The sequence below is a fragment of the Microcaecilia unicolor genome, chromosome 1 (assembly GCF_901765095.1).
Source record: "Microcaecilia unicolor chromosome 1, aMicUni1.1, whole genome shotgun sequence".
Classification (NCBI taxonomy): Eukaryota; Metazoa; Chordata; class Amphibia; order Gymnophiona; family Siphonopidae; genus Microcaecilia; species Microcaecilia unicolor.
In genome coordinates this window covers 638,512,397-638,631,977 of record NC_044031.1, presented here as the reverse complement: position 1 = coordinate 638,631,977, position 119,581 = coordinate 638,512,397, and the positions used below count along the sequence as shown (strand labels likewise).

Here is a 119,581-nt window from a genome sequence, read left to right as displayed (position 1 = left end):
ACACAACAATTCATATGGCCGGCCTACTAAAAGTGAGTTACAGTAGTCCAACTGGAAAATCACCAGTTAGGGGATCACTTTTTAATTTTTTTTTTCATCTAACAGGCCTCTTCAGTAATGAGATGTGAGCAGTGTGTGTGTGGGGGGGGGGGGGGGGGGGGGCTCCAGCTGTAGCATGCTCAGTGGCTTAGGAAGGGGGGGTGGTGGGGCGGTCCGCCCCGGGTGCACGCCGCTGGGGGGGTGTCGGCTCGCTGGTTCCCTGCTCCCTCTGCCCCGGAACAGGTTACTTCCTGTTCCGGGGCAGAGAGAGCAGGGAACCAGCAGAGCCGATGCAGCTCCCAGTGACGTGCACTCAGGGCGGACTGGCCCTCCTGCCTGCCTCCTTTCCTATGCTAGTGGTAAGAATGTGCTCGGGGGGGGGGGGGGGGGTGCACCGTGCTGCACCCAGGGGGGGGGGGGTGCAGCGGTGACCCGCCCCGGATGTCAGCCGCCCTCACTGGGTATGCTCATGCTGGGGGTGGAGCTAGTTTTAAAGTAGCTTTGGGATATGAGGGGCCCTTTTACTAAGTTGTGGTAAAAAGTGGTCTGCGATAGTTTGGATGCATGAAATTGGTGTGCGCTGGGCCAATTCTTGCCGTGGCTGGGGAAAAAAGGCATTTTTATGAGGCACTAAATGGATGTGCTCTATAATCAAAAGTAGCGCACAGCTATTTTCTGCCTGAGCACTTACTGACACCCATTGATCTAATGGTAAGGGCTTATGTGCTGTGTGATAATCATGCAGCGTGCGCCAATGTGGCCACGCTGCCAATTACCGCCAGGATCACCTCCCGTGGTAGAAATTAGAAAAATACTTTCTACTGCAGGAAACAGCACATGCCAACTTCAAAATTACCACCAGGTGCCCACGCTACCCAGGCGTTCATGTCGATTTGGCCTACTGCTGCTTAGTAAATGGGCCCCTAAGTTTGGCCTACACCAGCCAACCCTGGCTCTGTGGGATGGGTGTTTTTGGGATGGGGTGCAGTTGAGAAGACTGATAATGGGATGGACATAGTGACATGGGGTGGGGCTAAGATGGTGAGGAATGGTTCAAATGTAATTGGTCCAGGTCCTAAAATGTTTAGTTAAGAACACAGTATTGGATATGCTGTCCTATCCCTCTCCTTCACCATTGTATCTCTCAGGGGAACCTACTTTCCTCAGAATTAATAGGCATAAGAGGTGCTGTGGAAGGACAATTGACTTGAGTTCTGCATGGGTCAATTTCATTATACACTGGTCTTGTCATAGCTGGGAGGTTGACTTCAGGTTTGTATTAATTGCACTCATTATATACTGGTGCTGGCACAGATGGATAGCTGGCCTCAGGCCTGTACTGATCCTTTGCGTTATACATCGGTGGAGCCACAGGATTTACAATCACCTCTGGTCTAGATTCATTTGTCATGATGATGATTGGCTGCTAAAAGAAAGAAAACATTATGGTCAGATTTATTGTAAATGTGAGTAACATCTCCATCATTGAGCCTTTGTCTTTATTCTTCACTTCCTCACAAAATGCTGCCCATCCCATAGAACGTAGGGTCTGCAATCTTTTAAAGGGGCCAGTGAATATTTTTCAAAAAGCACAACCGTGCCTTATCTCTTTACAAGAATGTGTGGTTCCCCTTCCCCTCATAGATCCACCTCCCAACCCGTGATCCTTGATCCCTTTTCAAATTCAAGAATTCATGCAGATCCACCCCTGCCTCTGATCTCAGATATTTTTTCAAATTCAGGAATCCTCCATCTCTCATTCCTGATTCATTTTCAAACTAAAGAACCTTCAGCCCAATCCAATCCTGATCTATTTCCAAATTAAAGAATCCCCAAACCCTGCATATCTGCCAGTTGCCTTCCAGTACCATTTTTACAGAAGGAACTACTAGGAAAGAAGTATGTGGGTCTCAATTTTACCTCTTCAAGGATACCCCTGTAGTTGACATGGAATGATGTAGGAATGGTCTAGGGAGAGTGGAATCTATAATTTGAAAGGGATTGAGGCTTCTAAGGCTTTAGGGATCAAAGAGTAGGGGTGGGTCTAGGTAGGAATTTATGAATTAAAAAATAGATAATAGAGCAGGGATTGGTATGGGGAATTTATATTAACTGAAAATGGATTGGTGATTAGAAGGTGAGAGTGGATCTGGGCAAACTCCTGAATTTGAAAATAGACAACCAGAGCTTTTTTTCAAGGAGTACTGGGTATTTGCACCTTTTCCATTGCCTGCTAAAATTGGACCACAGTCCACAAGTATTAATTTAATAGCCCAGGCTCTGCACACCGATTCAGCCTTTTCATAGATTCTGTGGCTGGCTGCAGGGAGTCTGGCTATTGTGGGGCGAGTCCTTCAGTGGCCATCTCACCCTGGAAGGACAGCCTACCATTTGAGTACTAGCATCATTTTTGCTAGAAAAAAATGCACTGTGGATAACAGAGCTGAGATTAGGAGTGTTTGGGTCAAGCGGAGTTTCTTTAATATGAAAAAGGATCAGGGATTTCAAAATGGAGAGTAATAAATAGATATAAAACAAAACAGAGAAAAGAAAATAAGATGGCACCTTTTTTATTGGACTAACAATACATTTGTTTGATTAGCTTTCAAAGGTAACCTTTCTTCAGGAGCGAGACTGATAAGCACAGCTCAGGAGAAAGACCCTGGGGTGATTGTGTCTGAGGATCTCAAGGTGGCAAAACAATGTGACAAGGTGGTGGCTATAACTAGGCTGCACAGAGACAGGTATAACCAGCAGAAGAAAAGAAGTATGGATGATCTTGTACAAGTCATTTGGAGTATTGTGTTTAGTTTTGGAGGCCACATCTTGCAAAGGACATAAAAACACTTGAAGTGGTTCAGAGAAAAGCAACAAAAATGATATTTGGTTTGCACCAAAAGTCCTATAAGAATTAAGCTAAGGGGCCCTTTTACTAAGCAGCGTAGGTGCCTACGCTTGCCCAACATGTGCCAATTTAGAACTACCGCCTGGCTACTGCATAGCCCGGGCAGTAATTTCATTTTTTAGGTGGGTCCACTACGTGTGCCGGAAAATATACTTTATTTTCTGGTGCATGGCACTAACCGGACGGTAATTGGCATTGTACGCGCGTTGACGATTATCGCCCAGTTAACGCATGAGACCTTACCGCTAAGTGAGTGGGTGGTGGTAAGGTGTCAGACTCACAATGGATGTGCGCCAATCTTCATTTTGCCACACGTCCATTTTTGGCCAAAAAAAACAGGTGTGCTTTAAGGGGTCCTTTTACAAAGGCATGCTGAAAAATGGTCTGCGCTAGTGTAGGCGCATGTTTTGGATGCGCGCGGATCCATTTTTCAGTGTGCCTGTAAAAAAGACCTTTTTTCTTTGGCTGAAAATGGACGTTAGGCAAAATAAAAATTGGCCCACTACTCGTTAACCGGGCAGTAATCGTCAACGCGTGTACACTGCTGATTACTGCTCGGTTAGCGCCGTGCATTCGAAAATAAAAAATATTTTCAGACACTCATAAAAATTGGAATTATCGCTCAGGCCACGCAGTAGCTGGGCAATAGTTCAAAATTGATGCACATTATGCACACGTGGGCGTCTATGAGGCTTAGTAAAAGGGCTCCTAAATGCTTTAATGCAAGATTTTATGAATAACTAAATCACAGTGTTTGAAGAAGTTTGAGTTTTATATATATATATATATATATATATATATATATATATATATATATATATATATATATATATATATATATATATTGTGATAAGGCAGGAGAACATGACCCTGGACTGAAGCAGCCAACCCTAGAACTTCCATACCTAGAATCCCTTGGGAGACTGGAAGAGAGGGGTGGACCCAAAAACATGGAAGTGACCTCTAACATTAGCAGGAAGGGAAGCAACTCCAGGAAATGGGGTCCAGTTACTCCAGCTACCAGCAGAGGGAGCTGCCATCAAGAAACTCAATATATAATGCCCCCCAGCTGTGAAGAGGGGAGGGCAGATCTCCTCAAAGCTCTCAGAAGTGGGGGAGAGGAGAAAGTCTGGAGAGAGCCAACCGAACTCATGGAGTATGTGGAGCAGGAAAAGGACCTGCTTCCAGGACTTCCCTGCGTAGAGGAGCAAACCAGCATGGACTGGGAAAATACAAAAGCCAATCTGGCCAGCACATAAAGGCAGTTGTAGGACGCCACAGGTTTTTGGTTACTATGGAGCGGGAGGTGAACTGCCAGCCCTGCTTGCTGCAGGGCTGCTGGTGTGCTACAAGAAGAAAGGTGAAGCGCTCATGTTTTTTTTTCCTTTTGAACTGAACTTTGCTTAAGTTGTTGAACTGATCTGGCTTAGATTAGTGAACTGAACTCTAAGGGGTCTTTTGAACTGAAGGGAGTATTGGGGGGATTATTGTTTCGTGAAACCGGATCTGCATTAAAACTTTTTTGTTTAAACTGGATCTGCATTAAAACTTTTTTTTGTTTGAACTGGATTGGCATTAAAACTTTTATTTTGGTTGCACTGAATCCGGATTACGGTGTGGTGCTGCCTCAGAACCCTGTGCCCTGAACAGGCTATTGGTTACAACCCCAAAACAGAGGAAGAAGGACCCCCTTTACAATATCCTGGCTGCCTGGGTTCATAACATCTTTAAGAGGCTGACGTCAGCCAGCCTCCAGCGTTCCCTTCACTCTCACTGACCCGCCCTCGTGTCAAAACGTAATGACGTCAGAGGAGGGCAGAACAGTGAGAGGGAAGGGAACGTTGGAGGCTGGTTGACGTAAGGAGATGTTACGAACGGAACGTTACAGAAGCCAGCCAGCCAGAGCTTTCAGGTACAAATCAGCAAGTTGACGGGACATCGCGGGAAGGGAGGAAGGGGAGGGAAGGGCAGAGGAGAATGGATGGGATGGGAGGACAGTACAGGAATCGCGGGATACAGTGGGAGGGCAGGGAAGAGGAGAATCGCTGGACATGGAGGGGAGCGAAGTATCACTGAACATGGAGGGGAGGGGAGGGGAGAGAGAAAAGAAAAGCTTACAGGACAGCATACCTAGGGCCAGTTTCATTGTTGAGGAAATGGGCATGGTTCATCTGGATTTTCCAGATGGTATATCAGAAGTATGCAAGAGATGAAGCAAATCAATATCCTTAGCCACACTGTCTCTTCATGTTCAAATATACAGCACTGCGTACGTCTAGTAGCGCTTTAAAAATGATAAGTAGTAGTAGTAGCACTCTCATCACCTCCTGCTTAGACTATTGCAATCTGCGCCTCACAGGCAGGGGCGTAGCCAGACTTCGGTGGGAGGGGGGTCAAGAGCCCGAGGTGAGGGGGCACATTTTAGCCCCCCCTGGCGCCGCCGACCCCCCCATTGCTGATCCGCCGCCACCTTTCATGACCTCCCCCCCTCTTGAACCCCCACCTCCCGCCGCGAACCCTCCCCTGCCACTGCCTACCTTTGCTTTTGCTGGTGGGGGACCCCAATCCCCGCCAGCTGACATCCTCTTCGTCCTGTAGTCAGTGCAAAAAAGTCTTCGTTCTGTTGCATGCTGACGTCCTGCACGTTGTACATGCAGGACGTCAGACTCAGAACAGCTTCGTTCTGTTCTCTGAGTCTGCATGCAAAAGAACGAAGACTTTTTTGCACTGACTGCAGGACAAAGAGGACGTCGGCTGGTGGGGATTGGGGTCCCCCGCCAGGAAAAGCAAAGGTAGGCAGCGGCGGGGGAGGGTTCGCGGGGGAGGGGGTCGAGAGGGTCATCGGGAGGGGGGTCCAGGACGAAATCTACGGGGCTCAGGCCCCACGTAGCTACGCCACTGCTCACAGGTCCCCCCAAGAACATCTTTCTCCCCTTCAATCTGTTCAAAAATCTGCTGTTTGACTTATCTTTCACCAGTGTCACTATACTCATATAACCTCTCTTTTCAAGTCACTTCATTGACTCCATATCTGTTTTCATGTACAGTTCAACCTTCTCTTACTGACCCACCAATGCATTCATTTTGCAGCTCCTTAGAATCTCTGCTCTCTTCTGTCCTTACACCACTCCTCCAGAGCTTCGTTCATTAGGTAAGTCACTTTGGCCTCTACTTTTTATCATAGTTAAATCTGAGATTTGGGGGCTCATTTTCAAAACAGAAAAATATCTGAAAAGCAGCACAAAGCGCCAGATGGTTGTTTTATTTGCGGAAACGTCCGAATTGCTATTTTTGTAACACATTTTTAAGACATTTTCAATGCAGTCCTTCTGCAGTGCGTTCAGATCACAAGAGGGCATGTTGGGGATTTGGGCATTCAAAACTTGGATGTTTTTCCGTTGTAATGAAACAAAGCTGTCTGTTCGTCTGTCCAATTTAGATTGTAAGCTCTGTTGAGCAGGGACTGTCTTTTCATGTTAATTTGTACAGCGCTGTGTAAGTCTAGTAGCGCTATAGAAATGTTTAATAGTAGTAGTAGTAATGAAACAAAGCAAAAACATCCAGAGCTACAATTCAGATGTTTTGGACTAGACCTGTTTTTAGCACGAATAAGTCAGAAAAAGGTGCCCTAAATGACTAGATGACTACAGGAGAGATTAAGGCATGACTTCCTCTTTATTCCCCCAGTGGCCACTGACCCCCTCACACCCTCCAAAGATGTGACTGAAACAGTACATACCAGCCTCTATGACAGCTTCAGATGTTATAACCAGTCCTATTAGAGCAGCTAGCAGATCCCTGGAGTAGCCTAGTGGTTGGTGCAGTGCACTGTAGAGAAGGGGACTCAGGCCCATATCCCACTCTAATTGTTACACTTGTGGTGGAAAGTGTCAGCCTTCCCAAACCCACCAAAAAACCACTGTACCCACATATAGGTGATGCCTGCAACCTTAAGGGCTATTGTAGTGGTGTACAGTTGGGATCAGCTGATTCCTTCTACTTCCCAATGGCTTCATTTTGTGCTTTTTTCACTTGAACGTTTTTTTTTTTTTCAAAAATGGTCCGAAAAAAACATAGATGCACTGAGCACAACATCTAGTCAATGGCCATTTTCTAAACAAAGACAGATGTTTTTCTGTTTTGAAAATGGCCGTGTTCGCTACTGAATTTGTGAACACTTTTTGCAAAATGTCCAGTTGGAAGCAGCTAGGGGACAGCTTTTCTTGCCTGGGCTGGAGAGATTGTTGATGGTCCTGCAGCATCTGGTGTTTAAGAGTAGTGGCGAGTTCTCAGGAAGATCAGATTGGGGGAGGGGAGAAGCAACTTCTGCCATCTCAGCCTAGTTGACTGGGGTTATTGTGAAAGTTCTGAGGCCATTCAGATGTGGACATGGGTAGTCCTAGCTTGTAGGATGTCTTCACTTATACCATGTGTGGTTCTTTTATTTTGGATGCAAAGGATAAGGGCCTGCCTGTGAGAAAGGTAGAACAGCATCCAGAGATACCTAATATACAAATACAGCAGGAATATCTGAAGTGAAACCCTAACAAAGGAGACAGCAGCATCCAGAGACACCTAACACTAACAGCTAAAGAAAGATGTAGAGGAAGAAAATACAGCACTCAGAGGTCTCTTAAATATTAATATGACATAAGGACATGGAAAGAGACCTCAGGAAACAGACCCCATCTGTCAAAAATCAAGTGATGGTACAAGATTATAATAGACATACTTCAACAAATTGAAGCTTAATCCACATCCAATAGAGTCACAGTCGTCCAACAGAAGTGGATATTATTTGATACCAAGCCTAATAAGTGAGGGAGAAAGGCCTCAGAAAATCCGTGGTGATACAGAACCCTACAGACAGGTCTGTGGTATGCAATTTCATACAACGCCCTACAGACCTTTATTCTATCATTGTCCAGAAAAAAAACCCTCATTATGATTAATGTTAATCACAATATGAATATGAAGCTGATGTCAGTTGGCGCTGTGTTCCTGATGAAACCTAATGGTGAAACTGGTTCCTGTCAGAAAAATTTAAAAAAGATAAGTGTGCTATGATTTTGAGTCAAAGGAATATTGAGAAGACAAGTGTGCTATGACATTATTGTTTAAAATATTTTATAAAAATTAGCATTAATCACAATGAGGGTTTTTCTGGCCGATGATAGAATAAAGGTCTGTAGGGTGTTGAATGAAATTGCATACTGTGAAGATGAGGCTTCTCCTCCCGCTCTCCAGCAGGCCTCACTGGCCTCTGGCTCCCGAGCAGGACTCCAGCCGGTCTCTTCCCAGCATCCTGAACACTCCAACCTCAAGATCCTGGGCCCCTTTTTCATTCAGGGTAAGCTTGCAGGAAATATACAGATTAGATGCAAATCACTCAAGTTCAACACAGCATATTCACCAAGCAGCTCTTTATTCCAGCCCCCTGGGGCACACTTTTTCCAGCTTTAAACACTTTCCTTCTTCCAGCTTAAAACATTATCATAAGCTTCAAACATTTTCACAGATCTTTCCACTGAGCCTCACACCCATAGACACCTGGGCTCAGTGCTAACAGCCTTCTGTCCTCCAGTCCCTGGCTGCTAGTTCCTTGGTCTTCTTACACCGTTCTATATACAACAGATTAGCACAACAGTCTCTCTAGAGCCCAGCTAGTACCTTCAGGGAATCCTCTTACCTCAGCTGCCAGCTCTCCAGTTCCTTTCTCTTCCCTTTCTCCTTTCCAAACTCAGGCAGGTATAAAAATGGGTGACTAGCTTCTACACCCCTTTAGGCTCTTCCCCCTAATTCCAGGCAGGACCCAGCCCATAACAACCTTCACCTGTTTCCAACCCAGGACTCTCCTAGGTCCTAGCGACCTCCATCTGGACCCTCCCCTACTGGCTCCCTCTAGTGACTCATCCTAAGCATAAGCATTTCCCCCCATTGTTATGGGAACAGCACCACCTAGTGGCCTACCCAGGATAGGACAGCCCCTTGTTCTTCACAATACCACAGACCTGTCCATAGAGTGCTGTATTACCACTGGCTTACTGAGGCCATTTCCCCTTGTTTATTAAGCTTGGTATTGAATAATATCCATTTCTGTTGGACAAGATTATAATAGAACACCTATACCCTGTACACTGAAAGATAAGAAAAATAAAAGAAATCAAACCAGCAGAGGGTGTATGTGAAGAAACTGGTTTGTAATATGAGGGCTGAAATTTATAGTGCTGATTTAACCAGAAGTAATCAGTTGTTGTAATTACCATGTTGCAGCAGGAGTTGCAGCAGGAGCTGCAGCATGATGAAGCCTTACATCCCAACACAGAGGTGGATATTGAGATACCGAGCTCCAGGAGCAGCAAAACCAATAGAACACCTTCAATCCCTCTGACCGCTGCCTAAGGATACAGCAAAGAGGTGAGTGTATTTGCTGAAATTCCATGCTTTCTTTTTTTTTGCCTTATGTGACTGCATTTACAGAGTGTTTTTCATATGTGAGCCTAGCCTGATATATAAGGCTCTTATGTAAAGACAACACTTAACTGCTATTTTATTAATCACTTTTTAGAAAAAAAATCACGGTATACACACAAACTTTACATATAGGTACATTTTCAACAAGCCACATGAATGACCCGTTCTTTTCAACCTGTAATCAATAGAAATCAAACAAAATAAAACATGGAAAAGAAAATAAGATGATACCTTTTTTACTGGACATAACAGTACATTTCTTGATTAGCTTTCGAAGGTTACCCTTCTTCATCAGATCAGAAATAAGCAAATGTGATAGATGACAGTATATATAAGTGAAACATCCAAGCATTTAATTGACAGTCTAACAGGGTGGGGGTGGGTAGGAGGTATGCATGGGAACATCAAAGCATTTCAGTGATAGTCTAACAGGATGGGGCTGGATAGGTGAGAGGAGGGTGATAAGAGCAATACAACTTTATGGTTTATAATGGGCTAGAAAACCCAGATCCTTGTTAAGTCCTGTCTGTTGGGTGTCAAAATATTCAATCATTCTGACTTCAAAGGTCTTATGTTCCTGTATTGTTTTAAAGTTACCTTTCAGGATTCTTACTATGAAATCACTGGTACAGTGATTTGGTTTTGTAAAGTGCTGCCCCACAGGGGTGGGAACCTAGCCAGCACCAGCATTCTTCATGTGATGTCTATGTAAATTAAATCATGTCTTTAGCATTTGGCCTGTTTCTCCAATATAGCATCCTCCGTCATATTTTTTACACTGAATGATATATACCACATTGGAAGATGAACATGTGAAAGATTCCTTTATGTTGAATATTTTTCCTTTGTGAATGACTGTGGGGTCCTGTGAAATGTTTTGGCATAGCTTGCAGCTGGATATATTGCAGGGATGTGTGCCCTTCTCTTCTTTTTCAGTCTGTGTTGGGAATTTACTTCTGATTAGTTTGTGTTTTAAGTTGGGTGGTTGTCGGAAGGCCAGCATTGGTGGGGCTGAGAATATCTCTTTCAGCAATTCATCCTCTTGGAGTAGAGGCTGAAGATCTTTTATGATTTTTCTTAATTTTTCCAGCTCTTGGTTATATGTCACTATAAGGGGGATTCTGTCTGTGGCTTTTTTTCTTTGTACTGTAGCAGATTTTCCCTGGGTGTTTTGAGGGAGGAGGCAATATTTTTGGAGATTATTTTGGGGTTGTAGCCTTTCCGTTCGAAGGATGCAGTCAGGATTTCAAGATGTCTGTCTTTGTCCCTTGGGTCAGAGCAGATACGGTGGTATCTTGTGGCTTGGCTGTAAATAATGGATCTCTTAGTATGTGAAGGCTAGAAGCTGGAGTTTTGGAGGTACCTGCATCTGTCTGTGGGTTTCTTGTATATAGATGTTTGTATATAGCCATCACTGATTGAGACCGAGGTGTCCAAAAAATTGACTTTTTCTGTGGAGTAGTCAATTTTGAATCTAATTGTAGGATGGTATGTATTGAAGGAATAGTAAACTTGTTTCAGAGTTTCTTCCCCCTCTGTTCAAATCATAAAAATGTCATCAATGTACCGGTAGTATTTTAGAGGTTTAGTCTGGTATGTATTCAGAAATGTCTCTTCCAGCTTAGCCATAAAAAGGTTGGCATATTGGGGTGCTGTCCTGGAGCCCATCACAGTGCCCATTATTTGTAGGTAGATATCATTGTTAACGCGGAAGTAGTTGTGAGTTAAAATAAATTTGATTAATTTTGTAATAGTTTCTGGTGAGTATTGATGGTCCAGTGTGGATATTTTTAGGAGGCTCCCACACGCAGCCATGCCATCTGCATGGGGAATGTTGTCGTATAGTGATTCTACATCCATCGTGACCAGAAGGGTGTTTGGTGGTAATTGTTTGATATTTTTTAATTTATTCAGAAAGTCTGTGGTGTCTTGTATGAAGCTGTTAGTTTTGTGCACGAGAGGTTTCAGAATTTCCTCTATGAGTCCAGATATTTCTTTCATGAGTGTGCCAATACCTGATATGATTGGTCTGCCAGGGTTTCCAGGTTTGTGGATTTTGGGTAGCATGTAGTATGTGCCCACAGAAGGTTGGTTTGGTATGAGTTTCTTCAGATGTGGCTGTACTTGTTTAGGAAATGTTCTGATAAGGTCTTTTAGCTGCTTTGTATAATCTTGTGTGGGGTCCTCAGTTAGTTTCCTGTAGTATTTATTGTCTGAGAGCTGTCTGTGCCCTTCTTCAATGTATTTTTGTGTGTCCATAATTACCACTGCGCCTCCTTTGTCTGCGGGTTTGATGATAATGCGTTCGTTAGTTTATAGAGTTCTTATGGCCGCTCTTTCTGGTGGGGTAAGATTGTAGAGAATTCTCTTTTGTTTGTTGGAAAGTTGTGATTTTACCCTATGTCTGAAACTTTCTATGTAGTTGTCCAGCTTGTAGTTTTCTCCCTCCTGTGGGGTGAAATAAGTGTTATTTTGTTTAAGACTGTGTTCCGGTCTGTTGGGGGTCCCTTTATTGTGGAAATGTGCCTTCAGGCGCATTTTTCTAAATAATTCTACTAGGTCTGAATATAGTTGGATTTCGTCCAGTTTGCTGGGTGGGCAAAATGAAAGTCCTTGGGAGAGTACAGAGACTTCATGCTGTGATAATTGATGGTTCGAGAAGTTTATTATCCCCATCTGATCTGCATCTCTAAAGGTGTGATCAGTGTTTCTTGGTTTGTTTGGGCTCTGATTTTCAGATGCCTCAGATGTATATCCAAGTGTTTCCAAGGTGTCTGGGGATGTTGGTTCTGCAGAGCTGTTGCTGTTCCAGGTTAAACTGTTTTTCTCTTTGTGATTCTGCAGGAGAGAAGACAGCTTTATTTCTTTTTTGCGGATAGCAATGTATTGTTTTTCTCCTTGGATGTTATGCAGGTCCTCCTTAAGTTGGCTCATACGGTGTGGATGTAGTTCCTCCAAGTTCCTCATGATTTCATCCCTTTGGGTTTGTATTATTCTCTTCTTGTAGAGTTGATGTATAAGTTCATTTCTTAGTTTCTGACTAGTGCATTTGCAGAGTTTCTCTGCATAGTCAGAATTGTAAGTAGTAGCCAAAGGATTTCTGATCCTCAGTCTGTTGGGAATGATGTCATTCTTCTTGCAGATTGTCAGAAAGTAAAGATGACTGTTCACTTTTGTTTCTTTTTCGACAAGTTTGTTCATTTGCTTTTTCATGCGGTTGTATGTGGTATCTTCCATCTTGAGTAGAGAGGTGTGGTAGCCGTGTTAGTCCACTTTTAAAGGTAATCAATAGAAATCAAACAAAATAAAACATAGAAAAGAAAATAAGATGATACCTTTTTTATTGGACATAACTTAATACATTTCTTGATTAGCTTTCGAAGGTTGCCCTTCTTCATCAAATCGGAAATAAGCAAATGTGGTAGATGATGGTATATATAAGTGAAACATCCAAGCATTTCATTGATAGTCTAACAGGGTGGGGGTGGGTAGGAGGTAAGCATGGGAACATCAAAGCATTTCAGTGATAGTCTAACAAGATGGGGGTAGATAGGTGAGAGGAGGGTGATAAAAAGAGCAATACAACTTATGATTTCAGTCCATGTAAAGACTCACGCCTAGACTGAGGAGATACAAATGTAAATTAAAGTGGTACACACTTTATGTGCAAATATTGGACAAGGCCAGGGCAGCCGAGAGGGGGGGAGGGCAGAGGGGAGCAAACTTCCTAGGGCCCGGGCCTCCAAGGGGGGCCCGGTGCTGACCATCTACCACTGGGCCGGGCCCCCTGCATTGAAATCACAGCACCTCTCACCTCCAGGTGAAAGCGCTGCAGACAGCAGTGGATTGCCTCCCTTCGGGCCTCCTTCCCTCCCTGTGTCCCGCCCTCGCAGAAGTTACGTCAGACGAGGGTGGGACACAGGGAGGGAAGGAGGCCCAAAGGGAGGCGATCCGCTGCTGCCTGCAACACTTTCACACGGAGGTGAGAGGTGCTGTGATTTCAATGCAGGGGGCCCGGCCTGGTGGCGGATGGAATGCTCCTGGTTCCCGAGGTCCTCATTCTCAGACCAAGCAGGCAGTGCCTCAGACACCGGGAGGTACATTCCATTAAGGTCCTCCTCATCCTCCCAAATCCCCTGACGACGCTTAGCCAGAGGCAAGGCAGCAGGCTTTAATTGCAGTGCAGCTCCCTGCCGTTGTGCTGAGCTGGACTGTTTCAAACAAAAAGCCTTGTACATGGCCAAAACAAACTCTGGGGGGAAGCCCACTCTGGAAACACCTGTGAGGGCTTGGCGAACCAGCAACGCCCCAAGGGACAAAGTAGGCACTAAATGTGTAGGGAGATCAGGTCCCAAGGAAAAAACACTGTGGAACGACGCCCCCCCCCCCCCCCCCCCCCCCCCACTGATCAAGACAACGACCCGGCGGGAAGTCAAGATAGGCAGCTGATCAAACTGAACAAGGAAACACTGCCACAGCTATTTTTTTTTATCAGCACGTCTCTCTCTCTCTCTCTCTCTCTCTCTCCTCAGCTCCCACTTTTTTTTTTTTTTTAGAAGCTCAGAGAGATGGAACAAAGGCAGACACCACAGCACTCAAGACTGTCAGTCTGCTAGAAGACAAAGCCAGACAGCTGAGGCACACCAATGGAATACTCCCACAGAAGGGGGCCAGTGGGGGAAGGGGGGAGGGACCCGGCCACCCGGGTTTGACAACCCTGGGGCAAGAGAGACCCCCGCGAGCCTCAACCCCTATGCAGCAGTCAGAGAGGCGGGTTTTCTTCTTTTTTTTTTTTTGAGAAAGAGAGAGAGTTTTTTTTCTTTTCTTTTAAATTCCAAACAGAAAACGGCCCTAGTAGTACTATCCAGTAACCAAAACCCAGGGCCCCCAATGAACTACATTGCACAAGCATACCACTGCTACCATCTGCTGAGACTGAGAACAGACTGGCTTTCAGGGGATTGCACAGCCCGCTTATAGGCTTACTTGTAGTTCACTTTGGTCTCAGTCACCATCTGCTGGTAGGCATGCATAACCCATTTATGCCGGTCTAGAGGGATACTGTGGAAGTGCTCAGATTTCTGTACATATGACTAGAAGACCAGCATTTATGTGCATACTTATTATTTTATTATTTATTTATTTTAGAACATTTATATCCCACAGATTCCCACCATGGCACTGTTCATTATAGAATTACCCCAAAGAGTGGTGAAGTGGTGCGACTGTAGGCATCTTGGAGGCCAATTATTCCCCACTGGTGACATCACTGTGAGGGTTTCATACTCGTTATAACTGCTGATCCTACTGTGGAACACAGCCATGGGCACATGACCATGGGAATGTGACCAAAGAGGCTTGTCTATATCTCAACTGTTTTGCTAATTATCTTGATTTCCAGTTTAATGATCCTAATTGATCAAGCTATTTTTTGTCATGATTGAAGTTTAACCTATTACCTTTAGCTCTTATCATAGGACGAACTTTCCTCTTGTAACCTAACCTAATCTGTCCCTTTGCCCCAACTATGTATTTCTCCTATCCGGAATTGGTAATCACCACTTGCAGAATTATGTAAGCCACATTGAGCCTGCCAATAGGTGGGAAAATGTGGGATACAAATGTTAGAAATAAATAAATTTGGAGCCATGAGGAGTGGGCCATTTTGCCTTTCTAATGGGGAAGTGGAAAGCAGGCAAAACTAAAACCTTGATATCATGGTGAGGAGCAACTCAAGACCCTAATCAAGATGGAGACATAGAAGCTGAGCTTAAAAACTCACTGCATAAATCTGGTTGTCATCGTACATCAATGTCTTCATGCATAGAAGATACTCTTATGACAACACCAGATTGTTCTCCAATGTTATATTACAAGCGCAGGCTTCAAACACCCCTTTTGTGGCCATTGGATTAGATGCCGAAAAGGCTTTCGACCATGTCAAATGGTCTTATATGTTTCATGTGCTAAGTTGGTTTGGCTTCTCATCTGATGCTATTAATATGATTGAAGTTTTGTATACTCTCATCCTTCAACTAAATTGTTATAAATGAACTATTTTCCCACCCATTCTCTCTGACCAGAGGGACTAGACAAGGATGCCCTCTTTCTCCCCTATTATTCAATATTGCACTTGAACCCTTGTTAATATTGATACTATGTTCAGATCAAATTAAAGTAGTAGAACTTGGTAATATCTCGGCTAAACTATCGGCATATGCAGATGATGTATTATTGTATACTACCCAATCATCTATTCCTTATATTTTAGAAGCAATTAAGATATACTCTAAGGTTTCTGGATATAAGTTAAACCCCTGTAAAACAGAAATGATGCCACTAAACTCAGCCAGTCTCCAGCACAATTTTTTTCAATTTCCCTTCAAATGGTCTACCAATGGTTTGAAATTTTTGGGTGTTTTTCTTTTGCACTACTTTGAAAGAGTCGGTAAAACAAAATTCTGTATACCTACATAAGTACATAAGTATTGCCATTCTGGGAAAGACCAAACATCCATCAAGCCCAGTTTCCAACAGTGGCCAATCCAGGTCACAAATATCTGGCAAGGTCTCAAAAAAGTACAACACATTTTATACTGCTTATCCCAGAAATAGCGAATTTTCCCAAGTCCATTTATTTATTTATTTAGATTTTGCTCACACCTTTTTCAGTAGTAGCTCAAGGTGAGTTACATTCAGGTACACTGGATATTTCTCTGTCCCAGGAAGGCTCACAATCTAAGTTTGTACCTGAGGCAATGGAGGGTTAAGTGACTTGCCCAAGATGTATGGTCTATGGACTTTTCCTTTAGGAAGCCGTCCAAAACTTTTATAAACTCTGCTAAGCTAACCACCTTTACCACATTCTCTGGCAACAAATTCCAGAGTTTAATTACATGTTGAGTGAAGAAACATTTTCTCCGATTCGTTTTAAATTTACCACATTGTAGCTTCATCGCATGCCCTCTAATCCTAGTATTTTTTGAAAGCGTAAACAGACGCTTCACATCTACCCATTCAACTCCACTCATTTTATAGACCTCTATCATATCTCTCCTAAGCCGCCTGTTCTCCAAGCTGAAGAGCCCTAGCTGCTTTAGCCTTTCCTCATAGGGAAGTCGTCCCATCCCCTTTATCATTATCGTCACCCTTCTCTGCACCTTTTCTAATTCCACTATATCTTTTTTGAGATGCGGCAACCAGAATTGAACACAATACTCGAGGTGCGGTCGCACCATGGAGTGATACAAAGGTGTTATAGCATCCCCATTTTTGTTTTCCATTCCTTTCCTAATAATACCTAACATTCTATTTGCTTTCCTAGCTGAAGCAGCACACTGAGAAGAAGGTTTCAACGTATCATCAACGACGACACCTAAATCCCTTTCTTGGTCTGTGACTCCTAACGTGGAACCTTGCATGATGTAGCTATAATTCGGGTTCCTCTTTCCCACATGCATCACTTTGCACTTGCTCACATTAAACGTCATCTGCCATTTAGATGCCCAGTCTCGTAAGGTCCTCTTGTAATTTTTCACAATCCTCCCGCAATTTAACGACTTTGAATAACTTTGTGTCATCAGCAAATTTAATTACCTCATTAGTTACTCCCATCTCTAGGTCATTTATAAATATGTTAAAAAGCAGCGGTCTCAGCACAGACCCCTGAGGAACCCCACTAACTACCCTTCTCCATCGAGAATACTGACCATTTAACCCTACTCTCTTTCTATCTTTTAACCAGTTTTTAATCCACAATAGAACACTACCTCCTATCCCATTACTCTCCAATTTCCTCTGGAGTCTTTCATGAGGTACTTTGTCAAACGCCTTCTGAAAATCCAGATACACAATATTAACCGGCTCACCTTTATCCACGTTTGTTCACCCCATCAAAGAAATGTACTAGATTGGTGAGGCATGTTGAGTTTGTCTCATTAATCCATGCTTTTGAATATGCTCTGTAATTTTGTTCTTAATAATAGTCTCTACCATTTTGCCTGGCACCGACGTCAGACTCACCGGTCTATAATTCCCTGGATCTCCTCTGGACCCTTTTTAAAAAATTGGCGTTACATTGGCCACCCTCCAATCTTCCGGTACCATGCTTGATTTTAAGAATAAATTGCATATCACTAGCAGTAGCTCCGCAAGCTCATTTTTCAGTTCTATCAGTACTCTAGGATGAATACCATCCGGTCCATGAGATTTGCTACTCTTCAGTTTGCTAAACTGCCCCATTACGTCCTCCAGGTTTACCGTGAAGTCAGTAAGTTTCTCCCACTCATCCGCTAGAAATATCATTTCCGACACCGGTATCCCACCCAAATCTTCCTCGGTGAAGACCAAAGCAAAGAATTAATTCATTCATTCAAGTTTGCTACTTGCTAGCAAAGATTTCTTACATTAATTTGTAAAACAGCTGTGTCAGAATAGTGTCGGGCTCATATAACTAACATACAATCTTTGTATCTCCCTTCTGAGCCACCACTTTAATGTCAGCTATCAGATAAGTGTTTGGATTTCTGTTTCTCACACCTCCTTTACTTTTTTACTAACTATATAGAAATGATTCTTTAAAAAAAAAATTTTCTCTTCTCAGACAAGGAACTTCAGGAACACCCAGACAAAACAGGATCCAACCCACCCAGGTAAGTGTGAGTCTGTAGTTCTCTCTTTATGTGTTCTGTGTCAGTCTTTGTACCCAATTGTGTTGTCCCTCCCCACCATAAAGTCTCTGGTAGTTACTTGGCTTCCACAGCTCAACACTCTCTTGCATTGGCTAGCTCTCCTTTCTCTGGATCCTGCTTCCATCTTCCTTTGTCTCCAGCTGCAATGCTCTGCTCCTGCTGCACCTACCAATTAGTAGTGGATTGTTAAAACCTCTGCAGGAATACAGTAATTCCTCTGCTTCAAACAACAGTAGTGCACATGAGCTGCCTCATCTCACAACTCATAAGCTGGGGTAGCAAATGAGCAAGCTTCCTCTGTAAGGCTCCCATTCTGCTTCAACTATTTTAGCTAGTCTGTTCTTTTAAAAATATTTATTCACAAACATTCTGAGATAGAGGCGACATCAGTATATCCCCTGTCCCAGTTCAGTCCCAATAGGAACTCTTTAAGGGTCAGATATCCTTCAGAGGGTTTCTGGACTGATATCTCTGAAGCAAAATTTTCCGTGGAGTGTGGAACTTGTCATGACTTTGTTCTCTCATACACAGCCACTTGAGAGCTCACTAAACCACCGAAGGATTCTCCATAATCTCACGCAGCTCTGGCTGCTCTTCTCATATACTTACCAGTCTAGAACAGCTAAACTAAACCTCACTCTTACTCACAGCTGTTGCCTTGGTATCTTCTGTCAATCTCTGATACCAATATCATCAAGTTTAATGGTATTTTTAGGCTTGACAGGAGATCTCAGAGCAGGGGCGTAGCCAGACTTCGCCGGGAGGGGGGGGGGGGGGCGAGAGCCCGAGGTGCGGAGGCACATTTTTGCCCCCCCCAGCGGCGTCCATAGGCGGCACATCGGCGGCGGGGGGGGGGGGTGGCGGCGGCTGGTGGGGGCCAGGGCCAAATCTACGGGGGCCCATGCTCCCGTGGCCCCATGCTGGCTACGCCACTGCCTCAGAGTATAGACATCCAGTCAGTAAGTTGCTTCCCCCCCCCAACTGTCAAACGGCTCCTAACAGAATGTTTACACTGTGGTTGCCAGGGCAACACAAACACATGCATGCCTGAACCAACATTCTTCCTCTGTACTTTTTCCTTCCCTATCACCCCAGCAGCCACCCAAAAATCTTTCTGAAGCAGTGGTGTAGCTATGTGGGGCCTGGGCCCTTGTAGATTTGGCCCTGGCCCCCTGCCGATGACCCTCTTGAACCCCCCTCCCGCCACCAACCCTCCCCCGCCGTCGCCGCCCGCCCCACATCAGGTACCTTGTTTGCTGGTGGTGGTCCCCAAACCCCGCCAGCCGAAATCTTCTTCAGCGCCGGAGTAGACTCCAGAGCCTTCGTTCAACAAAGTTCGTTGTGTGATCAACTGTTTCTGACGCCTTACGTCCTGCACCACGCATGTAGCCCCGTGCAGGACGTAAGGCATCAGAAACAGCTGATCACACAACGAACTTCGTTGAACGAAGGCGCCGGAGTCTACTCCGGCGCTGAAGAAGACTCTTCGGCTGGCGGGGTTTGGGGACCCCCACCAGGAAACAAGGTACCTGATGCGGTGGCGACGGCAGGGGAGCAGTAGATATTGGTAGCGGTAGAGGGGTCCAAAGTGGCGGCGGCGGGGGGAGGCGGCTAAACAGTGCCTCCCCCACCTCGGGCTCTAGCCCCCCCCTCCTGGCGAGGTCTGGCTACACCTCTGTTCTGAAGTAAACTACTTTCCCCTCAGTGAATCCCCATACCTTGCCAGGGACCCCTGTGGGAAACTTTCCTTCTGCTGCCTCTTTCCCTCCATGTAGTGGCCACGAACCAGCTCTCTCTCTCTGCTGTATGGCTCTGCCTCATGTAGCCTACAGCAGACCAACCCACTGCTCCATGCACATGCACACTCCTTTCCGTGCCTCTCTGGGTCTAGGCCACTCCTCAGCACTCCCCAGTTTCCAGCTTCGACTCTCCAGTATTGACTTTCCCTGAATCCACATCTTAAATAGGCTAGTACACGCCTTTAAAAAAAAAACCCTGGACCACTAGAGAATATTTAAAAAATATTTGGGGAGGTCACGGGAGGGGGTGCCCAAGAGGGCGCCGGGAGGGTCAGGAGGTGAGTTATGGGGTGGGGGTTGGGAGGCGGTCCATGAGACTAGATTTACAGGCTCATTTTCGAAAGAGATGGACGTCCATCTTCCGACATAAATCGGTACTTAAACGTCCATCTCTCAGAGACGTCAAAATCAGTATAATCGAAACCCGATTTTGGACATCTCTAACTGAAGTCCGTCGCAAGGACGTCCCAATTTCAAGGGGGTGTATCAGAGGCGTCCTGAAGGCGGGACTTGGGAATTCCCAATCGAAAAAAGCAGAGATGTCCATGACTACAACTTGGACGTTTTCACCCTGACGTGTTCTTATTATGAATAAGGCACAAAAAGGTGGCCAAAATGACCAGATGACCACCGGAGGGAATCGGGGATCACCTCCCCTTACTCCCCCAGTGGTCACTAACCCCCTCCCACCCTCAAAAAACATCATTAAAAATATTATGTGCCAGCCTCTATGCCAGCCTCAGATGTCATACTCAGGTCCATTACAGCGCATGCAGGTCCCTGGAGCAGTTTTAGTGGGTGTAGTGCACTTCAGACAGGTGGACCCAGGCCCATACCCCCCTTACCTGTTACATTTGTGAAGGAAACAGCGAGCCCTCCAAAACCCACCAGAAACCCTCTGTACCCACATCTAGGTGCCCCCCTTCACCCGTAAGGGCTATGGTAGTGGTGTACAGTTGGGGGTAGTGGGTTTTGAGGGGATTTTGAGGGGCTCAGCACACAAGGTAAAGGAGCTATGTACCTTGGAGCATTTTATTAAGTCCACTGCAGTGCCCCCTAGGGTGCCCAATTGCTGTCCTGGCATGTCAGGGGGACCAGTGCACTAGAAATGCTGGCTCCTCCTACATCCAAATGGCTTGCATTTGGATGTTTTTGATTTGGACGTCCTTGGTTTTGAAAATCGCTGAAAGTCAAAGACGTCCAAACCTAAGGATGTCCTTGGTATTTTCGAAATGAAAGTTGGACATCCATCTTTTTTCGAAAATACGCTGTAATGCCCCAGATACCCCAAAACTATCCAACAATTCTAAAAGAATAGAATGATCTACTAGGTCAAATGCTCTAAATAGATCAAAAGCACTAGATTCAGCGAGTCACTATGTTCAGTGAATGTGTTTTTTAATATGTATGTGTATTTGGAACCCACTTTGGTTAAAGCGAGCTATACATTTTATCAATAAATAAATCATTCTCAATGTCTATTTGGACACACATAGCCAGTATTTTTTTGCAGGTTAAGGTTTATGGTTTATTTTCAACAATTTTACTGATGAATCAACATGTCAAACAAAACCAGAAAGTTGAGTAAACAGTATTGTAAATTACCAACTTTACTCAGTAAAACAATAAACATATAGCATCCTTCCTTCCATCATCAAAGTTTTACCATTTTCTCTCTCCCCTCCCCCATCCAGCCCTTTCTCCCCATTATCATATTCCACCCTACTCACAGCCAACATATTTAGAAACCAATGCCCCCACCCCCAACCAACCCTCTCAATCTCAGAACCCCATCCTCTCCCATCTACCAACCCATCCCCCAGATCTCACCGCTCACCATCACTGAGTGGGATTGACCTAACTCGATCATGTCTCATAAAGTATTTATATTTCAACACTTTTATTAAGATCCAACTGACACAGTGCAAACAATTACACCATTTGCAAGAAGTACAAACATGAGCTTGAAATAAGTTCACACCCTCCAATACTAGTCAACTCTCAATGGGTTTTTTTACATATACAGGACACTCAAGAATAATTCAGAGTAAAATTGTGTTTTGGGTGTAATACATAGCCAGTATTTTATAACACTGCATGCAAATTTTAGGAATGCCCCTGACCCGGCTCATGCACCTTCCATGGCCATGCCCCCTTTTGGGTTGCACGCTATGGGATTTAGATGCACATTGTTATAGAAAATATTTCTTAAATCGTAGAAAATATTTCTTCACTCAACGTGTGATTAAACTCTGGAATTCGTTGCCAGAGAATGTGGTAAAAGCAGTTAGCTTGTGGGGTTTAAAAAATGGATAGCTTCCTAAAAGAAAAGTCCATAAGCCATTATTAAGATGGACTTGGGGGAAACTCCTTTGCTTATTTCTAGGATAAGTAGCATAAATATTGTACTATTTTGGGATCTTGCCAGGTACTTGTAACCTGGATTACCCACTGTTGGAAACAGGATGCTGGGCTTGATGAACCTTCAATCTGTCCCAGTATGGCAACACTCATATACTTATGCACGAAAATTCAAATTCAATTAACACCCGATTATTGGCAGTCATCACTTATTAGCCAATTTAGTGGGGCACACATTTTGGATTGGCGCCATCGAATCTGGGGGATTTTGTCCATTTTGTATTGATTGATTGATTGGAATTTATTAACCGCCTTTTTGAAGAGATGTCATCACACTATAGGATTCTACTAGGCACCTTGTCATAATAGAAAATAGCCCCGACAAAAAAGCCCTGACAAAACAGCCTTGTAACAAAATAATCCTTGACATTTCACACCCTAACAAAATAGTCCTTGACAAAACAGCCCCTCCCACAAAACAACCCTTGACAAAATAGCCCCCTTAACAAAACAGCCCCCTAAGAAAAAAATAACACATCACAAAAAATATAATAAACTACAACTAAAATTTTCACTGATAAAGACTCTTACCAGCATTCAATTGCATAAAGCGTATATAAATTAACAAAATTCTATAGCTACAAACTGGTATTCATGATCTGTTCTGCTATTTAAAGAAACTATTCTTCCATCAACATGCTAATTAAAAAAAAAACCCAATATTGTCATCAACCTTATCCTGTTTGGCAAGGTAAGATCGGACTGTTATGTCAGGGACTATTGTGTCGGGAGCTTTTTTTGTTTGGAGCTTTTTTGTCAGGACTATTTTGTTGGGGCTATTTTGACCAGGTACCATTCTTACTACATTATCAGGCTCATTTTCAAATGAGAAGGCTGTCCATCTTTCGACATAAATTGTAACATGAACGTCCATATCAGTATAATCGAAACCCAATTTTGGACGTCTCCAACTGCAGTCCGACGCAACGACGTCCAAATTTCAAGGGGGTGTGTTGGAGGCGTAGCGAAGGCGGGACTTGGGCGTGCCTAACAATTGGACGTCTCTGACGAACACTTGGACGTTTTCACCCGGATGTGTTTTTTTTTATGAATAAGGCACAAAAAGGTGCCCAAAAAGACCAGATGACCACTGGAGGGAATCAGGGATGACCTTCCGTTACTACCCCAGTGGTCACTAACCCCTCCCACCCTCAAAAAACATCTTTAAAAATATTTCAGACAGGCGGACCCAGACCCATACCCCCCCCCCCCCCCACCTGTTACATTTGTGGAGGAAACAGCGAGTTCTCCAAAACCCACCACAAACCCACTGTATCCACATATAGGTGCCCCCTTCACCCGTAAGGGCTATGGTAGTGGTGTACAGTTGGGGGTAGTGGGTTTGGGGGGGGGGGGGCTCAGCACACAAGGTAAGGGAACATTTTATGAAGTCCACTGCAGTACCCGGTTGGTGTCCTGGCATGTCAGAGGGACCAGTGCACTAGAAATTTTGGCTCATCCCATGTCCAAATGGCTTGCATTTTGATGTTTTTCACATGGACATCTTTGGTTTTGAAAATCGCCGAAAGTCAAAAACGTCCAAATCTAGGGATGTCCAAATTTAAGGACGTCCTTGGATTTGGACTTCTGTGACAGTATTTTCGAAACGAAAGATGGACGTCCATCTTTTTTTCAAAAATATGGTTTTCCCCACCCCCGGATTTGGACGTTTTACAAAGACGTCCAAATCCAAACATAGACGTTTCTTTCGAAAATGCCCCTCCATGGCACCTTCACAGAATTAATATTACTTTAGTTTGTGGACTCCATTTTTATTATTATTTTTTTTTTTCTTTATTTATACATTTCACATATACAGTAACAAGAACACCTCTTGTACAATCTAGGAGAACTGTAAGTACATCATTCCACAGGAAATCTCAACTCCCACACAATCACCCGCCTCCCCCGTTAGTCCACAACTAGAACCAAGAAACCAATTCACTATCCTGGGCAAAATAAAACCATAATAATCTAACACAAAAGAGACTCTGAAGGGAGTACGGGGCAGCAATTTATAAATGAGATGGGGATACAGTCTCCGCCCCAGCCTCTAGAGAAGGGGCTCCCCCATCCCCCCGGGAGTCCAGGAATGCTTTCAACTGCACAGGTTCAAAAAACACATACTTTACAGCATTTATCTTCACCACACATTTACAGGGATAATTGAGCCAAAAGAGGCCCCCCAACTGAAACACAGTAGGGCGTAACTTAAGAAAAGCTTGGCGCCTCCTCTGCGTTACCTTGGTCACATCAGGATACATCCGTATTTGCACATTCAAAAACTTTTCTTTCCGAAATTTAAAGAATAACTTCAAAATCCTATCTCTATCAAACTGAGTAACAAATGTCACAATCAGTGTAGCTCGCTCCCTCCGCTCCTCTTCACCCTCCAACTCCCGACTAAAGTCCAACGTGTCATACCGTCCAGTGCTATCCTCACCAGCGGCCTGCACACCCTGGACCGCTCGCTTAAAGGGCTGCAGATAATAAATCTGCGAGACAGGCGGGCATGCCGGTTCAGACACTTTTAACACTTCAATGAGATATTTTTTAAAAGTCTGTAGCGGTGCAGCCATCTGTACTTTAGGAAAATTAATCAACCGCAGAGTATTTGCCCTCTGCCGATTTTCCAACGCCTCAATCTTCCTATGCAACCATTTACTTTCTTTAATCATGGTTGCTTGCACCGCTTGAACCGACTGTATGGCCAAATCATGAGCCTCAGTTCTATCTCCCACCTTCTTCACCTGCAGTCCCAACTGAGTGACCGTCTCAGTTGGAAGCTGAGAGGCCTGCGACAGTAACAACATTTTAGCAGATAGTGAAGTTTCCAATGTTAATAATGCATCCCAAATCGTCTCCAACGTAAAGTTAGGAGGCTTAGGCAACAGTGAAGACTCACACAAAACTGCAGCACTCCTCTGGGCTCCCAAGGCGATACCAGCTCCCTCCTCCAGAAGCGATCCCTCCAGGGCAGTTCCTCCCTACATGCTGTAACTCCCCCCTTCCGGGGAATCTTGCGCGCTCCCAGCCACAGCAGGTCCCGTCCCAGAGCCAGCCGCCCCCACTTCAGGGGCCAGGAAGCCCTGTCCACCTGCAGCCCGAACCGACGCAGGCATGGGAGGCGGTTCCCGCACCTCTTGGCTGAGCTCCGTCTCAGGCAGCAGGGACGCTTCACCTCTCTCCGCCCCTCCCGGCAGCAAGACGCCCGAACTCAGCTGACTGCCCCCCGCCACAACAAAGCGGTCCAGCGGTCCCGAAGCAGGTCCCGCGGATGCCCCGGGACCAGGCACCCGCTTACCCTTCCTTTTCGGCATTCCCCAGGCAAAACCACAATCAGGTAACCAAACACCGCCGAGCTGCCTCGCCGACCTCCCTTCAGGTCGCCATCTTGGCCCCCCGTGGACTCCATTTTTGGTGTTAAAACACATTACAAGTAAATCAAAAAGTCACAGAGTCACTGCAGAAGGTCAACTAAATTTCATTTTCTTTTTAACACATTTTTTCAGCATAGGGAAGCATAATTTCATTATTACAGTGAGTCTTATAGGCTATTCCTGACCATGTAAGTATTATTACCTGAAATAAAACTTACCAGCAAGGAATCTCTGTACATCCAGCAGTAAGATCCAGAATTATAGTTACATGAATTGTGATAAACACCAATGCCCAAATCCATGGAAGTAAGAATTATTCCAAGAACGGCAGACACAGAGCTGACAATATTCATCCCCACACTTCCGTTTATCTGGCAAAGTAGAGTAAAAAATAATTTGTCTCTCTTCATCTTCCTTCATCTACTTCTTATTCATCTCTTAACACTGTGTTTCCCAAGTCCGGTCCTGGAGTACCCCTTTCCAGTCAAGCTTTCAGGATATCCACAATGAATATACATAAATGAGATTTGCATAGATTGGAGGCAGTGTATGCAAATCGAGTTCATGCATATTCATTATGGATATCCTGAAAACCTGATTGGCAAGGGGTACTCCAGGACTGTACTTGGGAAACACTGTCTTAACATTTCACTTTTCATGAACATATTCATTGCCTACAAAAAGCAGTATATTAACACTAATAAACCGTCATCATCATCAGTACCCTCTACACACAGTAACCTAGTGGTTAGAGCAGCAGGTTGAAAAGCAGGGAAGCCATGGATCAATCGCAACCTGGGCATTTAACTTCACACATCAATGGCTCAGTTACAAACTTAAGGACCCCTTTAGTAAGCTGCAGTAAAAAAGTGGCTTCTTTCCATTTATTTATTTACTTATTTATTTATTTGCATTAATAGCCATGCACTAATGTTGCCATTAGCATTAATATGCATTTCACATTGGTGCTGGTTGTTTTTATTGGATATTTCTTATTACCTCTCATTTATGTCTTTACCTTTTGTTTTATTTGTTAATCATTTTTGACTATTTGTGATTTGTATATTAAGTAGTATTTATATCTATTTTTGTTTTGAATATTTATAGATACTTGACTCCTGAGGCAAGCAATATCAGTGCCAAAACATGGTCCAAGTTGAGTATATGGGCCCTGTTTACTAAGTAGCATTTTTAGCGCACAATAATGCTAGAGATACCCATAGGAATATGTGGGTATCTCTAGCGTTAGTGCGCGCTAAATTTTAGTGTGTGCTAAAAACGCTAGTGCGCCTTAGTAAACAGGGCTCTATATGTATCTTGCTATCTAATAAAATTGCTGCAATCAACCTCTGGTCACAAATTAACAAATAAAGCAGATCAATAAAAAAAAACAGAAGTGATTTATTGCACAATAACCCAACGTGGCCACATATTGCCCACAGGCTGCGTCAGGGGTAAAACAAACAAAAAGAATATACAAAAAACTCTCAATACAAAAATAATTAATCTAAAAACAATATATAAAATATAAAACTGAAAATAAAAAAATCAATAAATACTTGCATAAGTAGGAGAGGTATGTCTATTGCATGTATCAGTGATCATATGATTGTTCCATGCATTTCTTCAGATTTATACAGTGGCGTAGCATGTAAATTTTATTATGGTGTGCATCTAATTATTCCATGCGTAGCATTAAATGATTGTGTTCACATAGTTATGCAGTGACACAGCATACAACTGTGTCTTAGGGCCCTGTTTACTAAGGCGTGTTAGTGTTTTTAACGTGCCTACAATTAGCATGTGTATTTCCAAAAACTGATATATTCCAATTAATAAATTCAGAATAAAATACTTTTTCTATCTTTGTTGAGTAAGCATATTATTGCTCTTGTTTACTTTGTCCAAGTGTCTATCTTCCCTCTGCATCCATGTCTGTCCTGTTCAGCATCTCCCTTCTGTCCCTTCACCCTGTACCTTTGCCTCCCCCCCGTACCAACCCTGGGCATCTCTATCTCTCAACAGCACCACGGGCCTTTAAAAATGCTTTAGTCATCTCTATCTCTCTCCATCAGCATCACTCCTCAGTGTCCCTATATATTTCCTTGTGTCCAGCAACACCTGTCAGTGCCCCTATCCCTCTGCTTGTGTCCAGGATTACCTGTCCATGCTCCCTGTGTTCAGCATCATCCTTCGGAATACCTATCCCTCTTCCAGTGTCAAGTATTCTACTTCTGCCCTATGTCCAATATCACCACTGTGCTCCTGTCTCTATGCTCCCTCCCTATCTAGCATCTCTGTTTTGTGTCTCTGTCCTTCCTGGTGTCCACCTGGTCCTTTTCTTCCCCTCCTCCTGCACCAGTCCACCTCAGGCCAGAATGCCGCCCCTCTCTTCCCTGACCCCCCACCCACCTCTCTCTCTCCCTCTCTCTGTGGGTCAAGCATCTCTTTCCCGGTCTCTGTCTCTCCCTCCCTTCCATGGGACTAGCAGCCTCTCCTTTATCCCCTTCCTGCAGTCCAACAAACGTTTGTGTCTTTGCTGGCAGTGGCAGTGACAATGATTAAGCTAGGAAAGGGAGGGGAGAGACAGAAAGAAAGAGAGATGCTGACCATGGGGACACAGAAGCAGGGAAAGAAAGCCTAAGAGGAAGACCCTTCAGTGTTGACCTGGAGAAAGGGGACAAATGCCTATTTCTTATGCCTAATATATGTGACTTAGCATGTCTATATCTCTCATCTCTTCTGTACTACTTATCTTCCACCAGAGTTGCTATTCTCACATAATCCCTCCTCTTAGTTCACTTGGCTACCTATCCATTTTCCCATATAATTCAAACTTATCTACTCTCTTATCTCTCCCTACACCCCTCCTCAGGAGCTCTGTTCTTTGGGCAGATCCCTCTTATCTGTACCCTTCTCCTCTACTACTAAACTGTCACGGTCGTTGTCTGCGATGTCCGTGCCTTGCTCATCAGGGCACTCGTCAGTGCCCTGTTCCTCCTTCTAAACCTTCTAAAATTACCTGCAGTTCCAGTCAGTGACCTGTGGGGTCACGCTAGAGTGGTTGAGGCCAAGGTGGTGATGTCGTCAGCACTGAGCTGAGTGTGCTCATGGTTCTGGCAATTATCCCTGTTGGTGCCCAGGCCTGCCTGAGCTCTGCTAGCTCCTACTTCTATTTCTTTGTGAGGCCGTGGCCTGACGCTTTGCCTACAGCTTTCACCTTATGCTGTGTTCCAGTGGAAGTCTGCTTCCAAGCCAGGGAGTCCTGAGGAGTAAAGCTTGGCCTACAGCTTTCGCCTTATGCTGTGTTCCAGTGGAAGTCCGCTTCCAAGCCAGGGAGTCCTGAGGAATAAAGCTTGGCCTACAGCTTTCGCCTTGTGCTGTATTCCAGTGGAAGTCTGCCTCCAAGCCAGGGAGTCCTGAGGAGTAAAAGCTTTGCTTACAGCTTTCACCTATTGCTGTGTTCCTGTGAAGCCTGCTTTCAAGCTTGGTAGTTCTGAGGAGTAATAGCTTTGCCTACATCTTTCACCTTTGCTTGGGTCCAGTGAAGCCTGCTGCCAGGCCTGTGAGTCCAGAGCCTCCCGTGCCTCAGTTGAGATTCTAGTTGCCCACTGTGAGTCCTTAGTCGCTGTATGCAGCGAGTGGCTCTGTGCTGTGTTTGGGACTGTGTGAGCTGGATGACGGGGAGTGCTGCAGGTGCAGCGGCTGAGGCCACGTCTCGAGGTATCTCTGGACGAGGGAGCAGTGTTTGGAGCTCAGAGGGGTCTGCGTGGGCTGATCCTGGCTCTTGGGTGCTGTGCAGGGCCGTTGAGTCTTCTACCTTGGAAGCATCGGCTCAGGTTTGGCTTCTTCACCTTGCTTGCCTTGGGAGCATTCAGCTTGGGCGCCTCAGTGACTGTTTGCTTGTCAAGTCTTGTGTGAGCAGAGTGACCCGCTCTTGCCTCTACCTGCAGTGCAGGTCCTCAAGAGACTCTTCTTTTCCCTTTGTTTTGCTTCTGCTCCACTCTGGTTTTGAGGGAGCTTGCCGCGGTTGTTCAGTGGCTCATCTGAGTGTACTGACAGAGTGAACCCTTTTCTTAACCACTAGCGGTGTTCCTCTGTCAGCCAAGTATTGCCTGTTTGTCTTTGTCCCACTAGGGAGGGCCCTTTGCCTAGTCTAATGTGTTCTACTGTATGCCATATGTTTGCATTGCTTTGCTAGTATTGAGATGCGCAGTTAAGCTGCTTATGTTTAATTTCCCTATACAGCTACTTTACCACAGATGCTTGTTTAAAATGGCCGCAGAGATTTCAAGCGGCAGCCTCGTGGTGGCCATTTTAAACAAGCGGTGGCAGCGAGAGGATCAGCGGCAGCGGCACCTTTTCTGTCCTGAAGACAGCCACTAGACCAGGGTAATATGAGGTATGTGCGGGGCGGGTAAGCAAATCTCCGTTAGTTTTACAGTTCCACAGGAACCCCACAGGACCCGGGTCCATCCCTGTGGGATACCCGTGGATCTCAGTCCATCCCCCGGGATCCCCGCAGTCCTTGAGTGGATCCCCATGGGATTCCTGCTATCCCTGTTCCCATGCAGCTCCAGACTCTGTTCCTTTCATCTTGCTGTGTCCTATACCTGGAATAGCATCAAAAAGAGGAAGGTTACTGTGGTTCTAACTCAAATAAACATCAACAAGTGAAGAGTCCAGTATAAATGCTTAATCAAATAATCAGCACGATGTATTTAAAATTTCCAATCTTCCTTTATTTTCAAACATTTTATTCTTTTCATATATAATAAACAGTTGTTGAGCACTTAGCTATGGCTCTGTTGAATCTCTGTCATTATCCTTCTTATATGTCCAAAAATAGATTCTATTTAATGTGTAATCTTTAGCATCTCTTGCCAGTTTCTTCATTTTTTGTTTTTTTTTCACCACTTCACTGTACTTACTGATTGTTTCTTTCATTTCACCATACCGACTCTCAAAACTCTTATTACCAAGTTCTGATTTTAAGTTGACCAAATGTTGATCGGCAGATTGAAGTTCTGAATAAAGACAGTGAGATTGATCGAAACAAAGATATGTCCATGAATTTGAATAAATTAAAACTAATAACATGTTTAGAACTGAACGGGTCAGCATTGGTTGAATATTGTAAAAAAGAACAGATCCCAAGAGGTTTAAGGATAAATCTAGCACCTCAAATGTTCAAAGATTCTGATGAATTTGTTGACATGTGGAATAAAGTACTGAACAAATGTTCTTTAGACCTGATGTTATTAATCATCCAATGGAGTAAGAAAGTAATTAATGATGAGAAAAAAATCTGCCGATCACGAATTGATCAACTTAAAATCAGAACTTGGTGATAAGAGTTTTGAGAGTTGGTATGGTGAAAGAAACAATCAGTAAATACAGTGAAGTGGTGAAAAAACAAAAAATTAAGAAACTGGCACGAGATGCTAAAGATTACACATTAAATAGAATCTATTTTTGGACATAAAAGAAGGATAATGACAGAGATTCAACAGAGCCATAGCTAAGTGCTCAACAACTGTTTATGATATATGAAAACAAGAAAATGTTTGAAAATAAAGGAAGATTGGAAATTTTAAATACATTGTGCTGATTATTTGATTACGCATTTACACTGGACTTTTCACTTGTTGATATCTATACCTGGAAAAGACATCCTGAATCTGTACATTGTGCTTCATCTCTGGTCCTATTCAAAACCGGGCTAAAACCCCACTTTTTTGAGCCTCCTTTTAAATCTTAACCCATATTTGCCTTTTTAATACCAAAGGTGTTTAGAGAATTTCATTTATCATGGGAATGATTAATCTCTTACTTGTCCAGTTTGTCTTAAATAGAATGCAAACTCTGTCGAGCAGAGACTGTCTCTTAATTGCTTGTGAATAATGCCTCTCACGTTTATAGCACTAGTGGTAGTAAATACAGTTGGTCCCTTAATGAAGGGGGTTGTATAGAGGGGTGGCGTATGGGAGGGATGTAGGCAAGGCTCCCCTTACGTGTATCCATATTGCACTTTGGAACTTGCTCTTATGCCAGCTCTGTGGCTGACATAATTAATTGCACCTAAATGTGAGTACGTGTACACCCGTTATGCTAGCATTCAATACAGGAAAATGGGCTCCTACATTGTACTCTCCGGGCACCAGAATGAAGGCACCCAGTTATTGAATTGCCCCTAATAGGCTGGATTCAGTAAATGGTGCCCCAAGTTAGGTACCGTTAAGATCCACACAAAGCACCAATTATGTAAGGTCACTTAGTGATAGTTAAGCTTTACAGAATAGCTCTGAGTGCGGATTTCCATGCCCAAAGTTGGGTGCAAGGACATACGCCTGCTGAAACATGGTGTAAATGCTGGTGTGCAACTAAAGGAAATGCCCCGACCCTCCCTGACCCTTTCATGACCATGCCCCCTTTTGAGTTGTGCATGAGACAATTTAGGTACGTAGTGTTATACGATCTATTAAGTCCTAATTAGTGCTAATTAATGTCAATTTTTTAAAAATATCTTTATTGAATCAGAGAACCATAAAATACAAACAACAGAGTGCAACAAAAGCACTACAGCGAAGCACACTACAAAATCATAACAAAATGCACCAAAGGCTAAGTTCAAACTCCGCGAACATGCCCATTCTATCTAAGTGCCACGATGAACATCAGCTCCTCTCTCTGATTCATAGTTTATGATTTTATCCCACCACCTCCCTTGCCCTCCTCTCTCTCCCTCCCCTTCCTTCCACAGGAACACTCAAGTGGTAACATCCATGACAGAAGTCTCTGAAACATACAAAGAAACATACCTGCTCCATATATCACGATACTGATGATGCCCAACTGATGCTGAAAACTTAAGAGAAGTGAGTAGCCAGCTTGTCATTTCCCGCATAAAACCATGCCAAGCAGCTATTGAAGGAGAAGCTGAATCAGCCCAGGACTGTAGGATACATTTTTTGATAAGGAAGGTCGCTAATAACACAAACTTGCACTGCGCCTCTCCCAGACCCTTCTGTGACAACTGAGCCGCACTGCCCAGCAACACTACTGAGTAGGACCAATCAAATGTGCAAAACAAAGTGTCTTCGATAAGCCCCAAAGCCTTGCCCCAGAATGAGGACAGCGCCGGACACTCAATAAAGGAATGTAGGAAAGTGCCCACACTCGTCTTGCATTTAACACACAAATCACTCTCCCACAGCCCCATGGCTTTCCCCCTCTGCCTAGTGATTTGTACTCTATGCAAGACCCTGAACTGAATGTCTTGCAAAGCTGCATTAGGTGTCACTTTACCAACACTTTCAAATGCAGCCCCCAACTGTGCCTCTGAAACACACTCCACAACATCCTGGCTCCATTCCCCAGCCAACTTTATCAAATAAGGGGCCCTACTAGAGTCCCAGAGAAACTGATACCACTGGGAGAGCCTATTTGGCAGATTTAGAAAAAACAGGTCCGCCTGTTGAAAGGCCAAAGGCTTGCCACAGTGCCGCTCCAAGGTCAGAGCATAATCCCGTACCTGGAGATACGCAAAAAAATGAGCGTTCGGGACAGTCCATGCACGCTGGATTTGATCAAAAGATGGAAAGTCCGTGCCCCCCAGCTGCCTCAGATGTCCCAAATACCTACACCCACTCTCGGCCCATTGCTTAAACACGGGGGAGCCTCATCCAACAGGAAAACTGGGATTCTCCACCAAGGTCAAAAAAGGGCTAATTCGTCCCCCTGGACCAACTCGAATTCGCCACCAATCCCACGCCCGCCTCAGAGCGCCCAGATAAGGGTTTCCTTGTAAAACTGCCAGACCTCGTAGCTGAGGAGGGCCTAGTACTGCAAAAGGATGACAAGGGGCACACCAGCTAGTCCAAAAGGCGGCTGGGGCGAAAAAATGGATTCCCATATGAATCTCATGTACCCAACGAAGGACTGCTGAAACATTATACATTCTCAAATCAGGGAGCCAGCCCCCCCCCCCCCCCCCCAGGTCTTACCAAAAGTTAATTTTGTGAAAGAAATCCGAGGCCATCTAGCATGCCATATAAAAGAACTGATGATACTTCGAAATAGACGGTCCTCTTGTCCACGTACCCACAATGGCAGCATTTGTAAAGGATACAATATTTTAGGCAAGAGAACCATTTTGACTAAAGCTACACACCCATGAAATTCACAGGGAGGTCTTTCCAACGATGACAGAGCTGTTTTATCACATCTAGTTTTTCCAAGACGTTTTCTTATAGACCAAGACCTGATCCGCCCCCAAGTACACCCCCAGGTACTTAAGTCCCACCCTAACCCATGACAAGGGAAAATTGGGCAACAAAGCGCTCACACAAGGATGACTAACTGGCAATGCCTCCGATTTCCCAAAATTTATACTAAGGCCAGAAAATGCACCAAACTCCCGTATGGTATCCATTTCCTGCGGCAAGCCAGATGACACATTCTCTAGCACTAGAAGCATATCATCCGCAAACAGATTAATCCGGTACTCCCTACCCCCCATGGACACCCCTGTCAAGGCCTGGTCCTGACGAATTCTCTCTGCAAGAGGCTCCAAAGTCAGTATAAATAAAAGAGGAGACAATGGACATCCCTGCCTAGTTCCACCGTGCAGCGAGAACTTCTCAGTGAGGGCATCATTAATAATAATTTGAGCTGAAGGGTTGCTATAAAGTGCACGAATCCAATCTAGATAGGCCCCCCGAATGCCAAACCGTTGTAGCACCCAAAACAGATACTCCCAAATCACTTTATCGAAAGCCTTTTCCGCGTCCAGACAGGCCAAGATGGCATCTCCCGGTTGAGACCTCCCCTCCAACAAAATACAGCTCACATTTAGCATATTAGCGGAAGCATACCTTCCCGGGACAAAGCCCACCTGAACCAGAAGAGGCAAAAAAGGATTAAGTCTAGATGCCAAGGCCGCCGCCAGAATTTTAACATCCTGATTGAGCAATGAAATAGGCCTGTAGGATCCCACAAGATCAGCATCCTTACCCGGCTTAGGGAGGACCGTGATATAAAAATGGTTCAGAGAGGGGCCCATGCTGTATGAGTCCTTCAAATCCTCGCACATCAGGAGAAAAGAAGGGACCACTAGGTCCTGCAAAAATTTTATAGAATTCTGTACCGAGGTCAACCGGACCCGGTGCTTTATCCAACTTTAACTGCCGGATGACTCTCTGCACCTCAGCCCCTCGCAAAGGCACATTGAGGAGTGCCAATTGGTCTGGGGTCACTGACGGAAGCTTCACTTTAGTAAAGAACTCCTCACAGCTTTCAACTGAAAAGGGAGTCTTCCCATAGAGGTTAGTGTAAAACCAAACAAACTCCTTCTGTATGGCTTCCCTTCGTGCGTGAATAACCCCTGCAGCATCTTTAATATGGCCAATATAACTTTTTGTTGACCTCTGCCTATCTAAAGATGCCAACAACTTGCCAGTCTTGTTACCCCATTGATGTAGATGGTATTTATAGAGCACTCTATAGCATCAAGTTTTATCATCCAACACCACCTGAAGCTGTTTCTTAACATCAAAATAAGCCTTGCGGGACGCATCAGAAAGGCTAATTATAAAAGTTCACTTGGCATCTCCCAATTGCTTTGTAAGATCCCGTATCTTACTCTCCCTACGCTTGTTGAAAGATGCAGTATACGCTATGATTTTACCTCGAAGCATCTCTTAGCCGCTTCCCAGTAAACTCGAGGCCCCACTGACTCAACATCATTCTCAACGACGTAGTTCAACCACCCCTGACGTAGATACTTACGAAACTCCCGGTCCTGATAAAGAGCAGGGTTCATAATCCAGCGCAACATGTCCACCCTATCTCCCCACTCTAAATCAGCCCACACAGGAGCATGGTCAGAAACATCGGGGATCCCTATCCCTGCCTGAACAGCCCCACGAACCAGAGGATGCGACAGCAAAATGTAGTCCAAGCATGCATGTACCCCATGAGGGTGGGAAAAAAACGTGTAATCACGCTTATCTATGTGATACAAGCGCCAATAATCCACCATCCCTAACTCCTGAATAAGGAAATTCACCCCTTTCCCATCATGGTCTTCAGACGGTCTTTTGGGTGGTTTACAATCTATCAATGGGTCACTAGTAATATTAAAATCCCCCCCCCCCCAAGATTAAAGGATATTCATCAAATGCAGCCAAAAGTGTGAAGAATTTGTGCGAATATGAGTTAGGTTCATAAATGTTGCAAAGAGCCACCTGCTGTCCTTGCAGCAACCCTGCAACAATTAGAAAATGACCCTCTGGATCCTGATATAACTTATACAACGTAAATAGCACACTTTTCTTAATCAGTATGGCCACTCCCCGCTGCCTGCTATTATAGGCGGCAAAGGTCCCCCACCCCTCAAAACCTATGAAAGCCCAACAAGCATGAATCACACATATCCTTCCTAATGCCCCCACCCCCCAAGGACTAATCCAATCCCTCCCCTCCCCCTCCTGCCACCCCACCACAGAAGCCCACAAAGTTAACACACATAACCCGTACAAGTTCACAACTAACATTCCCCTTCTTCCACACCACTAACCTCCCCCTGCCTCTGTCCCCCACCCCCTCCTATAACAGTAGAAAGTAAGATCCACCAAGGGAAATTAATTTTAAGTTGGTAAACAAATGCAAAGTCCAGAACAAAGCAACCAACTAGCACAGAAAAAAATCACAATGCCCATCAAGTCCTTCAGGCTCACAAGAGCTCAAGGTGCAGGCCTCTAGTTGACAGCAGACTCCTCATAAAAACAGGGCATATCAGCACACCAACTTCCCGATCAGCACGAGTATGGCCCTACAGTGGGAGGTCACGCACCTCTGCCAGTCATTGCAGCTTGGAAACAAAGGAACCCAAGTCTTTAGGCTCCGTGAAAAAGATAGTTTTATTAAGTGCACCACACGCACCTTCGCCGGGTACAATAACGCAAATCTGATTCCTTTGTCAAAAAGATGCCTACAATGCCGGCCCATCTGCTTCCTCTGATCAGCAACACGTGCCGAGTAATCTTGGAACAGCAGCAGATTGTGTCCGTTGTAAACTATCGATTTCTTTCTTCTCTATGCCTTTAATACTTGATCTTTGTCTGCATAATTAAGTATTCTGGCCAGCACAGGTCTCGGGACGCTGATCCCCCTCACGCAGAGCCCCAACGTGATGAATCCTCTCAACTCTCAACACCTTGCCTGGAAACTATATATTTAAGTGTTCCGGCAACCACCTCTCTATAAAGTTCCAAAGGTCCGTCTCTTTCACAGACTCTGGCAAGCCGATGATTCAAAGATTGTTACACCTGCCTCTGTTCACTTGATCATCAACCTGTTGCATAAGAAGTGTGCACTGTTTCTCAAGCGCCAAAATCTTCATGCCCGCCGTCTCAGCACGATCCTCCTGGCGCGAGATACGGTCCTCCGCCTGCTGAATTCTTGCGCCCTGTCGCTCCAAGGAATCTCGAATTTGGTCCACCGACGTTTGTAGTTTAGATAGTGTAAACCCCCTAGTTTCTTGTAAACCCCCTAGTCGTGGAGCAGGTAAATTTGAATAATTGAAGAAATAAATATATGAGTGTCACAGTTTTAAATAGGGTTCCCAAATAAACTCCACACAACCAAGGGATTTAGCAAGAAAAAAAATATTAAAGATTTTATTAAAGGGTAAAATGAATAGAGGGTAAAGTAAATAGAAACACTTGCTGGTTATGTTTCTTAAATGTTGGTACCAATTTTTACAGGTTGATGGTATTAAATAAAATTAGTGCAAGGTGTTAAATGTTTTGAGATAAGTTACAAAGGAAATAAAGGCAATAACAATTTTAAAACCACAATCACAGTCACCAAGAATCACAGTTATCAAGGATCACAGCTATCAAGACCCCAACTCCACATCTGCAGTAACCCAAAACATCCCACACATGTACACAGCACTAATTAGTGTGCTCAGATCTGATATATCTAGTTTTCAATTTGTGTGCACACAATTTTGTTACCAGTATATTAAAGTCTTCGCTAGCATCGCTGCTTTCTTGCGTTGGGTACCTTAGTCTTCTTCACTTCCACGTCTCCTCGGTTGGTGAGGTCAGCTCACTGGTTCAGGGACTCCACGATACCTACTACTCTGACTCAAAAAAACTCAAAAAAGGAAAACCTTAACTTTCTGTGGAACTGGTGCACTAGCTAGATTCAAATAAAAGATAAGCAAGGAAAATTCCTATCTCAACCGCCCAAAACATGACCCCTTTTGTTTTGTTCTGTTATACAACCACCCCTAATCTCACTGATGGACTGCTACACTAATTCTCCTAAAGGCAGGCACTCACAGGACTCGAGGCTTAGGCTGGGCAGCTTTTCCCCAAGGCAGGCTTTTGTCTGGATCCCCGGAGGCAGACATAAACAAAAAAACACAGTGTTCACTTTTAGTCTGGCCACTCAGTGCAGGGGGATGCCCCTTTCTCTCTCTTTGTGGACGCTCAAACCAGCAAGCTTCTGGGCTAGATCCCTCCTGAGGCAGGCACTCAAAAAGCACAGTTCTTTTTCTTATCTGGGCACTCAGTGCAAGGGGGGTGTCTTTTTCTCTCTGGAGCTTCTTCCCTCTCTGGATCAGCCTCTTGTTTACAGGACAGTCACATGGCTGGCTTTCTCCTCTGCTCTCTGGACAGACAGACACACACACACGTGGATTGCCCTGGGTGGATTCCTCTGGGGTTCTATCCAGCTATGCACTGCTCCCAGCACGTCCCTGTGACCACTGTTAACAGCAAATCTTCTGCTCAGCTCACCTCAGGCCCCCTTTCTTCTGTTCCTGTCTGCTTCAGTGCCCGGCCACACTCACCATCTCTCTTTCTTCATCTATGGGTTCCAGCCTGCAGCTGCCTCTTCTTATTTGAGCATGCCCTGCTTCTGCCCCAGCTTGCAGCACATTCTTCCCTCAGACCATGCTTGTAGCTCCCATTGTCTCTAGCCTCGATTGCCTTCTTCTTCCCAGGCAGGCGGCAGCCTCTGCACTGTAAAAACTTCTTTGTCCCACCTCTCTGTCCCCTGGATTGGCTTGAAATTCGCGCCAATCTAAGGATCAGACTGCCTCCTGCCACCTCATTGGTCCAAATTCGTGCGTTTTTGCAGATCCTGTCTCCTATTGGCTATCTCACACACTGTCCCCTCCTCTACTTCCAGTTCTCAAACAGCAAATCAGGAGCCTTGTACTGTGCTCTCAGACAGCCAATCGGAAGATTTGTAACAAGTCTGCCCTTCTCTCACAGTTACAAACTGCTGAAACTTTAAAAACACACATTTAGCATCTATGGACACCTGAGTTCTTTGTTTTATAGCAGTGCTGGAGCATTCTAAACACTTTAAACATTCTAACAAAAGGTGCTAGCATTGTTGCTGGCTCTCAGCTTGTCCTCTGTGTCTCCCTGCTCTCTGCAAGATGCCCCCTTCCCAGGAAAGAGGGGGGGGGGGGGGGGACAAGGTAAAGGCTTCTTTTCTTCTCTATATTTACAATAGTTTGTTTAGATAGTTTGTCCTCAACCACTGCTGATATTACTACTACTACTACTCATCATTTCTATAGCGCTACTAGACTTACACAGAGCTGTACACCTGAACATGAAGAGACAGTCCCTGCTCGACAGAGCTTACAATCTAATTAGGACAGACAAACAGGACAAACAAGAGATAATGGAATATTAAAGTAAGGATGATAAAATAAGGGTTCTGAACAAGTGAATAAGGGTTAGGAGTTAAAAGCAGCATCAAAAAGGTGGGCCTTTAGCTTAGATTTGAAGATGGACAGAGATGGAGCTTGACGTACCGGCTCAGGAAGTCTATTTCAGGCATATGGTGCAGCAAGATAAAATGAACGGAGTCTGGAGTTAGCGGTGGAGGAGAAGGGTGCAGATAAGAGAGATTTACCCAGTGAACGGAGTTCCCGGGGAGGAATGTAGGGAGAGATGAGAGTGGAGAGGTACTGAGGAGCTGCAGAGTGAATGCACTTATCTAATATAATAAAAGGCACCCTCAACGTTCTGAGGACAACGTTCTGAAGTCACTCAGACTCCCAGAACGGTTCGTAAGTTTGTGGTGGTGAAGCCACTGAACGACTTGCTGCCCCGCCCTCGCGTCAAACGTCATGACGTCGAGGGCGGAAAACCAACAGAAAAATGAAAGCAGGGACCGCATCAAGGAATGGGGAGGAGTAGGGAAACACGCGGAGCGTGTTTCCCTACTCCTCCCCTTGCCAAGGAAACGCTGGCTGCCAACCGCGCCGCGCGCGCCTCAGGTAGCCCCGCCCCGACCGCCCGAGCACCACTCTCCCTCCCTCCCAAGTTCAGCAACGCGCGACGGCGACGTGGTGGGGGCGCTCCGCCCCAGATGTCAGCGGGTGGGGGGTGCTCCGAGTCCTCTCCCAGCAACGCGCGACGGCGACGTGGTGGAGGCGCTCCGCCCCAGATGTCAGCGGGTGGGGGGTGCTGCGAGTCCGCTCCCGGCGCTGTCCTGCCTTTAAAACCCAATTTGAAGCGCTGGAGTAACAGGCAGCAGCGCCTCGCGTCTGCCCTTCTACTAAAAATCTCTTCGACGACGTCATTGGGCCTTCCCACATTGAGTCCCGCCCTCCTCTCAGGTAACTTCCAATTACCGCGAGGGCGGGTGGGACTCAATGTGGGAAGGCCCAATGACGTCGTGGAAGAGATTTTTAGTAGAAGGGCAGACGCGAGGCGCTGCTGCCTGTTACTCCAGTGCTTCAAATTGGGGTTTTTTTTAAGGCAGTGAGGGTGGTGGGCCTGGGCGGCAGGAGAATGGAGCTGGTAGGTGGGGAGGGACTCAGATGGGAGAAGGGTGGGGGGGAGGGGGTTCTCAAATGGGAAGGAGACTGAGGTGGGAGGGGTTCATGGATGGGAGAAGCAGAAGGGGGTGGGGAGGGGGTTCTTGGATAGTTGAAGGGGACGGGTGGGGAGGGGACTGGGGTTCTTGGATGGGAGAGACTGGGGAGGGGGTTCTCAGATGGGAGAAGGGGACGGATGGGGAGAGGACTGGGATTCTTGAATGGGAGAAGGGGACTGAGGTGGGGAGGGGGTTCTTGGATACTTGAAGAGGATGAGTGGGGAGGGGACTGGGGTTTTTGGATGGGAGAGACTGGGGAGGGGGTTCTTGAATGGGAGAAGGAGACTGAGGTGGGGAGGGGGTTCAAGGATGGGGGAGGGGGTTCTTGGATGCTTGAAGGGGACGGGTGGGAAGGGAACTGGGGTTTTTGGATGGGAGAGACTGGGGAGGGGGTTCTCGGATTGGAGAAGGGGACGGGTGGGGAGGGGACTGGGGTTTTTGGATGGGAGAGACTGGGGAGGGGGTTCTTGAATGAGAGAAGGGGACTGAGGTGGGGAGGGGGTTCAAGGATGGGAGCGCTTCATGAAACCCCATACACACACTCACTCTCTCATCTGGCAGCGCTTCCTGTACCCCCTGCCCCCCCCCACACACACACACTCCCTCACTCTGTCATCTGCCATTGCTTCCTGAACCCCCCCCCCCCCCCCCACACACACATACTCACTTACTTTCATCTGGCAGCGCATCCAGAATCCCCCACACCCCTCTTCTTCCAAGCTGAACCCCTCCAACACATCCCCCCCACCCCACACACACACTCTCTCTCTCTCTTCCTCTCCTCCAGCACACCAATTGCTTAGGTGCAGTGGCAGCAATCTCAGATACCAGAGAAAGAGGGGGGCCTGACACCATAGAGAGAGAGGGAGGGAGGGAGGTATCTCTGTCACACACACACACACTCTCTCTCTCACAGACAATGTGTTTCTGTCTCTCACTCTCATACACTCTATGTCTCACATTGTATCACATTCACTCTCTATGTGTCACACAGTCACTTACATACTCGCTTGGTCTCATACACTCAGTCTCACAGACAATCTGTGCCTCACACACACTCTCATTCACGCACACACTGTATCTGTGTGAAACACACTCTCTCTCTCTCTATCACACTGTGTCTCCCATACGCAATTGCACACACTCTCATTCTCACACACACACTCTCTCACAGACACGCTCACACCCAGACTCACTCTCTCTCTCACACACACACACACACACTCACACTTTCACTCTCTCTATCACACACACTCACTCTCACATACACTCTCCAAAACATACACATTATGAGGAAAACCTTGCTAGCGCCCGTTTCATATGTGTCAGAAATGGGCCTTTTTTACTAGTAGGTCAATAAAAGGAATTTGAACTGTATGCGGAAATGGATAGGAAGCCAGTGAACTGACTTGAGGAGAGGGCTAATATGAGCATAATGACACTGGCGGAATATTAGTTGTGCAGCAGAATTTTGAACAGATTGAAGAGGAGAGAGATAGCTAAGTGGGAGGCCTCTGAGAAGCAAGTTGCAATAGTCTAAGCAAGAGGTGATAAGAGTGTGGATGGGGGTTCTGGTAGTGTGCTCAGAAAGGAAAGGGCGAATTTTAGTGATATTATAGAGAAAGAAATGACAGGTTTTAGCAGTCTGCTGAAAATGTGCAGAGAAGGAGAGGGAGGAGTCGAAGATGACCCCGAGGTTACGAGCTGATTAGACAGGAAGGATGAGAGTGTTATCCACAGAAATAGAGAATGGGGGAGGAGGAGAGGTTGGTTTAGGGGGAAAGATAAGAAGCTCAGTCTTGGTCATGTTTAGTTTCAGATGGCTCTGAGACATCCAGGTAGCAGTGTCAGACAGGCAGGCTGATACTTTGGCCTGGATTTTGGCTGAGATTTCTGGTGTGGAGATGTAGATCTGGGAGTCATCAGTGTAAAGATGATACTGAAAACCATGGGATGAGATCAGAATACCAAAGGAAGAAGTATAGATGGAGGGAAGAAGTATAGATGGAGAAAAGAAGAGGTCCCAGGACAGATCCCTGAGGTACACCAACTGATAGTGGGATAGAAGTAGAGGAGGATCCACTAGAGTATACACTAAAGGTAGATCATTGGAGACTTTAGCAAGCGCTGTTTCAGTTGAATGAAGGGGGCGAAAGCCAGATTGAAGTGGATCAAGAATAGCTTGAGATGAAAGAAAGTCATGGCAATGGCGGTAAACAGCACACTTTCAAGATTCTTGGATGGGAAAAGGAGGAGGGAGAAGGGGCGATGGAAGGACAGGTAGGGTCCAAAGAAGGTTTTTTAAGGAGTGGTGTGACTATGGCATGTTTGAAGGCATCAGGAACAGTCGCAGTGGAAAGTGAAAGATTGAGGATATGACAGATAAAAGGGATGACAGTAGGAGAGATCGTATTAAGTAGATGGGTGGGAGTAGGATCAGAGGAACAGGTAGATAATTTTGAGGAGGAAAGAAGATGTGTAGTTTCCTCTTCAGTGATTTCAGAAAAGGAAGAAAAGGAGGCAGGGGTTGGAGGGTTGAGAAAATGGACTAAGGGAAGGAGAGGTGGAGGTGACCTGGTTGAGAATTCAAGTTTAATCTTGTGAACCTTATCATGAAAGTACTCAGCCAGAGTCTGGGGGGAAAGTGAAGGGAGAGTTGGAGGTGAAGGCACTTTGAGGAGAAAGTTCAGTGTGGCAAAGAGACGTCGAGGGTTTGAGCCAAGAGAATTTGTCAACTGGATGTAATAATCCTTTTGGCAAGTAAAAGAGCAGACTGGAAGGAGGTCAGCAAGAATTTGAAATGTATGAAGTCAGCATGGGCACGGGATTTCAGCCAAAGGCGTTTGGCAGAGCGGGCACAGGAACATAGGTAGCGGATTCTAGAGATCAGGCAAGGCTGGGGTTTGGTATGTTTTATAGAACAGGGAATGGGAGGAGTGAGAGTATCCAGAGCAGAGGATTATAGGAAGAGATAGCCTCAATGACAGACTTGGATAACATAGTGGTAGAGAAGAGATTTGAAACACTGGAGGACAGAGTAGAAGGGTCAATAGCCTGAAGATTCCTAAATGTATTGGTTAAGATTGGACGGGACTGGGGAATAGGGTGTTTAAGTGTGAAAGTTATCAGATGATGCTCAGAGAGGGGAAGAGTTGAGGCACAGAAATTGGAGAGTGAGCAGTTTGAATAGAGGATAAGATCAAGAACGTGGCCATTCTGGTGAGTGGGGGCAGTGGAGCACAGTTGAAGATTGAAAGAGGATGTTAAAGCAAGAAACTGAGAAGCATAAGAGTAAGAGGGATCATTAGCATGAATATTAAAATCCCTAAGAATGAGGGAAGGAGATGAAGGTTCAAAAAAGAAGGAAAGCCAAGCATCAAAGTCAGTGAGAAAGGAAGAAAGGGACTTATCAGGGGGTCGATAAATGACTGCTACTCCGAGAGGCAGAGGAGCAAATAGACGGATGGAGTGGACTTTGAAGGAAGAAAAACAGTGAGACTGAGATGGAAGAAGAGGTTGAAATATACATGAGGGTGAAAGTAGTAGCCCAACACCACCTCCACGGCCAACTGGGTGAGGAGTATGGGAGAAAAGATAACCTCCATGGCATAGGGCCACGACTGAAGCAGAGTCTTCAGGGTAAAGTCAAGTTTCAGTTAGGGCAAGGAGATGGAAAGTATGAGAGATAAAGAGGTCATGGATGTAGGAAAGTTTGTTACAGACAGAGCGGGCATTCCACAGAGCGCAAGAGAAAGGCAGGGAAGAAGGGGGGAGGAGAGAAACAGAAATTAGATTGGAGATATCACGGTGTGACCTGCACAAATAGGATGAGAGCTGATGTGGAGGACCAGGATTGGGATTAATGTCCACAGTGGAGAGCAGGAGAAGGAGCAAGAGAGTATAGAAAAGAGCAGGAGAGGTATGATGACAGCGACAAAGGCGAGATGTACTCAGATAGAAAGGAGATGGATGAATGGAAGGAGGAAATGTTGAAGGATGAGAGCTGAGAAAAAGGAAGAGGAAAAAAGAGATGGTGAGATGATGAATACAGAGGGTGGACAATGTGTTCTTGCAGTGTAGATTGGTTTCAGATGGAGAAACAGATTAGGAGGGGACAGTACCAAGAAGAAAAAGTGTACTGGAGCCATAAGTAGTAACTGGGAGAAAATAAATGTAAAGAGAAAATGCCCTGCGCGCCGTCAGGCACCTAGAGCAGAGGCCCTGAGTGGATCGGAGTGGACCTGGGAGTCACCCCGGAGAAGGCTGTAAGGATATGCATATGAGCTGCAAGTCCTCCACAGCACCTGAAAGGCAGCTGGTGGTAGAGCTGGGCACCTCTCAGCCAAGGAAAGGCTTACCAGGGGTTAGGCTGAAGCCAGCATTTCTCCCCCGAGGGTCGCCTGATCTTTGCTGATATCTGCTGCACTAGATCTTTAGTGGATTCCGGCGAGAGATTCACCAAAGGAGGGCTTGTCGATGTTGCCGCCATCTTGGGGCCCAAGTTCTGCACGTGGTGCTTTTCTGTCTGCGGGGACTTAGCAGGCATAACCCCTCTGATCCACCAATAAAGTGAACTTGAGCTTCGTCACCGAGCACACCGGGACCAACTCTCGCCCCCAGGGGTACTCTGGTCTGGACCCACATATGGAAGATCTCGCAGGTAAATTTGAAGAATTTTGGGGTGGCTGGAGCGGAGCTGGGCTTAGAGATGTCTGCTCAGCTTACGAGCATCACATGACCCCCCTAATGTCAATAATTGATTGTTACCAGCTCATTAGGTAATTAGTTTGCATGCAGATCTGGGATTTACCCCCAAATTTGGGCAACCATCATGTCTATCACAATACTACTACTACTACTACTACTACTTAACATTTCTAGAGCGCTACTAGGGTTACGCAGTGCTGTACAGATTAACAAAAAAGGACAGTCCCTGCTCCAAGGAGCTTATGATCTAATGGGCGAAATGTTAAGTGGGGGCAGTCTAGATTTCCTGAATAGAGGTATGATGGTTAGGTGCCGAAGGCGACATTGAAGAGGTGGGCTTTGAGCAAGGCAGTGTCACCACTGTCATCAATAATATCTGTATGTAACTCATCATGAGAACCTGAAGGTGATTTACCTTGAATTACTACTGAAAAGATGTCAGCTGAATCCCTTTCCTTCTTAAAAAAAAATCTTTACAACATTCTCTTTCCACCCAGCTGAACTGCTAATTCTGTTCTCTTATTTCCAAGCTTAATAGCAGCAAATTAAAAAAAAAATAAAAAAAGACATACTGACAGAGATGGGTTTCTAATCACTTACCAAACACATATTTGGATGATTCTGTGCTGCCACAGACAGAGATCCAGAAATGATGAACTGATAAAGAACCAAAAGAAAAAATGCAATTAAACACTGAAACAGTTTGCAGGATTAATTCCATATGTGTGATATGCCAGTAAATTCAATATTTCCTCTGGTACCATATAGGTATATATGTGCCTTTATAAAATGTCTCCATGAAAAGCTGTTTTGCAAAGGTGCACCCATTGTGCGACACGAGTAATTCTGTGCATGTGAGTATGTACCCATAGGCATCAATGCTTATGTGCTTATTTTAGAAACTCCAGCCCCTGATAATCTGTTCCTCATGCTTAACTTTTACATAAACATATACTGCTGGATACTATAAATGCCATTCAAAAATGGTCACAGTGCAATTTTATAAAGGGGGGGGGGGTGGCTTAATGCCAATTCCCGCATCCAAACTTTAAGCGCCAGACTTAGGCCTACTGAAGCCTGATATAAATCTCGGCAGCCAAGTTGGGCACAATGACCCAGTATTCCATAACTATGCATGTAACTTTATGGAATGCCCTTGACACGCCTATCACCTCCCATGGTCACGCCCCCTTTTGAGATATGGGAGTTAGCATCCTGCCTTATAGAACAGCACAGACAGATGCATGTGCCATGGGTGTTAATTAACCTCAATAATTGGTTGTTAGCACCCAGTTATTGATGGTTCTGGGCTCATTTTTCAGTGCGCAAATCTAAGCGTCATATACAGAATGTTGGGGATGCTGTGCGCATTGTATGTGTCTGCATGAGCTCAGGCCACTCAGAGGTCCCTTTACTAAGCTGCGGTAAGTGCTAGCATGTACTTACTGTGGGACCTGCTGAGGTGTCCTGGGGTAGTTCCTGAATCTGTACACACAAATGGCGCACTGCAAAATATTTTTAATTTTTCCGCAGAGGGGGTCTGTCTGGGGGTGGAGAGCGAGTGTTTCTGCACTGATCAGTTAGTGAGCAGTAATTAGTGCAGGATTAGATAGTGAGCAGTAATTAGTGCAGGATTAGAACGTGAGCCCTTATCACCTACAAAATAGGTGTTGGTAAGGGCTCACATGCTACTTTTTTTATGGCAGCATGTTAAGAACAACATTAGCACATAGCCATGAATTCAAAAAATTAAAAAATCTGTCATTTTAGTGCTGCAGTAAAAATGGCCCTAGCACGTGGGAAAAACCCACATAAGGGCACACTACAGCCACTTTTTACCACAACTTAGTAAAAGGACCCCTTAGACAATAATCCCCTGCATGTTTGAAGAACTACTTTTAGATTGAGACAAATAAGTTTAGAGAACAGAGAATCCAACTTAATTCTTAAAAAAAAAAAAAAAAAAAAAGAGAAAAATATCTAGTTCTGTAAATGAGAGTTTAGGTCAATCATTCTGTGTTACCATTCCCTCCTGTTGAATTCTGGTGCCTGCAGTGTTGATTTAAAACAGTGGTGCTCCTTGGTCAGCTGCCACCTGGGGCAGATCACCGCTGTGCATCCCCCCCCCCCCCCCCCCCCCGGATGTAACATCATCCCCCTCCCCCCCCCCCCCATGCATCATCTCAAAACACCCGGGTGCATTACTCTTACCTCCTGGGGTGCTCCACCACCGGTTCTCTGCTCCCTCTGCCCTGGAATAGGAAGTAATATCAGAGGGAGCAGGGAACCGGCGGAGCTGACAGCTGCGCGGCTGCTCCCTGCACCCCCCTGAAGCGTGCAACCGGGGAGGACAGCCCCCACAGCCCCGCCCTTGGTATGCCGCTGATTTAAAATGGAAGAAACAGAACTAGAAAGACAACAATGCTCTGGGATGTAAAAACCAGAAATAATTAAAACTCTGCATCCAGCAACTTGGACTCATGACATCTCTTAAGTGCTAATAAAAACTCCTAATACTTTATTTCCTGCCAGTTTCTTGACCTGTACTGGAAACTTCTCTGGGATCTCCTGCTGGGTTGGATATGAGAAATATATCAGCAATATTGGAGAGTACAATGCTTGCTTACTTTGGAAATTCCCAAGTCCTTTTTATGGATATTCAAATTTGGATATATCCTGATGTGGCAAAAATCAGCTTAGGAAAGATAGAAAGCTTTCTTGCAATGAGACAAGAAGTCAGGGACTTAGCTGCTTCACTTTTATTGAGATACCCTTGCAAATGTTTTGTTTACTTATTTATTTTCTGCATTTGTACCTTACATTTTCCAACCTAGTGGTGTTCAATGTGGTTTACAATTAACTTAGGTAGACAAGTATCAAGTTGTGTTTATTATTTTGGGTCTAAATATTTGTGTTTTTGCTCCTGAGCAGTTCAGTCTTTTTAGATTCTAAGCAAGCTTTATTATGAGCTACTTCGAATTAAAAAGCAGACATAGTTATTTATTTATTTATTTATTTCAGGTAATTTATACTCCGCCTTTTGCCGCAGTTTTGCAGCCCCAAAGCGGCTTTCAATGAACTAATAAAATAAATACAGTTACAGTTATGTTTCAATAGTTAGAGCGGGAGAACAGGATAAGAAGGGAAAGGTAAGGGAGACAAAGATGGGCAGCAGAAGTCCAGGTAGGCCAAGGGGGATGATGGAAATCCAGTCTGACACGAACAGGTCCAGCAAGGCGAATGAAGCTCTGAAGAAACAGCAGCAGCATGCAGAGGCAGGACGAAGCCGGAGGTAGGCATCCTCAGCGATGGAGTCAGCGGCGCAGGAATCAAGATGGCGGACCAAACGGTCGTCCTCCACAGCCCCAACCGTCGGAGCTTTCCGAGCCAGAGACCTCCTCCTCTGCACCTCCATCAGACCGGCTGATGAAGTCCGCAGCGGGCAGAAGAGCAGCAGGGCAGAAGAGTTGACACTGGAGTCGTTCGCAGAAGCCGACGATTTCAGCAGGGATCAACTGGGAGGAAGCAGAGCCGGTGATTTCTGCCAGGGCTGCTGCGAAGAAATGAAAGCTGGCGAATTCAGCAGTGATCAGCTGAGAGGAAGCAGAGCCGGAGAGGTCCGCAGGGGCCGCCGTGAAGAAATGAAAGCCGGCGAGTAGCAGGCTGAAGACAGAAAAGGCGGGGCCCCGTGAACTCGCCGGGAGATGCCAACGAAAAGGCAGAGCAAGGCAGCGCGATGGTCAAACAGCAACTCGATGCAGCCCGACCTCAGCTGTCAGCGTGATGTTTAGTCTGTGCCCGATTTCAGGTTAAGGCAGAGCACGCCAGACCAATCCTGCAGAGCGGAGGAAACCGGCGGCACGGACGAACCGAGGGAGCCCAAAGACAGAAAATGCCGGCCCAATCGGGCACCCCACACCCCACAAGTGATTCATGTCTACCCATTCCACTCCACTCAGTATTTTATAGACCTCTATCACATCTCCCCTCAGCCATCTCTTCTCTAAGCTGAAGAGCCCTAGCCTCTTTAGCCTTTCCTCATAGGGAAGTCATCCCATCCCCTATATCATTTTTGTCACCCTTATCTATACCTTTTCTAATTCCACTATATCTTTTTTGATGTGGTGGTCTGATGATGTTATCTAAATTAAAAGAAAGTTAAAGAGTTATGAGATAGGAGGCAATGTTCCGGATTAGGAATTGGTTATTGGACAGAAAACAGAGGGTAGGATTAAATGGTCATTTCTCTCAATGGTGAACAGTGGAGTGCTGCAGGGTTCAGTACTGGGATCGGTGCTATTTAACATATTTATAAATTATATGGAAATCGGAATGACGAGTGAGGTGATTAAATTTGCAGATGACAGAAAACTATTCAAGGTTGTTAAAACGTGTACGGACTGTGAAATATTGCAGGGAGACTGGGCAGCCAAATGGCAGATGAAATTTAATGTGGACAAATGCAAGGTGATGCAAATTAGAAAGAATAATCCAAATCATAGTTACCTGATGCTAGGGGTCCACCTTGGGGGTCAGCACCGAAGAAAAAGATCCAAATAAGTATATAAGTGTTGCCATACTGGGTCAGACTGAATTTCCATCAAGCCCAGCATCCTGTTTCCAACAGTGGCCAATTCGGGTTACAAGTAGCTGGCAAGATCCCAAAACAGTACAATACATTTTATGCTGCTTATCCTAGAAATAAGCAGTGGATTTTCCCCAAGTCCATCTTAATAATGGCTTATGAACTTTTCTTTTAGAAAGCTATCCAAATCCTTTTCTAAACCCCACTAATCTAAACCGCTTTTAGCACATTCTCTGGCAACCAGTGGCGTACCTAGGGTAGTTGACACCCGGGGCTGGTCATTTTTTAACACCCCCCCCCCCCCCCAAATCCAGTACTAGGCATGCCGAGAATACAAAACACTCAGGACCTATAGAGCAATTCTACCATACCATAAGCAGTCATTTCTACGAGTCACACAAGGAAAAGGAAAGCATCTTAAACACTACAGTGAGCACTAGAACATCAATTCACCTATTGTAAAACGAAACCAGACACAATAGTACAGATCGTAGATCCTGCACAGTCAATGCCAACTGAAAGCCATGTCTTTTTCAGAAACACAGATACACCCTAATCCACTATAGAATAAGTAATCATAAACTTTCTATTTAGACAAAAATTAAACTGAACCCCCGATGCCAGACTCCGCATACAATGCAACACCACAGAAATAGAAACTGTCCCCTAGTACTGTGCAAAATATAAAGACAGCAGATGTAAATTTGAAAAAAACTAACAAGTACCAATCACCACTTTACAAATTAACAAATAGAAATGAAACAAATATAGAAAGTAAAATAATACCATTTTATTGGACTAATACATTTAGCTTTCAGAGGCCAAAACCTCCGAAAGTTAGTCAAAATGTATTAAAATTAGTCCAATAAAAAGATTACCTTATTTACATGTTCTATTATAAACATTTAACACATCTACAATACTTTATCCTAAAGCAAAAAAAATAAAAAAATATATTTTATTTACAGTTTGTTGTTTCCGGTTTCTGCTTTCCTCATCTTCTTTTCACCGTCTTCCTTCCATCCAGCATCTGTCTTCACTCTCTCTCTCTCTCTCTCTCTCTCTGCCATCCAGTGTCTGCCCTCTCTGCCATCCCTTCCATCCACTGCCTGCCCTTTCTCTCTGCCCCTTCAATCCACCATTTGCCCTCCCTCTCCCATCCATCCAGGGTCTGCCCTCCCTCTCGCTCCCCCTTCCATCTAGGATCTGTCCCCTCTCTCTCTCTGCCCCTTTTTTCAGCCCCCAGTTCCAGCCCCCTTCTCCCCTCTGAACACCCCCACCCCAGTCCCCTTCTCCCCTCCTCTTCTCCTGTCTGAGACCCCCACCACAGTCCCCTTCCCCCCTCCCCTGTCTGAGACCCCCACCCCAGTCCCCTTCTCTCCTCTGAACACCCCATCCCAGTCCCCTTCTCTTCTCCCCTCCCCTTTTCCCCTCTGAACACCCCCACCCCAGTCCCCTTCTCCCCTCCCCCTCCCGTCTGAGATCCCCACCCCAGTCCCCTTCTCCCCTCTGAACACCCCCACCCCAGTCCCCTTCTCCCCTCCCCCTCCCTTCTGAGATCCCCACCCCAGTCCCCTTCTCCCCTCCCCCTCCCATCTGAGATCCCCACCCCAGTCCCCTTCTCCCCTCTGAACACCCCCACCCCAGTCCCCTTCTCCCCTCCCCCGTCTGAGACCCCACCCCAGTCCCCTTCTCCCCTCTGAACACCCCCACCCCAGTCCCCTTCTCCCCTCCCCTTCCCTTCTCTCCTCTGAGATCCACACCCCAGTCCCCTTCTCCCCTCTGAGATCCCCACTCCAGTCTCCTTCTCCCCTCCCCTGTCTGAGACCCCCACCCCAGTCCCCTTCTCCCCTCTGAACACCCCCACCCGAGTCCCTTTCGCCCCTCTCCTTCCCCATCTCAGTCCCGTTAAAACCGGCGAAGCAGCGTCGCAGGCAGCGCCTCGTGCCCTGCTTGTAAAAAAAAAATCAAATCTCCTTCCTTCTCCTCGTCTTGACGTCGACTCGGGCCTTCCAATCGATTGGAAGGCCCGAGTCGACGTCAAGACGTCAAGACGAGGAGGAGAAGGAAGGAGATTTGATTTTTTTTTTTTTACAAGCAGGGCGCGAGGCGCTGCCTGCGACGCTGCTTCGCCGGTTTTTTTAATGTGCGGCACCGCGGGAACGGCCAAGGGAGGCGGCGGGAGTGGAGCACCCCCCACCCACTGGCACCCGGGGCGGACCGCCCCCACCACCCCCCCCTTGGTACGCCACTGCTGGCAACAAATTCCAGAGTTTAATTACACGCTGAGTGAAGAAATATTTTCTCTGATTTATTTTAAATTTACTACTTAGTAGCTTCATTGTGTGCCCCCTAGTCCTAATATTTTTGGAAAGAGTAAACAAGTGATTCACATCTACCCATTCCACTGCACTCATTATTTTATAGACCTCTATTATATCTCCCATCAGCCGTCTTTTCTTCAAGCTGAAGAGCCCCAGCCATTATAGCCTTTCCTCAAAGGGAAGTTGTCTGCTAAATGTGCAGCAGTGGCCAAAAAAGCCAACAGGATGCTAGGAATTATTAGGAAAGGGATGGTAAATAAGACAAAAAATACTATAATGCCTCTGTATCCATCCATGGTGCGACCGCACCTTGAGTATTGCGTTCAGTTCTTGTCACTGTATGTCAAAAAATATATAGTGGAATTGAGGCAGCCATGGGCATAATATATATAAGAAATCATATTAAGGGTTAATTTTGTTTAAAGGTGCTCAAAATACTATTTTAAATTCTCAGCCCTGCAAATGAAGGAATGCCAGATGGTTCATATTATTTTCAATGTCTGGCTTGGCTGAGCCAAAGGTTAGAAAGGTCAGAGACAGGAATTTCTTTCACCCTTGTGAATAATAAATGCTAGCTCAACATCTGTATACTGTTAGACATACTGTAGTTTAAAGCTGAAATAATTTCAGAAGTTCTTGATATGTAGATTTTGTTATAAGGAGATAGCTTAGATATATAGACCATTATAAGTATGTAGAATATGTTTTATAAGGATGCTTACTTTAGAATATGCTGTATTCTGTGTAAACTAATAATTCTGTGTGGAATGTTTGTTCAACTCTCTGTCTGACGTTCTGAGTAGGGCTGCAGTGAAGAGATCAACATGTGGTTTGACTTAGCCATAGTTCTGGCTGGTTCAATGTATAAGCTGATAGGTGAAAGAGGTCAGGACTAGTCAGCTCTCTTCTCCTTGATTAATTATAGGTAAAATGTAGAAATGGTCTTGAAAGTAATAACCTGATATGTATGCTATTAAGTAAGACTGGCCCTTGACCCCTTTAATGAATACCAGAGTTTAGTTAGCAGTTAGTACTAGGAATATGAGAAATCAATCATAATAACATGTAAGAGACTGGAGACCAAATGTCTGGTGTAAGGGGCCCCAGGTCACAGGTCAGTTTAGGATGTCTGGAACCTATGTAACTGATATTTGTATAGAGCTGATTGGTTGAGGCAAGGTAGTCAATCTATTCCTTAACCAATTGGAGAGTAAGGGGGCTAGGCTAGGCTAGATAGAACTGTATTTAAGTGGGAGAAGAAGCAGTTTACGTCAGAAGGAGCTCAGAAGAAAGAGAAGGACAGAAGGAACAGACAGAAGAAGGAGAAGACAGCATAAGAAGAGAAGCAGCTGAGACAGAAGCCACAAAGACACAGAGAGCTGAGAGAGAGACAAAGAGAGCTGAGAAAGAGAAGAAGAGACTTAATGCTGATGTTCTACTTTGTTTGCTGGCAAATAAAGAAGATTACTCTCTCATTCTGGTGTGCTGTCTGACTCCTGAAGTATCACAAATTCATGCCTCCATTCCTGCAACAATTCTTGGTGGCAGCGGTGGGATACTGAATCCTGCATTAATCCCAGCACCCAACTGACTGGAGAACATTCGCCGGGTATGTATTCTGTATTCTGTATTATAATTCTAGCTAGAAAGTTGTAAACCAGCCCCTCAAAAATTGGGGGAAGGAGAGCCTGATCAACTCTCAGCGAAGGCCCTAGTACCTTCTAGTCTAGTGGAGATTAGAAGCGAAACCGCTTGAGCTTATCTGTATCTGAGAAATTTGAAATTGTTGGGTGGGATTTTCTGTATGGAATGTGTGATGCGTGAATGATTAACTGAGTGCGGACTTCTTATAGCTGCGTTTCCAATTAACGCGAGTTCAATTGGCCAGCCACGGAAGGAAGCGATTGCTGTCTGTCTACCTAGTGTCTCGAGAGTGCGGACCCCTTACTGCACTTTCAAAAATTCCCTCCCTCTTTGTGTGTTGTAACTGTAAGCATTATGGGTGGGACATCATCTAGACAAATTGCTACCCCCCTAGATTGTATGCTTAAGAATTTAAAAAAAGGATTTTTAATTAATGACTATGGACAGACTTTAAGCTCAAGTACTTTAAGAACCTTGTGTGAAGTTGAGTGGCCATCTATGGGAGTGGGGTGGCCCCCTAGTGGCAGCTTAGATATTGAAGTAATCCGGAAGGTCTACAGCATAGTTGTAGGAGAACCAGAATATTCTGAACAACTCCCTTATATAGATTCCTGGGATAGCCTTGTGACTGACCCTCCCTCTTGGTTGAAAACTTATATGGGTTCCCCAGTAAAATTCATGTTAGGTCGTGCTCAAAGAAAGATTAGAAAATCTAAACTAGAAGAGGGAAAGAGCCCCAGGAAGCCTATCACCCAATCGGTGGCTTCCGCCCCTACCCTGTCTGAGAAACCCATACTCTCTGATGACCCCTCAGATCTTGAGCCACCACCTTATGGCCCATTGTTGGGGTTCCGTGCCGCCCCTAGAGATCCACGCCGCCCAGCCCAAGCTTCTCCAGCACAGGCTTCTCCGGATAGTTCCTCTCCCACTGTGCGAACCCCACCACATCCTAGGTTGGACTTTTCAGCCAGTTTCTATCCTCCTCTGCCACATCCTTCCCTGTTAACCTCCGAAGACCCACTTTGGGCTCCACTCCCTGACTCCTCAATTCCTGACAGCCCAGCCTCTCCTTCTAGTACCCCTACCCACTCATTAGGGGCCCGGCATCCCTTTCAATGGACTGACTCACCTGTGACCACCTCTCAGTCTATGAGTACCCCTCCCCATCCCTCAGGGTTTCAACCTACCTCCCCTGAATGGGTTAGACCTGCTGCAATCACCTTTGAGCATGATAGGAGGGTAGCTCCTAGCTCTACCTCAGATTCCATTCCCACCTCCTCGAGAGTTCTGCCACTCCGTCAGGTAACTACCACTCGACCGGATCCTAATAATCAGGGTCAGGTTATACAGGCACAGGCCTATCAGTATGTACCCTTCACAACCACCGATCTCCTGAATTGGAAGACGCATTACCCCTCTTATACTGAAAAGCCTCAGGCAGTGGTGGACCTAGTGGCTAGCATTATGGCCACCCATAACCCAACCTGGACTGATTGTCAACAACTTCTCCTGACCCTCTTCACAACTGAGGAGAGGCGGAAGATTTTGCAAAATGCTGAGGCCATCACGCGAGCGCGTGCCCCCGAGGGGACACAGAACCTAGAGGAATGGGTTAGAGCTTGGTTTCCTCGCGCAGCTCCAGTTTGGGATCCAAATAATGGGCAGCACTATGAACTGTTGTCTGGCTATTGCCGGGACTTGCTGGAAGGTATGAGGAAAGGCATAAAGAGGCCCATTAATCTGGCAAAGGTTTCTGAAATTCTCCAAGGGGCAGCTGAATCCCCTGGGGCCTTTTTAGAGCGACTAATTGAAGCCTACAGAACATACACCCCATTTGATCCTGAAGCCCTAGAAAACCAGAGAATGGTGAATAGCGCATTGGTGGCCCAGAGTATGCCAGATATCCGGAAGAAGTTGCAGCGTCAAGAGGGATTCGCAGGGATGAATACCACCCAGCTAATTGAGATCGCAACCAAGGTTTTCATTAATAGAGATCAGGAGGTGCGTCGAGAGGCTGACCGGAAGATGCAGAAGAAGGCCGACCTTTTAGCGGCAGCCATTACTAATTCCACCCTTAATCGAGGTCGACCTCTAGCTAATGGGAAGCCAAAGTGGGACCCCGGACCGCCAGCCAGGCCCCGAGATTCCTTCAATCAATCCCGGCCAAGGGGGGAGAATCCCAGACCAAGATTGGAGAGGGATCAGTGTGCCTACTGTAAGGAAAGAGGGCACTGGAAAGATGAATGCCCCCAGAGGCGCCAGGGACTGAGAAGGGGACCAGGAGAGCGAGGAAGCCGAGGCCGAGTTCGAGAGGGAAGATATGAGCCTCCTGAATCTGACATCATCGGGATAGCCGAGATGGCAGAATGGGACGAATAGGACAGACCGGGTTCCTACAAACTGGGCTCCCAGGAACCTATGGTCAAGTTAACTATAGGGAGCCGCTCAATTCCATTCATGATTGATACAGGAGCTGAACATTCTGTTGTGACGGAGCGATTAGCGCCTGTGTCTGGAAAAACTGTCCGAGTGGTGGGAGCCACGGGGGTGCAGAACCGGAGGCCCTTCCTGACGACCCGTAGATGCCAATTAGGCTCACACACAGTCACTCATGAATTCCTGTATATGCCAGACTGTCCAATCCCTTTGTTAGGTCGAGACCTGCTGTCCAAGCTTAGGGCCCAAATTTCCTTTGACTCTGATGGCCAGACTTCAGTCTCCTTTCGGCCCCCGACATCTAGCCCTAAGGGTATATTGAGTTTCTGCTGCCCTCTTGAAGAAGAATGGCGGCTGCATCAGTCACATGGCCAAGTTGACCTACCCCTGGCAGATAGCTTTCAAGTCAAAGGGGTATGGGCAGAAGATAATCCCCCAGGATTGGCCCGAAATATTCCTCCTGTCCATGTAGACTTACTTCCAAATGCCCGGCCAATCCATCTTCGCCAATACCCAATTCCCAGAAAGGCTCTGGAAGGGATCCAAGCACACCTGAATCGTTTGTTATCCCATGGAATTATTCGTCCTTGTCAGTCTTCATGGAATACGCCACTGTTGCCAGTTCAGAAGCCAGGGACTGAGGACTACCGGCCAGTCCAAGATTTACGGGTGGTTAACAAATCCACTATTTCATTACACCCTGTAGTGCCTAATCCATATGTTCTGTTAGGATTGATACCTTCTGGAGATACCCATTTCACGACACTAGACCTAAAAGATGCCTTCTTTTGTATTCGGGTGGCCCCCGCCAGTCAACTGCTTTTTGCCTTTCAATGGGAAAACCCAGTAACAGGAAGGAAGCTTCAGTATACATGGACCCGCCTGCCACAGGGGTTCAAGAACTCCCCCACCATTTTTGGGACTGCCCTAGGACAAGACCTTAAGACTTTTAAATCTGAGCCTTCCAGGCGAGTTTTACTCCAGTATGTAGATGACCTCCTGATTGCAGCAGTGACCCAGGAAGAGTGTTTTGAGGCTACCAGAGAATTGCTGGAGCTACTTTTGGATGCAGGCTATAAGGTCTCACGCTCAAAGGCCCAACTTTGTCAGTCAGAAGTGAAGTATCTGGGTTTTTGTATTTCCCAGGGAAGTCGGAGACTGGATGTCAGTAGGAAGCAAGCAGTTGCTGCAATTCCCCAACCCAAGTCCAGAAGGGAAGTTAGGGAATTTCTGGGAGCAGCCGGATTCTGCAGAATTTGGATTCCAAATTTTGCACTGATGGCGAAACCCCTTTACCAAGCCACAAAGGGGGGTGAAAAGGAACCATTTGAATGGGGACCTACAGCTCAACAATCCTTCATAGCCATAAAGAAAGCCCTACTCCAAGCCCCTGCGTTAGGCCTTCCTGATGTGGAGAAACCTTTCTCACTGTATGTCCATGAGCGACAGGGGGTTGCTCTGGGAGTGCTGACCCAGATGATGGGATCCTGGCAGAGGCCTGTTGCATACCTGTCTAAACAGCTGGATGGAGTGGCTAAAGGATGGCCAGCCTGCATGAGGGCCATTGCAGCAACAGCCTTACTGGTCCAGGAAGCTGATAAGCTGACCTTGGGGCAAGAACTGGTTGTTAAAGTCCCCCACGCAGTTCTTACCCTCATGGAGTATAAGGGCAACCACTGGTTTACAAATAACCGCATGGTTAAGTACCAAGCTAGCTTGTGTGAGAATCCACGGATACACCTGGAAACAGTGGCTACATTTAATCCCGCCACTCTTTTGCCAGCATCTGAGGGACCACCGGATCATGATTGTATCCAAACCATGGATGAAGTGTACTCCAGTCGACCAGATCTTAAAGATGTTCCGTGGAGGGACCCAGATGTAATTTATTTCACAGATGGAAGCAGTTATGTGGAGAACTCCAAGCGATTGGCAGGCTATGCTGTGGTGACAGAGGACAAGGTGATAGAAGCAAGAGCCCTGCCCCAAGGAACTTCAGCCCAGAAAGCAGAACTTGTGGCCCTCATACGAGCTCTGGAGCTAGCAGCAGGACTGGTAACCAACATTTATACTGATTCCAAGTATGCCTTCACAACTTTACACGCTCATGGAGCTTTGTATAAGGAAAAGGGACTCATAAATGCTGCAGGCCAACCTGTTAAGTATGGACCCGAAATACTTCAGCTGCTAGAGGCTGTGTGGGCCCCTAAGAAGGTAGCTGTTATTCACTGCAGGGGACACCAAAGGGTAGATACTCCAGTGGCCCGAGGGAACCGCCATGCTGATCGGGTGGCCAAGGAAGCTGCTCGAGGACCCCCAGCAAGTACTGTGACTCCCCTGTTCCAAATTCGACTGCAAGAATGGACACCTATGTATACCCAAATGGAAGAGAAATGGGCTCAAGAGGAAGGTGCAGTAAGGAGACCTGATGGCTGGTTACATCTCCCTGATACCAGAGTTCTGGTGCCACGCCACCTAGCTTGGCCTGTAGTGTCTCAAGCTCATGACCTATCACACTTAGGGAAAACAGCACTAGCCCGCCTACTCAGTCGAGTAGTGGTGCTGGAAGGATTGGATAGTCTGGTTGCCACTGCCTCTGCCCGATGTACTCTCTGTGCCCAGAATAATGCTCGTCAGGGACCCCGTATTCCACCAGGAGTTCAGTCTAGAGGACTAACACCCTTTGAGTCTCTAGTTATAGACTTCACAGAAATGCCCAGGAGCGGTAGGCTCCGATACCTCTTGGTCATGGTCTGTACCTTTTCTGGGTGGGTGGAAGCATATCCTACAGTCACTGAGAAAGCCACAGAAGTAGCTCGAGCCCTCCTTAGGGATGTCATCCCCAGGTATGGACTGCCCCTTGCCATAGGTTCAGATAATGGTCCCGCCTTTGTTGAAGCTACACTTCAGGCCCTGTCCCGCGCATTGCGCATTACCTGGAAATTGCATTGTGCCTATCGTCCCCAGAGTTCAGGGCAGGTTGAGCGGGCAAACAGAACCTTGAAAAATAGCCTAGCAAAGATTTGTCAGGAAACCCAACTGAAATGGCCACAGGCACTGCCACTAGCCCTTTTCCGTCTCCGATGCACTCCAACTAAAGGAACAGCCCTCTCTCCCTTTGAAATTGTGTATGGGAAGCCCCCAGCCATTTTGCAGGGAATTAAGGGAGACATAGGGATTTTAGGGTCTGCCCAGGTGCAGGAGCAGGTAGCCCTCTTGGGCAAGATAATTTCTGAGCTTCAGTCTTATGTGAGAGAAATAAACCCTGTCCCCTTCCAGGCTCAGGTACATTCCTTCCTGCCAGGGGATAGAGTTTGGGTGAAAGACTGGAGGCTCCAGCCTTTGGGGCCCCGATGGAAAGGACCTTTTACTGTTTTGCTTTCTACCCCTGCAGCTGTGAAGGTCGCAGGGATTACTCCATGGGTCCATTGGTCTCGAATTAAGTCTGCTGACCAGACTGAGCCCAGCACGGATCAGACGGAGCCTAGACAGTGGAGAGCAGAAAGAGATCCAGCGGAGCCATTGAAGTTGCGCTTGACCCGAACCAAAGAATCTACTAGCTGAAAAGAAGGGTCAACTGCATACTGCAGGAGCTGCTGAACTTCGGCTTCACACTGAGACTCTTTCTGTCCAGATTCTGGCTTTCTTGGAATTTGAGAGCTTGATCCTTGTCAGTTGAGGGTCTATCCCAACTGGTATAAGAACTCAAAGACTGAGAACACTATATTAGAGTAATCTGTGATTAACACAGACTGTTGAAATATTATTGCTTAATTAGTTTGCTGTATTTGTTTTAGATTAGGAAGAAAGAAAATGTTAGTAATTTGGATGCTTTTGTTGTTTTCTACTCCTTGCCTCCTTGTTCCTAATACCCCAACTCGTTCTAACCTTTGGTTACACTCAGTCCAGGAACTAATTAGCCAGGCAAAGATTACTTCCCCTTGTATTGTGTGTTCCCGATTTTCTCCTTATACTACAGATGTCCCAGCTGTACCTGTCCCTGTGCAGCTCCCAGCTCTTATACCTCCCTACTTTTCGAGTTCAGGCCCTTGGAGCCAGGATTATACTTGGTGGTCCTTTTATAATGCTACTTCCCCCTCTGACTCTTCTCTAAGGCCAGTTTTTACGTCTCCCTATCCAGTTTCTGGAGTGTTTTGTTTAACAAGAGACATCTCAACTGTTCTTCCCATTCCCTGTAACTATACTAATGTTCTTCCAGAGAAGGAGGAACCTGTGTGGGTAGTTTTTCCAGGTACTCCTATGTGCCCTACTACCATACCTGCAGATTATGACCAAGGTGATTATCTGGCTCCTAACTATACTACTGAGAAGACTATAGTGTCCCATCCTATTTTCTACTTTCATAAGTCCCCGGGGTATGAAGGGGTTGCATCATATGAGCGGTCTGTCACAATTGGGGATTGGCACCTATGGTGTACAAAGTCTCCATTTCTTCTTCGTTCCCCCTGGGATAGGGGCTCGCATTATGGGCATCCTAATCTCCATCCTGTGCCTACATTTATTGGGAACTTTCGTCGCCCTCTCCTTGGTCATTACTGGCTCTGTGATAATGTCCTCCACATGATTCTTCCCCCCACATATGATTTTTGTGTATTGGTAACCTTGAATTATTTTCCTAAAGTTATTCCTCTTCTCAAACCACCATCCCCGCACCGCTCTAAGCGAGAGGCCTTGTCCTTACCCTCCTCCGTTGCCACAGAGGATGAGGCGATTGAATTAGCCCTCCAGTATATTAACTCTACTTATCCTCTGACTAAAAAGAGACTTGTAGCCCTTTCTGCCACGGCCTGGATTCCAATTGGGGGCCCGGTAGCGGGTATTACCGAACTAGGTATGGCTACCCGGAGACTTCAATCCCTACTTCATGTTCTAGTTCATGAGCTGAATGTGGTAGTCAATGCATTGCAGGATCAAATTAATGAATTAAGTATAGTTTCTCGGTATAACCGTATGGGTCTTGACTATCTCTTTGCAGCCCAGGGTGGTCTCTGCACAGTGCTAAATTCTTCAGAGTGCTGTACTATTGTCATAAATAGGACGCATGTAGTTAGGCATGCCATGGATAAAGTCCTACAGTTGGCTAGCCTCAATGTGGAGGATTACCGAGGAGGATTAGACCTTACCTCCTGGTGGTGGTCATTGACCTCCTGGATACGTCCCTTGTTCATTTCCCTAATAGTCTTAGTTCTAGCAGGGTTGTTGTTTTGTTTCCTGGCCTCATGTGCTTCGGCAGTATGCCGTCGAACCTTAACAAGTAGGGTAATGGTGGTTCATAAGTCTATTCCTAGTTAGGATCACTATAATCTCCAGAGTTTGAGTAGTGAGACTTATCTCTGCATAAGCTGATTTTAGTCTCAAAGGGGGGAATGAGGCAGCCATGGGCATAATATATATAAGAAATCATATTAAGGGTTAATTTTGTTTAAAGGTGCTCAAAATACTATTTTAAATTCTCAGCCCTGCAAATGAAGGAATGCCAGATGGTTCATATTATTTTCAATGTCTGGCTTGGCTGAGCCAAAGGTTAGAAAGGTCAGAGACAGGAATTTCTTTCACCCTTGTGAATAATAAATGCTAGCTCAACATCTGTATACTGTTAGACATACTGTAGTTTAAAGCTGAAATAATTTCAGAAGTTCTTGATATGTAGATTTTGTTATAAGGAGATAGCTTAGATATATAGACCATTATAAGTATGTAGAATATGTTTTATAAGGATGCTTACTTTAGAATATGCTGTATTCTGTGTAAACTAATAATTCTGTGTGGAATGTTTGTTCAACTCTCTGTCTGACGTTCTGAGTAGGGCTGCAGTGAAGAGATCAACATGTGGTTTGACTTAGCCATAGTTCTGGCTGGTTCAATGTATAAGCTGATAGGTGAAAGAGGTCAGGACTAGTCAGCTCTCTTCTCCTTGATTAATTATAGGTAAAATGTAGAAATGGTCTTGAAAGTAATAACCTGATATGTATGCTATTAAGTAAGACTGGCCCTTGACCCCTTTAATGAATACCAGAGTTTAGTTAGCAGTTAGTACTAGGAATATGAGAAATCAATCATAATAACATGTAAGAGACTGGAGACCAAATGTCTGGTGTAAGGGGCCCCAGGTCACAGGTCAGTTTAGGATGTCTGGAACCTATGTAACTGATATTTGTATAGAGCTGATTGGTTGAGGCAAGGTAGTCAATCTATTCCTTAACCAATTGGAGAGTAAGGGGGCTAGGCTAGGCTAGATAGAACTGTATTTAAGTGGGAGAAGAAGCAGTTTACGTCAGAAGGAGCTCAGAAGAAAGAGAAGGACAGAAGGAACAGACAGAAGAAGGAGAAGACAGCATAAGAAGAGAAGCAGCTGAGACAGAAGCCACAAAGACACAGAGAGCTGAGAGAGAGACAAAGAGAGCTGAGAAAGAGAAGAAGAGACTTAATGCTGATGTTCTACTTTGTTTGCTGGCAAATAAAGAAGATTACTCTCTCATTCTGGTGTGCTGTCTGACTCCTGAAGTATCACAAATTCATGCCTCCATTCCTGCAACAGAATTAGAAAAGGTTCAAAGAAGAGCGACCAAAATGATAAAGGGGATTCAACTCCTCTCATATGAGGAAAAGCTTAAAGAAGTTAGGGCTCTTCAGCTTGGAAAAGAGACAGATGATCGGAGATATAACTGAGGTCTACAAAATCCTGAGTGGTTTAGAATGAGTAGAAGTGAATCAATTTTTTACTCATTCCAAAAGTACAAAGACTAGGGGACACTCAAGGAAGTTACCTGGAAATACTTTTAAAACAAATAGGAGGAAATATTTTTTCACTCAATGAATAGTTAAGCTACGGAACTCTTTGCCGGAGGATTCAGTAACAGCGTTTAGTGTATCTGGGTTTAAAAATGGTTTGGACAAGTTCCTGGAGGAAAAGTCCATAGTCTGCTATTGAACGAGACATGGGGAAGCAACTGCTTGCCCTGGGATTGTTATCATGGAATGTTGCCACAATTTGGGTTTCTATCAGGTACTTGTGACCTGGCTTGGCCACTGTTGGAAACAGGATACTGGGCTAGATGGACCATTGGTCTGACCCAGTATGGCTACTCTTATGTTCTTTGTTCCTTTTTTACCAAGTTACATAGGTTATATGTTTCCTTTTATTTTGTACAAACTTATGAATGTCTATAAACCTTTTTGTTTGTATTACGCATGTATGTTTAAATTGAAAATCAAATAAAACTCCTATTCCTTGTCATCAGCAGCAGATGAATCCATTAACTGATAGGTTGTATCCGCCTACCAGCAGGTGGAGATAGAGAACACTGAAAAACCACAGTGACCCTTGGACGGCTAGCCCCTTCTGCCTTCAGTATTTCTCTATCTCCCAGCAGGTGTGGACATCGCTTGATCAGCTCCCGGATTTCTGCCTGGGGTGGCTCCTGTGCTTTGCCAGTAGAGCGGGGGTGTTGTGGCTGGTGGTGCCCACTTTAAAGGCATTCTTGGTTTTCCCTGTCCCTGCCTTACCCCATTTCCCCTCTTCCCGGAGTTCCTCTGTGGCTGCCTGCCTCCAACTTTCCTCACAGTATTAAAAAAAAAAAAAGAGAGAGGCTCGCTTTCACAGTGTAGCGTTTTCTGAGGCTTTCTCCAGAGATTCTGGTTCAGTGCAGCTTGACCGGAGCTCGTTGACTCGGTCTTCTGAGGTGAGAGTGGTGCCCAGCTCCTCCGGGGAGGTTCCCGCAGAAAGCGTTCTGTGCGGGGTAAGTTTTGGTGCGAAGCCGCCATTTTATTTCTATATTTCCATCCAGTCGGGCGATGGCTGCTGAAGGAGTTAAGTGCTACTCCCGCTGTGGTAAACGCAGGTCAGCAGTGGGGCCTTGCAGTACATGCTCCTTAGACGCTCGTGCTAGTACGAGCATGGCGAGTGGTGATTCTTCCCGCTCGATGGAGCTGGCAGATGGCGCCAATTTGGAAGCACCGCAGGACTCAACCCTGGCGGTTGCGGAGGAGTCTGAGTGCAGGGGGACGCCTCGTTTCGAGGCTGCTAGAGGAGCTCCAGCCTCCGTTTCTCCTAATTCGGGGGCGGAGGGCCAGGGTGAGTTTTTCTCCCCTGAGTTTGTGCTACTGATGCATAAGGCCTTCATGTTAAAAAGAGCTCTGCCACAGGTGTCTGACACTGCGTTGCATTCTGGATTCCCTCCAGGTTTTGATGGCCCAGGGATGGCTGCAGATGTTAGTTCTTTCCCCCGAGCGTTGGAAGGATGCTAAATATAGACAGGTAAATTCCCCCTCTGAGAGTGGCGCATCTCCCTTCCCCCCCCCCCCCCCCCCCCCCCCCGTGGTCAGGCTGTGGGGAGTCTGAGGGATCTGGCAGGCCCTCATGGACGGATGATCCAAATGAGGGTTCTGTTTGCCACTGGACTTGGATGATCCCAATGCGGTTCGGATTTTCCACCGCGACGGGCTGCCAGCTCTCATTTCTGATGCCTTGCAGGCCCTCTCTATTGATGATCCTGCCGAGGGTGATGCCTTCTCTGTTAATCCTAGGATGGCTAGTACTAAGAAGCCTGCTCGGGCTTTTCATGTGCATGACTCCATCCAGAAGCTTATTTCAGCTCAATGGTCTGACCCCGATGGGCCTTTGAAAGTGGCCAGGGCTATGGGTCAGCTTTACCCTCTGAGTGAGGATCACTTGGCCCTTTTTGGGATGACTAAAGTGGATGCGTTGGTCACGGCTGTGACTAAAAAGACCACTCTCCCAGTAGAGGGAGGGGTCGCTTTGAAAGACATGCAGGACCGGCGGCTAGAATCCACGCTGAAGCAGTCCTTTGAAATATCGGGCCTTGCCTTAAGGGCGACTATTTGCAGTTCCTATGCAGCCCGGGCTTGCCTTTCCTGGTTACAACAGGCGGTGGATCAGCCCGCAGATGGTGCGGGATCCCTCTCTGAGGTTGCCCTGCGGATGGAGTCGGCCCTGTCATTTTTGGCTGATGCCCTTTATGATCTGGTCATAGCTTTGGCTAAGCAGATGTCTGTGGCGATTTCTGCCCGCCGCCTTCTTTGGCTGTGACATTGGGCGGCTGACATGGCCTCTAAGCAAAGGTTGGTGAGGTTACCCTTTTGGGGCCTTCTATTATTTGGAGAGGAATTGGAGAAGATTGTTAAAGACCTAGGGGACTCTAAGCCCCAGCAGTTACTTGAGGATAGGCTGAGGCCTTCTTCCAAGGGTCCTGTGTTTCCCCCCCTCTTCCAGACCTCGCTTCCGTGAAGCTTGCAGGTATCGCCCGGGGTGCTCTGCTGGGTTTTCTTAACGTGCCCGTTTTCAGCAGAGGAACTCCTTTCGCTCGGACAAACGTTCCGCAGTGGCCAGGCTACAGCCAGGAGTTCAGGGGCGTCCTCCACAATGATGGGATGCCAGTCCACTCCTCGAGTCCTGCAGTAGGAGGACATCTTTCCCTCTTTCTCGAGGATTGGACCAAGATTACTTCGGATACGCTGTCCTCACTTGGATTTCAGGGCTCTGTTCTTTCCTGGTTTTCTTCTTATCTCTCCCAGCGTACTTTTAGTGTATACTCTAGTGGATCCTCTTCTATTTCTACCCCACTGTCAGTTGGTGTACCTCAGGGATCTGTCCTTGGACCTCTTCTTTTCTCCATCTATACTTCTTCCCTTGGTACTCTGATCTCATCCCATGGTTTTCAGTATCATCTTTACGCTGATGACTCCCAGATCTACCTCTCCACACCAGAAATCTCAGCCGAAATCCAGGCCAAAGTATCAGCCTGCCTGTCTGACATTGCTGCCTGGATGTCTCAGCACCATCTGAAACTAAACATGACCAAGACTGAGCTTCTTATCTTTCCCCCTAAACCAACCTCTCCTCCTCCCCCATTCTCTGTTTCTGTGGATAACACTCTCATCCTTCCTGTCTCATCAGCTCATAACCTTGGGGTCATCTTCGACTCCTCCCTCTCCTTCTCTGCACATATTCAACAGACTGCTAAAACCTGTCATTTCTTTCTCTATCGTATCAGCAAAATTCACCCTTTCCTTTCTGAGCACACTACCAGAACCCTCATCCACGCTCTTATCACCTCTCGCTTAGACTATTGCAACTTGCTTCTCACAGGTCTCCCACTTAGCCATCTCTCTCTCCTCTTCAATCTGTTCAAAATTCTGCTGCAACACTAATATTCCGCAAGTGTCATTATGCTCATATTAGCCCTCTCCTCAAGTCACTTCACTGGCTTCCTATCCATTTCCGCATACAGTTCAAACTCCTCTTATTGACCTATAAGTGCATTCACTCTGCAGCTCCTCAGTACCTCTCCACTCTCATCTCTCCCTACATTCCTCCCCGGGAACTCCGTTCACTGGGTAAATCTCTTATCTGCACCCTTCTCCTCCACTGCTAACTCCAGACTCCGTTCCTTTTATCTTGCTGCACCTTATGCCTGGAATAGACTTCCTGAGCCGGTCTGTCAAGCTCCATCTCTGGCCGTCTTCAAATCTAAGCTAAAAGCCCACCTTTTTGATGCAGCTTTTAACTCCTAACTCTTGTTCACTTGTTCAGAACTCTTATTTTATCATCCTGACTTTAATATTCCCTTATCTCTTGTTTGTCCTGTTTATCTGTCCTAATTAGATTGTAAGCTCTGTCGAGCAGGGACTGTCTCTTCATATTCAAGTGTACAGCGCTGCGTACATCTCCCCTCTCCAGTCAGTTCAAAACTCTGCTGCCCGTCTCATCTTCCGCCAGGGTCGCTTTACTCATACTACCCCTCTCCTCAAGACCCTTCACTGGCTCCCTATCCGTTTTCGCATCCTGTTCAAACTTCTTCTACTAACCTATAAATGTACTCACTCTGCTGCTCCCCAGTATCTCTCCACACTCGTCCTTCCCTACACCCCTTCCCGTGCACTCCGCTCCATGGATAAATCCTTCTTATCTGTTCCCTTCTCCACTACTGCCAACTCCAGACTTCGCGCCTTCTGTCTCGCTGCACCCTACGCCTGGAATAAACTTCCTGAGCCCCTACGTCTTGCCCCATCCTTGGCCACCTTTAAATCTAGACTGAAAACCCACCTCTTTAACATTGCTTTTGACTCGTAACCACTTGTAACCACTCGCCTCCACCTACCCTCCTCTCTTCCTTCCCGTTCACATTAATTGATTTGATTTGCTTACTTTATTTATTTTTTGTCTATTAGATTGTAAGCTCTTTGAGCAGGGACTGTCTTTCTTCTATGTTTGTACAGCGCTGCGTATGCCTTGTAGCGCTATAGAAATGCTAAATAGTAGTAGTAGTAGTAGCACTATAGAAATTATAAGTAATAAGTAGTAGTAGTAGGATCAGTGGGTCCTGGACCTGATCAGAGAAGGTTACCGATTGGAATTTGGTGCCCCAGTGAGAGATGCTTTTTTAGAGCCCTGATGCGGCACTGCAGTCAAACGGGCGGAGGTAGAGGAGACCTTGCAAGTCTTGCTGCATCTAGGAGCAGTGACCCTGGTGCCTCCTGCCGAACGCGGCTGTGGTCGCTACTCCTTTTATTTTGTGGTGCCTCAAAAAGGCAGGTCTTTCAGACCGATCCTCAACTTACGAAGAGTCAATGAGGCCCTAAGAGTGTGTCACTTTCGCATGGAAACCCTGCACTCTATCATTGTGGCGGTACAGCCAGGAGAGTTTCTCATGTCTCTGGACCTAATAGAAGCGTATTTACACATTCCTATTTGGCCTCCACATCAGCGGTTTCTCCGGTTTGCTGTGTTGGGCCAACATTTCCAGTTTCGGGCCTTGCCTTTCGGTCTAGCCACAGCTCCCCGTACCTTTTCCAAGGTATTGGTGGTGGTAGCTGCCTTTCTCAGGCGAGAGGGTATCAGAGTTCACCCTTATCTTGACAACTAGCTCATCAGAGCGGATTCGGCAGACGAAAGCCGTCTTGCCACAGCCAGAGTGGTTACAGTCCTGCAGACTCTGGGCTAGGTGGTCAATATACCCAAACGTCACCTGACCCCCTCTCAGTCTCTCGAGTATTTCGGGGTCCGGTTCAACACGGCCTCGGGTTTGTCTTTCTCCCCGACCACAGGCGATGCAGGCTTCAGAAACAGGTCCGTCTGCTCCTGCGGATGCCTCGCCCTCGAGCTTGGGACTTTGTTCAGCTACTGGGGTCAATGATGGCCACCATGGAGGTGGTTCCCTGGGTGAGAGATCATATGAGGCCACTGCATATTGCTCTGCTCCAACAATGGTCTCCGGTCTCCCAGGAATACCAATGCAGACTAACGTGGCTCCCTGCGGCCCGGCACAGTATGGATTGGTGGCTGTCCGACAGGATGCTGCGACAGGGAATGCCGCTCGCGCTTCCTTCTTGGTGCCTGGTCTTAACAGATGCCAGCCTTTCGGGCTAGGGAGCTCATTGCCAGGGAAGCTAAAATAACACGTCTTCCCTATTTTTAAAAGGACTGATATGAGAGATCACGTGATGTGCTGAAGGGAGCAGAGGTGAAAAAGCTTCCCTCTTAGGCCGAACCCTCCCATCCGCCACTAAAAGATCGCTGACTCGACCTCCTCCATCAAATCCTGGGCGAGAGGGATGCGCGAGTACATGGACCACTTTGCTACTCGCTTAGACCCGAAAATGCCACCAAAATCTGCAAAGAAAGAAGCGGAAAAGCCCCGCGCGGCGGAACTCAAAATGGCGGCGAGCCCTCCGCCTGAAGCGTCAGCAATGATGTTCTCCCCGCCGCAGCTCCAGCAACTGACAGAGGCTGTACTACTACTACTACTAACTAACATTTCTAAAGCGCTACTAGGGTTACGCAGCGCTGTACAATTTAAACATAGAAGGACAGTCCCTGCTGAAAGAGCTTACAATCTAAAAGACAAGAGAACAATCTAAAGACAAATGTACAATCTAGAGGACGAGTTAATCTGATAGGGTGGATAGATTGGGGCATTCTATATTTCTCAAGCGGTTAGGCGCCGAAGGCAGCATTGAAGAGGTGAGTGTTAAACAGAGATTTGAAGATGGGTAGGGAGGGGGCAAGGTGTATGGGTAAAGGAAGATTGTTCCAGGCATAGGGTGAGGCAAGGCAGAATGAGCGGAGCTTGGAGTTGGCAGTGGTGGAGAAGGGTACTGAGAGAAGGGCTTTGTCCTGTGAGCAGAGGTTACGGGCGGGAACATAGGGGGAGATGAGGGTGGAGAGGTAGTGAGGAGCCGCAGACTGAGTGCATTTGTAGGTAAGGAGGAGGAGCTTGAATTGTATGTGATATCTGATCGGAAGCCAATGAAGTGATTTGAGGAGAGGGGTGATATGAGTATATCGGTTCTGGCGGAATATAAGACGTGCAGCAGCGTTCTGAATGGATTGAAGGGGGGATAGATGGCTGAGTGGGAGGCCGGTGAGGAGTAAGTTGCAGTAATCAAGGCGAGAGGTAATGAGAGCGTGGACGAGAGTTCTGGTGGTGTGCTCAGAGAGGAAAGGGTGAATTTTGCTGACGTTGAAGAGGAAGAAGCGACAGGTCTTGGCAGTCTGTTGGATATGCACAGCGAAGGAGAGGGAGGAGTCGAAGATGACTCCGAGGTTGCGGGCAGATGGGACGGGGAGGATGAGGGTGTTATCAACTGAGATAGAGAGTGGAGGAGGAGGAGAGGTGGGTTTAGGAGGAAAGACGAGGAGCTCGGTCTTGGACATGTTCAGCTTCAGGTGGCGGTTGGACATCCATGCCGCAATGTCGGATAAACAGGCCGATACCTTGGCCTGGGTCTCCGTGGTGATGTCAGGTGTGGAGAGGTATAGCTGGGTGTCATCAGCATAAAGATGATACTGAAAACCATGAGATGAGATCAGCGAGCCCAGGGAAGAGGTGTAGACCCACAATTACAAACTAGAACGCGCATGGAACAAAAAGAAAGATGAACAAACACTAAATGCCTGGAAACTACTTCGGAGGAAATACAAATACACCATAAAACAGACCAAAAGACTACATTACAAAACAATGATTGGACCAAACTACAAAGACACACACAAACTCTTCTACCTTGTGAATAAACTGCTAGACACCACACCACAAGACATACCAAGTGTTGACAACCTTGCGAAATACGTCAAAGAGAAAATTATACAACTACGACAAAAAATACCCGCCAGCCCTATTGAATACGCCACACTCCTAGATTGTCTAGACCCAAAAGACGGAATATACCCAGCAGACAGAACCTGGACCGAATTCGAATTACTATCAGAAGACCTCATCTCTGAAACACTCAAAAAACATAGTAACATAGTAGATGACGGCAGAAAAAGACCAGCACGGTCCATCTAGTCTGCCCACGATAAACTCATATGTGTATACCTTACCTTGATTTGTACCTGTCTTTTTCAGGGCACAGACCGTATAAGTCTGTTCAGCAGTATTTCCCGCCTTCCAACCACCAGTCCCGCCTCCCATCACCGGCTCCAGCACAGACCCCGTATAAGTCTGCCCTCCCCTATCCTAGCCTCTCAACCACCAACCCCTCTTCACCCCGCCACCCAATTTCAGCTAAGCTTCTGTGGATCCATTCCTTCTGCACAGGATTCCTTTATGCCTATCCCACGCATATTTGAATTCCGTTACCGTTTTCATCTCCACCACCTCCCATGGGAGGGCATTCCAAGCGTTCACCACCCTCTCCGTGAAGAAATACTTCCTGACATCTTTCCTGAGTCTGCCCCCCTTCAATCTCATTTCATGTCCTCTCGTTCTACCGCCTTCCCATCTCCGGAAAAGATTCATTTGCGGATTAATACCTTTCAAATATTTGAACGTCTGTATCATATCACCCCTGTTCCTCCTTTCCTCCAGAGTATATACATGTTCAGGTCAGCAAGTCTCTCTTCATATGTCTTGGAACGCAACTCCCATACCATCCTCGTAGCTTTTCTTTGCATCGCTTCCATTTTTTTAACATCCTTCGCAAGGTACGGCCAAGTAAGATTCGCCAAATCTTACTGCAAACTAGATACATGCCCAAACAACCTCATGAAATCAGCTCCTCAATAATTCATAACAGACCTAACGAACCATGTAAACTCCATGCTACAAAACGGACTCTTCCCAAAAGAAAAAGGAAAAATTCTACTTACCCCAATACCCAAAGACACAAAGAAAAATGCAAGCGAAATAACTAACTATAGACCAGTAGCATCCATACCACTAATAACCAAAATAACTGAAGGGATGGTAACAAAACAACTTACAAATTACCTAAACAAGTTCTCAATACTGCATGATTCCCAATCAGGATTCCGATCGAATCACAGCACAGAAACAGTATTAATTACCCTAATGACTAAATTTAAACAAATGATTGCAACCGGTAACAATATACTCCTCCTACAATTCGACATGTCAAGTGTCTTTGATATGGTCGACCACGAAATCCTACTACACATACTTGAATATTTCGGCATCGGAGGCAATGTCCTAAACTGGTTCAAGGGGTTCCTAATCTTGCGCTCATACCAAGTGACATCGCACTCAACTATGTCAGCAGAATGGACACCAGAATGTGGAGTACCACAAGGATCACCCCTATCACCAACTATTTTCAACCTAATGATGATACCCTTGGCAAAACTTCTATCAAAACATAACCTTAACCCATACATATACGCCGGCGATGTAACAATATACATCCCATTCAAACACGACATCAAAGAAATCTTTAACGAAATCAAGAGTGGAGGAGTGGCCTAGTGGTTAGGGTGGTGGACTTTGGTCCTGGGGAACTGAGTTCGATTCCCAGCACAGGCAGCTCCTTGTGACTCTGGGCAAGTCACTTAACCCTCCATCACCCACCGCATTGAGCCTGCCATGAGTGGGAAAGCGCGGGGTACAAATGTAACAAAAAAAAAACAAACAAACCAAAGCTTACACATCATGAACACCTGGGCAGATGCATTTCGATTGAAACTGAATGCAGAAAAAACTCAATGCCTGATACTTACCTCCCAATACAACACGAAAGAATTTACAGCAATAAACACACCAAAACTAAATCTACCAATTTCAAAAACCTTAAAAATCCTTGGAGTCACCATTGACTGCCACCTAACACTTGAAACTCACGCAAACAACACAACCAAAAAGATGTTCTACTGCATGTGGAAATTGAAAAGAATAAGACCATTCTTCCCAAGATCCGTCTTCCGCAGCCTAGTGCAATCACTCGTACTCAGCCATCTGGACTATTGCAACTCACTATATGCAGGTTGTAAAGAACAAACACTGAGGAAACTTCAAACAGCCCAGAACACAGCAGCCAGACTCATCTTTGGGAAACCAAAATACGAAAGTGCGAAACCCCTACGAGAGAAGTTACACTGGCTGCCACTCAAGGAACGCATTACTTTTAAAGTATGCACACTAGTCAACAAAATTATCCATGGTGAAGCCCCAGCCTACATGTCTGACTTAATAGACCTACCACCCAGAAACGCTAAAAGATCATCCCGAACTTTCCTCAACCTCCACTTCCCTAATTGCAAAGGCATAAAATACAAAATGCTGCACGCACCAACCTTCTCTTATATGAGCACGCAATTCTGGAATAAATTACCACGAAATCTGAAAACGAACTATGAATTAACCGACTTCCGTAAACTATTTAAGACTTATCTCTTTGAAAAAGTCTATCGAAAAGATCAAAACACATGAAGTCCACAAACACTGTAAACAATGCAGCAATACATCCTCCTCGGTACTACTATCCCCCGTAACTTCAACAAACTTAAACCTAAATTTTACAGGTAAAAAACATTAAGCCCGAAAGTTCTCCTGCTAATGTTCTGTTGCCCTACCAGTATCCGTTGTTCTTCTAGTGTTCAATCGTCTTTCTCCATTGTTTTACTCCCCTTAACGATACCTGGACCTTGTTCTAACTTAACTCCTCCAAATGTAACCATAATTGTGTTGTAACAAATTGTACTTCCATCATTACAATGTACTGTAAGCCACACTGAGCCCGCAAATAGGTGGGAAAATGTGGGATACAAATGCAATAAAATAAATAAATAAATATGATCAAAATTCATAACTTTATACACAAGGTGGAAATCCTTAGAGGAGCGCGACTGAAGCAAGATACACTGACTTTTGAAGGCTCACCAGTCAAAATCTTCCAAGATTATTCCATTGCTCTACAAGAACGGCGAAGAGCCTATGGACGAGTATGCCAAGCGCTAGTGGAAGCGAATAAAAAATTCATGCTAATTTATCCTGCCACGCTGACAGTAAATCATCAGAGCAAGTGGTATACATTCGCGACTCCAAAAGAAGCGCAAGAATGGCTGGCAGAGACACTAAATAAATAAGTGCAAGGTCAGCTTCTAAAGGAACGAGAGGCCTGAGAGACCCGCGCTGCTACAGAGTAAAGCACTGGGGCAGGCACATCAAATTGGAGGTACCAAGTAAAATTAAATAACTTCCACATATGGCGGGGGAGGGGGAAGCCTCACATCATTGATCCCACTATCTTTCTTACCCGGTAGGTCGGGGGGATAGATTGGAGGCACAGGGTAAGGGACAGGGGAGGGGGTTGGGGCAAAGGGAGGGCAGCAGGTAGGACAGAGAAACATTTGGGAGAGACGACCATTAGTAATGACCACAATCCACAATCTTGCAAAGAAGTCCAATACCAAGGCGGGAGGGTCCTGGAAGAGCAGAGCCGCATACAGAACCTCAGGTGAGGCTGGGCACCTGGGGAAGCGCAGATGGAATATACCACAGCAGATAGACACCCACAGTATAAAAAAAAAGCATTAAGACTACACGCTTTGCCTCCTGGAATGTGGGAGGTATAACAACCCCGATAAAGCGGGCAAAAATCCTAGCGAGTCTTAAGAGGCTTAATGTTGATATAGGATGTCTCCAGGAGACCAGGCTAACCGCAGAAGAACATGACAAACTGAAGAGTCAGTGGGTGGGTGAGGTTCATGCGGCATCCTCCGGAGATTGCAGGGGTGGGGTGGCAGTGCTGATCCGAAAGGGGATAGCCGCAAAATCAGAGCTAGTGAGAGCAGACCCTAATGGACGCTTTATCCTAGTATGGCTATGGGTTAAACAAAGGGATTTCTTAATACTGGGAGTATATGGCCCTAATGTATATGATGCAACGTTCTACCCGAGCCTGGTACAGCTGTGCCTCCCATTTAAATCCGCGCAGCTTCTAGTGATGGGGGACTTTAACCTGGTTGCAGACCCCAATATTGACTGCTCAAACCCGAGGGGGGCCTCAAGAGGGGGGCATAGGGCACATGATCTCTCATTTTTCCAGCGTCCCCTTAACCTAGTAGACACGTGGCGCTGTTTGCATCTGGGGGAGCGCGACTTCACCCTCTCCAGGGCGCATGGCATGCTTTCTAGGTTAGATTACATCTTAATGGCCCATCCAGCGTTTTCATGGGTGCTAGCCTCTGAGATAGGCCCAGAAGAGATTTCGGACCACTCCATGGTGTGGATTGATGTAGAAGTACCCACATACTATCAGCAGGCTCGAAGCTGGCGGTTCCCGGGCTACCTTTCTCAGAATAGCGAATTCCAAGAATTTCTCAGGCAGAAGTGGGAGGAATAACTTCATAATAATAAAGAACATGCAGACCAGCCCGATCTGTTATGGAGCGCAGCCAAGGCAGTTCTAAGAGGAAAGATCATTGCTTTTACCCATGCTAAAAACAAACCATAGCAATAGAAAGATTAGAACAAAGCTTAAGGAAAGCCAAATCTAAGCATATCAAACATCCGACATCAGACTAGAGAGCAGCTAAGAGCCATACAGGTGACGCTCAATGCCTTACTGCATGAATGAGGCCAGAGATTCCTAGCTCTTCAGAAGCACAAATTTCGTAGATTTGGAAATAGATCGGGAGCGATGCTAGCCAATTTAGTCAAGGCATGGGGGCCTGGTAAACCGATAGTGGCGCTCAGAGATGCGGCTGGGAACATACACAATAAGAGCGAAGAGATAGTAGAAATTCTTACTAAATTCTTTTCCACCCTATACAGCCCCTCTAGAGAACTGGACGAGGCGCAGATAACAAAATTCTTAGAGTAGGCGGGCCTACCAAAACTGTCAGAGGGGGAGCAAACGTGGACTTGGGAACAAATTTGTCACCACAGACAATGCAGGAATATATCCTCTCAATCCATAAATCCTCCAAGATGATCTTATACAGTGAAATGGAATATAAATTTGCACTGAAGACCTACATACCACCGAAGAGGGCATTCCACATGGGGATTTCCACAGATGGAGCATGCCCTAAGTGTGGGGCGCAAGGAGCAACACTAGGTCACATGTTTTGGGCGTGCCCTAACATCCAAAGATTTTGGAACCTGCTTACCCAGTCGACATCACGGATGTGGGGTGCAACATGGAAGAAGGGGCCCCAGATGCTGTTTGGGCGGCCAATGTTGGTGCGCCCAGCCCCAACAGGTTTTAAGAGTTTCACCCACAGGGCCATAATGACTGCTAAAAAACTAATCCTCACTGAGTGGATTATAACAAAAGCTCCCACCCTACAACAGTGGCGCGGCTCGATGATGGAATATATGAAATTCGAAAGGAGAATGGCGGACTATAAGGGGGACCGGAGAGTCACAGAAAAGGACCTCATTTTGGCAGACCATACCCACCGGGGGTAGAGGACGGATCTTGAATATGTGATCAGCTGAGTGGACATTACCATATGAGTGCAGAATGGTCATTATCATAAGGAGGGGTGGAGAAGGGAAGGGGTGGTGGGGGGGAAGGGGGAGAATAGGGGGCGAAGTTCTTAAATAGATATGCTTAGGAAAGACATAAGTTTAGCAACACTAAGACTATAAGGATCTATGGGATACCACAAGAAGTAGATGTATGGTAGTAAAGTGATGTACGTAATATTCCCAGACTTAGTGTTGTTATGTCTGTAGATCTTGGTATTCACAGGATCATTGATGTATAAGAGTCAATGTATTCAATGTTCCCTTATGTGAAAATTAATAAACAAACTTGAAAATTAAAGGACTGATATTCAGTGCTGTTGAAAATCTGCAGAATCCACTGTAGCACTATTGGGTTAATGCCAGGGCGGAGTCAGGCAGATCTGGAAATTATCCAGGAAATCAATGATATTCAATGCCAGTGACCAAATAACTATCCAGGCAAGTAGGAAGTCAGAAACAGGTGTCCTAATTTCCCAGCTATTTATCTAGATCCTGGTTCTGAATATTGGCCACACCTGACTAACTTCTGGTGGCCAGGCAAGACCTAGATATTCACTGACCAATATTCAAAGCAATTTAAGTGGGCAGCAGAGGTTCTTGCCCACTTAAATTGCTCGTTACCCCCTAACTTCAATATTCAATGGCACTAAAGTAGGCAGTGCTGCTGAATATTGCCTCTGGCCGCCACAAAAAAAGGGGGCAAGTCAGGGGCAGTACAGGGGGCGCCGTTAGGGAGGAGCCTGGGGATATGCAGTTGCAGGTGCTGGTGCTGGTGCTGGCACCTGCATAACTAAGTGGCCTAATTTAGAACAGCTCAAAAGCTGTCCTAAATTAGGCCAGTTAGCTATGTACATGCCGGCACTAAATATCAGTGGACAGCTGCATAACACTTTTTTATATAACCTCTCCGATGCCCCTCCTGGACCACTGACAAAGCCCCATCCTTCCCTCCTCCTCTCTCAGCCCACCACCATCCCCCTACCTACTCTCATCATCTAGGTAGTCATCATCTAGGTAGGCCTCCCTGGGCCTATCTGATGTCCCTGGAGGTCTGTGGGGGTTGCTGGGGCCGGAGCGAAGTCCACTCATTCCTGCCCCTTGTGGCTTCCCTGAAAAAATGGCTGCTGTGACCTAAGCCCTAAGTTATTTTGTTCGTGACAGTTTGTTATTGAAATATCCTGCGTTTAAAAATCTTCGATTCAAGAGTCAACTAGGCTCTATGTTTTCTTTTCAAGCAGTTGTTATTTGTAATAATTTACTGGGTACAGTTCAAACAGTTTAAAATTATATGCATTTATGTAACAGGCTGAAAACTTTTTATTTGATAATTATGATGGTTAAAATTTTATTTTTTATTATTAATTATGTAAATTGCTCATTTTTTGAGTTTCTTTTCATGTAAACTGCCTGGAACCTCCTGTTGGGATAGAGCAGTATATAAGACATGAATTAGATTAGAATAGATTAGAGTAGGTTTTGTTTAATAGGAAATATATTTATGTTTGTACAGGAAGCGAGGGGTCTTTAGCGTAGTAAGCAGTATGAATTAGTGCATGACATTGATAACAGTTATTTCTTGGCTGTGACGCTGTGCACTGTGGTGCTGCTTGCCATAGAAGGGGCAGAAAACAGGTGGAGAATGGGTGGGTTACCTCAACCGAGCGTGAGTCCTCCAATTACATTGCTGCCAGTAGGGGGTGGCACTTCAATTTGTGTTTTCAATTGCCAAGGACAAGCAGGTTCCCTGGAGTCCTGCAGAGCTTGCCTGTCTCTCACTACTGAAAATATGTTAGTGAAAACAGCACCTCCCACTAGCAGGACTGTAGATGGAGAACTGCTGCTCAGATTAGAGGGAACAGTGGCATCAATACACTTACCACTTCTTGAAGAGGAGGCGGTAAGTGTATCACTCTACTGGGGATGGCCTTACCAGGGCCGCCGAAAGGGGGGGGGGGCAAAATTCCCCGGCGCCAGGGTCTCTCTCTGCTTCTGACAGGACCGAGTGATCGCATCCCGACAGGAGCAGGAGAGAGAAAACTCCGGCGCCGCGGCCAGGCCTCCCTTGGAGACTGGGGAGGACCCAGAGGAACACCTCCAGCGCTTCTCTTCTGCCCAGCTGAGCGACTGCTTTTCTCTCAGGCACGCATGCTCGATTTTCCAAGCATGCTGTGAGAGAAAAAGCAGTTGTAGGGGCAGGCAATCGGCAGAAGTGCAGCGCTGGAGGAAGACGTCTTCAGCTGGCAGGGCCTCAGGATCCCCGCCAGCCACAAGGTATTTCAATTGCGGCAACGATCTGGGGTGGGCAGCAGCAACAATTGTGGGGGACAGCCGCGATCCAGGGGGGTAGTGGCCGTGATCGGGGGGGGGGGCTCCGTGATCGGGGGGGAGGGGCGGCCCTGCCCCTGGGCCCTGTTCAGTCTCTCGGTGGCCCTGGGTCTTACCACAGCAGATGCTTCAATTAAAAGCCCTCCACCCCTCTGATGACATCCTCACCCAAATCCCTCATCCCCTAAGACTCATGGCAACATCCTCCCCAATCCCCCCTTTACCTCACTGTCTCTTACCAGAGGTCCTTGATGGTGACTGGGAGGCAGGAGCAATCTGTGGATGTTCCTGCCTTGTCTCTGTCTGGGGTTCAAAATGGTGGCTCCAACCCCTGGTAGTAATATCACAGTACTATTTCAAGGGGTCAAGCTGCCAAATTTCAGTCATATTCAGACTGATAATCCAAAAGACTTTTTCATTCTTGTGTCCCATGAACCTGACAGCAAACCCTACTTCCATGTCAAAGAGACAGACGCAGTTTTTTTTAATATGCAACTGGGAATTAAAGAGCAGTTCAATGAAATAACTTCTTGTGTTCAGCCAGATCAATAAACCAATAAACTCCTATGACTGGTAATGGATTTTGTTCTTTCTGTGATTAATGCTATTGAGTGCTATAGTTAAAAAATGCTCCAGATACTTACAAATAATCCACCCCAGAAAGGTACACCGCTGAACAGAAAATTGGTCCTAGCCGTAGCAGCCAGAACGATCCCGAAGAAGATCTGGATGAGGCCTATCAGGATCTGGGTGGCCTACCAATGAGACAGGATATCACATTTATTCATGTCAGTATTTATCCAGGGTATATCAGAAAAACAAGCCAACATATTTATGCTAGATATTATAGACTGCTTCTCAACCCCCTCCTGGAGGCACACTTGGAGGGGCATAATCGAATGAAAACGTCTATCTTCATGGGCGTTTATCTCCGAGAACGGGTCCGTGAAGGGGCAGACCGAACCGTATTTAAAAAAAAAATAGACGTCCATGTTTTATTCGACAATTTGTGAGCTGGGCGTTTTTGTTTTTCAGAGATAATGGAAAATGAAAGCGCCCAGCTCAAAAACGAATAAATCCAAGGCATTTGTTCATGGGAGGGGCCAGGATTCGTAGTGCACTGGTCCCCCTCACATGCCAGGACACCAACCGGGCACCCTAGGGGGCACTTTTACAAAAACAAAAAAAAAGGTAAAAGAGCTCCCAGGTGCATAGCACCCTTCCCTTGTGTGTTGAGCCCCCCAAATCCCCCTCAAAACCCACTGCTCACAAGTCTACACCATTACTATAGCCCTAAGGGGTGAAGGGGGTCACCTACATGTGGATACAGTGGGTTTGGGGGGGTTGGACGACTAAGCATTAAGCAGCACAATTGTAACAGGTGGGTGGGGGGGGATGGGCCTGGGTCCACCTGCCTGAAGTCCACTGCACCCCCTAAGAACTGCTCCAGGGACCTGCATACTGCTGCCAGGGAGGTGGGTATGACATTTGAGGGTAAAAATAAAAAGTTGTGAAACATCATTTTTTGTGGTGGGAGGGGGTTAGTGACCACTGGGGGAGTCAGGGGAGGTCATCCCCGATTCCCTCTGGGGGTAATCTGGTCATTTAGGGCACCTTTTGGGGCCTTATTCGTGAAAAAACAGGGTCCAGGAAAAGTGCCCTAAATTCTAGCTACAAACGCATACTTTTTTCCATTATCGGCGAAAGGCGCCCATCTCTGTTCGGGTGATAACCATGCCCCAGTCCCGCCTTCACCACGCCTCTGACACGCCCCCATCAACTTTGTACGCTTCCGCAATGGAGTGCAGTTGAAAACGTCCAAGTTCGGCTTTCGATTATACCGCGTTATTCGTTTTTGTGAGATAAACGTCCATCTCCCGATTTAGGTCGGTACTTGGGCGTTTTTTTTCGTTCGATTATAAGCAGGTTAGCCAGTCAGATTTCAGGATTACCACAAAGAATATATATAAGATTAATTTGAATATATCAGAGAATCATTGCAGCAAATTTCTCATGCGTATTTATTGTGGTAATTGTAAAAACCCTACTGGATGGATGTGCCTCTTGGAGAGGCTTGAGAAGAATTAGTCTAACTGAAATTGAGAAGTAATACAAAACTCAAAATTACCTCAACCATATAAAAATGATAATAACAAAAAAACAAAAATGCAGTAGAAGCCTCACTATAGGGTAATAATCGTTTTATCTGCCTACATTAGTGTTTTGATGCATTAACCATACAAATGTAAACACAAATTTGTGTGCATAATTTTTCCAAGAGAAAATGTGTGCATACTTTTGAATGTGCAAAAAGTATGATTCCCATAGAGTTTTAACCTTTTAAGCAGTATTATTTCTTGAAGTGTATTTCTCTAGCTTGGCCAGCAGGTGGTGCTTGTTAATGTTTAAGACTGTTACAGAGAAATGACTGTTTTTTCTTTAGTCTAACAGAGATAGAAAATGAGATGCAGTATACTTTTGAAAACTTGTTGTCCTGGACTCTGATTAGCCCAGGGGCTCAATTCATCTAGGATGCACTGGCTCCCCCCCCCCCCCCCCCCCCACCAGTCTTAGCCAGGGAGGAGAGAAAGATCTCTTTGCTGAGGCCCTGTGAACAGTTATATTTGATAACTTGTGAGCAGCTATATGTCCTGATCTCCCCAGGTACTATTTAAGTAGTATACAAATATTTAGATAGTGTTATAATTGACCCATGTTTTAGTTACCTGTTACTGTTTTGTTAATGGCACCGTCTCTGTTCATTGTTCTAATTTTTCATGACAATAAACATTTTTAGTTTATTGCCTCTGTTTGTCTGGACTGACTAAGAATCCTGGTAGTTTGTGTGTTGGGTATGTGGGTGTTTTCTAGGAACTGTGGGTCCACTGGGAGTGTGGCACCTTTAACCTAGAAATCACTGGGCATAATTTGAAAGCAAGAGGCTAGCCTAGAGTTGGTGGGAGGAGGGTGCTAGTATAGAGCACAAGCTGCAGGTGCAGATGGGCCTGAGCTGTGCTGGGGATAGACCCTCTAAGTGGCCGCAGGGTAGCTCCAGGCAGGTGGCTAGGCTTTTTGTGACACCATAATTCTATAAAAGTCACCAAGAACTGTGCACACAATTTAATTGAATAATGAGCCAATTAGTGCCAATAATTGGCTTTTCAGCAAGCAATTACTGGTACTAATTAGATTTAATTGGTATTTATGTGCATAAGTTTAGGAACAGGATCTGCAGCTAAATTTTTTACACAGCCCAAGAAAGGGAATGCGGAAATAGGAGGGTCATGGGTGTTTTGGGGGCAGATTGGGGGCATGGTTTTGAGTTACAATGTAGTTGGGGAATGTGTGTAAATTTAGACAAGGGAATTTGAACTACATTTTCATTGGTGCAAATGGCAGCACCTAAATTTACATGTGACTCCTGCTCCTAATCACTATTCAATGAACCGGCCCTAACTTTAAGTGCAGCTTATTGTTCAGTGCCGATTTTTTAGGCACATATATAGAATTCCCCCCATCCCCCGGATTCTATATAGCACACCTAGAGATCCGCACCAAAATCCAAGCGTATTCTATAACAACGTGCACAACATAATTGGCTTAAGAAGTCAATCAGCATTGTTAACAGCACTTAAGCAATAAGGAACCCTAATTGGCAATAATTAGAATTTATGCACACAAATCGCTAAGCGTATTCTGTAACGCACTGCACCTAACTTCTAACACGTGCAGATAAAAAGGGGCATGGTTATAGGCAGGAAAATGGGTATTCCAAAATTTACACATGAAGTTATAGAATATGGCCCTTTGGGCCTGGATTTATGCCATGTTTTCGTTGATGTAAATGGAAGTGTATAGATGTAGGCGCTACGATTGCCGCCTAAGAGTATTCTATATACCTCACCTAAATCTAGGCGTGGCTTATAGAGTTTTTTTAGGTGCCATATATAGAATCCCCCCTATACGAGCACTGTTTGAACACGTACCCCAATCCCACTCTGGGATGCCTCTTTTCACTAGAGTTATGTACACAGATGCACTATGAGCATTTGCTTATCTACACACAGGGAATGCACTTAAGACCTGCTTTATCAGTAAAAATGGCTCTGAAAATTCCTTCCATATATATTTCAATGAATCAAATAGCAAATAAAAGAATATACTACTACTACTACTTATCATTTCTAAAGCGCTACCAGACGTACGCAATGACAGAGAATCTCTCAACAATGGCTCTCAATGGCTCCACAGGACCTAGAAGTCACAGGAGCATTGGAAACTACTTCAGGTAATAATTGTGGCAGATCTATGACTGATGTACTATGTGCCATGAAAGTAAGAAAAATGGTGATATAGCTTTATATTTCTATTTTATATATAATCAAAAGAGAAGTGAGACAAAAGAGAGAGGTTTTTATTTTTGATTTGATGAAGGATAAAGCAGAGATATTCTGAATATGAACAGGGAGATGATTTGAAAGGATCGTTGCAAATAGGGGTCCTGGAAACAGGAAGGAATATCCTGAAATACTGTAAGGTAAGCGGAGTGTTGTTCATAGAGCAGAGTGAAGGAGAAGAGACACAGGGTGAAATTTAAAAAAGAGCAGAGTCATTAGGAGGGTAATTCTGTACAGGGGCACCTATTTTTGACACCAAAATGATGCCTATTTTGAAGCCTATTCTTTGCAGAGAAACTCCTGCTAAATGTCCCTTCATTCCATCTTATTAGACTGAAGGAATATTGTGCATCAATATTTCATGTTGCTAGCCCTTCTCTGTGGAACACACTTCCTTATGAAATCCATGACATTAAACACTATCCGCCTTATTTTCGAAAGAGAAAGACGCCCATATTTCGACCCAAATCGGGAGATGGGCGTCTTTTTCCCGTGGGCGCCCAAATCAGTATAATCGAAAGCCGATTTTGGGCATCTTAAACTGCAATCTGTCGTGGAAATGGCCAAAGTTGACGGGGCATGTCGGAGGCGTGGTGAAGGCGGGACTGGGGCATGTTTATCAGCCAAGGAGAGATGGGTGTCCTTGGCCGATAATCTTAAAAAGAAAGGCGTTTTTAGCGCGAATTTGGGTCACTTTTTTTGGACCCTTTTTTTTCACGAACAAGTCCCAAAAAAGTGCCCTAAATGACCAGATGACCACCAGAGGGAATTGGGGATGAGCACCCCGACTCCCCCAGTGGTCACTAACCCCCTCCCACCAAAAAAAAACAACTTTAACAACTTTTTTTTCCAGCCTGTATGCCAGCCTCAAATGCCATCACAGCAGTATGCAGGTCCCTGGAGCAGTTGTTAGTGGTTGCAGTGGACTTCAGCCAGGTGGACCCAGGCCCACCCCCCCCCCCCTACCTATTACACTTGTGGTGATAAATGGGAGCCCTCCAAACCGCTCCCAATACCCACTGTACCCACATCTAGGTGCCCCCCTTCAGCCATAAGTACTATGGTAATGGTGTAGAGTTGTGGGGAGTGGGTTTTGGGGGGTATTTGGGGGGCTCAGCACCCAAGGAAAGGGAGCTATGGACTTCAGAGGTATTTTACTTTTTTTTTTAATTGTTACAAGTGCCCCCTAGGGTGCCCGGTTGGTGTCCTGGCATGTGAGAGGAACCAGTTCACTACGAATCCTGGCCCCTCCCACGACCCAATGCCTAGGATTTATTCGTTTTTGAGCTGGGCGCCTTCGGTTTCCATTATCGCTGAAAAACAATACCGCCCAGCTCAAATCCACACAAATCCGATGCATTTGCCCAGCAGAAACCGTATTATCGGAAAAAAGATGAACACCCATTTTTTTCGAAAATACGGTTTGTCCCGCCCCTTCATGTACCTGTTCTCGGAGATAGACGCCCATGGAGATGGACATTCGCGTTCGATTATGCCCCTCTATGTACACTTTAGAAAGCATTTCAAAGCATATTTGTTTAGTAAAGTTTTTAACTGATAAGCTCTTTCCCATCATGTCATGAGGAATACTGTATTGTGTTGTTTTTTGATTAAGCTGTTTGCATGTTTTTGTTCTTGTTATTTTAGGTGCTTGTCTCACTCTAATATATTTTCCACTCTTCAGTTGCCCCTTTACAGTTAACCACTAAATCCTACCTTCACTTACCAATCAAAATTATTTTCCTAAAATTATTTATAGTCATTCACTCTCTAGTTCTTATTAATGCAACCTCTAAAGCCTTACCATTGGATATTAACATCATACCAGTCCTTCATTACCACAGAAGACCAAACAAGCCAATTATTTCCTCAAGAACTGCCCGTAATCAGCAAGATTCTTCAATTCCCAACCAACCTTCACAAAAAACAACTGCAGTTTTATCTGAAGCAGAAGATAACCTTACAAACACCACAGCATCAAAAATGCATAATGTAACCAAAATTAAAGCTCAAAATACTAGACAAATCATAAATATACATCCATCATCCCATACAAATGACTTCTACTTACCTATTCAAGTAGGTTATATTAATGCCAGATCAGAAGTAAATAAAGCTGAAATTATCACTGACTGGATTAAGTCTGCCAATTTAGACCTACTCTTCATTACAGAAACTTGGATCCGTGATTCTAAAGATCCCATTATACACGATCTATGCCTTCCTGATTACAAGATATTACACTGGCCTAGAAAGGAGAAAACTGGAGGAGGAATAGCAGCAATCTTTAGATCCAACTTCACTTTTGAACCCATCACAGAAAGCCTCACTCTGTAACTTGAAATTGCCTCTATAAAACTCCATAATCCATCATTCTGTGATCATATAACCTGTATTTTATTTTACAGACCCCCCTGTTACTGGACCCATAGCCACACCACCTTCATGGACTTCATATCCAACTCGTGCATCTATAACCCTAATGTATTATTACTAGGTGATTTAAATCTACATCTGGAGGACTCTACAATTTTTTGCTTGTAAAATACTAAAATGTTTTATCATTATCATGTTTACTTGTTATACTACTATTATGTTCTATCATTATCATGTTACCCCAAATCCTTCTATAATGCTAAATGTATCTTTTCCTAAATGCTTCCACTATTCATGATGTATTGTAAGCCACATTGAGCCTGCAAAGAGGTGGGAAAATGTGGGATACAAATGCAATAAATAAATAAATCAGTACATACTGTGAGCTGGTCATCCTTCCAGGACCTGGCCAGGGTTGACCCTGCTTAGCTTCCTTCACACACAGTCACTGCTGGGCTCTACACTTCTCAGTAATTCACCAGGACTCTGCCTCAGACACAGGGGAGTTCTCTGCCTCCTCTTCTCCTTTCACAAATGTTCACCAACACCAGACTTCTTATAACCAACGGTTTTATTAGTTGCCATTTAACATAACCTTCATGGCTTATTTCTTCTTTAACTCAAACATTTCTTCTTCAACTCAAACATAACAAAAAGGCATTTACTCAGAGTCTTCTAATTAAACCCTTTTCAGACTCAAAGCAGTTCCTCAAACTTTCACAGTTCAAACAGCCAAACAAAAGCTTTTACTTTTCCTTCTCAGAGGGTAGTGCAGCTGTCACCTTTTCAGCAGACAGCTTCCCCAGCGCTTCCATCTCCACCTTCCAGCTTTCCACCATTGTCTTAATAAAGCTGCCTGAAAACCTCTCACACCTGGTTCAATTTCCCAATCAACTCCTGGCTTCTCACTCTCCTGCCTAGAGTCCTTCCCCTGACTCTGATTCCCTTCCTTCTGCAGTGCATTCTGGACCTTGTAGTTTCCTGCCTCCTCACAATGCCAAAGATTGTCTAGACCTTTTTGACATGTGTGACCTTATTCTACCTCCTCCACAACCCACTCATAAAAAGGGTCACTCGCTTGATGCAATTTAGTACAAAATTTCTGATGATCAAAATTTAATCATGTCTGATATTGTCTGGTCTCCTACTCCATGGTCCGACCATTACAAAGCACACTTAACCTTACACTGGCAAAAAAAGGATCAACCTAAATTACAAAACCCTAAAACAATTCTTACTAGAGGAAGGACTGATAATAATACTTTTTGGAAACATATCTATGCCAATAATTGGTCAACACAACACAACTCTGACCTCTTCCTTACAATCTGGGACGATAGATGTAAAATGATCTTAGACGAAATTGCACCACTACGCCCCAAAAAATTACGTACTCGCAACCCATCACCATGGTTCAACGATTTATTGAAAAATTTGAAGTCACAAGCCAGAAAACTTGAAAAGGCATGGTGTAAATCGAAAGATCATAGTAGCTTCAATGCTTGGAAGCAATCCCAAAGAAATTACAAATACGCCATCAAACGTGCTAAAAGAGACTACTACACAAACAAAATTTCAGTGTCTGGTGCAGATATAAAAAAACAATTTCAAATTATAAAACCTCTCCTAAATACTGATCCAGTAACTTCATTACCTACAAACCGTCCTTCTGACCGATTAGCTAATTATTTAAACAACAAAATCAATAATCTTCGCAAGTCGATCTTCCAAGTCACTTCTACTGTATATAACTTTCTTGATGAACTGGACCCAAACCCAATAGAAGTACCAGCAGACCGATATTGGACCACTTTCACCCCTCTTACTAACGAAGAAGTCTCCATGACAACTCCAAACTCTCCAGGTCTTATTGCCAACTTGACCCTTGTCCCAACTACCTTCTGAAAAGCGCTCCAATAAGTTTCATCACTGACCTCACCACTCACTTAAATTTTCTACTCCAACAAGGCTCCTTCCCCACCAGTCATGGTAATATATTACTAACACCAATACCTAAGAACTCCAAGAAACCTGCAAACGATATTACCAACTACCGGCCAATTGCCTCCATTCCCTTAATTACAAAATTGATGAAAAACAGAGTGACCTCGCAGCTCAATGAGTATATTGAAAAGTTCTCCATACTGCATGAATCTCAGTCAGGCTTCCGTTTGGCCCACAGCACAGAAACGGTCCTCATTACCTTAATATCCAAATTTAAACAAGAAATAGCTATTGGGAACCATATCCTTCTTCTGCAATTTGACTTATTCAGTGCCTTTGACATGGTTGATCATACCATCCTGACCAAACTTTTGGACAAACTTGGAATAGGTGGCAACATCATTAACTGGATAAAGGGCTTCATCACTACAAGATTCTACCAAGTCATAGGACCTACAAATATGTCATCTCCATGGCTATCGGAATGCGGAGTGCCATAAGGATCTCCGCTTTCTCCAATACTTTTTAACCTAATGATGATTCCTTTGGCCAGAGCACTATCCAGATATGGCCTTAATCCCATCATTTACGCTGACAACGTCACCATATTCATCCCTTTTAAAACTGACCTATCTGAAATGTCCGACAAAATAAACTCAGGCATGGCCACTTTAACCTCCTGGGCTGACGCTTTCAGGATGAAATTAAATAAATAGAAAACTCAATGTTTAGTCCTATCCTCTCAACATTCTTCACTTATCTCAACTACCCTTAGCACCCCCAGAGGTTAAACTTCCCATATCAGACAATTTGAAAATCCTTGGAGTAACGATTGATAGTCATTTATCATTTGAAAACCATGCTAAAGTCATCAACAAAAAGATGTTTAACATAATGTGGATTTTGAAACGAGTGAAATCATATCTCTCCCTGGACACCTTCCGGAACCTAGTACAATCCACTGTACTCACACACGCAGATTACTGCAACAGTGTTTTTTTAGGTTGTAAGTCCCTAATACTGAAGAAGCTCCAGACTTCCCAAAATACGGCAGCCAGACTAATTTTCGGCAAGTCAAGATTCGACAGTGCAACACCTCTTCGAGAGAAGCTTCACTGCCTCCCCATCAGAGAAAGAATTAACTTTAAAGTCCACACAATGATTTATAAGATACTAACTGTTAAGCCTGTTAAAACGGGCGAGATTTGTGTTTTGGAAAATGTAATAATTCTCACCTCCATCCATCCATGTCCAGCAAATCTCCTCTCTCCCCTGCCCTCCCCCCATGTCCAGCAGCCCTCCTATATCCCCTGGCCTCCCCCCATCCACCAATCATCCTCTCCCCCCTGCCGTCCTCCCATATCCAGCAACCCTCCTCTTTCCCTTGGCCTCCCCCACACCCCGTCCACCAACCCTGCTCTCTCCCATGCCCTCCCCCCATGTCCAGCAACCCTCCTCTCTCCCCCCTGCCCTCCCCCCCATGTCCAGCTACCCTCCTCGCCGCCGCTCCCTCCCCCCTCTGTGCCAGGCCCCCTGCACTGACATGAGAGCGCCTCTCACCTCCGTGTGAAAGCGTGTGGCAAGGCTTTCCTTTATCACTCCTGGGAAGAATAGCCTTGTTTAATATGATGATAGTACCCAGATGGCTATATGTGTTCCAAACCCTGCCACTATATCTTACTAAGTCTGATGAGCAGAAATTAAATAAGATTCTTCAAAAATTTATGTGGCAGGGGAAAAAACCAAGAATAGCAATGTCTATGCTGCAGGTGTCGGTGGAATATGGAGGCCTGGGACTCTTGAACATGCGGCACATGATGATAGCATGTGGGATGAGACATTTGAATGATTGGTTTCGGTCGACGCAATATTTTACACCATCTGATCTCAAGTGAGAGAGATAAAAGATAACCATATAAGCTACCTGTTACATAAATGAAATGGAGAGGAGAACAGCCTTTTGAACATTGCTCAGATACTGCCAGCTGCCAAGGCAACATGGCACTGGTTGTGTCTGTATCACCGATTCTCGGCACACACAACCCCATATCTGCCCATATGTGGAAACCCGGATTTCCCACCAGGAAGAATACATGAAGCATTTTACAGATGGAACAGAAAGGGGTTGGTGTATGTAATGCATGCGCTGGACACAGAAGGAAAGGTCAAGTCGTGGGGGGAGCTGCAAACTCAGTTTTCCCTAAGACCAACTGATTGGTTTCACTACTATCAATTAAAGCATTATATTGATAGCCAGCCTCAAGAGTCACTAATGGAAGATGTCCAAGAGGAATAAGGATCAGCTTTTTTCACTAGGAGCGCAACAAAAGGTTCCTCTAGCCTATTACCATAGACATCTTAAAGATATGGCAGAGGAGCCGAATTTCGCTACTCTGGCGAAAGCGTGGAGTGCAGAGTTAAGGACAACAATCACAGCTGTAATAGTGCGAGAGCAGCTCCTTGGATACAGAAAGACTACAGGACTAGCAAACTATTGGGAAATACAGTACAAATTCACTATGCGAGCACATATTCCGCCCAGGAGGGCATTTCATATGGGACTCTCCCCGGTCGGTGCATGTCCGAAGTGCAAAGAGGAAAGAGCAACGCCGGGCCATATGTTTTGGAATTGCCCGCAGGTCAATAAATTCTGGAAAAAACTAATCAAACAGGTCTCAGCACTTTGGACAATAAGTTGGCATTATGACGCGCGATTGCTGTTGGGGCACCCAAGCTTAGTTCAGCCATTGCAGAGCTTTTGTGCTACGTGCGATCATGGTGGCGAAGAAAACTATTTTGATAGCTTGGCTCTCTCTCGATGGCCCCTCTACGCAGTATTGGAGAGGGCAGATGATACACTTGATGAGAATTGAAAGAATGAACCTGAACTCTCAAAAGCCGATAAACGCAAGAAACTTTCAGTACTGTTGGAATCCTTTTTGGTACCTGCGGCTAGAGGAAATTTAATGAACATTTAAAATTACGAACAAAAAAGGTTGGAGGCCATAAATAGCGTGAATCCTGGGAGAAAGGGAAGGGGGTGGGAGGTTTGGTGGGGGAAGTTGGGGGTGGGGGGGGGGGAAATGTAAAATGTTGATGAAGAGAAAATGTTGTATCTTAAAATGTTTTGTTTGCAAAATGGAAACTATCTCTTCAATAAAATATACTTAAACATAATTGATCTTCACCATAGATGATCTTCACAGAAGCTAAGACAGATTATTTGCCCCACTGTTGGTACTGCTGGATTTCCCAGCAACTGATTTGGTCAATGGATACTCAGTTCTAAATCTACGTCGTTGATGTGCAGTTACCCATACCTATTGACCCAGGCTGATCTACAGCCCTGAGTAAACTGACCACCTGTTTAACAGCTGTTCAAGAATGAGATATAAACAACAAACTTTACTTGAACCCAAGTAAGACTGAGTTCCTAACACAAATGGATACATACCTGATATCAAGCCCTCTTTTTGGAGAAATGAACTCCCCCTTAGATTACAAGTCAGGACCCTTGAGGTGCAACTAGACTCAACACTTATGCTGATCCACCAAATCAAGTAACTTTCAGGAGTTGCTGCTATCATCTGTGACAGCTATGCTGCTTCTCTTCATACATTGAGAATTCAGTTGTTCATGCCATCATAATATCAAGACTAGATTACTGTAATATACTCTAAGTTGATCTGACTATAAAGGGTTTGTACTAGCTCCAGTTGATTCAGAATGCTTCAGCAAGACTGATAAAAGGTTGCAAGCGACATGATCACGTCACGTCATTTGTGCAAAAAGGTCACTGTCTACCAGTACAATACAGGGCTAATTTAAAGCTCTATGTCTGATCTTCAAGGCCCTTAAAGGAAATGGTCCAGTGTACTTGAAGAACAGGATCTTCAAGGTCACTTAAGGTCCTCCCAAGCAGTATCCCTAAACACTCCATCTCCAAAAGACATCACAAAATGCGACACCCACCAAGCGTGCCTTCTCTGGAGTAGCCCCCAGACTCTGGACTGCACTCCCTGAAAGGCTTCACTCCAACATAAGACTATCTCTACTTCAGGAAGCAGGTGAAAGCTTGGCTCTTTCCCAAGCCTTTAATAGAAGAACTTGCTGGTCACACACACACAAATACACACAAGAATTAACACCAACTGTACACACTGTAAAAGAACTTGTTATCCACTCCATATTATGCACTGCTATTTGAATATTTTTTTCTGCTAAAATTCTGTATTGCCTATGCCCTGATTGTTCTTGTTGTACATTGCCTTGGGTGAATCTCTTAAAAAGGCAGTACAAAAATCCTAATAAATTAAATAAAATGGATAATATTTAGCCCAGCTAAATCATTTTGAATATTGATCCCAATATAGATATATAATCATAGTATGATAAGATAATTTTCAAGGTGATGTCTGTTGGTAAAGCAATATTTTATCAATTTACATGCAGGACTGACCAGATGGTATGCATGTACATTTCTGTATGTACAGTCTATTTGTTTATTCACTGTTTGAAGATGTGTTTTTGAGAGTGAGGCTTGCTTTTACATACACACTTCTGAGCATATGCACATAATTTAACCCAGAACACTGGTGCACCCTAAAGACCAGGAGTAAGAGAGAGAGAGAGAGAGAGAGAGAGAGAGTGTGTATGTGTGTTTCGCAAAGTCCCCATAAAAAGATAAGTATGGGCATACTTTTTACCCATACGTGTAGCTATAAAATCACTCCTTAAACAGTAAAGTAACATCAGAGATGTTATATTTGTAGGAGGGAAACTGGGAAGATTAGAGGAAGAGAGGGGAGAAAGGACAAAGCAGAGGATGACAAAATGAACACCACCACCAGGATGACAATGTTAGTATGTGAAATCATGCAGAGAGAGAGAGAGAGAAAGAAAGAGAGAGAGAGAGAGAAAGGGGTTGAAGTGTCCAAAGGAAGAACATAAGAATAGCCTATTTGGTCAGACCAATGATGCAGTGACCAATCCTAGTTACAAATACCTGACAGAACCCCAATTAGTAGCAATATTCCATGCTACCAGTCCCGGGGCAAACAGTGGCTTCCCCCATGTCCATCTCAATAGCAGACTATGGACTTTCCTCCAGGGACTTGTCCAAACATTTTTTAAACCCATATACGCTAACTGCTGTTATCACATCCTCTGGTAACGAGTTCCAAAGCTTAACTATTCTTTGGATGAAAATATATTTCCTCCTATTTGTTTTCAAAGTATTTCCATGTAATTTCATTGAATGTCCCCTGGTCTTTGTACTTTTTGAAAGAGTGAAAAATCGATTCACTTTTACTTGTTCCACACCACTCAGGATTTTATAGACCTCAATCATATCCCCCCTCAGCCATCTTTTTTCCAAGCTGAAGTGCCCTAAACTCTTTAGCCTTTCCTCATATGGGAGGAGTTCCATCCCCTTTATCATTTTAGTCGCTCTTCTTTGAACCTTTTCTAATTCTGCTATATCTTTTTTGAGATACAGCAACCAGAACTGAACACAATACTCAAGGTGAGATCACAACCTGGCGTGATACAGAGACATTATAATACTCTTTCCTAATAATTCCTAGCATCTTTTTTGCTTTTTTGGCTGCCGCACACTGGGCAGAAAATTTCAGAAGAGGAAGACTTATCTTAGAGATTGTGAATGAAAGATCAATTTAAGGAAATCAAAAGGTCAAAAGTGGTAGCAGGTTTGTCACCAGAGTGAGCAATTTAAAAAGCAGCTTGGAAGGAACTTGCAGGAGGGATTTTGGAAAAAGGGACAGACAACAGACACTAAAATATAACAAATATCAGCAGAATGATGATGTTGTGATTGAAGGTGACTAAGAGGGGCATAATCAAAAGGGACGCCCAAGTTTTGCTGAGGACGTCCTTGCAAAATGTCCCAGTGAAGGGGGCGTCCATCTTTTGTTTCGATAATACGGTCGGGGATGCCCAAATCTTGACATTTAGGTCGTCCCTAGAGATGGTCGTCCTTAGACTTGGTCGTTTCTGATTTTCAGCGATAATGGAAACTAAGGACGCCCATCCCAGAAATGACCAAATGCAAGCCCTTTAGTTGTGGGAGGGGCCAGCATTCGTAGTGCACTGGTCTCCCTGACATGCCAGGACACCAACTGGGCACCCTAAGGGGCACTGCAGTGGATTTCAGAAATTGCTCCCAGGTACATAGCTCCCTTACCTTGTGTGCTGAGCCCCCCCAAACCCCACTACCCACAACTGTACACCACTACCATAGCCCTTACAGGTGAAGAGGGGCACCTAGATGTGGGTACAGTGGGTTTGTGGTGGGTTTTGGAAGGCTCACATTTACCACCACAAGTTTAACAGGTAGAGGGGGATGGGCCCACCTGCCTGAAGTGCACTGCACCCACTAAAACTGCTTCAGGGACCTGCAGACTGCTGCAGTGGACCTCAGTATGACATATGAGGCTGGCATGGAGGCTGGCACAAAATATTTTTAAAGATGTTTTTTGAGGGTGGGAGGGGGTTAGTGGCCACTGGGGGAGTAAGGGGAGGTCATCCCCGATGCCTTCTGGTGGTCATCTGGTCAGTTTGGGCACCTTTTGGGGCCTTGGTCATAAGAAAAAAAGGACCAGGTAAAGTCATCCAAGTGTTCGTCAGGGACGCCCTTTTTTTTCGATTATGGGTTGAGGACGCCCTTGTGTTAGGCACACCCAAGTCCCGCCTTCGCTATGCCTCCGACATGCCCCCAGGAACTTTGCTCATCCCCGCGATGGAAAGCAGCTGGGGATGCCGAAAATCAGCTTTTGATTATGCTGATTTGGGCGACCCTGTGAGAAGGGCGCCCATCTTCCGATTTGTGTTGAAAGATGGGCGTACTTCTCTTTCGAAAATAAGCCTGTAGGGGTTACTAGAACCTGAAAATAGAGCTGGATATTTTATAAAGAAAAAGGGGAAGGAAAGGAAACAAAGGAGACAATATAAATAAAACACCAGAAACAATGAAACAGGAGCAGTGCCTCATCCTTGTTCTCCTCTGTGGGGGTAAATATTCAGCTGGTGGCAATCGGCTTTTTTTTGGGCCATTTTCAACATTATGCCCAGATAGTCAATGCCAGGACAGACCAGGTTTGTGCAATATTTAGCATTAACTACTTAAGGAAACCCATACAAAGATAGGGCTGAGTGTTATGTGGTCCTATTTGCCCGGTTAACTTAAGTGGTTAAGTACTGAATATTGGCACTTAACCACGTAAATGCCAACTCCATCCCCAGACCGCCCATAAAATCGTTGGCTATGGCTTTAGTGCTGATATTCAGTGCCACTGAATTTCAGCAGATAGCCCCACAGAGGGCAGGAACCTCTTCTGCCCAGTTAAATCACTTTGAATATCGACCCTGGCAATTTATATCCCATGTAAATATCAGCGGAGTAAAAAATTTAGGGTAGTCAAATATATGGCAAATCTTTGAACACACAAGTGTGATTTTATAATAACTACATCTGAAACACAAATCTGAACCCAGTAAAAACCACATCAGCCATAGATTTATCCAAGTCAGGTCAAGGACAGCAGTCTAGATGTATCCAAACCAATTTACTGAGTGTCTCAGTTTCGATGCATTTGGATTTAATCTAAACTGGTTCATAAGTCATGAATATGATGCTGATGAAGGAATCAGTTGTGTGGTCTCTCCATGGCACTCATTCAAGACATTGTGGTGGTTGCTCTGATTGTAATAAAATGTGAGTAAGATACAAACTTACTCCCAGAACCTTCGGCTCTCCTTTGAAGAATTTCTGCAGAGCCTCTGGGACTTGGCATGTGACATTTTGAAGGACACTGGATCCCATCTGCACTGCATGTTGGTTAGTTGATGGGAGAACCTGAGTGACTACTACCATCCCATTGGCTCCAGTTACTGTTGGATTCATTTCTCACAACCTACAAGAAACAGAAAGAAAAAGACAGAGATTTAAGAAACAATTATAGCTTAGATTATGTGGCACATTACAATATTTCTATCATATGGAAAATGTTTGCAAACTTTTCAGTATTCAAATCTATATAAATAATTCTCACCTGCAACATTCTGAAGCTCACTCTGTGGGAGGGAAACACTGAAGCCCTGCAGTGTTGGTAGGCTAGGCTGTCAGCAACACTCACTCTCACTCATGCACCACTCACTGTCACTCATAGACCCGCCCTCAGCCACGCCCCATCCGCACATAATTCACAACCCCAACGTTCTAAATGAAGCCACTACCGGAAGTTGAAGCATCAAGATATCCGCTTTCCCCATGAGTGTGTGCCCCGCCCTCGCGTCACTACGTGATGACGACGAGGGCGGAGCACTGACACTCGACGAAATGCCATCTCCCCTTGCCCCTCGCCGGCCATTTTTCCGACGGAACCTGCATCACGGAGCGCCAGCAGCAGACAGGTGCCTGGAGGGGGGCTCAGGGACAGCTGGGTCGGTGGCCATGGGTGGCTGCAGGGGGGCCCGGGGAACAGGAGGCTTGCAGGACAACAAAACTTTGTTAGGGCCCGTTTCATCTCTCACTGAAACGGGCCGTTTTTTACTAGCTATTACATAATTGGTTTTAAAGTGTTCACTAAAAATGGCAGACTAAAATCACACTGTACTGTGCTACTGTCCAGCCCAACACCTTCCCCCTCCCTACCTCAACAAGACTCTCCAATTAATGTCAAATTCTTCCCCCCCACACTGAAAATCAGGTTCCTTAATGAAGCCAGGGGCCTCAGAGACCATATTATTTCAGACTGTGGTGGGCAGCAAAATTTTTTCTTACAGCTGTCATTCACTGAATGGAAATAGTGAGTACTTTGCTGTATACAGGTACAGTTAATTAAATTTGTGATACCGCTAGTCCTCCTATCACTGAAAGATCACAGCGGTGAACATAAAATTCAATAAAAGATAAAAGAACAATGTTTGAATAGGAAAGATAAAAATAAAACAAGATTAGACCTTAAAACATTAAAAACCAATCATTCACAGCATCACTCCGAGCATATCCCCCCTCAACCTTCCGGGAGAGAAATGCCAAATGTAAGAGTAAAAAAATGTTCCTTCAATATCAGCTTGAAAAGCTTCAAAGATGTTTCCATACAGATCTCTAACGGAAGCTCGTTCCACAAAGATGGTGCCAAATAAAAATAGGCACTCTTCCTTATTATCGCATGACAAGTACTAGCCACAGGAGGAACCTCCAGCAACAACAGATCCTTAGAACACAAGGCTCTAACCAGGGTACATGAATGTATTAGTTCCACCAGTGGCTGGGGAACATTTTCATAATATGCCCTGTTTGTAAGAACCTACAATGTACTACTACTACTACTATTTAACATTTCTAGAGCGCTACAAAGTGTACGCAGCGCTGTACAAACACAGAAGAAAGACAGTCCCTGCTCAAAGAGCTTACAATCTAATAGACAAAAAGTAAAGCATTTAAATTTAAAATATTTAAGCAGTCAAGCACAAGAGAACAGTCACAGAAGGACAGAAGATGTTGAAGGGTGGTCAGTGTGATTAGGTGTAACTCTGGTTGGAGTAGTGGGAGAAGGTGATAGAAGAATAGAATGTACAGGCAACCAGTGATGGTAAACATATACAAAGACAGCACTGTAAGAATGCCTGTTACCATATCCTCTGGCAAAGAGTGCCAGAGCTTTTCGTTGAGTGAAAAAATATTTCCTCCTTTTTGTTTGTAACTTCCTCGAGTATCTCCTAGTCTTTGTACTTTTGGAACGAGTAAAAAATCGATTTACTTCTACTCTGCAGGATCTAATTTAGTATTAAGGGTGAATAAAAAGAGAGAGGGGGGGGGGGGGGAAGCAAGCAGGGCCTAGTTTAGAGGAATAAAAAGAGAGAGAGAGAGAAAAGCAAGCACCATTAACTAGTTGCCATAGTGTATAAACCCCTTCCCCACAGTTTTAAACTGAACTTTTCTCTAGAAATAGGCATTTTCCACATAGTTTTAAACTGAAACTTTTCTAGAGGTAGGAACTCCTTTGTTCTAAACGGCAGTTACTTTTCTTTTCCTTGGCTGCTGGAGAGTTAGCTCATCCAGTGACCTAGTTTTAAACTGAAACCTTTTCTAGAGGTAGGAACTCCTTTGTTCTAAACGGCAGTTACTTTTCTTTTCCTTGGCTGCTGGCTGCTGGAGAGTTAGCTCATCCAGTGACCTAGTTTTAAACTGAAACCTTTTCTAGAGGTAGGAACTCCTTTGTTCTAAACGGCAGTTACTTTTCTTTTCCTTGGTGCTGGCTGCTGGAGAGTTAGCTCATCCAGTGACCTAGTTTTAAACTGAAACCTTTTCTAGAGGTAGGAACTCCTTTGTTCTAAACGGCAGTTATTTTTCTTTTCCTTGGCTGCTGGAGAGTTAGCTCATCCAGTGACCTAGTTTTAAACTGAAACCTTCTAGAGGTAGGAACTCCTTTGTTCTAAAGGGCAGTTATTTTTCTTTACCTTGGCTGCTGGAGAGTTAGCTCATCCAGTGACCTCAATTAAGTGATAATTAAGGTGTGGGGGAAGTAGAATACTTGCATAGGTTGCTCAAAAGAGGCCCCTTAGATTCAAAAGTATAAAGAGGGAAGGTCCCACTGAACTTTCTTTCTGAGAAGTTCTGAGAGAAGAGGACATTTCTCTGGTAAGTGAACGCTACTTTGCTTGTGCTTTGGGAACTTAAAGATTGGGGTTTAAAGGAGGAATTGTAGGTTAGTGTTAGGCAAACTTAAAAAGCAAATTTCAACAGCTAACAGAAAACAGCTAATCTCCATAGTCTTTTCCACTTAGTTTTAAAAGCCTTGTACCACAGCATTAACAGATAGAATCTAACAGCCACTGCAGGATCTAATTTAGTATTCCCACCCACCCCTAGGACAACTCCTCATTTATAGTCAGTTATTGTAATTAGGGTAACAAGTAAGGAGTGCTCTTATAGAGTTTTAAATACATTTCATTACCATCTAAGAAGGAAATACTATATAAATCATACAATACACTATATAAAGTAAAAGACACTTTTATATTAGGCCAATATCCTTAATACTGTAGCAAGTTTTAAAATATTGGAAAACTCAAAAACACTAAGATGGAGTCAGCAGTCCAGCAGCGAGAGTGGTGCTATCCAGTCTTTTGCATTGAGTGTCACATGTATGATTATCTCCCAGTTGGTGAGATGTCATATGTTTGCGCCCGATGCAAAGAACTCCTAGCTCTTAGAGAACGTGTCCGTTCTCTTGAGGCTAGAGTAGCAGACTTGGTGGAGCTGAGGGAGACAGAGAGGTACATAGAGGAGACCTACATGGATGTTGTAGAGAGGTCCCACCTCCAGTCTAGTAGCCCTTGTGCTACCTTGGAGGAAGGAGGTCTCCTAGAAGGAGAGCATCACCCTGGTGAAGTAGGAAGTACTCCTGTAGCCAGGACCTGCCCACCAGGGGATGTACTATCCTCTCGCACTGAGGATATGTCTCCAAGTGCTGCCCGGGAGGGAAAGGTTAGGACAGCTGTTGTAGTTGGTGATTCGATCATTAGGCATATAGATAGCTGGGTGGCTGGTGGACGTGAGGATCGCCTGGTGACTTGCCTGCCTGGTGCGAAGGTGGCGGACCTCACGCGTCACCTAGATAGGATTTTAGATAGTGCTGGGGAGGAGTCCGCTGTCTTGGTACATGTGGGTACCAATGACATAGGAAAATGTGGGAGAGAGGTTCTGGAAGCCAAATTTAGGCTCTTAGGTAGAAAGCTCAAATCCAGATCCTCTAGGGTAGCATTTTCTGAAATGCTACCTGTTCCACGTGCAGGGCCCAAGAGACAGGCAGAGCTCCAGAGTCTCAATGCGTGGATGAGACGATGGTGCAGGGAGGAGGGTTTTAGATTTGTTAGGAACTGGGCAACATTCTGGGGAAGGGGGAGCCTATTCCGAAAGGATGGGCTCCACCTTAACCAGGGTGGGACCAGGCTGCTGGCATTGGCATTTAAAAAAGAGATAGAGCAGCTTTTAAACTAGAAATGGGGGGAAGGCCGACAGTCGCTCAAAAGCGCATGGTTCGGGAAAAGGTATCTTGCAAAGATACCTCACAAACAGGGAAGATAGGGTTTCTGGATAGTGAGGTTGCACAACAGACCGTGGTAGGCCAGGTGCCCTTAAATACAACTAAAGATCAGACAAAAGATGTCAAATCAATAGTGTCAGGTACTAAGCATCATGCAAATAAGAACAACAAACATACTCTGAAATGTCTATATGCAAATGCTAGGAGTCTAAGAAATAAGATGGGAGAGTTGGAATATATTGCACTAAATGAAAAATTGGATATAATAGGCATTACTGAGACCTGGTGGAAGGAGGATAACCAGTGGGACACTGTCATACCGGGGTACAAAGTATATCGTAATGATAGGGTGGACCGGACTGGTGGAGGGGTAGCATTGTATATTAACGAGAGCCTTGACTCAGATAGATTACAAATTCAGCAGGACACAAATCACACCTTTGAATCACTGTGGGTTGAAATTCCATGTATAAAAGGAAAAAAAATGGTGATAGGAGTGTACTACCGTCCGCCTCGCCAGGATGAGCAGGTAGACACAGAAATGATAAAAGAAATCAGAGACGCGAACAAAATGGGCAATGTGATAATAATGGGTGACTTCAATTATCCAAATATAGACTGGGTAAATGTAACATCGGGACATGCTACAGAGATACAATTCCTTGATGAAATCAAGGACAGCTTTATGGAGCAACTGGTGCAGGAGCCGACGAGAGAAGGAAAAATTCTAGACTTGGTCCTTAGTGGAGCGCATGATCTGGTGAGGGACGTTATGGTACTGGGGCCGCTTGATAACAGTGACCATAATATGATCAGTTTTGACATCGACCTTGAAGTAACTGTACACAGAAAGTCAAATACGTTAGCGTTTAACTTTAAAAAAGGAGACTATGATAAAATGAGAAGAACGGTAAAAAAAAACTTAGGGGGGCAACTGAGAGAGTAAAAACTGTACAACAGGCGTGGACGCTGTTCAAAAATACCATCCTGGAGGCCCAGGCCATACATATTCCGCAAATTAGAAAAGAAAGACGGAAGTCCAAAAGACACCCGGCCTGGTTGAAAAGTGAGGTGAAGGAAGCTATTAGGGCTAAAAGAAACGCCTTCAGAAAATGGAAGAAGGAACCGTCTGAAAATAACAAGAAACAGCATAAGGAGTGTCAAAGCAAATGCAAGGCGCAGATTAAGAAGGCCAAGAGGGAGAATGAAAAAAAGATAGCATTAGAGGCAAAAAAACATAGTAAAAATTTTTTTTGGTATATTAAAAGCAGGAAGCCGGCAAAAGAATCGGTTGGGCCACTGGATGACCGAGGGGTAAAAGGGGCGATCAAGGAAGACAAAGACATAGCGGAGAGACTGAATGAATTCTTTGCTTCGGTCTTCACCGAGGAAGATTTGGGTGGGATACCGATGTCGGAAATGGTATTTCAAGCGGACGAGTCGGAGAAACTTACTGACTTCACGGTAAACCTGGAGGACGTAATGGGGCAGTTCGGCAAACTGAAGAGTAGCAAATCTCCTGGACCGGATGGTATTCATCCTAGAGTACTGATAGAACTGAAAAACGAGCTTGCGGAGCTACTGCTAGTGATATGCAACTTATCCTTAAACTCGAGCGTGGTACCGGAAGATTGGAAGGTGGCCAATGTAACGCCCATTTTTAAAAAAGGCTCCAGGGGAGATCCGGGAAATTATAGACCGGTGAGTCTGACGTCGGTGCCGGGGAAAATGGTAGAGGCTATTATTAAAAACAAAATTACAGAGCACATCCGAGGACATGGATTACTGAGACCGAGTCAGCATGACTTTTGTGTGGGGAAATCTTGCCTGACCAATTTACTTCAATTCTTTGAAGGAGTGAACAAACATGTGGACAAAGGGGAGTCGGTTGATATTGTGTATCTGGATTTTCAAAAGGCGTTTGACAAGGTACCTCATGAAAGGCTACAGAGGAAATTGGAGGGTCATGGGATAGGAGGAAATGTCCTATTGTGGATTAAAAACTGGTTGAAGGATAGGAAACAGAGAGTGGGGTTAAATGGGCAGTATTCACAATGGAGAAGGGTAGTTAGTGGGGTTCCTCAGGGGTCCGTGCTAGGACCGCTGCTGTTTAATATATTTATAAATGATTTAGAGATGGGAGTAACTAGCGAGGTAATTAAATTTGCTGATGACACAAAGTTATTCAAAGTCGTTAAATCGCGACAGGATTGTGAAAAATTACAAGAGGACCTTACGAGACTGGGAGACTGGGCGGCTAAATGGCAGATGATGTTTAATGTGAGCAAGTGCAAGGTGATGCATGTGGGAAAAAAGAACCCGAATTATAGCTACGTCATGCAAGGTTCCACGTTAGGAGTTACGGACCAAGAAAGGGATCCGGGTGTCGTCGTCGATAACACATTGAAACCTTCTGCTCAGTGTGCTGCTGCGGCTAAGAAAGCGAATAGAATGTTGGGTATTATTAGGAAAGGTATGGAAAACAGGTGTGAAGATGTTATAATGCCGTTGTATCGCTCCATGGTGCGACCGCACCTTGAGTATTGTGTTCAATTCTGGTCGCCGCATCTCAAGAAAGATATAGTAGAATTGGAAAAGGTGCAGCGAAGGGCGACTAAAATGATAGCAGGGTTGGGACGACTTCCCTATGAAGAAAGACTAAGGAGGCTAGGGCTATACAGCTTGGAGAAGAGACGGCTGAGGGGAGACATGATAGAGGTATATAAAATAATGAGTGGAGTGGAACAGGTGGATGTGAAGCGTCTGTTCACGCTTTCCAAAAATACTAGGACTAGGGGGCATGCGATGAAACTACAGTATAGTAAATTTAAAACAAATCGGAGAAAATTTTTCTTCACCCAACGTGTAATTAAACTCTGGAATTCGTTGCCGGAGAAAGTGGTGAAGGCGGTTAGCTTAGCAGAGTTTAAAAAGGGGTTGGACGGATTCCTAAAGGACAAGTCCATAAACCGCTACTAAACGGACTTGGAAAAATCCAAAATTCCAGGAATAACATGTATAGAATGTTTGTACGTTTGGGAAGCTTGCCAGGTGCCCTTGGCCTGGATTGGCCGCTGTCGTGGACAGGATGCTGGGCTCGATGGACCCGTGGTCTTTTCCCAGTATGGCATTACTTATGTACTTATGTACTTATGTACTCGTTCTATACCACTCAGGATTTTGTAGACCTCAATCTTATCTCCTCTCATCCATTTCTTTTCCAATCTGAAGAGCCCTAACCTCTTTAGCTTTTCCTCATGTCAGAGGAGTTCCATCCCCTTTATCATTTTGGTCGCTCTTCTTTGAACCTTTTCTAATTCCACTATATCTTTTGTGAGATACGGCGACCAGAACTGAACGCAATACTCAAGGTGTTTGAGAATTGTGCTGCTGTTTGGAGCAAAATATAGAACATAAAAGCACCACCTTTTTTTCCAAAAACAATCCCTCCAATACTCAAAGCAAATTAACTGGCTGGGAACGGCCGCCAACCGTTAACTTGCTTCTTCGCAGATAAACAGTCATTTTCAGCAGCACTCATCCAGTTACTGTCACTGAAAATGACCGGTTAGCACCAAAAATAAAGGAGGCAATGTTGAAGGCATTGCGGGAACATCACCAGTTAAATCCCAATATTCATAACTTAACTGGCCAGGCTTAGTGGACAAATACGTCTGCATAAAAAGCAGTCCTATCTTTGTCCACTAAGCCATAGCTGGTTAAGTCTGAATATGCTGCAGCCTTGGTTTGTGAACTAAAGGTAGAGACCCTATGCAATTGTGGTTCTTCTCTGCTGCACACTGGTTCAATCTATTTTGAGACTTGGTGCTAGAGAATGACACGGGGACAAAGTTTGTCTCCTTCCCCGCCCCGTCCCCGTGAGTTCTGTCTCCATCCCCACCCCATCCCCACAGATTCTGTCTCCGTCCCCACCCTGTCCCCACAGGCCCTGTCTCCATCCCCGCCCCGTCCCCGCAGGTTCTGTCCCCGTCCCGTACCCGTGGGCTCTGTCCTCATCTACAGAAGCCTCGAACACTTATGATTTTATATTTAAATGTTTTTATTAAAATATAAAAAGGAACAATATGCTGTGCAACTGTTGTGTATGAATTACAAATAGAGAACAATAATAACAATGAGCAGCTATAATAACCCTCCTTCCCACCACCACCCTCTACCCTTACAACCCAAACAATAGGTGATTTCTACTACACCAAGGAATCCTAATTAACACTGTTAAAATGTTAGGGGTATAAAATACAACCCATTCTATATACCCTAGAGGGAAAAAATATGCCCTATAAAGCACTGTTATGTTTTTTAAATCTGTGGATAAATAAGAAATCATCAGCAATCTCAGGATTCAATCTAGCTCTCCTGTCTTCCACAGTCCTTCCTGGAATAGAAGTTGTCTTCTTAGAAGATGTGCTGATAGCAGGATGTACAGGATCTCCCATGCAAATTTTGCTAGTTGTGGCCAGTATGTTTGCTTGTTTTTTCATAAAAAATATCTTTGTAGGCATTACTTAAACATAAATAACAGTCCAGTTCATTAACAGGCTTCAAAGTAGAAAATGACACGGAGACAAAGTTTGTCCCCTGTCCCTGTCCCTATGGGCTCTGTACCCATCCCCGTGGGATCTATCCCAGTCCCCGTGGGATCTGTCCCTGCCCCGTCCCCGCGGTTACTGTGGTTCCCCGTCCCCGTGTCATTCTCTACTTGGTGCCTTTAGATCGCTACTATCTAAGCAGAGCTATTAACCAAGTCAAAACATGACATCAATGATGGAGTCTGACATGATTATGTTAGAGACACAGTCCCCTGGAGACCCACTTGGAAAGAACCTACCTGCAGTGGCGTACCAAGGTAGGGGCGGTCCGCCCCGGGTGTCAGCACAAGAGGGAGGTGCTCTGCTCCCACTGCTCCCACCCAAAGGCCGCTGGTGCCGCAGTCCCCAGTCCTCAGTCCCCTCCTGCTTACCCTCAGTGTCCTCGACAGCCCTCTTCTCTCTGCCACCCGGCACCCTGCCTTTTACACGCAGACGTGAGGCGCTGCGCCACCACTTCAGAGATTTTTTTTAATTTATTGAAGTCTTTATTAAGAATTGAGAGTATTAACATACATAGATAAAGTGCAACCAACCACATCAGCAAAGAAAAAAGCAGATGTATAACAATAGAAAGTACAACTTACACTAATGCTTAATAGGCATTATAATGGACTCTCAAGACTAAAGTAACAGCTTTTCATGCACTCCAAGAATTTTTTGACAGAAGTTTTCAATATAACTCCCCCCCCCCCCCAAGGAAAGCAAAAAAAATAAAAAAGGGGGAATTAAATATATCTCACTCCCCAGTCCCCCTCACCTTCCAGTCCCAGATTAGCAACCCGAATAATGCAACAGAAAGGGTCCCCAAGAAACCTTGCACCTGGATAGTGTTTTACGTCTTATGGCCCATAGTTTCTCCATTTCACAAATATACCACATCTTGTTTATCCATTTTACCAAAGAAGGAACATGCTGGGACTTACAGTGCACAGCCAGAGTGACCTGCCGACATAGCATGACGAACCAATAAGGACTGGGCGGTTGTAAGGCCAGGAGGCTTCTTAGGAAAAAGAAAGAATTCAGGTGACCACTTTATAGGCTTAGAGAGCCATCTCTGGAGTCTATACTGCACTGCCTTTCAGAAGGCCCGAACTTTAATACAGGACCACCAGAGATGCCCCATAGTACCCTCCTCCACGCAACCTCTCCAGCACAGTGAAGATACCTTTGGAAACATATGATGAAGGCGTGCAGGAGTCAAATACCATCTGTATAAAACTTTTACTGCATTTTCCTTGAATGGTATAGAAATAGAGATCCTGGACAAAGCACCTTCCATAGAATTCCAATCATCATCACCCAGTATCACCCCCAATTCCCGATGCCAACGCACTCGATGCTCCTCCAGGGCCTGTACCCTCTGACGTTAAAAGGTGTATAAACAAGTGATCAGACCCCTCGTCCCCCTAGAATCCTCACACAAGTCCTCCAAATAAGAATACTCTTGCATGATTTTAGCCTTTATTTCTGCAGCAGATAGAAAATGCTTCACCTGAGTGTAAGCAAAAATGTCCTTAGGAGAAATTACGTAAGTTTCAGTCAATATATGAAACGGAATTAGGGCACCCTCATCAAAAAATTGGCCCCAAGTTTCTGAGCCCACAGAAAACCAATTCGTAAAATTCCCAGTTTCAAGGCCTGGAGGGAAAAGTGGATTATTAATTAATGGAGTAAGCTTAGAAAATACCAGATCCTGCTTAACAAATAGGCTATCCCAATAGTAAAAAGTTGTCAAAATAGAAGGACAAATCCCCCTACCCAACAATCTATGCCTCCGAGGAAGCCACATCAATGAACGCAACTGACAGGAACCAACTGAGTCCTGTTTCAATCTAATCCACCTCTTATGGGGGCTCGCGTGGAACCACTCAATGGCAGCCCGTGCTTGAGCAGCTTTATAATACCAGAACACATTCGGTACACCCAACCCCCATTTTTTTTGATCCCAGTATAACAGCGTTCTAGAAAGACGCGGCTTCTTGTTGGACCATATAAAACGAAAAAGGCGATTCTGGATGCCCGAAAGAAAGGAACGAGACAACCGTAGAGGGAGGACTTGAAAGAGATACATCAAACGTGGCATCACATTCATTTTTAAAGTAGCTATCCTCCCAAACCATGATAACTGAATAGAGCCCCATGCCTCCAAATCCCTATATAAATCCCTCAAGAGGGGAGGATAGTTAGCCGAAAAAAGGTCAGAAAATTTGTTAGTAAGCGAAATCCCCAAATACTTAATACCTCGGGTCACCCAGCGAAAAGGGAAAGCTTGTTGTAATGATGATAGAATCGAACCAGGAATGCCTATAGCCATAGCCTCCGATTTAGACATGTTAAGCTTGAATCAGGAAACAGAGGAATATTCTGCTAAAAGCTTAATCAAGTTAGGCATTGAGAGCAAAGGTTTAGTTAAAGAAAGCAATATATCATCTGCAAACATTGCCAACTTATACTCCTGCCCACCTACCAAAACCCCCAAAATATTACAAGCGCGAATTCCAATGGCCAAAGGCTCCATAACTAAAGCAAATAGCATAGGCGAAAGGGGACAACCCTGCCGAGTCCCCCTAGTTAAAGGGAACATAGGAGAATTCCCTCCATTAATATGCACACATGCTCTAGAAGAATTATAATGAGCGTGAGTCCAGTCTCTAAAACCCCGCCCAATCCCCATCCTCTCCATTACACCGATCATAAAGGGCCAATAGACAGGGTCAAAAGCCTTCTCAGCATCTAATCCCAGAAGACACAAGGAGGTCCTTGACTCGGTAGCTACAAGCAACAAATTAACCATGCATCGAACATTGTCTTTAGCTTGCCTTTGGGGGACAAACCCAACCCGGTCCAGATGGATCAAATCAGGGAGAACTTTAGCCAATCGATTCACCAAAACCTTAGCTATAATTTTAACATCAGAATTGAGAATGGAGATGGGATGATAGGAGGCACATTCCACCTTATCTTTTCCCGGCTTTGGGATCACTGCTATCCAAGCCTCCATCATTGAGGGAGGAAGAGCCTCCCCTTCCTGTACACCATTAAGAATCTCAACTAGGAGAGGAGCCAATTCTCTCCTAAATGCCCTATAAAAGTCGTTCGGCAAACCATCGAGACCAGGAGCCTTCCCAGTTGGCAAATCCTTAATAACTGCAACAATTTCATCTACCTTAATCGTACCGTCCAGCAAAGCACACTGTTCGTCTGTCAAAGCTGGAAGGCTTTGTGAGGAAAGAAAGGCTTCAATAGCCTCGGAATGGATAGTTGTATCCGCTGAGTATAAGGACTGATAAAAGGTCTGAAAGCACTGACGGATCAAAGAGGACTTAGTTAGCACTTTATTCTTGCCATCTCCAATCCTCATAATAGTACGGTCGCAATCTAAGGGCTAGTGAGTGACCAGGCTTATTATGATTAAAGTACTGATGCAATTGATGTTGACCTGTTACAAACTGCAATTGCTCCGAGTAAATGTTATCTAATTTAAGGCAAAGAGCTTGAATTTGCCGCAAAATGGCCACCGGATGCGTGGACTTATGTCGTTCCTCCAGACAAGACAGCTGTGAAATACACTGAGCAATCTCTTGTCACCTAGCCCTGGCCTGCGTACTTGCATGTTTTAAAAAGAATCCCCTTGTTACGGCCTTCAAGGCGTCCCAAACAATCCCCATAGGGGGGCCCAAATTCAAGTTGATATTAAGATATTCTCTCAGGAGCGTTCGATACGCAGCTAGCAATTTTTCATCCCTTAGCAAAGAGACATTTAGAGTCCACCTAGTGTCTTTATCTGCCTCATAGAAAGATGAGAGATGAAGCCAGGATGGGGAGTGATCAGAAATAGTAATAGAACCAATACCTGAGTCATAACCTCCCTGGGTCAAAGATACATCGAGGAGCAAATGATCAATTTGGGAATAAGAGTCATCTGAATGAGAATAAAACGAATAGTCCCTTTCCCTGGGATGTTGTAAACGCCACACATCACACACTGATAAAGATCTAGCTAATGCCTCCAACGCCTTAGAGTTTTTAACATCAATCCCCGAGACTACATCCGACTTATCCAGGGCCGGGTCAAACGTTGCGTTGAAGTCACCTTCCAGCACCAGTTTACCAAAAGGTTCAGTTTGCACTACTTTGCCAAGCCTAACATAAAATTCCCTCTGAGATTCATTAGGTGCATAGACAGCAACCAGTGAGAAAGCAAAATTGTTCAATAACACATGTAAAATCAAGAAACGACCCTCAGAGTCACGGTTTACTTTCTGTGTAGCGCTGCGTATGCCTTGTAGCGCTATAGAAATGCTAAATAGTAGTAGTAGTAGTAGTAGTAGTACCTGGACCTGCAGTGAAGCAGGATCGCAACCCCACGCTTCTTCGAGGCGTCAGCAGTGGAAGCACAAAAGACAACTAGGTAATGATGATGATTCAAAAAATTTTCATGCTCCTACCTTAAGGGCACAAGTATAGCTAAGAGCCATAGAACAACACAACTGCTGGAAAGTGAGGAGAAACTGGCAAGGAAGGAAAAAAAAGGGGGAAACTCCCAACCAAGCCTCCCACCCCTTCCCCCTCCCAAATAACATCCCTCCCATCAGATTGAAACAAAAATATCAACAAATCCTTCTTAAAATGTATGAACTCTCTTACCCACCCCCCTTCACCCACCCTCAACCACTCCCCACTTGTCACACACAACTAGCCAAGAACCCAAACAGCCCTCTTACTAGGTAAACCAGAGAAAGAGATCCCCCCAATCCCGGAACACCACCCAAGACACCCCCCCCCCCCGCACATCCCTGCTACTCCAAGCACACACATCCCCCTAAACATCACACATATCGTACACCCGCTACTTCCCCCCCCCTTCACCCCCTCAAACAACTCCCTAACACCATCAAGGTTTTTACAGTTCCCATCAAAAACTAATCACATAGATCTAAAGATAGAACCGTGAGCACAGAGTCAAAGAGACCAGTAAAGATGGTCTTGCAAACAAATCAGTCAGACCCCTCAGGTAACTTTTGGGGGACTCTTAGACTTGGCGGAAACCCGCTTCCACTGCTGGAGTTTAGCCAGAGATGTAGGAGCCAGATTCACCGGCAGATGATCCGTAGTCATCAGTCCTTCTCCATATAGAACCTTCCAGACCTCAGACAAGAGTCGAAGCCGATGTAGCCTCCCCCCGACTGTGAAACACAGCGCAAAGGGAAAAGACCAGCGGTAGGGAATCTTGTTGTTGGTGAGAATGTCCAAAGCTGGTTTCATCGCATGACGTTGAGCCAGCGTCAGCTGAGAAAGATCCTGATATACCTTTACATGAGCCTCATTATATTCAATATGCGAAACCTGTCGGGCCCGCTGCATGACTTGTTCTTTGGTAGCATAGGAAGAAAAACAGACCACAATATCGAGCGGTTTATTGTCCACTCTCTTTGCCAAGGCTCGGTGAGCTCTTTCAACAGCAATGTCCTCTGAGCCAAGTAGTTTGCCCCATAACAGCTTAACCACCGACACTGCATCTTCTTTATCTCCCACCTCAGAGACCCAACGGAAACGGAGGTTGTTCCTTCGCCCCCGATTTTCCTGGTCATCTACTTTATATTGTAGCTCGTCCAAACACTCGAGAAGCTTTGAAATTCTAGAATCAGCGCCATTCAGCTGCTCCACATGCTCATCAACATGGGCCTCTAAGTACTCCAAGCGCCCCCCCCCCTAGCTCATGCAAATCCACACACAGTACATCCATGCGATTGAGTATTTCCTCTTTGAGGATTTGACCTCCTCACATATCTCTGCCAGGTATTTTGCTAATTCCTTTGAAATACCTCGTTTAACAGAGGCGCTACCAGTCTCTGTTGTGGACATAATGTAGTTGGAATCTGAGTGTGAGGCGCGAGCCGAAGCGAGCACATGGCGCCCCGAAGCCTTACCGGCTTGCCGCGCTGCCTGATGCTCACTCTCCCTCCGAATCGCCGACATATCTCCCGTCTGCACAAAGAAGAAACAGCACACTGGAGTCTGACTCCTTCCAATAAGTCAGAGCACCAAGTAGGGAACAGAGGAATGCTTTTTTTTTTCAGCTAACTGAAGCAGGGATGCAACGGAGCTCTGGACTTAGTCAGCCATCAGAGATCATGACGTCACTTCCTCTTCAGAGATTTTTTTTAAAGGCAGGGTGCTGGGTGGCAGAGAAAAGAGGGCAGTCGAGGGCACTGAGGGTAGGCAGGTGGGGACTGAGTCGGGGCGGGGGGCTCAGATGGGAGAAGGGGCCTGGAGCAGTAACTGGGGTCTGAGAAGGGGACAGGAGGGAGAATGGGGCAATGCCTGGGGCAGGTGAGAGAATGGGGCTGGAGCTGAAAAGGGGGGCCCTAATGCAAGGCATGTGGATGAAGGGGACTGGAATTGGGGGCTAAAAAAGAGGGTAGGTGGGATAAGGGGGCTAGTACTGGAACTGGGGCCTGAAAAGGGGCAGGGGCTGAAACTGGGGACTGGGAGCTGAATAGGGGACAGGGAGAAGTGGCTGGGGCTGAAGCTTGGGACTGGTGAGAGAAAAGGGCTGGGGCTGAACTGGGGACTGGTGTGGGAACTGGGTGCTGAAAAGGGGACAGGGAGAAGTGGCTGGGGCTGAAGCTTGGGACTGGTGGGAGAAAAGGGCTGGGGTTGAAACTGGGGACTGGTGTGGGGACTGGGGGCTGAAAAGGGAACAGGGAGAAGAAGCTGAGGCTGAAGCTCGGGACTGGTGGGAGAAAAGGGCTGGGGCTGAAACTGGGGACTAGTGAGATAGTGGGGCTGAAAGTTACTAAGGAAAGACTGGAGAACTTTCTTGTCTGGGCACCCTCTTGCTTGCTCACCTGTAGAGCCCACACACTGCTTGCCCTACCCTGTGTGGACTTGAGCTGGAAGAATAAACATTGTCTCCTGAGGAACTGTTGCTGCCTGTGGGACAGAATTTTCTCCAGCAGAAGCTTCCTGCTGCACAGGGTCATAAGGCCCCACATTCTGACTTCAACATTTATGATATATACACTCAGCCTTTTTAAAATCGGCCTCCACATTTATTTTCTGAAAATGGTAAAATAATACTCATCTATTCCTCACAAACCTAAGGTCAATGTTTCATACCAGCAAGCTGAAATGAATAATCATTTAGGCTAGCCAGCATGGCACATCCTGTCTCTACAACATGAAAATAAAAGTTTCATCCCTTTTCTAGTCTGCAGAGAGAGAGAGAAAATTTACAAATACATTTCACTTTAGTTACTGTAGTAATAAAATACAAGGCTATAGGTTCCCTTGGTATAGACTTCATCCTCTTTTTCCTTTCTAGAATTGTCATCAGTTTTCATACAGTGACTATCAGTTTATAATAATGTTACCAACAGGATCTATATTGTCTGAGACTGAGAGGCCGAACTAACCCCATCTCACATTTGGGAAGCTTGCCAGGTGCCCTTGGCCTGGATTGGCCGCTGTCGGTGACAGGATGCTGGGCTCGATGGACCCTTGGTCTTTTCCCAGTGTGGTATTACTTATGTACTTATGTATGTACTTATGTACACTGTGTCCATGGATATAGAGGTCCAATTTGTTTATGAAAATCAGACTAACCTCACTTAGTAGTGAGTGGCTATTAAGTCAGTTCCCCTTTCTACACAGGTTTAAGAAAAACAGTTGTAAACAAGAATAAATTTGTCATGTGACTGTAACAAAAACAAATGGGGATCACTCCGCTGGATTATAAACCATAACAACCAAAAAACAGCGGGTATTTCATATTGATTGTGAATAATAACAGAGGGGGAGAGGACCTCAGACCAGTGCTCACATTTTGTCGGCGGCTTTACTGGCTGGCCGGATATTTACCACAGTGCGGAGTTGCAGGGTGCTCTTCCCCTGACGAAGCCCTATGTGGCAAAATGGGACTGTTGGGGAGCCCCTGGTTGGAGCAGCAATAAGCTAAGTAGCTGTGGTGTCTGATATGTATTGAATATGTTTGTGAAATTCAGCATTGACAAGTATTAGAAGCACACAAATGAATATTGAGGGAGGAGGCTGGTAGAGGACCAGTGATTACACATTTGTGACTACACGAATATAATTTTATTGATTAAAAAAAGTGTCACTGGTCTGAGGTCCTCTCCCCCTCATGTGACTGTAAATCATAAAAAACAGACAGGGAGAATTAATTATTCAAAGACACAATATAAAATGAAGAGAATGACAATGAGCAAAACCCATTCACATTTAACTCGTGGGAAAGTCCCACTTTAATATACAATAAGCCTAGATCTAACATGTTTTTGGAAAAGGGTCTCATTGTCTGGTGCCCAATGATTGCAAAAATAATACATCAAGCCAGAGGAATGTAGCAAAAGAAGTGTTTTTCGAAAACTCAAGATGTACAAAATCGCCAAAATCAGTAGTGACAAATCCCAGTGCTGTGGAGTCGGAGATGGAAGCAATTTTGTCTGGAGTCAGTCAATTAAGGCTGTAAGATGTGTTTTTTTAATTTTGGGGGGACATTATGAACAGCATTGTTTTCTTGGGGGGGACAACGACGACTTGGGTGTTTTTTTGAAAATTCTCCTCAAAGTATATTATCAGAATAACTGACCTTTACTACATATGCAAAGTGTAGACAAACACTCATTACAAACACTGCTGGCGCAGCCGAACACTAAGAAGAGTGGATGAAGAACTAGGGAAGCCGGAACAAAGAAACATAATGGCAGTTAAACGGCAAATGGCCCATAAGTCTGCCCATCCATACCATCCACTATCTCCTCCTCTCCCTAAGAGATTCTATGTGCTTGTTCCATGCTTTCTTGAATTCAGACAGAGTCTGTCTCCACCACTTCCACCCAGAGTCTGTTCCACGTATCCACCACCCTTTCTGGGCAAGTCATTTTACCCTCCATTGCATCACGTACCAGTCTTATCAAGCAGGGACCTATCTACATAATACATCTGACTGAAACTAGTTCAGTTTTGAAAATGTGAATACTCAAAAAAACAGAATAAGGAAACATAATTTAGAAATACAAGCATCCAGATAAATACTAACTTACCTTCCTCTGTCCTCTGCTTGGTTTCACCTTCTTGATGGTAGTTTGGACTCTGGTTATGTACTGCTTCCTGCTGCACAGAGTGGGAAGGATTTGAGCCTGAGCCAGTAAAAGCAGGTGGAAAGAGGAAACTAGAATGACCTTTTGACTTTCTTGGATATAGGTAGTCATTTCTTGTCAGCCCTTTGCACTGGCTAATAAAGCACTTACTCTGTACTCACAAGACTTTGCAGCTTCATTCAGTGATAACTTTAAGTTTTTCTGCCTCTAGGCACTGTTGATAACATCATTTTCTCTCCCCACCCTAGGGAGCAGACAGTGTAAAGTACAGCCCCAGTGTCCTGCTTCAGCACATGGCAGGGTCGTAGCAAGACCTCGGGGTGGGAGGGGGCCAGAGCCCGAGGTGAGGGGCACATTTTGGTCTGCCACCCCACCGCTGCCTCCCTCCGCCGCCGCCTTGCCACTTCCCACCACCTCACTGCTGCAATTTAATACCTTGGCTGGTGGGGGTCCCCAACCCCCACCAGCTGAAGCCTTCATCCAGCGCCGGTCTCAGCGCCACCGCATTGCCTGCTCTGCTCACTGTTCCCCTCACGTCCTGCACGCTCCTTTTAGTGAAATTGAGCATGCTCAGTTTCACTAAAAGAAGCGTGATGGATTTGGGGGGAAGAGCGAGCAGGGCAGGCAACATGGCAGCACCAAGACTGGCACTGGATGAAGGTTTCAGCTGGTGGGGGTTGAGGACCTCCGCTAGCAAAACCAGGAGCCCAGAAGAAATTCGGAGGGGGGGGGGGGCCCAGGCTACCGTGGCCCCACTTAGCTACGTCACTGGCACATGGGTACATTATGCACTAAAATTAGGAAATTCAGTGATAGTTTGGTAACATATGCATTTATAGACATCCAAGGGACACACATTAGGTGTATGACACATTCATTTGGTTCTCTCCTCATACATTCTCTCCCTACTCCTGCTCCTGCAACACCACAGTCAGCCTTTCTCTTTCTCAATTCCCTTCCCCTCCTCTGGATTCTGTCATCTCTTCTTGCTTCCCTCCCTACCCAACCTACTCCTCCCCTCGCAGTCCTCTACACTTATGTGTCTTCACAGGCAGCAGCAGCAGCAGCAATTAAGCCAGGCTACTTGCAGCGGGACCCAGCTCCTTTAAGGTTGTCAGATTTTTGGTTTGCAAATCTGGGATACTAGAGCAGGGCTGGATGGGGCAAGGAGGGGCAGGGCCTTCCCATGGCAATTTTCCGCCATATAAATTATAATCTATTAAAAATGAATATTTTATTCTTTTATATCTTAAAAGTACTTTAAGTTGCCCTTCTGGCACTGCCTGTCAAAATGGTGCCCTAGGGGTTGGGGGTTTGAATCAAGGATGGGTGATTGATCGATGAATGAGAGACTGGATATGTGGAGTGAGTGCTTCATGGGGGGGGGGGGGGGGGATTGGAAGATCAGATCAGAGCTGCAGACAGCTGGATCTGACTGATGCCCAGATGCACTACACCTTAACGATCCTCTAACAACCCTTTAACGAGGAAATTTTGATCTGTTGCATGCATCAAAGGGCTTTTACCGAGGAAGCTAGCAGCTAACGAAAACGGAATGCAGATGAGCAATTTGTGTACAAACCCCATTGAACCAAGATGCACTAACCTTTTCCGATTGCTTTTACGCAGGAAAAAGGCAGGAAATCTAACGAGAGGTCTGTACTTCTCGTTAGGACAGCTCTGTGCCAGGAAAAATTGTAAAGTGAAAAAACAAACAAACTGTGAGCCAATCCCAGCGCATTAGCAGAGCTAAAAGCGCTGTGATTGGTCAAAAGGACGTAGCGTTACATATGTCCAAAAGAGCTGTGTTTAAGCTTAAAGAAAACGTGTCATAAACCACATCAATGTAGTGTTTGCGTATCCAGAGCATGTTTGAGCCTTACCCAACAAAAATCAAAAAAAGAATCGGGAGGGAGCAAAGGCGCTCGTCAGGACCGTCCTGTATGGCTGTCCTTGCCCCCCCGCCCGAGGTCGCCGTTTCCCCCCCCCCCCCGCTTCCCCCTACGTAGGTTACTTACGTCAGATGAGGGCGGGCCCAGGAGGAAAGGAGGGACATCCGAAGACTCGGCGAAGAGGCGATCAGCTGTTCTTCTTACCCGTGCAGCGACTTCACACAGAGGTGAGAGGCGCTGCGCGGGCCCAGTAAGATGGAGGGGGCCCGGTGGAGGGAGGGAGCGGCAGCGATGACCTCAGGGGGGGCGGCGGGGGCGGAGCACAGGGGTGGAGGATGGCGGGAGGCGGAGCTGGAGAGAAAGAGAGGAAGGGAGGGGGGCCGGGGCAGCTTAAAGTTTTGATTTTTTAATGCAGGGGGAAGCGGGGAGCAGCGGCGACCTCAGGCGGGGCAGGGCCGTCCATAAAGGACGTGTTTGTTTTTGGGTTTTTTTTACATTTGTGGAATGCGCACAGCAGCCAGCATAACGCTTGGCTGCTCTGTGCATGCTTTACGGGCCGATTGCCGAAGTTTTTAATGAAGGGTTAGTGAATGCAAGTGAGCTGCAATGAACAGCTCATTTGCATTCCCTATCCTTCATGCATAGCCGTACCGTACCGATTCGTTATGGAATTCGGTACGGAATGGCTCTAACGAGGACTTTTGTGCATCTTGGCCTGGGTTAGCTCAGAGAAGGACTTTGGCTTATATTTTTTGTTTTATGACTAGCTAGTTTCATATAGGTTCCTGCTGAAGAGAGGTTACACTTAGCTCACAGCATAAAGGAAGATAGCCTTTCTTTTTAGTTTATTTAAAGTTAGATAGGCTAGTAGGTAACAAGACTGATGCTCCAATTCCAGGTTCCAGTTCTACAGCTGCAAGGTTGCTAAGGGGGAGAAGGAGGCTAGGAGCACGAGGAAGAGGATAAGTGATATTTTTAAATATTTTCTGTTTTTTGCGTGTGTGTGTGTGCACACAGGGTTTTCTTTTAGTTTTTTTTTTTTTTTTAGAAAACAGAGTTTAAGAAATATCTGACATTTGAAAGCATGTTAAGAATGCTTAATTTTCATTGTTTTGAAGACATTTAATGTTGCTGGAACTAGACAAAGTCATTCTTACCTGAGAAGGTGGGAAATTCCTGAGATCCTGTGTTCCTGTGAAGACAAAAGAGTGAAAAAAATAATTTTACCACAAAGAAACAAATTCTTCTGAAAGGTTAATGGTAAGTGAGAAATTGAGTAAAGTGAGAAATACTTATCTGATAACATTCTCTAAAAAAGATTGTTGTGGGTTAATGTTCTGAGTAAAACTGCCCTGGAAACAGATAAAAGCACTTAACACTTTAGTTAATCGGACTATATGAAAGTTTTCCTTATAAGAAAAGAAAGCACTTTGAAAAATATCTGCAAATTTTAACTGTTTTTATAAAAAGTATTTATTACATTGGTTTTATCTACATAAATGTGCAATAAAAACAGTCTTTGTTGATTTGACAAGTTGTGGCTCATTGCTTGGCTCCTGTGAGTTGGTGATACCTTCACTCTGAAATTGACACTGGTTATATATTTTTTAGCAGCTGTGGTGCAATGGTGGCAGTGTGCTTTGTTTCAGGGTGAGCCATCCTACCCCTGACCACTGTGACTGATAGCAGACTTTGCTATTGCCTAGAAACAGAGCAGCGCTGAAACCTAGGGGGCACTGCACTGGCAAATTGGGCAACGTTATAATAATGGGTGATTTCAATTACCCCGATATTGATTGGATAAATGTTACATCAGGGAGTGCCAGGGAGATAAAATTTCTAGATGTAATAAATGACTGCTTCTTGGAGCAACTGGTCCAGGAACCGATAAGATAGGGAGCCATTTTGAATATGGTCCTTGGTGGTGTGCAGGGCATAGTGCGATAGGTGGTTTGAGCTACTATCTGGGATGAACTCGCAAAGGAAATCTCCTGTAGCTACATTTAATTTTCAAAATGGTGACTATAATAAAATAAAGAAAATGGTTAAAAAGAAACTAAAAGGATCGGCTGCAAAAGATAGGACATTAAATCAGGCATGGACATTATTCAAAGATACCTTCTTGGAAGCCCAATCTAGATGTATTGCACATATTTGCAAAGGTGGAAAAAAGAGAAAACATCAGCTAACGTGGTTAAAAGATGAAGTAAAAGAGGTCATTACAGCCAAAAGATTGTCCTTCAAAGAATGGAAAAAGGACCCAAATGAAGAAAATAAGAAGAAACATAAGCACTGGCAAGCAAAGCATTAATAAAGAAGGCTAAAAGAGAATTTGATGAGAAACTTGCCGCAGAGGCTAAAACTCACAGTAACAACTTTTTCAGGTACATCAGAAGCAGGAAGCCTGTGAGGAAATCCGTGGGACAGTTAGATCACAAAGGAGCAAAAGAAGTGCTCAGGGAGGACAAGGCCAAAGCGGAGAAACTGAATTCTTTACCTCTGTCTTTACGGAAGAGGATGTAAGAAATTTGCCTGTACCAGAAATGGTTTTCAAGGGTGATGATGCGGAGGAACTGAAAGAAATCTCAGTGAACCTGGAAGATGTACTGATGCAAATTGACAGATTAAAGAGTAGTAAATCACCTGGACTGGATGGCATACATCAAGGGTACTCAAATAATTCAAATATGAAATTGCTGATCTGTTGTTAGAAATCTGTAACCTGTTGTTAAAATCATCCATAGTACCTGAAGATTGGAGGGTGGCCAATATGATGCCGGTTTTTAAAAAAGGTTCTAGGGGTGATCTGTGAAATTATAGACCAGTAAGCCTGATGTTGGTGCCAGGCAAAACTATTATAAAGAATAAAATTACAGAACATGTAGACAAACATGGTTTAATGGGATAGAGTCAGCATGGGTTTAGCTGAGGGAAGTCTTGCCTCCCCTGTCACAGTCTGTCATGGATTCAGCTATGGTGAGCTCTTGGACCACAGCCAAAGCTGTGGCAGACAAGTCACCTGAGCTGGCACAAGGCAAATGTCAGAACAATCAGGACTAGGCAAGGCAAGACAGGACTTAAGCAAGGCAGAGGTAAAAAGGTACAATAGACAAGACAAGGACTGGATCCAGATGAGGCAAGGAAAGCAAGGCAAAGGGGCATAACTGGAACCCAGACAGGACAAGGCAAGACTCGGAACTAGATTAAAACTGAGACTGGGACCCAGGCAATACAAGGTAAGGCAGAAAAATGCAAGACACAGAACTGGATTAAAACTGGGTTCAGAAAAGGTAAGACAAGGAGAAGGCAAGGACTGGACCCAGACTGGACTGGATGAGACGAGACAAGGCAAGGCAAGGCTAGGAAGAACTGGACAAAGCAGACAGGCAAGACAGAAGCTGGATCCAGACAAGGCAAGAAAACAAGGCGAAAGGCTAGGAAGAACTGGACAAAGCAGACAGGCATGATAGAAACTGGATCCAGGCAAGGCAAGGAAACAAGGCAAAAGGCTAGAATTGAACCCAGACAGGAACACAGCAAAACACAGGAACAAGGTTAGAACTGGGTTCAGACATGGCAAGGCTAGGCAGGGCAGGAACTAGATCCAGACACGAGAATGACAACAAGTCAAGGCACAAAACACGGCAGACAAAGCAGGGCAGGAGCTAGGCAACAAGAACAAACAGAAGCAAGACTATAAACTGGGCAGGAACAGGAACCGGGAACGGAGCTTTAGCTTGGCAGGAACAGGAACCAGGAACGGAGCTTTGGCTTGGCATCAAGAACAGGAATCAGGAACAGACTTGGCTTGACATCAGGAACAAACTTGGCTTGGTAAGAGCAGGAATCAGGAACAGGTTTAGCTTGGCAGACACAGGAATCAGGAATGGAGCTTGATTATAGCAGGAACCAGGAACAGAGCCTTGGCTCTAGCAGAAAGCAAGAACGGGGTTTAACTGAAGCAAAAGTCAAGAGCAGGGCTAGACTAAAGCAGGAGCCAGAAGCAGAGTCAAACTGTAACAGAAACCAGGTGTGGCTGTAGCAAGAAGCGAGCTTTCAGGAACAAGGTTCAGAAGCAAGACACACAGGAACAAAGAATACCATGACAAGACTCACAGGAACAAAGCCTGGCAGGAATTAAGGCATCCTATATAATAAAACGCACCTCCAACATTCTGAAGCTGACTGCATGGCTGAGGCATTCTTGCTCTCTGTATCCATCTCTTGAATTGACATCACGTGCTTCCGGGTTCGTCACAAGCAGAAGTGACCAACCACACGAGGTTTCTCGGCTTCAGAATGTTGGAGGTGCATTCTATTAAATAGGATTGGTCAGTTCCTTGAAGCACAGCCAGAGAGCTCAGCGTTCTGCACAGTAATGCTCAGACACCAGAGAGAGAGGGGGGGCCTGACACCAGAGAGAGGGAGGGAGGGGGGGCCTGACACCAGAGAGGGGGGGAGGTATCTCTGTCACACACACACTCTCTCTCACACACACACTCTCTCTCTCACAGTGAATTCTTTCTTTCTCTCTCTCACTCTCACACACTGTCTCTCACACTATGTCTCACACTGTATCACATTCACTCTCTATGTGTCACACAGTCACTCACACACTCTTTTGGTCTCATACACTCAGTCTCACAGAGAGTCTGTGTCTCACACACACTCTCTCTCTTGCACACACTGTATCTGTGTGAAGCACACTCTCTCTCTCTCACACACTGTGTCTCACATATGCACTTGCACACACTCTCATTCTCACAC

General features: G+C 45.3%; 1 protein-coding gene across 1 annotated transcript; it reads right to left on the bottom strand.

Moving 5' to 3' along the window:
* Nucleotides 1-863: 863 nt before the first annotated feature.
* Nucleotides 864-112,910, bottom strand: LOC115460513 (membrane-spanning 4-domains subfamily A member 8-like). Its single transcript, XM_030190284.1, has 7 exons — nucleotides 112,866-112,910; nucleotides 94,870-95,047; nucleotides 79,044-79,154; nucleotides 45,932-45,988; nucleotides 25,927-26,079; nucleotides 9,208-9,342; nucleotides 864-1,465 (listed from the first exon to the last, which is right to left on the bottom strand). Exons 2-7 carry the CDS (start codon nucleotides 95,035-95,037, stop codon nucleotides 1,319-1,321), a joined length of 771 nt encoding a protein of 256 aa, XP_030046144.1. The 5' UTR covers nucleotides 95,038-95,047; nucleotides 112,866-112,910; the 3' UTR covers nucleotides 864-1,318.
* Nucleotides 112,911-119,581: the final 6,671 nt, after the last annotated feature.

Coding starts and splice junctions, on each gene's coding strand:
- LOC115460513 (XM_030190284.1), bottom strand. CDS start 95,037: ATGAATCCAACAGTAACTGGAGCCAATGGGATGGTAGTAGTCACTCAG. Junction 26,080..45,931: donor ATCATCCAAATATGTGTTTG/GTAAGTGATTAG, acceptor CTACTTTGCCAG/ATAAACGGAAGTGTGGGGAT. Junction 9,343..25,926: donor TGTACAGAGATTCCTTGCTG/GTAAGTTTTATT, acceptor CTGTATCCTTAG/GCAGCGGTCAGAGGGATTGA.